We start from the raw sequence: 142331 nt of genomic DNA, 5'->3' as shown, positions 1-142331 counted from the left end.
AACGAAGAATAGCATTAGGAATAGGAATAATTTGAGCAAACAAGTTTGGGATAAGCTACAGTGACATCTCAACTGTAACACTTTTCACTTTCCAAAGATCCCATATATCCACACAAAATTACTGAGAAACAACGCAGCTGATACAGTAATTACACTCTCTTATTGCTTAAAGTGATATCAGTGACAACGTATTCAAAGTTTGACACCACTCTAGTATTGATAGTCAGTTAGTCTTACCCATGAAACAAACTTAGGTGGGTGTCATGCTTACCTGGACAATACTAAGTGTTGCAGATGTAACTGGATCAGAGAAGTCTCCTCCTGGAAGTGAAACAGCACCAACAATAGTAACACTACCAGTACGTTCTGGGCCACCAAGACATTTCACTTTACCAGCACGTTCATAAAAAAAGGCTAAACGGGCTGCCAAGTATGCAGGATAACCACTATCTGCAGGCATTTCGGCCTACATAAAAAAAAACATATATTCACCATATGAAGTACTAAGACTACTAACTGTAGAAAACAAAGGGAAAACAAAATAAAAGCTTTGTAAGAAAGGCACTAGTATAAATTCTCGCGGTAGAGTTATAGACACAATATAAGGAAAATCCAAGCAAAATTAAGAACCAGACCCTTGGGATGATTTGCTCGAAATCCGAAGCAAAATAACTTGGAAGGTGCTGCCTTGTGTACTCCGACCTTATTTTGGACATGTCTTATGACTGTTACCACAAGAGAATAACTGCATAACTGCACTTTTTTCTTGCCTTTTGCTTATCCTCTCTTAATCTTAAGAAACAACTCAACAAGGTAGATAAATTGATGCCCTAGGTTTAATAAAAGGCTTGTGATGTTAGAACTTGAAACATAAGTTGTAAGGGAACTAAATATGCTCATTTTGTGCTCTCCAATACAGACTATGCCAGTATGCACGAGACTAGATCCCAACCCAATTTGGAGCTAACATTTTTATCCAGTGCAATCTGAAGTCTGAACCCTTAAGTAAAAGTTTAACTCCAAGTGATCATCTCAACAACCACTTGCCCCTATAAGACTGACTAATTGTCTACCTAAAGAAAGGGCCATGTGAATAGAGTAATGGTTATTGTTACTAAAAGCGTACATTGACTCGATTGCTGTAATATAGGCTTGTCAGTAAAGTAACACTATAGTAAATCCCATTTTTTTACTAAAAGATGAACTAACACAGGCAATGAAACCTTATTTACACCATTCACAATACTAATAAAGTAATAATTGTTTGACTCTGGATGTGAAAGATTGATAGGTCATTGGCAAATAAAGATACTTCTTATCGACATTCTCTATACCAGCAAAAGATACTGTTACTTTCTCTGAACAAAGATGACGACTTCACACAATCATTTCTTCTTCTTTAATAGTGACTTGTGGTTATACAATGAGTGGTAATGTCCTCTTTTAAATATTTGCAAGAAAAAGAAAAAAAATACTAGAAGCAAATCGATTTTCAGGATGCCATGGTGTCCCACACCTTAATTTGCATAAGTGAAACTCATTTTCTAATATGGTTGTTTTACTTACTTTACCTGAATTTCTAAAATAGTTCACTACTTTCCCATATTTTCCCACCTTCCTATTTTGGTTATTATATATTGTTGTGGAAACTGGAAAGCTACTGAACAGAAAGCACTTTTATCAACTTATTGGGCACCAGGGTCAAATACATATATTTTACAGAAAGAAAACCCCTACCAGATTTATCATTTTACACCTTGTTAGGGACGAAACATTAAAGACATCTTACACCAAAAAAAAGAAACCAAGAGAGGCATACCAGACGCCCTGAAATTTCACGCAACGCTTCTGCCCACCGAGATGTTGAATCAGCCATCATACTGACATTGTAGCCCATATCCCGGAAGTATTCAGCAATTGTGATGCCTGGTAATATTGTATTCACACAAGTTTAAATCAACTAAAGAGCTTAACAAAACCATTTTTTTTCCCTATATTAAACAAAATAATAAAAACCTTCTTACCGTTTTCACACTTCTACGACTCCTTTTTCTTTCGGTTTCTTTTCAGTCCCATTTCTAGATAGAATATCAATTTACCTCTTGAACCAGTTCTCCTTCTTCATTGTTCATTTGTTTTGTTTTGTTTCAACTACAAGTAAAGTTAAATAAAGTAAACTTTTTAAGGTAACCAAACTAACCAACCACTCTTTTCTTTTCTCTTTAAAAAAAAAATGGCTGCAACAACACTCCTTTGTTTCTCACTCCACCCATCACCACAAACCCTAAAATCACCATTCCTATCCCATACTCCACTCCCCCACTACAAATTCCCTGCTCCCTGCATCTCACCAATCAAACTCTCCCACAAATCCTCAAACTCAAAACCCGTCATCACAATGTCATCATACCAACCAGTCCCAGCAACAGAACGTCTAATTTCGGCCTGAGCCTATTTCTTCCCATTTTTCAATGGCCTACAATACGGTCGTTACTTATTTATGAAAATACCCATCACTTGGTTTATTAATAGAACCAATATTCCCATTATTAAAAGCATATAGATCAGTTCCATATGCTAGTTTTGTAGCATTTTTCGCGCTTTATCTAGGGGTAGTAAGGAATCCTAGTTTTAGTAAATATGTGAGGTTTAATTCAATGCAAGCTGTTGTACTAGATGCATTGTTGGCATTGCCTTTGTTGTTTCAAAGGATTTTTAGTCCTGTGAAAGGGTTGGGTTTGCAGTTGTTGGTATTTAGATGATTCAATGTTCTGCAGCAGTGTGCAACTTGTCATTCCATGTTGTATAAAACCATTCTCGAAACTAAAGCTCATAACTCAAAGAGTCAAACCCTGTGTATGGAAGACTTCTCTTTTTTTTGGGTCTTTTCAAAATATAGATCAAAAACATAAAAGAAAAGTAAAAAAGAGTGTTTAGTATGTGTGGCACTAATCTAAAGAAGTCCATCAGATAGATCCTTCTTGTGGTCGTAGTAATGTACACATTATACATCAACAATGTGCATAAACTAAACACACAAAGTTAATCAGATCAAAAGTGAACCTATTCTTTTCTTTCTTTTTTTTCCAATCAATCAAACTAAGCAAATTAATGGCTTTAGTTCAAAAAAAAAATAATAATAATATAAAATTAAATTAAAAATAAATAATTAAATGACGAGTCACATGAGAAGCAGGAGCAAGATATTACCTGTATATATGGAGGCCTCTCGAGCAGTGACAGGCATATTAGAAGTATTAGCTACAAGGGTGGTCCTTTTCATGACAGATTCTTCACGGCCATAAGGCAATGTCATTGTTAGTTGAGGGAAATCCATAAGAACCTAGATAATAAGCTGGTCAGTATTCAACAAGTCTTACTCCTAATTACATACAATTAGTTGTTACATTTATTAATATCACAAATACTGATGCATACCTCCGCCATTTCATTTCCTCTTTCTCCACACCCCACATAAACCAGAGTGTCAGAATTGGAGTACTGCATACACATACATAAAGTACAATGAGAACTCAGCAAATCAAGTAAAATTTCTAAGAGCTCGAATCTCCATATGCAACACAAGTGAATAAACAAACAAACTCACCTTAGAAAGAGCTTGACTAATAACTGTTTTTCCACAACCAAATGCACCAGGTATAGCACAAGTCCCTCCAAGAAATGAGCATCAAGAACACGCTGCACAAATGTACACCAAAATTATCAAAAACAATACATATAATTGATTTAGTGAAATTGTTAATAAAAAATGACGTGATGCAGTCATTTTGCATATAACCTGCCCAGTTAGGAGAGGTGTATCAGCAGCAAGCTTGGATGCAACAGGCCTTGGTGAACGAACTGGCCAAGTCTGCCCAAGAGTAAACCCCAATTAGTGTCAGGAAAATGTGTTACAGAGTATAAGTATGCGGTGGGAGCGAACTGTTTTAGTAATAAGACTGCTAAGAAAACTAGTAACCTGAAGCATGGTAACTTTCTTTTTTACACCTTGAAACTCAAGCTCTAACACTGTGTCCTGAAAAGAAAGAAAATAAAGCATGGTTAATGAAAAAAATAAAATGTCCCGACTCTATCTCAGCATGCCTAATACCTAATGCAAGACTTTCAAAAAATAGAATCTCAAACGGGTTGTCTTCAAAATGTTGCTCTCAAAAGAGCATCCCAACATTGCGCATGTTGAGGGGGAAAATTGGTGCGCCATGGGGAAAAATTACCTTTGAAAAGCTGCCAACACCGAAAGCTTTCTTGAAATGGATCACCAACCCTAGACTTCCAAGAGAGCCCCTTCTTCCTCCTCCTTTATTCGGGATGGGAACCGGCAATGCAAAAACTTAATTTCATAAGTTTGCATTGGCGGAGTTAAAAAGGGGTTAGAAAACTCACAAACCTGTAAAACAAACAAGCATACATATAATGCTATCAACAATAGTGAAAATTATACACATATATCCAAAAAAGGTTCAGCAAGTTGCAACTAAAACCCTTATCCAATATGTCCAAAAAGATTACATAATTACAACTAGAACATTAACCATATTTAATTCTTCTATCAGCCCATATGTCCAAAAAGATTGTTAAATTATAACTAGAACGTTAACCATACTTAATGTTTCTGTCAGCCCATATGTCCAAAAAGATTTGCTAAACAATATGTCCAAAAAGATTAGCACTAATCAACCATTCTTAATTATATTTCAACCGCCCATAAGCCCAAATCAACTGCCCATCAGCAACATAACCATGAAGGGTTTTATTTCCATCTTGGGGACCATCATATAGAGTAATGCATCACCCATAAACACTTCCTCAATATTGATCTTTTTCTCACCTCTAAGCACTCTTCTGCCATGACAAACATCTTTGTGCATAGGATCGGTCACCACAAACCCCTTGGCTACTTCATTACCTTCTCTATCCAATAGGGTAACTCTAGGCTGGTCAGACAATCCTACACGAGCACTTGTCGCATCAAAAGGAGAAGCTAAATTTTGAGGAGACATTGGAGATGGATTATAAGGTGAGTTTGAACCATGAGGTGTATTCATCGCAGACTGTGGGGGGACAATTCCCGGTGCAATGTGAGCCTATGATAATAGAAAACACATGTAAGGGAAAAATACAAGTTATATGTATGCCTAATTGTAGAAGTTACAAACTCACCAACAATAAGTTAGTCAAACTGGCAATGGAAGCTTTAACCTCAGCCAACTCTTTCTGGACGTTGGGACTAGCACTAGCAGATGATGCCAATGCTTTTTCAAGTAAGTACTCACCAACTGCAGCATATTCAACTTGTGTAGGTGAGATCTGAGAGCCAACAGCACGAGTACGCCCTTTTTTGTCCTTCCCAAAGACTTCAACCAGTACATCACCGTCAAGGTCTATGACAGACTTCACTTGTTCCTAAAACAACAAGCACAACCAAATAAGGACACCCATGTATATATACAATTTGAGACAAATAAACATTCACCAACTGATACATGATTAAAATCAAGAATATTTACTATGGTTCTCAACACATTTAAATGTAGAAAGGATAAATACTTACATATGATACACGAGCACTCTCCAAATGGATCCATCACGACGCTCGTGACCGGTTAGCCAATCATCCTCTCGACGTACTTTGACATTAGGGTTCTTTTGTTTCTACACAAAAATATATAAAATGATACTATAGACCACTTCTAATAATAAAGACATTGAGATAGGACGGTACCTTCTTGTAACGAAATGATACTACAGACCACTTCTAATAATAAAAGACATTGAGATAGGACGGTACCTTCTTGTAACGTATTTGGCCATATTTTTGTCGCCCAAGAGTATGACCAATGGTATTCATTTTCCCATTTGCTGCATTCTTTGCATTCCTTTGTACGACTTTAGGTCTGAATTCACGGGTCACAAACTCGGCCCAAATTGTTGGATTCATACCATCTGGACAAGCAGCAATAGCAGCTTCCTTGCTTAAGGCTTTCTTTATGATCTCTTTTCGGTAGTTGCTTTTTGCAGTCCTGAATTTAGTGGAAAACTCCTTCTGATGTTGTTTATAAGCCAAAGCCATGGGCACATCATATCAAAAACTCACCCTATCAAGAATTTTAATAGTTAGAAATTCATTTTTGGTCAAGTTAAAATGATAACATTATTAACAAGAATTGAATGTTACCGCCAAAGCGTCCCACACTGCATCCTTAAAGGATTGTTTCACAAGCCTCCAATCCTTGCAATTTAATGGGATGGTTACTCGAATAAAATGCCCCAAGCAGGTTGCCCATTTTGCCCCATAAGGACCAACAACAGTGCCCTTACTAGACACCAAGACAAGCATCTTAGCCTTAACTAATGAAGGTGCTCCAGATGATTCAGATGTTACTAGGGGTGTTGCTTGACCTGATGGGGGTGGCTGCAAAGAACTAGGACCTGACGATTGACCACTTGATTCCATTAAAATATCCTGCAAATAGTGACAATTATATTGGATGCATATATTGGGTACTGCATATGTTAATCTTTAAGTGAAATCACTACACTTCAAAACGTAAAACAAATCACATTCAACTTTGAGGCACAACCATCAAATAAATTTCAGTGTACAATCATCAAACTTGCAGCACAAAATCATGACTTACCCAATATAAAACTAAACACAAATGGATACATCCATAGCAAAAAGTTATATTAATATATTAGACAATTAATTAACGTCGTCTTTCTAGCAAGGGTTTCAAATTGGGCTAGTCTTCAAGAGTAGATTGGAAGTCAGTTGGTACATCTAGCTCATCCACTCGACAAGTCAACCGCTTTGGAGAATGTATAACCACTGACCAATCAGGATGTTTAACTTTATTCACCCAAGCTTTTCATTTCAGTCATATTTAACTTGACAAATGAAAATGCACAGAATGCATGGTTACTGTGCTGGCGAACAAAGTTGGACTTTTCAATCAAATATAATATATCATAATAACTAGCATTTCAAAAACAAAAGAGGAATGAAACAAACAAACACATAGACATACACGCACACACAGAGAGAGACAAGTTCTGGACTCGACCACAAAGATGGTTCACTTTCATTGTATTAATAAATTTGACATGAACAAACCAAAGGGGTACTATTGCTAATTGTAAAACAAGACAAAATTTTAAAACAAATCAGATATTGCATTTAAGTTTCAAAAATAACACTATGAACCATTAATAGTGTTAGATAAAACATCGATCTAACACTGAGTAAATCAAGTCACAACACATGAGAGTAAACAAATCTAATAAAAACAATAACCTTCTATATAAAAGATGGGTCTTTTATCTCAAAATCGAAAGTTGAACAAAACCCATAAGCAAGAACCTCACTTTTAAAAAAAAATTGATGAGTAAATTAGTTACCTTGAGCAGATCGAGTGACAAAAGCAGTGACAGCTTATTTAATCTCTGAAATAAAAAATTTAATTAGAACCCGAAATCAATCAGGAGAGAAGAGGAACAAGAAGGGGAAGAACATAAAAAAAACAAGAGAGACGAAGAGAGGACGACTTACCCAGTGAGGAATCGAAACCTTGGCCGGCAACACCACTCTACTGTTTTCTCTTTCTTCCTGTTATTTTCTCTTTCTTTCACTTGTTATTGATTTCTTTTTAGGGCATCGTGATTTAGATGAGCGGCAAGAGCAAAAAATAATCCCGCTTAAGTTTTCGTTGTATTTTTAGCAAAGTGATTTTTGTTTTTGACCATTTAATTATCTTCCCTTTTGTTTATCAACTCTTGGACGTATACTGGCGTTAGAAAATATTCATGAAACGTTACATAATATTTACCAATATTTACCAACGGATACTTGTATTGCTAACGGTTATTAAATGTTGGCAATTACCTAACGGATGTATATGTGTTGGTAATGAAAAATCCCAATGGTTGCAAAATAGCCCAAATAGTGTAGCGATGCACAACGGACCAATGACTATACGAATTGATACATACAATTAAAGAATGTCACAACTGAAATGATGGTTTAAAAGAGCTATAAGAACATAAGTGAACCAAATGTTATACCTGAAAATTTTCATTTGGTTTGAAAAGAGCTCTAAAAAAAGAGCAAGATGAAGACTCAAAGTAGTAAACTGTAGAATACCTAATTGAAATGCAAATTAAATTTGAAAGTTAAGGAAGGCATAAGAACTTGAAATAAATAGCCAAGCAAAGAAAAACATGCGAAATTGAAGAATCTTACCAAAATTAAAATCATGCACCAATGTTATGGGTGAATCAAAGTCCTGTTATGGGAAAAGTCTGTTAACAATGTATTTGAAGAATCAATTAGAATACCCTACCAAGCAATCACTATTATTTTAAGGGTCTCAAAGTGATTAACTCCCCACTCCAATCCATACGTTCAATTCCTTCAAATGAATTTCAAGTTTTTGTCTCTTTTCAAACATAATAGTCAACAGTGCTACTAAAACTCAAAAAGCTGAAAGGTAGTTCAAAGCAACAAATGCATGGTAGTTCAAATGCCTCTTTAAGTAGGGTTTGAAGTTTCTCAATGAAACTTCAAGTGTTCAAATCGTCCTATAGTTGTATCGAAATGGAGATATAACTCTTGACTAAGTATGCATTGTGAACAATTTTTTGAACTACCTTGTCTAATGCCTACTCAAACTCTGATGCATCCAAGCTACATTAAAAAGTCATTATAAATATAGAAACTCTGGCCAATTAACACCGATATTCTTGAAAGATTTCTCCATTAGTAACTTGGCCCGGTGTAACAACTCCAACACTAAGAGTCGCTCTAAAAGTTTGAACAAACATAAGTACTCATAAAATATCCTAAATTGAAAAGTAATGGTACAACTCGAAACTCATTGTTTGGTTCAAGTGATATTATGCTAGTACAACTTTAAAGCTCACATTTAATCCTAATCTTTTTGTTATACTTTAGCTTTGTGATGTCAGCTAGAGTCTCTAAATCTTGTCATGTGCCACCATGAAGAACAAATTACACTCACGATGGTACCAAGTATTGACAACACCAAGGTGGAATGACAACATGTTACTACTGTGTTGCATCCCATAAGCTGACATCTGACACACCTTGTATCCCGAAAGTCGTCATTGTGACATCCAAATTAGTTAGGGGATTCTTTGGTTAACTTTAACAAACCTGGTATGCAAATGTATCCCTATCATCTAACTCAGTAGTCTATCCTTACAGCAATTAAAAAAATGCTTGTGTAATTTGTCGCCTATACAATTGTACAGTAAAGTCTATCCTCGATGTTTCTAGTTAGTTTACCCTTTAGTTGTTGATCATCAAATCAAATTTCACTAGCGTTAGTGCGTTACTAATATTTTAGACCCCCAAAACAAATATAAATAAAATAATTTTTTATTTGATCCCACATCAAGTTAAATGAAAACTGACAGTAAAGAACTTACACAAATTAAAAAAAAAAAAAAAAAAATCAAACGATACAAAAACAATGAAAAGGGAATTACTTACTTGCAGGAGGAGTCGAAGACAGAAATCGACTCGAAAAGCATACTTTTGTGCTGTTTCGATTGTACGGATAGATTCAACTGTGGAGAAAATACACCTGGGAATCAAAGAAAAGGAGAAAATTAAATGAGAAAACGAATTTAAATGTAATGCAAGTTTGATGTTGTTAAGACTTTCCTGAGAAACTAGTGGTGATAAACTCTTTGACTGTTACAGGGATGGAAGAATGAAGGGGCTCTTTACAGGCGTGGCACCTCAAGGGTTTTATTGTTCGGTCACTATTAAGGGTTAAATGTTTGACAAAATTTTAAAATTTTAAATGTTCACATGATGACAAAATTTAGGTTTCGGTTTTTTTTTTTGGTCAAAAACTCAAAATGCATGTACCAGTGTATTTCAATAAATTCTATTATAAATAGATTATCGGAAAAAAAAAAAAAAAAAAATTCTATTAAAACTTTTATGTAGGAGATGGAGGGAGTCGAACCCTCAGTGATCAAATTAGAAGTTGCCTTTTTTTTTTTTTTTTTTATGTTTGAGCTACACCTCCGTTCGATTTTCGTAATTAATTGTATATAAACCAATATGTTGACGTCAGATTACCAAATCACACTCCATGGCCCATACGATATGTTTTCCACTTTTCTCCCACATTTCGATGTTTCTTTGAATTCCATGAAAAATTGAGGACCAATGAGCATCGCATGTCATCCACATATTTAAGCTATAGCCCCGAGTAAGTAATGTGTTTAATAATTGAAGTATCCTTTTATAGTTTTTCCTTCAAAAGCCTACGACAAACCGGATGCTATCACAATAGTGAATGATCTCTTGCTTGTCGGGTTTGCATGAATGATATGAATGTTTTGATGCTATGGACATCCTACTCCACGACAACTCCACCAACTCATAACGACTCAAGACATACCATTTTGTTTTAATTCTCTTTTTATTCCTTTTCCAATACATCCTATGCGTGACACACACACTTTTAAAACAAACACTCCGCTTAACGCTTATTCTCGACGGCGACAATTCACTATCTTTTGGTGATCGAAGGCGTTCAAAATTGAAGGTAAATGATTGACATTACCAAAAAAACGACTATCATTGGTATCATAATTCATTAATGGATTGTTTCAAATCACTACCATCATTCCATCTCTAAATTCGGTTCATAACATTACCACCGCATCATTCATCATCCTAAAATTTTTTTCTGTTTTTAAAACACATTTATCATTGGTATAGAATGGTATCTTCCACCAAACAACATAATAACTTTGGAACCATCACAAGCCTTTTTGAAAGAGGAGGAACTTAATTTTCATCCTATATGTTCCATACTTCGTTGGTTTTTTCAGGTCATTTTATATGTCTCATTTTGTCTTTGTTTGATAAAGACATTTTCCATTTTATAAAAACATGACCACCCCCAAAATTTTTATATTAGAGCTAAGTCATAAATTTTAGATTAGAGCTAAGTTGGTGTAATGCCATGTTAATACCCTAAGATAAAATAGACATTTACACTTTGTCGGATCAAGGTATTGGGCCATAAATTCTTATGATGAATCTACAAGATTTATGTTGACTAGTAAATGAATTGAATCAACGAGGAATAGAGAACGTTAAAGACATTACTCACATTTATGGAAGTTCCTTATGGAATTTGTTGCTTCGCCTTCCTTTTTCGGTTTTTTAGTGTGTCTTTGAGACTATAAAAGATGTGTCATTGATGAGAGAAGTCAAGGTATGAGTGTATGATAGTCTACTTTCGGACTTTTACAGTGTTAATATTTTTAGTTATCTATGTTTCCGCAAACTTCGCCTACATGCTTGGGCGGTTGAGGAGGTTTCCATCCGATCATCACTAGGCTGTTGGGCAAATTTTGGGAAAATCCTTTCCAGTTTTCACAAAATAAAGAATGAGAAATAACCCAAGAAGATAAAAATATCACTCAATACACTAGAACAAATTGTCATGGGCAAATATGGTCAACCCGATATTCCATTGAACCCAAATCAAAGACCATTAATCTTGAGTAGTTGAGAATGCTGGGGTTTGCAAGGATCCACGCCATGCTTCCCCTTTTTCTCTCGAGACTCAAGACACATAAGATTTTTTCATAAAAAAAAAAATTCTTGCTTTTTGGCGATTTCAATTGTTTTGTAATACAAAATAAATAAAACCCTATTTCCATGTTTTTTTTTTCAATTCTACAAAACACTCCCAACTCTCCAAAAAAAAATTCATCTCTTCAAACCCTCTCTCTTATTCTTCTCTTCTTCAAGTAGTTAGATTTAAAAGATACTTCAAGCCTTTAGTTATGTTCTTCTCTAAAACCTGAAAAGAAGCGACCAATCTTGGGCGGAGAGAGTATGGCAAAGAAAAAAATGGGGAAGATTCACCAGAAGCCAAAGTGTTTTGTTTTTTGACAAAGCTCGCAGCTTTTAAAGGAATAGAAACATCTCACCGGGTTTAAATCGATGGAGACAGAAAAGAGTCCAATTTCATTCAACTTCGGCATGGAGTTGTTGACGAGAGTTTTCCTATCCGTGATAAAAGTGAGTTACTTTTAGAAAGAAGAAGAAAGGCATGATTTTCTATCTCTCGAAAAAGTGTTTATCATTTTGTAATTTTTCAACAAAAAGCGTAGATTGTGCATAACATACTATAAAAATCTTCATTCGATTTAAAGAAACAACTACCGAAAGCATCTATGTTTTATTGTTTTTTGTAGTTGTTTAGTGGTGGGTTTATTGCATACAAGCAGGACTGAAATGCAAACAACTCCTCGAAATAACAAAGAAATAAGAGGCTTCTTTGGAATCACATGGTCTCTTTTTTCAATGGCCCCATCTTCTCATTCTTCTTCTTTTCCAAACCATCATTATCAACAACAACAACATAATGTGAAGAAGATCGATTCAACTCAAATGGGCTTAAGAAAAATAATAATAAAGTAGTGATCTTTACTTTTTTTTACTTTGCTTTGTTTTCAAGTTTATGGATGATTCCTGATTTATGCTACAATTGCAGGAAATAAATTCAGTTTTTGTTGATGGGAATGATCAAGTTACGGGCCATATTATATCTACTACTATTGGATGAAAAAATGGTGAACCCAAGCAAGTGGGCAATTACTTGATTAACATGTTTTTATAGTCTCTATTTAAGATTTAACAATTGATGCTTCTTCTACAGACTATCAGCTACATGGCGAGGCGTGTTGTAGGGATTTGGATCTTTTGGTATTGTCTTCTAGGTAAGCAAGTATTACTTATGTTCACTATGGCTCCATTGTACATGCCTCATTTTGGTTTAAAGTCGGGTTTTTTACATTGCTAGGCAAAATGTTTGGAAGCCGGAGAGACTGTGGCTATAAAAAGGTTTTACAGGCCAGCGTTATAAGAACCGTGGAGCTGCGCGGTTAATCGTTCAATGGATCACCCAAATGTGGTCTCTCTAAAACACTTGTTTCTTTTTCCACGACAACTAAAAATGAGCTTTTCCTCAATTTAGTAATGGAGTATGTCCCTAAAACTGTATATATCGGGTTACGAGACACTATAGTAATGTAAATCGAGGATGCCCCTCATATCGTGAAGCTTTATATGTATTAGGTATATGCATGACCTTATTTCTATGGAACTATCTCTGACTTTGTCTATTACTAATTAAACCCTATTATGCAGATATTTAGGGGGTTGGCTTATATTCATACTGTTCATGGAGTTTCTCACAAGGATGTGAAGCCTCAGAATCTTCTGGTATGCATTTCTCTTCAAAAATTTATATTCACTAGAGAGACTATGTCATTTATCCTACAACCTATGCTTTACGTCTTAGTGCTCTCTCTTATTTGCAATTAGTTGTTTATTTATAAATTGTTTCTATTCTGCTCAGCTTTATACCTGTTGAAGTAAAGCCATGCCCAACAACCTTGATGTCATCCGTATCAGAAAGCATGCACAATTACTAATGGTACTCAACTGTTTCAATTGATACATGCACTTCTGCATACCTCTAAGGTGTACCAGGTTCGAAACTTATTATAGATATATTTTTTACATATAGATTTATTTCAGTTTTGTTTCGTGTAAGCACCACTAAATTCGTTTTCCAGAGCATAGATTTATTACTTCCAGCTATGGATTTTTAATTTTTATTTGTCAGGTGAAGGAGTGAGGATTAGTATATGGAGAAACATTCAATGTTGTACCCATTTCTAGATTGAACAGTTTGTTTCCCCACCTTAAGTTTTCTGATAGATGTACTATGTTTCTCAAGCAGCATTTTGGGCCACTCGCTAAGTAGCTAAATAGTAGAATATTGTGATGAGACCGCTGAAATTGGAAGAATTTTAGCTGTAGTTATTGAGATTAGAAAGTTTTGTAACGTAAGGACAAGGACTTTAGAAACCGCCCAATTTTTATTTTCACAATGTTACACATTTAAAAGTTTTATGGTTTCAGAAATGAAAATTCGGGTTTTTTCTTTTTACTCATGGGATGTTAGTAAGAGTTCATATTGATAGGTATCTGACTTGCGAAGTTGTCTTGGATTTTCCCAGACAGATCGATTAGACGCCAAACATGTTGGTAGGGGTGATAGGTCTCATGTATAATCCAAAAAAGGCCGCAGAGTTTCTAACCACTTGGCCACCCCAATACCCCCATGCACTTTACACAGGTCACTTGGGTTTTCTAAAGTCTCATTGTTATCAAAGTAGATGGACTTGCTGCAGGAAAAGGAGTTGTAGTTGCAATGACTTTGGAGGAGGCATATGAAGCTGCTGATTCAATGTTGGTTGATCGAGGGTATATTTGGTTATGCGGGTTGCTCTGTGGTTATTGAGGAATTTCTGGAAGGAGAAGAAGCTTTGTTCTTTGCCTTGGTGGATGGTAAGAATGCCATACCTCTTGAATCAGCTCATGACCATAAATGCGTTGGGGATGGTGATACAGGACCCAATACGAGTGGAATGGGTGCATACTCGCCAGCACTAATATTAACAGAAGAGCTGAAGTCTATGGTTATGAGTTGTATAATCCTACCAACAGTGAAATGAATGTCTGCTTTGAAGGGTCGCAAGTTTGTTGGGGTCTTGTATGCGGGGCTCATGATTGAGAAAACGGGGAGCACCTAAACTAATCGAAAGTACAATGTGTGTTTTGGAGATCCGGAGTGCCGGGTTAGTCATAACCCTAAGGTAACTTATCTCATCTAGGTTATTGTCAAGGTTCTTGAAAAATACTAATGTTAGAGTTGATGCCACCATACATGCAAGGTAATGAACCCGCTCTTATATGGGCTTGGTCCGAGGGAATTTCCACGGGTCAAAAGGCAACTCATTCATATTCAAAATCCATCATAAGTATGAATCGGTTATGCGGCATGATAGGATGCTCACAACCCTTTCTTTGTGCAAAGAAGTTATAACAAATTATATGGTCGATTAGTTGCTCTAACTTCTACCGTGATGGCAATTGTTCCCATAAAAGAAAGAGCCTTACATGTGATTGTCGTTATGGTAGACTCCTCGCGATATGCCAAGGTGACACATCATGAAGTCGTCTTTGGGAATTGTACTTCCGGATATTTTCTCATCGCAGCCAAAGTCATCACCAAACTTAAAAGAAAAAAATTATACAGATTACAGTGTCTATTGACCACAATTTCTTGCCAAGCCAAACACAATCACAGCCTCAAATGAAAATGATCATATTTCATATTCTGAGTTTTCATTATATAAATGTATCTGCCGTTCCCTGATTCTTTCTGCATGGACTGTTCAAACAGGTTCTGATGGTCCGGTTGGAATCTGATTTAGCACAAATACTACTTACGTAGTGGGTCTTCCTCATATGGGCAGGGTATGGAGTAGGAGAGTTGTTAAGGACATGACTTACTCTCAAGGCACTAATAATATAAACGGAATTATTACTCTAGCGGAAGTAGCTGGTGTATAGGAGTGAATGACAAATTGTTTCTAGGTCATTCTAAGTAGATAAAACTTTAAATTTGAAAAAAGTTGAGTTGCTAAGTTTCAACTGTTGGAGAATACCGAGTACAATAGGTTGGTCCTTAACACACGCACGCTAGCAAACCCACTATTTTAGTAAATGGAATACTGATTTTAGTAAGTTTTACTTAAAAAAAAAAAAAATTGCGCTTTTTGTCATTACATTTGAACTTATGAGAATTTGATTGTCACATTCAGATAATTTTTTACTATTTCTACTTTTCATGTTTTTAACCAATGTTGTTTCTCATTGAAATTAGTTGCCTGTTGTTGATACTTGATTTTATATTGCAAGGGTTTGCTATGTATCAAAAAAATTCCTTATTGTCCGTTTGTTATGGTTTGTATTAAGGAATTATTTTGATGGTATATACTATTGGATCTTTTAGTATGTTGTCTCTAATGCTATCATGATTTGTGGTATCTATCTGAAAAACTCAATTGCAATTTGCTTTTCTCAATATTTGGATTTGAGTACTAATTTAAATGAGCGTTATTAGAGTCATCTGCTAAGAGTAAATTAACGAGGTTCAAAATTCCAAATTAGTAAGTTCTGTGACTTCCGTCTGTCTACTATTATAAGAGTCATCTGCTAATGTACTTTTACAGCTGGCTGAGATATTTGCGCATTTTGCTAAAGGTAGTTAGTCTGCGTCACCCAAGAAAACTAGGGGAAGCTTTTGGTCTTACTTTTTCCTTTAGATAATAGATTTCAGGTTTTTGTGGATGATTAAAGAGACTTAAATTTAGCTCATATTGCAACCATTTGTATATATATGTATGTGCTTAAGAAACTTAATAAATGAATGGCATAAAATCTACTGTTAAAATTAGGATTTAAAAGAGGTTATGGGTTCTGTTTGCTCAGGGCCTTAGGGTTTTAATGTATTTAGTATCTATTCGAACTCAAGGAAAAATTAGTTAACAAACGTATCTTATATATGTATTATGTAAGGTTGTAAGCTAAAGAGCATCTATTTGGGTTATGTTTGCCCTCCCCTTTGTTCGTCTTTGTTAAATGGTTAACTGAATTTTCTCTCTGTTGAATAGTTAACTGAATGTATAAATGATTTTCTAACACTATGTTCACAAAGTGAGGACATCAATAGGTAGTGGCACCATCAACCCTTTTCAATCATTCAGGTACTTTTGGTTTTGAAAATGGTGGATTTAGTAAGGCTTCAACTTAGGATGATGAGCACGTGATTATACACAAGTAAAAGAAAAGTAAGGTCCCTCTACTCAAAATAGTGAAATTTTGTAGTTAAAGGTGTGATCATGTATTGTGTTTTAAAATGTGATCACATAAATTTCAGTTGGATTTTAAAATGTTCTTATTAATGCTAGATTTGTTGTCTTTTAATTAAGTTTATGAAATTGTTTGATAATCGGTGATAATAGGAGTGGGTATTAACATTAGCATAGTTGTGGAAAACTCTCCGCAAAATTTAGTAAACATGGATGATCTGAAACCACTTTCTCAAGCATATATCGATCGTCTCAAGCATTTCTAAACACATGTATTACTAAAAAAAATTTCGAAAAAAATTAGTTAATGGAAAATTTGTTTTCCTCAAGAGATCATGTGTTATTGTTTTTCCATATATTGCACATTATGTAATATTTTATATATGTTTATTAAATTGTGTTATATTTTGTAATGAGAAACTTTTATTTAATTGATCATTCATAATCTTAGCATGACATTATATGGACTAAAGATATACTCTTTTACTATTCTGTGTAAATAATTACCATTTTGTTATATAATTACGTGATCTTTTTACTTATCGTCTAGCACAAAACCAATAAAACTTGCAGTTCTTTGTTGCCGCCATACTTTTAAGACCAATTGACCAAAAATCATATGTGATAACTGATAACTTAGTCTTTTTAATGTTTAAATTAAATAATCTTTTAAATAAAAACAATCCTCTTCCACTATAAATGTAGTAGCCTGGCTAAAGCCGGGCAAAATGGCTAGTATCATAAATAGCTCGAGATATCTTGCGCATAAGTTCATATGTTGCAGGAATAAGCGGGAAAAGGAAGGAGAAGAGTGGGAATGGACACCCGTCAGGATAGAATTGGGCACCACTATAACTGGAGGACTATATAAAGTGATGATCAGGAGAAAAAAAGACAGATTCGATTCATTAGAGAAATATTTGTAAAAGAGAGAGAGAGAGAGAAGAGAGAGAGAGAGAGAGAGAGAGTAGAGAGAGCCATTGTTAATTGTTAATCAATAAAAGCTTAGCTGAGCTTAGCTTTATATCATTTCAATCTTGAATATTTATTCAAACATTAGTTCAATTTTAGTGATCTTAGAGAGTTTTCCCAAAACACTACATTGGCACCGTCTGTGATTCAAAGACAAAAAAGATTTTTATTTTCTTCTTTCTTTGAAAATCGAATCCAAGGGTAGAAGTTTTGAGATACCGAATAAGTGAGTGTGTTCAAGAAGATTGTGTTAAGATCAGTGAAGTTGTGTAAGGAGATATTCATTTTATTGTCAAGATGCCTCCATAGTGTACTACAGTAAGTAAAACGATGATGATTAATGAAGGGAGTACTTCTTAAGTAGCATCCAAGAATGAGGAAAGAAGAAGAAGGCGATCGGTAAGTATGGTGGAAGAAGTAGATGAGATACATGAAGAATAGGTATCTTTAAAAGTATTGTTGAGAAGGTTGGAAGATTTGGAAAAGCATAATAAAGTTTTAATGGTTGAAAACAAAGCTGTGAGAGAAGATAATTAGAAGCGTGCAGTAGATGCCATCTACGAGAAAGATGTCTAGGAGTCGAGTTCAGGCACTCCAGTAGTGAGAAAGAGTCAAATCAAGGAAGTGAGAAAAACCCACCTCGAAGAGGTGAAATCAGTAGCGAAATCGACACCAAAGGTGGTGAAAGAAGAAGAGGTAAAAACACCAATTACGAAGGAAATGGTACAGGAGATGATGTAGAGGCAATTTGGGGACAAGCTCCTGGAAAAGGTATCAGCCTCGATTCGTAAATTGGCAGATGGTGTAAGTAGAAACCCGTTGAAAAAGGAAGTAGAGAGGGTGTCATTACCTCCAAAATTCAAGAATCCAAAGTTCACCCAGTATGATGGGATCGCTAATCCCATGGACCATCTTTTTAGCTATCGACATCAGTTCTCAATATACCATAGAATGAAGTATTGGGATTCTGTACTATGTCGATCATTATCTTCGAGCCTTAAAGGCAAAGCATTGAAGTGGTTATGTACAATATCTGAGGGGACCATTTTATGTTTTCGAGAAATCGAAGAAAGATTCCTCACCAATTATGGTCATCAGAGGGTGAAAGCGAAACAAGTGTTGGTTTTATTCCGGTTGAAACAAGGGAAAAAGGAGTCTTTGAAGATTTCTTGGCGAGGTTCAAGGCCGAAACTCAATCGGTCGAGAGGCTCGATGAGTCTGAAATGACATCCGTCATGGCTTTCCAAATAGGTGTGATACCTGGATCATATATGCACAAATATCTCTTGCGAAAAGAAGTGAAAAGTCTACAAGAGTTGTAAGATAAAACCCGCGAGAGATATTAGAGTGGAAGAAGGGATAAATGCAGCCATTGCAACAATCGGTTGTAAGTGTGAGGAGGCAGGAAAGAGAGACAAAGATAATGGAGATCGACATGAGAGTCGAGATCCCTCGAGGTCAAATAACAAAAGACCTCAGGAGCATTATACAAATCGGGATAATTAACCACAACAAAGAAGGAAATATGAGAGGACACTGAAAGAAGAGCTAGATCCCAGTAATTTTATCGCCATCAATTCCACACCAAAAGATATATTAAGGAGGATAGCAAAAGAAGTTTTCGTGACCTGGCCAAAATACACTCTCAGGGAGATGAAGGGCAGGCCTTACTGTCAATTCCACTATATTGAGAACCATGAGACAAACAGGTGCTTGCAGTTATTAAAAGAAATTGATAGGCTAATGAAGGATGGGAAGTTGTGAGAGTTTAGGGCTAATGTCAGACCTGCAGAAACAACAACAATACGCGATAAGAAAGATTTCAACAGTAAAAGAAGTGCTTGAGGTCAATGTCGAGCCTGTTCTAGTAAGTCAGAGTCTGGTATCGGCTAGCATCCCAGGAGCAATTATGTTCGTACCAGATGACATGTCTAAGGTTATGTTGCCGCATGACAACGCATTATTAATCACTTTGCGTATCTCTAGATATGATGTGCAAAAGATACTCGTGGATTGTGGTAATTCTGTGAATATTTTATTTTGGAAAGCATTCATAGGCATGGGTCTCAATGAAACTCATCTAAAGCCACCACAGTTCAGTTTGTTCAGGGTTTAATGGAAGCTCTACCAAGCCCGTGGGGAAAATAAAATTGCCAGTTCGAGCGAGACCTCAGACAGTGATGACGAAGTTTGTGGTCATAAAGCATCACTCCGATCACAATGCAATACTTGGCAGAAAGTGGATACACTATATGCGTGATGTTCCAAGTACATTCTACTAGGTACTCAAATTTCCCACAGTGTATGGTTTGCACGAAATTAGGGGGGATCAGTTGGAATCAGAAAAGTGTAATTTCGTCATTGTAAAAGGGATGATGAAAGGAAAAAGTCAAGACACTGGGGGAGTCTTGGAAAGCTCTAACGAGTAGTTATAGCAAGCTTTACCTACCGACTCCGATATGCAGATACATGAGCAGGTAAAGTTCACACAAGAGACGGTGGAAAAAATTAATATTGGTACAGGAGAAAGTGAGCGTCATACGTTCATTGGTACAGAAATGGTTGCCAATATAAGAAATGAGTTGATAGTCTGTTTGAAAGAGAATCATGATATTTTTGCATGGTCAATGTCAGACCTCATCGGTATCGACCCAGCTATATGTTCACACAAGCTGAATATGGAAGAAAATGCAACTTTGGTCCATCAAAAGCATCGAAAGGTTAGACCAATGTACAAAGAAGCGGTGCAAGCCGAGATACAAAAGATGTTAAATAATGGCATAATTAGAGAAGTGGAGCATTCTCAATGGGTTGCAAACATAGTAATAGTGCTCAAGAAGGATGGTATATTTCGAATTTGCAATGACTTTACCGATGTAAATAAGAAGTGTCCTAGATGCCATGGATAGATGAGTTGGTTGATCAAACAGTTGGTTTTGAATTAATCAGTTTTTGCGATGGATATTCGGGATATTTTTAGATTTTAATGGTTATTATAGACCAACTAAAAACGGTGTTCATCGTTAATGGAGGTATATCTTTGTTTCATCCAATTCCATTTGGATTGAAAAATATTAGAGTCACTTATCAATGGTTAGTACAAAAATGTTTAAGAAGTTCATCAAGCGAATTGTCGAGGTCTATATCGACAATATGGTCATAAAGTCCATGAAAGTGAAGATCTTGTGAAGGACCTCGACACTGTATTCCGAATATTGCGAGAGTTAAACATGAAGCTTAACCCAGAAAAATGTACTTTCGGGGTCATCTCTGGCAAATTTTTGGGGTACATTGTTACAAAGCGAGGCATCGATGCTAATCCCGATCGAATCTGAGCACTTTGACAAATGCCATCACCAACAACTAGAAAGGATACAAAGGTTGATTTGGAAGAATAGCTCGCTCCAACGATTCATCTCCAGAACCTCTGATTGATGTAAGCCGCTTTTTAAGTTGTTTAAAAAGAATACTAAATTTTGTTGGAATGAAGAATGTGAAGAAGCATTTTTGGAATTAAAGAAATATCTTCAAGAAATACCGACACTTACCAAGCCAGATGAGGGAGAAAGTTTGCTTCTCTATTTGGCCGTGTTAGAATTTGCTATAAGTTCAGTGTTGGTAAAAGTTGAAAAGGGTGTTGAAAGACAAGTGTATTTTCAAAGCAAAACAATGCTCAAGGCAGAGACACGGTATTCAAACCGAGAAATATGCTTTGGTATTTGTTATTCTCATCTCGGAGGCTGAAGCTGTATTTTCAATCACACTCTATGTCTGTGATGACGAATCTCCCATTAAAGTAGACTCTGGCAAAAACAGCTAAATCAGGAAGGATGTCTAAATGGTCAGTACTAATAAACGAATTTGGCGTCGAGTATCGAAACCGAGTATCGAAGAAAATTAAGTCATGTACTGGCCGATTTCTTGGTTGATTTTCCGTGTGAGGATGCTAGTTGGGGCATGGAAGAGGAGGAGTTCTCAATGCTGCAAGAGCCTGAGGATATTATTGATACAAATGATCCATGGGCTAGAACAAATGATTGGAGATTATTTGTAGATGGATCATCTGGGAGTAAGGGATGTGACATCGGGGTTGTATTGGTTAAACCTAAAAATCAAAGGCTCGAAACAGCAGTAACATTAGGGTTCCATGCATCGAATAACGAGGCTGAGTACGAAACTTTAATCGCCGGACTCGAGATGGCCAAATCTCTTAAGGTGAAAGAATTATCAATATTTAGTGATTCAATGCTCATTGTCATAGGATTAATGAAGGATATTCAACAAAATGTGATAACATAGTGGATTAATTGAGTTTTATAAAAACTAAGTTGAGGGACTTTAGTAAACTAAGGCTTCAACACCTCAATAGAAATGAAAACAGGTATGTAGACACCCTAGCTTATGTGGCAGCGATGCTAGAAAACACGGAGGGCCGCACTTTGCACATCAGTGTCCAAGAGAGGCCAAGCATCGATGTCGAATACCCATAGGTTATGGAAATCGATACACTGGGGGCGTCATGGATAGAAGCATATATATCATACTTATTTGAGGGTAAAGTACATGAATAGAAAAATGAAGCCAGAAGAATCAAGTCTGGGTCGCAAAGATATGTATTGATTGATAATGAGCTGTATCGAAAGAATCATGGAGGTCCGCATCTGAAATGTATATCACATGAGGATGCACAGTTAATCATTGCAGAACTTCATGAAGGAGAATGTGGAAACCATTAAGCTGGAAGATCATTGGCAAATAAAATAACGAGGCAAAGATATTTTTGGCCTCAGATGCGAAGAGATTGTCTTCGTTATGCAAAAAAGTGTATGCAATGCCAAATACATGGAAATGCTATACACATTAATTCCGGTGAGGAGTTGCACTGTATCGAACCCATGATTTTTTCGCTATGGGGCATGGATATTGTTGGTCTTCTAGCACGGAAGAGGTAAAAGGCGATTCATGCTCACGGTCACAGATTATTTCACCAAGTAGGTAGAGGTCATAGCCTTACAGCACATAAAGGAGAAAGATGTGATAAACTTTCCTTTCGAAAGAGTAATATGTCGATATGAATTGTCATATGCCATTATATCAGATAACGGGCCATAGTTCGAAGGAGGAAAAGTTAAAGCTTTCTTGTCATAGAAGGTGAAGCATTTTACATTTGCGCCATATTATACTCAGGGTATCGGGCAAGCAGAAGCAACAAATAAAACCATTATGGATAATATCAAGAAGAAGCTGGAAGACAAGAATGGTCTTTGGGTGGATAAATTAAACAACGTTCTATAGACTTATAGAACGACACCTCGAACTGCCACGGGTGAATCTCCTTTTACATTAGCTTATGGCACGGAAGCAGTAACCCCATCATAAATGGTGGTATCGACATCCAGAACCAAAGTCCTAATGAATGACCAAAATAATGAAGTAATGGCAAAGCATATAGCGTAAGTCCTCAATCTCGAGGAAACAAGGTATCAAACAAGATTAAGGCTCGACACATACTATAGCCTTGACAACTCTAACTTTCTCTTCATATACCAGTAGAGGACACCACATTTCCAAGAAAGACTAGGCTATCCGTGAGAAAACTACACTTCTTGAGGTTTACATACAACATATTCTCACGTAATACATTGAGAACTTCCCACAAATGATACAAGTGGCCCTCTTCGTTATGGCTGTAAATGAGGATATTATCAAAGTACACAACTACAAAAAATAGACCAATAAATTGTTTTAATACCTGATTCATGAGGCGCATGAAAGTACTTGGGGCATTTGAGAGGCCAAATGGCATAACCAACCATTAATACAAGCTGTCTTTGGTTTTAAATGCAGTTTTCCATTCATCCCCAAGCCAAACACGGATTTGATGATACCCACTCTTCAAATCAATCTTTGAGAAGACTTGTGAACCTTCTAACTCATCCAACATATCATCCAATCTTGGAATAGGAAATTGATAGTGAACTATGATTTTGTTGATGGCGCGACTATCTATACACATTCTCCAAGTCCCATCTTTTTTCTGAGTCAATAGAGCTGATATTGCATATGGGCCCATACTTGGACAAATCATACCCTTGGACAACAACTTATCAGCTTGAAGTATTGCATTCTCGTTTGGACTCGTTCTATAATGTGGTAAGTTTGGCAAGCTTGAGCCTGGTACCAAGTCTATGTTGGGTTGGATGTTCCCCATGGGTGGTAAAACACTTGGAAGATCTTCTGGTACTAAGTCCTTAAATTCCTCCACCATAGTCTGAACTTTCGGGTAAACTGGCTCATTGGCTTTATTGTTTCCTTTGATAACAAGGGCATAAATTTCTCCAGTCTCTTTGGAATATTTCAAGAAATTACTAGATATTAAGAAATTATGCACCTTCTCTTTTGAAGCTTTGGACCCAACTGGATTTCCCATTGGAGCAAGGACAACCCGAACGCCATTCTTAGAAAATATAAAAGTGTTATGTTTCCCCCTATGGGTTGAATCAACATCATCTTGCCCACGACCTTCCCTACAACATATGACATGCATTCATGTCCACTACATCACAAAGTACTTCATCCTTATAACGACCGCCGATTGAAAAGGAAATCTGACACCTAGAATCTACCCTTGTTTCGCCAACATCCTTGATCCAGCCAATTGAATATGGTGAAGGGTATTTTTCAGTAGCTAATTGCAGCTTATCAACCATCTCCTTGGAGACAATATTCTCACTACTTCCTCCATCAATGATCAAGTTACAAACCCGCCCATTAATTGTAGACCTGGTTTGGAAAATGTTATGGCGTTGTGGGTGCAGTCCATGATGTGGGGTAAGGAGTAATTTCCGAACTACAAATGAAACTCCATCATCAGCATGTACTACTTCTTCTTTTTCTTCCAATTCAGCATCATCCAATTCATGTTCTTCGTCATGCGTGGTTAAAGTCACTTGGGCTATTTGGGGACAATGGTTTGACCGGTGTCCCGGTCATCCACACCTATAACATTTATCATTGTATGATTGAGAATATGGATTGGTAGAGTGGTTAGGTGGTTTCAAAGTACTAGTCCCGGTGTAAATTTTGGTTGCAAATTTTTAGGGTTGGGTTGGTGGAGTAGAGGATTTGCATGGGTGTTTTTTCCCGGTCATTCTTTGGAAGGTGGAGGTGTTGTTAATGTTAGGTCAATGTGAGGTTGATTTAGTGGTGTGTATGGCATGCTAGGGCCATGATTTTGGTCAAGGTTAGATTGAATGGGAGGTGTATATGGTATGCTAAGGCTAGGATTTCGGTTTACTGGTCTCTCCATTATGGTTTCAGCCCTTAAAGCTAGTCTAACAGCATCACTCAAGGTATGTGCAGTCTGCAAGGTGATCCGATCATGAATAGTGTAATTCAAATCCGCTTAATGAACCTTGCTGTTTGTTGGGCATCTGACTCACTAAGGTCATTGCGTGAAGCCAATCTATAAAACTCAGTAGTATACTCATCCACCGTCCGATAACCTTGTCGACAATTATGATATTGTGAGAAAAAGACTTGATCATAATCAATAGGTAAGTATCTACCACGTAACATCCGTTTCATTTTAATCCAAGTTTTAATAGGAGGTTTGCCAACATGAGTACGAGACAATTGAATTTGATCCCACCATGCTGAAGCGCCAGCCTTCAATTTGTAGGCAACATACTTCACTCTCTTTTTATCAGGAATTTCCATGAACTCAAAGAACTTTTCTACTTCAGACAACCAGTCAATGAAATCTTCCATGTGAAGTTGCCCATTAAATGAAGGCAGATCCATCTTCACTTTGAATTCACTCCCCCTTTCTCTATAGTAATCATATCTTTGAAAATTCCTCCTCCATCGTTGATTCCTCGGAAGTTCTGCCAAATTTTCCAATTCCTCATCACTAGAATCACCGCCATACGTTACAACACTACACGTATATTTTCAGTCCTTACTTCTTCCCCTTAACTCCATTTTCATTCCTTACTTCTTCCCTATGAACTCCAAGATTGACACCCCTTTGCAGTAGTCGCATATCCGGTGTTGTAAGGTTGGTTAAACCCGCCACCAAAGCCTGAATTTGACGCTGGGTTTGCATTTGAGACTCTACTAGCTGCTCAACCATGTCGAGAGTTCTTCGAACCACGTTGGAAGAAACCCTCTCACCACCATTAGAAGTCATCACACCAGGAGAAAACCTAGGCTCTGAATACCAATTGGCATAGCATAAGTGTTGAATTGTAGATCACGTCTTACAATTCGATTGTTAGCCTTGAATCCACAAGAAACACTCTTGAAATATCAAGAACAAATAATTTAAGTTTCTGGAATTTTATTGATAATTGCATAAAAAAAATCCATTACAATGAGAGTGTCTTTATATATAATAGACACTAATTCACATAAATAACTTACCAGGGACACTTGATAGTCTATTATAGACTGTATTCTAAAAAACATATAATTCTAACTACTAATAATAACTGCTAGTAACTGAATTCTATTAGAAATTAGTCTGCAGATAATTGAATTCTGTCTGAATTCAGTCTTAACCTACATCATTGGGTATCCAACACCTTGGGGTAAGATTGTAATCAAACCAACGTAGTTCTGGGGCTGACTTTTATAGGCGCTAGGAGTGTGTAGTTGGTAGAATACGTGTGGTGGCATGGACATGTGTACTACTAGGATAAACGACACGTCCTCACAAGCTGCACGTGTGTGATGGTTTAAAGTATTATGTTGTTTGAGCTGGTATAGGAAGAGTGTGGTTAAAGAGATAATAATGGTAGTGATTTGAGTGTTGCAGCAGATAAATGTCTGATACCAATGATAGCAATGATGAAGGTAGCAGGTGGTAATGTCACGAGATGGAATTGAGTGATAGGTCACTAGTAGTGAATTGTTGTCGGCGAGTGTGCGACTGCTTGCATGTCTAGAGTCGAATAACGCGTTGGAGTGTTTGCTTGTGTGCGTGTCACGTTTATAGGATGTATTGTGAGGTGGTATGTCTGGAGTCGTTATGAGTTGGTGGAGTCTTCGTAGATGTCGGGATCGATTTGGAGTAGGAGGTCCCTTACACTGAGCATCAAAAACATTCACATCATTCATCATGCAAACCCGACAAGCAAGAGATCACTCACTATTCGATAGCATCCGGGTTTGTTGTAGGCTTTTCAAGGGAAAAGCTATTCAATGATACTTCAATTATTAAACACATTACTTGGGGCTATAGCTTAAATATGTGGAACGCAGTGACTACATCTATTAATTCATTCGTCCTCAATTTTTCGTGGGATTCAAAGAAACATCGAAAGGTGGGAAACAGGTTTGGTGAATCTTAAGTCAACACATTAGTTTATATACATTTAATTACGAAAAGTGAACGGAGGTGTAGCTCAAACGAAAAGGAAAAAAAAATAAAAAAAGGTACCTTCTAATTTGATCATCGAGGGTTCGACTCCCTCCATCTCCTACATAAAATCTTTTTAATAGATTTTTTTTTTCCTCCATCTCCTACATAAATTTTTTTTAATAGAATATTTTTTCCCATAATCTATTTATAATAGAATTTATTGAAATACACTGGTACATGCATTTTGACCCAAAAAAAACACGTAAATACGAAAATATTTGTATGACTTGGCCAAAAAAGAAAGTTGTAGTGTACAATGAAGCAAACTCATGATGATCACACAGATTATTTTTCCCTCTCTAGTTCTCTGTTCTCTATATATAACTCTTTCTTAAAAGAAAAGAGCCATTTTCTTTTTATTTACAGTTTTAACAAAACTCTTTCTACTACACAGAAGAAAGACAACGATGGACAGTGAGGGAAACAAAGACGAGTGCGAAGAAGTGTTTCTTGACGAACAAGACATTGATGAAGAAGGTCTGCTCGACCCTTCACTCGTCTTATGTATACTTCATATTTAATTTCTCACTCGCCTTTATTTGTTATGATTAACTTTTGGTGCAGAACTTCCTGAAGTCGACGATGAATCAAATTCAGATGTTGAATCTGACTCAGATTCTGATTTTGGTACGCTCCATTAATATAATTATTTAACCGTGTAGTTGGAAAAATGCATGCAATGTGTTATTTGTTACTCATGGCGAAGTTTTGAGTTCAAATCAATTTAACTGAACTGCTTCTAATTGTGAGATTTATCATTTTGAGTTTGAGTCCATCTCATTTTTTTTATCAATGGTTTTGATGCAAACAATGACTAATGAATGCCAACTGGCCAACTTAACACAAGGCGGTTCTTTTTCATCGACTACCTGCACTAATAGCTATTGCATAATCTTGGTAGTTTGATTTTGCAAGGAAATTAGTTGCTCCTTTGGCTAATCAAAGGCATTAAATTTGTGGCAGAGGGGATATGTGCAGTTGCTTGTAGTCCTACAGATTCAACATTGGTTGCGGCGGGAGGTAGTGGCACAGGAGCATTTCTGTGGAACATTAATCAAGGAGATCAGCGCCAAGTGATTATAGGTATATCAGTGATAATAAAATAACTATTAACAATTTAGTTGATCTAAGGTTCCAAATTTCTCTTTTACCGGCTTTCCCTTGACTAAAACTGAAGTACCAATTTTTTTTTTCTCCCGTGGGTTTTGGTTTTTGTTTTACCACTCTTTTTATATAATATCAAAATCAATTCCTGAATTCTAATCACGAAGGGACAAGGTTTTTCGCTAAAACATACTTTTCAAAATTTTGATGTCTGCAGGGAACGATGATTCTGTTTCTAGTGTAGCCTTTAGTGCTGATGGGAAATTTCTTGCCTGTGGAACGGGTCAAGGGCGGGTTCAAGTGTGGGACATATGTTCAAGTAGTCATAAGTGCACATTCGATGGTCCTGAAGATATTGAGGTGAGGTCCTGAAAGTAGGTTTGTTTGTTACATAATTTAAAGAACATGATAGTTGAATTTGTAATATTGATCTATGTACTTAGTGGGTCAGGTGGCATCCAAGAGGCCACTTTGTGTTGGCTGGCTCCATGGATGATTTCACGGTTTGGTTGTGGGATATTGATGAAGATGCCTATCTATATACGCTTTTGGTCACGAATGTGGTGTCACTTGTGGCGATTTTACCCCAGATGGTACTTTCATTACGTGTTGGGAAATGTTCTGTGTTTTGTTCTACACCTAAGGATGTATAGTTAAATCAGCTTTTGATAATGTTGCAGGTAGCACAGTTTGTACAGGTTCTGATGACGCATCACTGCGAATATGGAATCCAGAAGATGGAAATAACATACATGTTGTTCAAGGTATGCATTTGGGTTATTGTATTGTATCTAAGGTCCCGACTCCGGTAATGTTAAGTATATGTATAGCACAAAAGTACTAGAATTTAGGAGGCCTTGAAGATACTTGTATCTCTTCTACCATACATTTTCTTTTAGGATGGACTTGGTATGAATGCAAGTTTAATAAAAGTATGCTGGACAAAATTCAAGTTAAAAATGTGATCTGGTGAATCTGACAAAATATCTCCCCCATCTGTTGAATTCCGAGGCTATATATGACTATATATACAGTTCAAGGACATGAGTTTACCAATGGCTCTCAGCATCTCAGGTTGCTTAAGTTTCAAGAGTTTAGCATTTGGTGTTTACTTTTGGTTCCTGGTTTAGTTTGATTTTGATTTTGTACGAGTGTCTAAATCCTTACCTCCACTTGGTCAATACTTCAATTTTTCCAATATGTACTAAGAAATGTAAGGCTCTAGTTACTAAAAAGTCACGTTTAAGAGAAGCTAATCTGCAAACAAAAAGCAAGAAGAAACATGAAACATTAAGAATTATATAGTATGGAAGGAAAATCACTATTGTTGGAAAGGCTCCGAGGATAAAGGTTAGGTGGTTGTTTTGCACGAATGGTTTACCTAAGAATAGGGTACTATATGAGGGCATACACTCTATATGTCTTATGCTATAGGCTAGGAACTAAGGTTGGCTTAGTAGCTGAGCTCTTGAAGGGGGACATCCCAACCTACCCTATGTGTTTTCACCTTGAGAAGAGTTGAGTTTCAGTTTCAAGGTCGTACAAGGTTCTCCCAATTTTTAAATTTTATTGTTACATTCGTACAAGGCTCCCTCAATTATTAGAATATATAGATTAATCCTTAATTGGGACAGAATGCAACAGATGGTCTAATTTTATATTTGCTTTTTTATCAATAATATATCAAGATTAAGTTTTTTTTTTTTTTTTTTTTTAAAGTTGTCGAAGCTGTGTACAAAACAAAGACCACTCCTCGCCCCATTGTGGTAAAGATGAACGGATGGAACAGCCACAATTATATCTCATTCCCTCAAACAAGTGAATCCCAATTACACGAAAATACATGGAAATGTACACCCTTAAAAGTAGGACAAGCACATGCCCATTGAAGAGTTCTTCTTTAAGTTCTTTTATCCCCTCCACTGTTTGTCATTTGATCTCATCTTATGTTCTAACTTATCAATACAATTAGCGAGCAAAAGACCTGAATGCTACACATGATTAACACAATTCATCCTGATCATACACAAATATAACTTGTAAACTTAAATGAACCATATACTATACTTTGATGAAAAAGTCAACTACAACAGAGTAAAGTACTATTAGAAACCATCATAAATCGCAGAATTATCATCGTTCAGGAATCTAATATCCATTCAGGCCACTGCCAGGAATGCGTTGGATAGTTGAAAGTGTGCATGCATTCAAAGTACTCAGTAGCTGCAGAGGTTGTAGCATTCTGTTAACATTGACTTATAAGATAAATCTTGCACAAAATGGTGGTGACTACGGAGGTGTTATAGGGTCCAACAGTTAGTTACATAGAATCTGGGCTCACTTGGTCATGCTGCCGATGCTGACGCTGTCTCATCATGGAATGTTAGCAACAGCCTTTTCGTGTGTAGAAGTTTTACTTGTGCTAGTCTCTCAAATTCCTGAACTCTCATATTACTTGTGCTAGTGGTCTATCACCTCTTTTATTTATTTATTTATTTAATTTGTAGTTTGTTTAAGATCAACTCTCAAGTCTCATATGTCTCTATCTCTTTGTGATCCATATGATCTAGATTACTTGTTTAGTACGAATTAATGGTTTAAATAGTCTCTAAAGTGAAATGCGCTAAATGTTCATGTTGTGATCTTTATATAGGTAGTCAATTCTTTGATTTCTCATGAGGACCTTATTCAATGTGTTGGACTTTCACCAAGGTATTGAAAGTACCTTGAAGTACTTTACATAATTTCTTAGAGAATAAAAGCATGAAATGTCTTCCACACGCTGTTCTCTCTAATTCCTCTTTGTTTGCTTTGCATTAGTGTCTTTGCCGCCTTACCAATTATCTCAGAAAAAATCTCTTCTGCTTTTGTCCAAATATAAATATATAACTAAACCCATAATGTTTTTTAGTAAAGTTCTCTTTCAACAATATTTTGGGTGGTAACTTAAATGTTGACATTTTGCTCAAGCACAACATATTTAGATCGGGATAGGTTAATTACAAAATATAAGCAAAAGAAGAATAATGATCCCACATGTTTGTATTCAGTGCAGGTGTGCGTTGTTGAGGATATGATAGTTGTTATATCTATTTAGGCACTTTGTTGATAGGACATTACAAGATAAGTCTTGCAATGCCCTATTCAGCTGAGGCTTCAATCCCAAAATAATTCTAACAGCTATTTTCATCATGGATGATTGGATGTGCTCTCATGTACGAGCATATGCCTATGTATGCCTCAGCCTTGGTTTCATTTTGAACTTGCAGATATATCTGTTTTTTGTGCAGGTTACCTTTGGTTGCAACAGGAGGTGGGAAAGAACTCATAATTTGGGAAATAACTCATAGTTTGTTTCGTGTGTGGTCTTTGAGGTTGGTTACTTAGTATCAATTTGTCAATTGCACTTGTTTTCTTTATATAATTTTTGCAAACTTGGTGGAGTACCACGTCATTTGGCTTTTAGCATTCGGTGTAGCTAGAATGTATGCAACTCATTTAGGAGTTTAAGAATATCCTTTCAGTTAAGTTACTCTCCTATCATACCCCTTCATAGCTAAGGCCTTGACGAGTTGTCATGTTCTCTTTAAAAGGGATATGCTGGTCTAAACATCATAAATTGTATCATATGCTATAAACACTAGAGCAATTATTTAAACCTAATTATGCCAAATGGAACCTAAATGTGAAAGTTACAAACTCTTTTAATGAATACCTGTTTTTTTGTCACAGGCTCATGTAAGTTGCCTGGTATGGTTGGGCGCATCTCAGTACATTGCTACTGTACATTTGCAACCATTTGTAACGTAACTGAAAGGTGGGGACATTTGCTACACTTTCTTATGCGTTGCAAATAGAATTGCAATAATAGCAACGTTTTAAAGCGTTGTAGGAAGTTTTTTATGTTTCAGGTTCTCTTGGGTTTTGGCTACACATTGACCGTAGCAAAAGATAGTATGTGATTTAATACAATATCAGGCTTTAACAATGCTTTAAAGCGTAGGTAAAGACTTAAACTGCTGGATGTTGTTTCATCATTAGGCACGCTTATTAGCATAGCAAAAGCCCTTACAAATTTGTCCTACTTTTAATTTACCTTGTTTTGAAATTGGTAGTAAACAATAAATATAATCCAACAAAACCTTTCCATAAGCTAAATAAACATAAGTCATACACTTCTCCAAATTCAAGTACACAACTTAAACATCACCCAAAATGCATCATACATACTATACACAATATCATATTTATCCAAAAAAACTATCACTAGCTACATCCAAAATGTCACCCAAAAAAGTTATGACTGGATCCAAAATGTTGACGTTAAACTTGTCATAGAAATTTTGTCCAACTTCGAATCACAGCATTCATTCTTCCCAGGAACCCATAGTCCTCCCTCACATCTTTAAGACATTAGACCCCATGACTTGAACTCTGTAATTGGAAAAGAGGTAGTGAGATTAGGGAGCCAGTAGAAAAATAGATGGCAGCAGAAAAAATGGCAACAGAAAAAGAGATGGCAACAGAAAAAGAATAATGATATCAAATGAAGGTGATAGAGCTTACTTCCCAGTTGTTTAAGAAGCTTTTCAATTAGGGATTCCAAAAAGTACAAAATTTGGTAGCCACAATGCTCAACCACGTAAGTTTAAATTGGAAAGACTAAGTTAATAGGGACTTCCCTTTAAGACATCACTTTGCCTGTCCAGTGGTCCAAAATTTTACCCTATTTCAACTAATACCAGAAATGGTATACTCTTAACCTAGATAGGTGTAAGTTTACACATTCATTCCTCGTAAGCACATATATATTAACATCCCCTCTATCAATAACTAATTTTGACAGCTTTCTCATTTTCTATTTTTCGAAAGTCACTCTATACTCCTGCTCACTCAAATATGTGATCTCCTCATTAATTTCACCTTGAAATAGTAAATCCTAAAAGAGAGACACCATTCAAACTTGCTTACCCAAAAAAAAGCATACCTTACTACCTTACTACCTTACCTCATTCAGTCAATCTACACTCTAAAATTCATTAACACAACCATACTATTTTATCTTAAAGTGAATTTATTCTAACTTGTAATTATGCAATATATATTTAGTAATGGAACACACACTACTCACATTAGCACCAAGTATAATAGCATCTTCAGCAAGAAACAAAGTCATATGACTAGTAAGATTAAAAGGAGCAGTAACCCAATTCTCACTTTGAACATTAAGTTGCCCACCACCTTTCTTCCCCAACTTCAATATCTCAAATATCAGCCCAACCTCACCCTCCTTTTTTTCAAAGACATGTGGGCTACTGGGGTACTAGCTAGGAACTACGGTCGAAGTTTGGAAAAGAAGGAACAAGGTGGCACAAAATATGTATGATAAAATATACAGTAGGTTAAATCTTACCACATGAGAACCGGCGAATTGCAACATAAGAAATTCAAGTTTCGATTTAGATGCAGCTTTCCAACTCTGCAACTCCTCAAACCTTAGGTCAGTTTCAACTAAACGAGTTGTGAGCTCCTCAGCACGTTGTTCAGACTCATGTGCATGTCTTTCAGCAGCTTTTGCTCTCCTTCTAAGCTCCTCCACTTCATAATTACGGTAAGCCGAGGAATATGAGATTGGCTCCACGCCATGCCCAGGCCCACGATTGTAACCCGGTTTCTTACTCAATACCATTTCAGCTATCTCATCCTCAGTCCAAGGTTCAGAGCCTTCTTCCAGAGGCTGAAACTTTATCTCCAACATCTTGTTCTGTAAGTTTAAATTCCAAGGAAAAAAATGCAGTGTCAAACACTACTTTCTAGTAACTCGTATGTTTTAAATTACACACAATAAGCGAAATCAAAGACATGTTTATTACATAATTCTCTTCAGCCACGTGACTAGCCCATCCTTTCCCGGCATTAAAGTACATCATACGATAGAATTCAATCCTACTAGGTTCTTGTCGAGTTTCTGGATCACGTTGTAACACGTTCATCAGAAGATAAAAATAGGTGAGGATTAGTATGTCCACTAGCTACCACAAGTATGTTCACAAAGCATAATCATACTTAAAACAGTATCCACTAGAACAAAGAAAGCCTAAGCTTGATCAGCATATGATTCCATACAAATAGTGTCATTTATTCAAGGAGTAACATGTTTGTATAGGAGCATTGAATTTAATTAAAAAACAAAGAATGTCAGCTGTTTCTTATACCTTTTCCTCACGGTAGTTTGAAAATGACTTTGAACCACTGCGATGGTGCACTACTTTTTTCGCACATTTTCCCTTGTTTTGCACACTGAGTTTCTGCCATGATAATTGTCCATTATAATACAACATAATAAGATTAGGATAATGCAATCTAAAGCAACTTTTACTTTAAACTTGTCAGTTTCGAACCACATAGTAATCTTTTCCCAATCTTCCAGTGAGACACCATCATATGGCTTTTCACGTCTCCGACGGTCACTTCCAACCTTTTTGTAGAACTTATGCAATCTATAACGGAATTCCCTGAACCGCTGGCCTAGAAACCTAGTGACAGCCCTTTCCACATGCGGGATATGCAAATCAACGCCAAACTTTGTCTACAAATAAAATTTGGGTGAGAGGGCTAATTAGTAATATATATATATATATATATATATATATATACAACTACTGTATGGAGATTTATTATCAAAATATGCTCATGTATAGCGGTAATAGTAGGCCAATTCTCCTTCTTTACTAAAATCCAACTTTGAAAAGACAAAGTTGCGTGCTTGCGGCAAAGTATGCCAACCTCAGTAGCAAACTGTGAACTCCACCTTCCAACCGGTCTCAACATCCCAGGTGGTATCTCAATTCTAGGCTTCTACCCCCCTTGCCTCACTCTATAGTTGTTTAGAGTATTATTTATTGCCTTGCCTTTTCTTTTTACTCTTGATGAGGTCGAAGCTAATTATAGTCAAAATTAAACCAACATAAAAAACATGATCTAATTTATAGTTTGTAAATACAAAAAACTATTATCTTACCAACACTAGACACATTCCCTGAAATGACTGACTATGCAATCGAAGTTTGAGTTTGCCCCTTGGTAGCTCTCAAAGATCGTCCACCTGGTGCCATGATCAACTTCACCAGAAATTTATGTTTAAATAAACTATCACAGGATATATATATCTTAGCAAAACCATACTAGCAACTTATACTAGCAATAAAAATAATATTCCCATAAATTTTTCAATGTCTTATAAACTCTCAACCAACTTAGCAAACCCACAAACCAGTAATAATGCTTCCAGAAATTACATACTTATAAATGTAAAACAATCACAACTAAACAAAGGGGATATTCTAAACTGTATAAAGTTGAACCGCGTGGAGCCATCCTAAAAAATCCTCTGATCTCTCCACTTTAAAGTACGGAAATCTTTTGATTTCGATACACAAAAAGCCCAAAACCATATACAATTTTCCAAGCACTATCAAATCTCTAAGTAACTATTCACTGTGGTAGGTAAGACTTAATTAAGACTTCAATGTCCCTATTAAAGCAGGCTTCAGTGCATCTCTAGTTAGATTTCTTCTTTGTATAGTTTATCTATAGAGCAGTCTGATCACCCAAACATGGCTGATGCAATGCATGGTTTCTATTGTTTGGATAAACTACCCCATTCGCTACGGTCCAAGTGATGTTTGATGATGCAGAGGAGAAGCAGATTATGAGTGAAGCTACCAGACCTTGGTTGGAAGAACTGAAAGATGTAAACTATAGTGTTGATGGTGTATTGGATGAGTGTCAAACTAGTATCATCAGCTTAAAACGTAAGGGGTTTGATGCTGATGAATCTTTCTCTAGCAAGAAGGTAATTTCCTACTTGCTATGTTATTTCCCTTGTTTCAAAACTGCTGTTGGTCATAGTAAGGAAACAAGGGAAGGACTTTACTCGAATTAGAATCATCTAAAGCTTTAGACTGGTGTTTAAACGAAAATAAGAGGAGATATTTCACTTACCAGTGAAAAGGAATGCTAGAAGTGAGTGTGTGCCGGTTTTATTAGTGAGTGTGTTATTTCTTTCCCCTTTTCTAATTTGATTTTTGTCATTGAAAAAATAGGTGCCAAAGCAAAAAGGAGCGGTGGGAAGTAATGAAAAAAATGGTTAGTGAAAAAATATATCGCTCAAGTGAAAAGAAGAGCGTGGGAAGTAGTGAAGAATGGCGCAAATAGATAGGGTGTCACTTTTTCCACCAATTCCGATTTTTCTTAAATTTGATCCGAGATATTTCCGAATTTGTTAATGATATATGCATTCTGATATTTGAAAAAAATCGGATCAGAATCGAATGTGTTTTCAAAATCCGATCCGATTCGATCCGATTTTATCAAAAAACGATCTGATTCAACCTGATTTTATCAAAAGCGATCCGATCTGAAATTTAATTATGAATTTATTTCCAATTGTTTAACACAGCTTGACCATCCATCTATATACTAATGGTTAATTAGTGTGTTACAAATAACAAGATTTCCGACAGTCAAAGTCTGCGATCACATTGACACCATTGTTAAGATGTCCGCCAAGGCAGTATTGTGGATGCACTGTCTGCAACACATCACTTTACTTTCTAATAAGCCAATGAGGATTGCCACACACACGACAAACTTTTATAAATTCATGAAGTATGACTATACATTAGCTAATTAGCTTGCAGTTCCTGTAATTATTTCGTCATGTTTTATGGTGGTGTTGAACACCTATTTAACTTTGCTTTTAAGTTGTTGTCTCTCTGCATATGATTTTTCATTCGAGGTTTAGTTGTTTTTGGTAATTGCATATATTCGTAATATTAGTTAAAACGAAATTGCGTCACTTTTTTTTATTTGTGTGCGTTAGGGTGTTAGGCTGTCTTGATGGCTAACTCTCATCCAAATCCTTGGCTCCGCCACTGCTTACATTGGGTGTGTATCTATGATATTGCCTAGGTGCGTATTTGATGTAGGAGGATCCGAGTCAGATGATGCTAAGTTGTCAGATTGCACATTGATGGCACTAAAATATCATGAGTTGGCGGATCAACGCAAAAATGGTAATTAATCATGATCTTTTCCTAATTGGGGTAAGTTGGGATGTGTGTTTGGTATTTTGGCCATAACTTTGGCTACGGTTGTTAGAATCACGCGTGTGACCCCAATTTAAAAAGATTTTAGAGGCATGCACACTGTTACCACCGTACAATTATTATTTAAAAAATAAAATAAAATAAGGTACCGTATATTGCAAAATAGGGTACTCGACCATTTGTGTCTAACAGACAGTTGATTTGGCTAGGATTGGTCATCGACTCGAGCTGCTCGCGAGTAACTCGAGCCTTGCTCGACTCAAACTCGTCCGCGCAAAAGTATGAGTCAAGTTTGAGCTTAATTGAAAACTTGTTTTAGATAGTGAGCTACTCGAGTTGCTTACGAGTAGAGTAGCTCGCTCGTGAGCAACTCGAGTCGAGCTCGAGCTTGTTTTATAAGAGCATCTTCAACGCAATTACTTGATTTGGAGTGCAAAGTGATGTCATCCACTTAAAAGATGATGCTAGTTGAAGTATGAAAAATTTTCTGCACCAACGCACCACACTCCAAATTATTGTTTTATAATGAAATCTATCCTATAGACACAATTCACTTACGGTAAAATATTACGACTCCTCTTTCCTTGCCACCACCCCATATCTCGTCCATATACCTTACCACTCTTTATCTTACATCTTTCTATAGATAAAAAAAAGAAGCTTAGTTCCACCCATTTCTAATCCCAATTTTAGCACAATGATTTTTTGTGTTAATTCATCTCTTCATGAAATTGAGATGGATGAGTCAAATCAAGATCAAACACTTACTACTTGCTCATTTCATTCAAACAAATCACACAATAATTGGTAATTTGAGGTTAATGAAAACGATGAAGGAAGGTTCCAACGATTCCTTGGTCGGCATCGCAAAATTCATTGTAGGCAAACTCATATAGTTTTTCAGGCTCCTTTGATAGATCATTTGTGGGAATTGAGTGGGCAAAATTAATTCAGCAATGGTTGATATGTGATGCTCTATGTCACTTTCTTATTTTGGTGCAAGTTTGTTTCACTTAATATTTTGTTATAAGTTATTTTGAACTGAATGTGAAATGGTTTTTTCAACTGAATGTGAAGTATTGCTTTGTTCAGGCTTTCTCTTTAACGGACATGTTTGAAGGCAGCTTATATATAGTGTCTTGAATAACCTGTTCCTGGGCAACTTATATACGACAATGTATAAGATGTGCACGACACTGTATAAGTTGTGCACGACACTATATAACAGAGAAATTTTATATACGACAATGTATAAGCTTATATACGACAATGTATAAACTGTGCACGACACTGTATAAGTCCGTTCACAACTGAAGTACACACTTGCAGAGAGAATCATATGCTTTTAATCATATGCAGAGAGAATCATATGTTTTCAATAGTCACGACCAAAAGAAAATTTAGCCAATAACTCTAGGTACAAATTAAGTGCATTTTCTGTACAATGTGCACTCTCCTTACATACAAAGTGCGCTCTAAGAAACATATCAGAGACCATCTCTCATAATGAATAACACAAGGTAACATGCCAGAGAGCTCTCACATTGCACACAACAAAAAAAAAAAACTAACTATTAGAGTGCTTAGATTAATGAACACCAGGTAACCTATCATAGAAATCGAAACAATTTCAAATGCATTCATTTCAATATGAACAAACATATATAGAACATTTCATAGACACCAAATTCAAATTTCAAAACATATAACTTGTTCCAAAATTACAAAAATATCACCCAAGCAAAATGCATCATATAGTATCATATTTATCCAAAAAGTTATCTCTCAATACAAATTCTTCTGCTTGTTTCCTACACAAATTTTTAGATGCAAGATCAGAAGCATATCACCGAGCCATTGACCAGGGAATTCTAACATAGGGTCGCCACTAAGCTAGCATTTGCACTCAGAGACGAAAGGATCAGCGACCATTTTTTCCCCCTGTACAATGAGATCCAAAAATAGATGGTGAAAGCAAATAATATAAAGGCACCAAATAGCTTCGAAGAAACTAACCTCGTAGAAGTATCAATTTACATTTCCTAATCCTACTAAAGATTCATGGAATTGGTTCCTATATCTGTGACTAATTAAGTGCCTCTTGAAATTTGGCTTAAAAGATATTCTTTTCACAAATATGGATAGACACCAAGTTGAGCTGAATTGAATTTTTGGTGTTCCTCAAAGCTTAGTAATCTAAATCAATATTCACGCATATATAATAAACATGCAGTGGTAGTAATCTTAGTTGGTATTCATACATGATAATATATATATATATATATATATATATATTTATATCTATATATATATATATGTTAAGTTACATACTTACATACTTGAAGCGGACTCAAACTCAAAAGGAAACTCACACTTTTAATTTAGTATTTCTTATTCTTTCATTAAATATAACTAAATTGGGTCCCACAAATATATTCACGTGACTCTCTTTTTTAATTCTCTCTCTATTTTATCTCCCCCACACAACACACTTCTCTCTCCTCACTCTCTCTCCAAAAGTAAACACACGCTCTCTCTCCTCACTCTTTTTCCAAAAGTAATTTCTCTCTCATTTGACTTCAATTAATATATTTTTTTCTCACCTCTCTCCTACCTATCTCTCTCTCTCCACTTTTTGCTGATGTCACGTACTCTTTTCTATTTCCAACCCTCTTCTCTATTTCTGACCCCACACACATAGTCTCTCACCTCAATCTCACTATCACACACTTTTTTTTCTTTTCTTTTTGGACTGTTCCAACGTGGAGCAAAATAATATAGCTGAAGTCGTTTTTCAGCATCCCCGTGCCGGTATGTTCAATTTTTGTTTAGTTTTTTTTGCTCATTTTTTTTTATTAAATGGTTATTACGTATACTCCCTGGGTCTCGTAGTGTTATATTCAATTTATTTACAATTTAATTTTTCAATAATTCTTATTAAATGTTAATTAATTACAATTTTATTTATGTGTAGTATCTATTGAATGAATATGGAGTTTGAACAATTAAACTCAGATGAAGAAGAACAATCTGATATGGTTTATATGCCTAAAGTAAAAGAAGATTGCAAACTGAAAATAGGACAAGAATTTCAGTCTTTGGATGAAGCTTATGAATTTTACAACAATTATGCAAAAGTGACTGGGTTTAGTATACGAAGTAGTTCTACTAAGAAGGATAAAGAAGATAATGAAATAACTAGGAAGGAGTACTGTTGTTTCAAAGAGGGGAAATCTAAACAGAAAAATGAGAAAGAAAGAAAAAAGGCGTCGGGGGATTGTTCGTGAGGGTTGCAAGGCAAAATTATCAATTTTGAAGAGATTGGGTTACATTGTTAGCCAGTTTATCGAGGGTCACAACCATTCTCTTTCAACCCCTCATAAAGTACATCTGAGATCCCACCTTTTCTTCGGCCAATATACCTATAAACCAGCAGATAAGTATTCTTTCAATGGAAGCGGGTGGAATAGAAAATATTGGATGTACAGAAAAAGACCTTAGGAATTTTGTTAGGGATGCAAAGAACTTGGTAGATGGGCATGATGCAGAGATATTGATGGAATACTTTTTGTCGAGCAAGAAAAAAATTCTTCATTTTTAATTGAGACGCATCGGCGAAAATAGGTTGACTTATTGTTTCTGGGCTGATGCGAAGGCAATAAGAGCGTACAAACTTTATGGTGATGTAGTAGTGTTTGATACAACCTACAACACCAATAAATACGATATGATATTTGCACCATTTGCTGGGGTAAATAAACATCGTCAGACTGTAATATTTGGTTGTGCATTCCTGTGTGATGAGATGACAGAATCATTCATTTGGCTACTCCAACAATGGATGGAAGTAATGTCAGTTGGCCCTCCCAAAATGATTATCACCGATCAAGACCCCGCTATGTCAAAAGCTATTGCTCAAGCTCTTCCAAATACATATCACCGATACTGCATTTGGCATATTCTGAACAAGTTTTCTGAAAAATTGGATGCTATCATTTATAGAGATCATTATAATGTTTTTCAAAAATGCATTTGGAATACCGAGTCTGGTGAAGAGTTTGAGGCAATGTGGCAAGATACAATAGGGAAAAGCTAACTAAAAGATAACATTTGGTTAGCTGCATTGTATGGTATGCGTTCTAGGTGGGTTCCGTCATTTGTGAAACACATTTTCGCTGCCGGCATGTCAAGTAGTCAAAGAGCGGAAAGTTCACATGCATTTTTCAAGAGGTATGTCTCTAGAGAAAATTCTTTAAATGAATTTGTTACGCGATTTAATCGTGCACTTGAATACCAACGTCATAAAGAATTGCAAGCTGATCATGTTGATAGCAATGAGCGTCCCGTGATGAAAACCCCAATTTCTATGGAGAAGCAGATGGCAGATATATATACCTTGTCTATTTTTTTTAAATTTCAGAATGAGTTGTGGGAGAGTTTGGAGTACTTGATTGAAAGTTCAATAGATGATGAAAAACTGGTTGTCTACAGGGTGAAAAGGCCAAGTGCAAGAGATTCTAGACCGCGGAAAGTTGTATATGATAAGGCTCTAAATTTTGCTACTTGTAGCTGCAAAAAAATTGAATTTGAAGGAATTCCTTCTAGACACATTTTGGATTACTTGAAAGTTAGTCAAATTGTTTACTTGTCGGATGCTTATATATTGAGTAGATGGAGGAAAGATACAAAATTGGAAGAAATAATAGCAGATGGTGGGAAAGAGGTGAAAGAAAGTAGTAACGACTTTATGTTGTTGAGGCACACAAAATTATCTCATCTTACTTCAAGGGTACTTGATGACGCTGTAGCTTGTGAAGAGGCAAGTGAAATCTATGAGCAACATTTGAAAGTGGTACATGAAATGATTAAGGAAGTGTTGGCTATTAAAGGAGTTGGAATTTCTCAGAAGGAAAAAATGCCTCGACATGTGACTTTGAATGAGCCGAATCTAGCTAAAGCAAAGGGGAGTGGGAAACATAGATTGCAAGGGGGAAAAGAGAAGGCACAGGTTCAAGCACAAGTTCAAGCAAGGCGCTGTAATGGATGTGGACTTACCGGGCAATCACACGACAAAAGAAACTGTCCGAAGTTGATTGGTAATGTTCGATTGTTTATTATTTTTATTTAATACATACTCTTTTATTTTTATTTTGTATTGAGGTTAATATTGGCTTTTGCAGGTTCAACTGGCACTCAGAGTTCAACAGATGGTGGTGGTAACTCGTCAGTCTCTACACAGGTTGAACGTTTGCCTTGAGTGGATCATGATTGTGAGAGAATCAAGTGTGAAAATAATGAACTGGTGGCATTTTTATTCGGTAAATTAAATAGTCTGTAGTTAGAATTAGCGTTGTTTTTTTTTTATGTGAATTGAGGTGTTCAATTGAGGTGTTCCTATGTTATTTTTAAACATATCATTTTAAGTACCTTTAGCTAGTTCACGGTACATGTTTGCTAAATGATTTGATTCAAAGTTTCCAACTCAGCGAAGTTCACGTATTGTTTGTCTTGTTCCACTATACAGTTTTGACATCAGTTTTTGACAGTACAAATTGGTGTGACAAAAAACCAAAAGTATAGTTGTAGTCCCACATGCTTATATTATATATATACATATTCATTTTCATCTAACCAACATGAGAAATCATCCGCACTATAGGCCAAGTATGTGAATGTCTGAGGAATATTTACTATTTTTCTTTTTATTCTTTCAATAGCACTTCCCCGCCTTGTTCTCTGCGGTCATTCTCGCTGTCCTTGCTGGGACAGCCATTAAAGGGTTGTAAAGGGGAGCAAAGCCCGTTTTGTCGACTGAACATCTCAGCCAACGGAAAATACCACCTGATTCCTAGACATGCTTATATTTTCAGTGCTTCTTTGCTTAAAGCACGTCTCAGCCAATGGAAAATACCACCATAACCACCTGATTCCTAGACATAGTACAACATCAGCCATTCTACAGTGCTTCTCTGCTTGATTCATCTCCTTTGGACGTAAGGCATCCTCCCAATCAAGAACCGTGTCTTTCAATTTGGCACCACACTTTTCATTAGAACAACGCCTTGATGCTTCCTTCAATCCGTACATGAATGCTTTGTAGTTTTGACTGATTAGAGCACTACCTTTATCCCCTATCGTTTTCTAATTATGGCTGATGGTATTTACGGAAGCTTAACTGTACCCTCCTCTTTGGTGAGTGGGTTCCAAATTTAAACTATAAAGCTTAACTGGACCCTCCTCTTTCTGAAGTTGTTTGGCATAGAGAGATCACTTGACTCCTCTTTCGAGATTGGATGATGATGATGATGATCAAAACAATTTGAGAAGTCTAAAAAAGCAGCAGGAGAGAGTAACTCAGTAACATTGAAATATATTATCTTACACATTCACTCAAATGATTTGCAGCTATCAGCAATCCGATACATGCCACTCAGTTTAGGTAATAGGTACTACATAGTGATGCATAAGTAAGCGCACTCTTTGCAACTCTGTTAGAGAGTTGAATCAAAGATTGGGTACTTCACAAGTTCACAAAGAACCGTTGGAACATCCTAGCTAGCTTCAAACAAGCATTTTTCGTATCAGCCCCTATTAAATCTATGCAGAAAAAGTGGAAAGATTTGAATGTAAAATTGTTGCCGTAAAGATTTTTTTATGAAGTAGAATACTAATTAGCTGGCCTAATGACTTGAATTCTAAAGATTTGAATGACTTGAATTCTAAAGATTTGATAACAACCAGTGACAGCAGCAAAAAGTGGAGAGAGAGATAGGTAAGAGAGAGGTGAGAAAAAAATATATTAATTGAAGTCAAATAAGAGAGAAATTACTTTTGGAGAAAGAGTGAGGAGAGAGGGCGTGTGTTTACTTTTGGAGAGAGAGAGTGAGGAGAGAGAGGTGTGTGTTGTGTGGGGGAGATAAAATAGAAAGAGAATTAAGAAAGAGAGTCACGTGAATATATTTGTGGGACCCAATTTAGTTATATTTAATGAAAGAATAAGAAATACTAAATTAAAAGTGTGAGTTTTCTTTTGAGTTTGAGTCCGCTCCAAGTATGTAACTTAACAGTCCGCATGAGAGCAAAACTGTATATATATATATATATATTTTTTTTTTTTTTTTTTTATTTTTTTGGCAAGCCTGTTTTAAATGAGATCAGTAACTCTTTGATGCTGGCAAGGTTCGAGCCCCAGACCTCTAGAATCATCACCCAAAGGTTTTACTGACTTTTCTAGTCGGCACCTGCTTATATAAATATTCAATGTGTCCAATATTAACAGGGACCATTTTCATATATTTTTTTTTAATTTATTTTTTAAAATTATTATGTGTCAAAATTTTGAATGATTCAAGTTTTGATCAAAACGATATTTTTTGTTTGAAATATTCAATGTGTCCCATATTTTACCATTTTTGTTTTAATATTTAAAAATTGTCGTAGAAGAAATCGTCATTGATAGCAAATGATTTGAATTCCCAAATTTTAGTTTTGAAATTTCAATCATCTATTATACGAACCACATACTAAGCTCATACATAAACTCTCTACGATCGGGTGCCGTTATATTAAATTGTTATGAAAAATATTCATAACTATGCATATTTTATGAGATATTCAAGTAATTTTTACTTACAGAAAGTGAAGATCATATTGAAAAGATGTATGATAACACACCATTTTAAATATGAAATTATACTTGTCAGACTAATATTTTCTGATGGTTTGAGGGATTTTAAGGTTGTACATACAAGGAGATGAGAGAGAGTACCAATTAACTTTTGAATCAAGTGGAAGTTCATGATCAATGTTGCAAACGGTAAGCTCTATGAGATATATGTAGGGGTTGGGAGGAGAGATTATTGATGTTTTGTTATGTGTAAATAAGGGTATCCCATTCTATGTTTTAGTTAAATAGTCAAGGTTAAAAGGTTTGGTATGGCACTGAGTCATGAATGAACAATACAGACCACATGAGATACTGAAGAGTTTCCTTCATTGGATATATGACAAAGGCTTTATTGAATGCACAATTTCGACTACTAACATATTGAGTGATTTCATAGAAATGGTTCAAAATTTTAGTAGTCAAGAGAGCTTTGTAACATCTTATCTGGGGCTTTTGGGCTACATTGCTTTAGTTTCCCTCACTTTGTTCGGAGGATACTACCATGACTGACTACTACGTACAGTACTACCTTACAATCTTGAAACTGTACCCTTTGGATTTACACATTAGTTCCCTTGGAAAATTGTCATTGAACATATTATTAGAAACACAAAAATGAACTGTCATTGAACATATCAACAGAAACACAAAAATATGTCAAAAATTCGTCATATTCAACTACATATTTCTCTTTCACATATTGAGCAACGCATGTACATAACTAATAAATGATCTCAACAGTAGTCATAAACTCTCTAACACACTTCGACCAAAAACTCATTCAAGTGTACATTATTTTTAAAATATTAAACACCATCTGCGTAGTCTAATCATCCTCTATGGTATACCACACAATTGCTTTCTACATTAATCCTTCATAGTTTGGCACTCGTAGGACCATAAATAGTTGTAATCTGTTGTGCCCCTCAAATGTAGCTATGTGATTTGACGTTATCTTTGTATCCCTAGAGTCTGCTCTGCCAGTTTAAAAATTCATATTCCACGATTACCAAATTTAGTATTCTCAACCATGCTTCATTTGAGCAATTAGCTAAACATAATGGGAAATCTGAGTATCAAAAAAACATAAAGATAGAAAACAAACTTACTAATACTTCCTTACCATTCAAGGCAAAACCCAAAATGGACCCCTACCAAAAACTAACACATGATATGCAATCAAAGGGGAGGCGAAAGTGTGTGAGGACATAGTAGTACATTTTTTTTCAAAAACTTTTGTAGGGGCAAAACCTCGTAGTTTCAGAAAATCTTATACTGATAGTTATATAACATATAAGTATATAAAATAGTAATTTTTCCGAACCCCATGTCTTTATCCTTGTATGCAATGATATTGATAAATATATGTTTAATATGAGTAGATTGTCATAAGTGCATAATGAATAAATTGTTATGTAATTTTGAGCAGAGCATGTAGCCCTTGGTGCATCTTAATGTGGTGAAATATTTAATCCTAGCACCAACGTAGTATGTTTTGTGCTGAGCATGCATGAGTAGTTTTAGTCTTCTAGACTTAAGTAACACATTTTTAGGGGGGGGGGGGGAAGTAATGCCCCACAGCCTAATTATATCACATCACACTATGTCTATCAAATTTCCAGAATATTAGACTTTAGTAAAGGACGTTGGTTGCTATTCTTAAAACAACTGGCATAGAAAGAAGAAAGCAAGTATTGTACACTAAGACAAACCTTTCCATACCAGACATATATGATATGGTAACACAACCACAATCTCCTAAAAGTGGAACTGCAATATATGAGTATGTTTATATTATGGCATGTTTAGGTGGCTTTCATGAGGTTTGGTTTGATAGGATCTTATCAATCTAATTAATATCAGATTGTACTAATCAAATGCTAGAATAAAGATTACTATGGCGATCTTTAATTTCCTTTAGTGGATAATTGTGTTATTATATGGATATACACCACATCATATATCCCCCTGAATTTGTGACACTAATACATTCCTACTGAACAAAATGCCTAAAAGGGGAAACAACAACTATCTACTGAAAATATGCCTAAAAGAAGAATAATCATAGTTTTACACTGTCAACTTAGCATAAAGGATACCAAGTAACCTTATAACAAAGTAGATGTAATTGATCGAAAGGGATTACAAAACCTGTCAAGATTACGCTCATTGTGCCAAGGTTAGCCTGGAGATTTCTCAACTGGTGTGACATGTATCGAGTTGAACAACAACCCTTTAAATATCGATCTACAACCAAACTCACATTTATAAGGCTAGCAACCTTTTATAAATATATGTTCACCCCCATATTCTCACAAATGAAACTTTAAAAAGACTACGAAGAGGAAAACATTAATCAAGCAATTTCAGTCATGAACTAAACAACCCTTAGAACAAAACAAAACAAAAACACTGTTACAGTTTCTCTTACCGAGTTTGAAAAGCGGTTGAGGTTCAGTCCTACATGTTCTAAATAGCAGTAGCAGCATTGTACATCGAGATAAAAAACTATTTTGGTGTCATAATATATAATCTAGCCGAAAAAGGAGTTCTCGAGTAGCATTGCAAATTCTTTCAAATCTAAATATTTTAAAGGAAACATGCATCAGATTATGACAAATTCTACTCTCATTTCATGCATCTAAAAGAAAGATTGTAATTCCAAAACATTTCCTCCCTCTTGGGTATTAACATCACCATATTTCTACTTAGTTAGGTCTCTCGGACATTAATCCTTGATAAAGATTTTATAAAAATTAACTTTCATAATAACATTTAATACCTTAAGCATACACATACTCAACAAAGCTATTGACACATGCCTGTCAACTAAAAAAATCCATTAGTATATTTACCACACCATATAATACACAACTTAGTATAAAAGAAGCAGTAATCTTATCTTGCACATAACATTTGATAGATGAAACAAAAACATAGAAGTCGAGTAGAACCAACAGTGGCCTTCCTAATAATCCTATTAATTCCCCAAGCTTTGTAGCTTAATAGGTATATCATTTTCTTGAACAACTAACACGCATTCCACAAAGTCAAGAAACAACGTGTGGTTCCCCTTGACTGAATGGTGTTGCTAATAACTTAATAAGCTATCATTGTCCATTCGTGGTGGTATATTTCTTATGATTGGTGAGATATACATGAATGTCAACCAAACATATGCTTTCTTTAGAGTCAGCATTTGCATAACAACTTATCAAAAGTTTAAGTGATATTCCTTCAGTACTACCAACTTGTCGCCTTCCACTTTTAGCTCATGTAGGTGAAATCTAAGGCTTCAACTTTTACACTTAAAATCTAATAGTAGCCTAAATATTTATCATATTTGTAACAAAATTCTGTGCACACATTCAATGATGAATTCCATTCATAAACCAATATCATTAGTTCATTACCTTTGTAGATTAAAAACAAACCCAATACTTAACTTTGAGGTGGATAAATGTACCACTCTTCAATATAATTTTGTCTTAACGACATAGATCGAAAAACTATATTTGAAGTAAAATCTCAAGATTACCTCAGCTTGCTTCAGCCTTTTCATCTTGCATCAATGCACGCCACCACAAACGGTCTATAACCTAAACAATTTAGGAATAGATCTCTTTAATTATCACAGGATAAGCAAGGAAAAAAGTTCTATGTGAAAAACCACCAAGTACGGAATATAGTTAGTGACTTAGACACTTAGTGTACATTTTTAATTGCTAGCACCTATATTATTATGTATCAAAAATCTTACTTCCAAACTATATTGAAATTCATACAATAAATTAATTGATCAAAGTTTCCTGTGCCAATAATTTGTTATGGCTATTAAATTAAGTTACAAACATAGAGCGCTGAGTAAAATCCATTAAAAAGTAAAAACTTGCGTTGTTGGTCATCAGTGTGGGGAATACTGGCACGAAGGAGCTCCACTGACATTTTCTTATAACACTTGCTACTTCTAACCTCAATAATTGTAACATTTGGACCCACTAAAGAAAATAATTAATTATACCTCTTTGTTTCTACTTATACTTGTAAACTGTATTGACCTCAAAACTCACTGCTCATGTATTGACCTCAAAACTCACCGTTCAATCACTCTCACCTAAAAATGGACTCTCAACACTCCCCTTTTTCTCTAACTATGTGGCCTCCCCCTTTCCTTTCCCATCTCCTGCTTTTTATACTCGGGTTTTCTCACTTCTCGCCGGCCCGTCCCGGCCTACCACCATCGATTGATCCCCTTCTGCTGCACACACTTGACACGTCCTCAAGGCTCTAGGGTTTCCTGGCTAGGATCGCATACTTCCCAGTTTATATTACTAAGATGCATCCCACTCGGTGTCCCACTGACCTGGTCTTTTCCCTGGCTTGGTTCCTATGCTCATACTCTATCATATTACTTTGACTCCCATATGACGTCCGCTGACTTGGCATCCTCTTCATAATCGGGTCTATACAAATTCCCCTTCTCGATTCCGCGGTCCTAATTATGGACCTGGGGTCGAGAACCCACTTTTTCTTGTTTTCCGTGCATCTTTTCATCTCACTCCTGGGATTGCGTGAGAGAGTGAATGTATTCATCACGAGCGTTTTCCGCCTCCTCTCGTACTTCGTGCTGCCACGTGTCTCATTCATGCTGGCTTACTGTCTTGTCACCTCGGTTTCCTCATTTCCTGTAATTACCCTTCGGTTTTTCTTCCCCTTAGAAATTACGCTTTTACCCCTCCCCTATATAATCCCCTCTCCTTCTTCTTTCTCTCCCATTTCCTCTCAGTTCTTTCTTTTCCCCCTTGCTCTCGTTCTCCACTCCGGCCAACCTCCAGTTCGTGATTACCCTCTCTTTCCTTCCCGGTGAGCCTTTTCTTCCTTGAGCATTCTACCTGGGCAACACACTTCCCCACTAGCTTTCCTTGGTAAGTTTCTCTGTGCTTGAATCTCTTTAATTTTCTCTTTTATTTGAAATACTCAACTTCTCGAGCCTGTTCATTTTTCCTCGATGTTGGTTTCTGAATCTACTAACCCCTCGTCTTCCCAATCCGGTAGGGTAGCGTCGCCACCCCTACCGGTTCCTACTGCGGTCCCTTCAACCTCTGGCCGTCTAGCCTCCTTATTGCCGCCCCCTTCCCGATGTCGTAGACCTAATTTGGACGCAATTAGGGCTGCCTACGGTATTTCGGCCGACACAGTTCTAGAGCACGTGCCTGCTATCACCCATTACCCTCATCTGGTTCCCCGACGTCCGGGGTACCTTGTAGTCACAGTGGGCCAAATTGTAGCCGGCTTGCGGCTACCTCTCACTTTGTTAGACGTTGAGGTATATAATCATTTCCACATTCCTCCCTGCCAAGGCATAGGGAATTTTTGGAGAATTATGTACGCTGCTAATTCCTATAATAAGTCCGGGGACCCCAAAATCACGAGCCGCGACATATTTTCTTAATACTATATCAAAAAAAGTACCAAAGACGTCAGGGTAGGGTACCAGTCTTTCTGTGTGCGTCCTCGCAAGAAGAATTTCCTACTTCATATCACCTCCTCGGATAAAGTATGGCACCACTACCCGTTGTACGTGTCGGGACCATTCCTATCCACGGATCTCCCTGACGATTTAACTCTTAACCATCTCGCCTTCAGATCACGCGGTGCGTATCTCGGTTTTTCCCTTCTCTCTAAATGTATTATCTCATTCTTTCCAAACTTTGATTTCTCTTCCTTGTGCAGGGTGGCGGTCAGATTCAAGTCCCAAATCTACTCAGGTATTTCAAGTCCTATCTTCCAAAGACTCCGCGACCTTGCACCTGACCAAGCCGCACACCTGGGTATTCATCATACCACTGCGACCCCACTACTGCAAGTTTCCGACCTATACCACCTAGGCGGTTTATCAGCTCCTTTTTACCGCCCTCCTCCTGATAAAACACGCATTTATACACGTTTTGGTTTTCAGTTACTTATTTTCTTAAGTCCGAGGTCCACAGTCCAAAGTCCAAAGTCCAAAGACCTAAGTCCAAAGTCCAAAGTCCAAAGACCTAAGTCCAAAGTCCAAAGTCCAACGTCCGTATAGTCGTACGTTTTAGTCAAGTTACCTTACTCACGTGGGTTTGGTAGGATAGGTTGAGTAAGGGATCGTCCAAACCTTAGGGCTCGGATAGGTTCACAACTGGAATTACAACTTTTGGTGAGTAGGATTTTTAGGTTTCTTTTTAGTTGGTTTTAATTAAATTAACGGTAATGCAAATAATGTAAATTACTACGGCGATTATATGTAGGTAAATAAAAATAGAGAAACAGGGAGAGAGTTAGTCATACTCATGCGAGAATCATTTTTCAACAGTTTATATTACCACATCACTACATCTCTAATTGCCTCGTTTTGGAGACGACGGCCGAGTATTGATCCCTAGTGCATGCCCACATCTCTAGGTCGCATTTCACTAGCATAAGGAGTTTCAATAATATCTCATCTCTGGTATATTATTTCAGCTCCTGGCTCGATTTCACATCAACTGGACAAATTGGAGAGTCTGTCTCGACACCGATAGTCGCGAGAGACTGTCTGGAGCATCGCGATCCAACTTTGTATGCGATCTCGATCATTTTGGGACGGATATCAAATCTAAGCCTAATTCCTAAGTAGTGACTCTAGAATATTAAATAGTCAATCCGGGGATTTTTACACGAGCAACATAACCCCTCCCCAGGGGATTAGCTCATGGTCATAGAAGGAATAATAAAACTTCTTTGTATACATTAAGTAAATAAATGCAGGATGTGAATTAAACTAGAAAAGAAATGATGATTATTAAGGGTAAAATAACTTACGATTATTTTAATTTCTTTGGAATGGAAATGACAGAATGTAAGTACTGAAAAAAAATAAACTAACTAGGCGGAAGCTAAATCATGAATATGCTGAAGGCCAAATAATGAAGACCCCCCTCACATATATATAGGCTGGGGACCCTTCACGTGAAGTCCCAACATTTAAAGGTTTTGTTTCTTTCAAATTGTTAAGATCAAAACTTCGTATTTATAAAGTTTTGTCTTATTATAATTTGTTTTGTCCTTTTATGTTTTGGTTTTGTCTTTTAGTCCAATTCAATTCAAACATTGAATTGGTACGTGTCTTTCCCATTGCGAGGTGGCACAAATTTGTGACCATCACTTGCCACCTGCCTATGTTGACTCGTCATGCCTTTGGGCCCGCAGAGTGGGTCCACTTAGTGTGTCCAGTGGCGGCGTTGATTTTTGCGTTTTTACGACTTTCTGTCCTTGCGCAGAGTTCGTCGCCCGGGTCACTATGGCAGCTTCACTAGCCAACGTCGGCATCTAGATTTATCCGATTTGAGCTTCGGAAGTTTGCTGCTTCTTTATATGTGGTCCGATTTCGCAGACCGGTTTTGTTCTTTTGGAAACCCGGCTTTTAGTCAGGCTTTGTTGGGCTTCACGGGGGTTGAGTGGGAAACTTCAAATATTCCAGTATTCCCGTACTTTGATGTATGTTTTATCATTATATTCATTTTAATTGCGGAAACCTGCAAAAGTACGAAAATATAATTATTACATGATTGTTAAACACATAATCGACCAAAATGCTATGTCTCTCGGGGTTTAATATTACAGTTTTGGGTGCTTATCACCTCCTCCAAAAGAACGCAAACCCCGAGCCTCCCCCAGACAAAGTCCTCATCCCCCTGCACCACACCGCAAATGAACTAGGTCCGCTACCCCTCCATCTGTCTCCCGCAAATCTCAAGGCACTCCCACCTCCTCTGCTCCGGAAGGTGTCCCCTTGCTCCGCTCTATCTCTGGCTGGGACGATCAATACCACAACTCTCCTAGAGACGACTTGGATGTTCACAAGCAGAAGCTGTTTGACAGCGATTCTGATGATGAAGCAGTCATTGAGGTTTCTCCCTCCGTCATGCAGACTTCCCCTGAACAGCCGCCTTTTAAGAAGCCGCGGACAGCATGCTCTGCAGAGCCCGACCTCTCCATGCATCAAGCCCCTTCTTCGGGAGACATTGCATCCAACCCTCCCACTCAGTCCCAGGCCGCTTCACCACCACCCATTCATTGTGCCGGCAAGGAACCCGCCTCCGTGTCCGCACCCGCAGATGTCCCAGCATCCACCCTTTCTACTGCAAAAGAATTTCGCCCGGTCTTCAAAGTCCGCAACCGCCGAGTCAATATTGACGACTCTGCTCTGGACAATGCCGCGGTTGCCTCCTCCCTATTTTATAACTCTCATTTACCCCGGGACATTGCGTATGCAGATGGAGGCACATTCGATTTGCATCGTACTTCGTTGTACACTGACTGGGAAAGGGTGCGTTTTTTTTTTTTTTTAACCTTCTTCCTTGGATCTCAGGTCAGCTTGGATATCTCTTTTATGATCCACGGTCTGCTTAGCGCCGGAAACAAGCTGACTGCTTTGGAGAAGGAGTTGGACGGCCCCTTGGGGTTGAGAGCGGCCTATGCAGGCCTTCAATCCGAGTTAGCGGCTGCCAACTTGGCCAAACTCAAGGCTCAAGACAAGCTCCAGACCGCGGAAAGTTCTCATCAAAGGTACATGGACCAAGTCAATGACCATCTAAGCCAACAATGGGATTCCCTCCTCCAGCACCATCAACTCAACTTGGAATCCATGGCCCAACAACATCGGGATTCCCTGGAGGCACTCAAATAGAAGCATCAGGAGGCCTGTGCCGCGGAGTCGCAAAAGAACTTGTCCGACATGAATACTCTCCGCGACCGCTTCAAGCTTCTAGCTGACAAGAGGGTGGCCAGGAAACTCAAAGAAGCAATGGATAAGCTCATCCAAGAGGGTCGCCTTCTCCCGGAAAAGCCTGCCAATCCAGCAATCGACACCTCTGAGGCCATCGGGAAAGTGTCGCCGGCTCAAGAGGTTCTTTCTGCGCAGCTGGAGTCGGAGGAATGTACCACCTTGGAAGCTGCCGCAGCTCTTACCGCAGAAATCTCTGAAGATGTCATTGCCGCCCATGATCAACCTCCCTCCGATGGGTTGCCTATTAATGACTCTGTTGCCAAAATGATTTGATGTCCCTTGTGTTGTAATAAGACATTTTTGCTTTCCTGGCCTTGTGATTGGTCATACTTCCCCTTTACCATGCTATGTTGTATTTTGTATGTTATACTATGGTCTCTTTATCATTGGAGGCTCCTTATCAGTTTGATCTACCATTTTTCTCTTTATCTAGATCTCTGCTTCCTTTTTTATTCTTCTCCAAGCTCTCTTCCTCTCTAGCGTCAGCGAAGGGCTCAACCACTCCGTTGCCTTTCTCCTGCGATGCTCTGAAATAGGTCGGGGACGCTCTCTTTGCCCCTGTGTCTCTGATATCTCTATTCCGCGGAGGGCTCATCCCACTCCGCACCTCATCAGGCTCTTACACCTGTTGGGAGCACTATATCACTGCCTCATACTCCGCTTCATTGCTGGATGTCGTGAAACCCAACTTTGTAGTTAGCTCTAGTCTATGGTTATCGGGTGTAACCAACACCACCCCTATGCCGCTGCTTTCATCAGTGGCCGATCCATCCGCAAACACCCTCCATCCATTTCTCTTATCCTAATGGTCTAGCACGTTGGGCTCCACATCTCTCTCTGGTTCCATAACCATCTCTTCTCCCCAATTGGGATCCTCAGCGGGGAACTCTGCCAGAAATTATGTCACTCCTTACGCCTTTTCCGTTGTCCTTACCTAATATTGTATCTCATACGCGCTAAGCATCACAACCCATTTCAACATTCTCCCAGAACTCTCGATCCTTAATGCCTGTTTGAGGGGTAGGTTTGTGACCACTACGACGGAGTGAGATTCGAAGTAAGGCTTTAGCTTCAGTGCTGAGAAAATTAGTGCCAGGGCACACTTCTCAATCCTGCTATACCGCGTCTCTGCGTCCAGTAGTGTTTTACTTTGAAAATACACCGGTTTCTCCACCCTGTCCACGAGGCGGACCAATATTGAGCTTACCACGTACTCGGAGGCCCCCAAATACAGGTACAACTTGTCCCCCTCTTCTGGCCAGGATAATAAAGGTGCCTTGCCCAACTACCCCTTCAACTCCTGAAATGCCTCTTCACACTCCGCGGTCCATAAGAAATCCGAGGTACTCCTCAACAGTCGGTACAATGGCCTGCATTTGTCGGATGATTTGGAAATGAACCTATTCAACGCGGCCACCCTTCCTGCCAGTCACTGCACCTCACTTTACATTCTGTGGGGATGACATTTCTATCAAGGCTTTTATCTGCTCAGGGTTGGCCTCTATTCCTCGATGAGTCACAATGTAGCCCAAAAACTTGCCCGTGGTCACTCCAAAAGTACACTTCTCCGGATTCAACTTCAAATTATACTTTCGCAATATGTTGAATGTCTCACGTAAGCCCTCCAAATGCTCCTCCTCCGACATGCTTTTCTCCACCATATCATTTATGTATATTTCAATCCCTTTTCGAATCTTGCTCTCAAACATCTTCTCCCCCAATCTCTGGAATGTGGCTCCAACATTCTTCAACCTAAACGGCATCCTCGTATAGCAATACGTGCCGCCTTCCACCACAAATGTTGTTTTCTCCTGATCCGGCCCATACATCGCAACCTGGTTGTACCCCATAGATGCATCCATGAACGAGAATACCTTGTACCCCGCGGTCCTATCCACCAACTCATCTACCCGTGGCATGGGGTAACTGTCTTTCGGGACCTCTCTATTCACATCCGTGAAATTGACGCACATACGTACCTTGCCATTCTTTTTCGGTACCGCGACTATATTGGATAGCCACTCGGTGAACTCCGTCTCCCGTATTATGCTAGCTCCCTTCAACCGCAATATCTCCTTGCGGATGTCCTCTGCATACTTCGGTCTTATCCTCCGCATCCTCTGCCTCACCGGCTTGGCATCTTCTCTCATGTGCAACCTATGGCATACAAATTCTGGGTCTAATCCCGTAACGTCCTCAATTGTCCAAGCAAACACATCCCTATTCTCCGACAAAAACTGTATTAACTTGCTCTTCCAGTCATCCGGCAGACTGGACCTTACTGACGTGAACCTTTCTTCCTCCCCATCCCCTATATTCACCATTTCAATTTCATCTAGCGTCTTTGTACCCTCCGCAGGTTCCAACTTACTCTCTGCGGAGTCACTCTGTAATTGTTATGCCTGCCTTTTCCTTGGGTGGGAACTTTTCTCTTCTGTTCCATGTACCAATCGTTTCACAGTTCCCCTATGATTATTCTTGGTCGTCACTTGATCGCCGCGGACCTCATACCTGCCTATTGGAGTAGGGAACCGTATCACTTGATAGTATGTAGATGGGATGACCTTCATCTCATGAATCCATCTCCTCCCCAATATAGCGTTGTATTGCGAGGCAGAATCTACCACCATGAACCGTGCGAATACTGTCACTGGTCCCGTTGTTACCGGCAACAAGAGCTCCCCTAAAGGCTCCGTCATACTTCCATTGAAGCCGTATAAATTAGTGCGCGTAGGCCTCAGTTGCCTCGAATCCATTCCCATTTCTTCCAAAGCTCCTTTGAACAACAGATCCACCGCACTGCCACAATCCACTAACACTCTCTTCACCATGTAATTGCCCATTGCCACCGTGATAACCAACGCGTCCTCATGAGAAGAGTCCACTGCCCATAAATCTGCCTTGCTGAAGGTGATCGTGTCTTTGTCCTCGGCCCCCCCTTTTGGTCGTTGCATATCAGTCCTATCACTGATCTGTTGGATGCTCGCGGTCCGTCTTACTCTGTCTCTATGTGCATTATGACTTAGTACCTCTCCACTGAAGATCACATGTATAGTCCCCAATAACTGATCTTGTCGCGGCAATCGCTCATCATTCTGTGCCTCCCTCACAAACTCCTTCATCTGGCCCTTCTCCACCAATCTCTAAACCATCCACTTCAAAGCATAACAGTCATCAGTCTCATGGTTCCGCATCTGATGATATGCGTAGAAAGGCTTGTCCGGCAACTCTATAGGTGTACTCCGCGGTCCTTCATACCCCTGCAAGTTTTTAATCAAAGGCAATATTTCTCGCAACGGTCTATTCAATGGCGTCACCTCTGTCTCCCGGTATGGCTTCCTTTCTCTATTCTCCCGTCGAATCCCTTCTCGCACTCTTTCAACCCTCGAGGGGTAACCGCGGTACCCCCGTTTTCCCTTTTCGAGGCCCCTTCCCTGCGCTACTCCCTATCTTTCTCCAAAGATAAAATAGCTTTCCCTGATCTCTTCGGTAAAGTGTCCTCATACCTGATGTATTTCTCTACCCGCGGATATAGTTCATGCCATGTTGCAATCTCATTCTTCGCGACCGACTGGTGCACTCCCGTCCCAGGACGCAACCCTCTCTCAAATGCGATAACTGCGGTCCTTTCATCCAAATTCTCGACCTTCAATGTCTCGGCCTTGAACCGACATAGATACTCTCTTATTGTCTCGGCCGACCTCTGTCTCACGTTGAATAAGGCCGCGATGTCCACCGCCCGCTTCTTCTGGTGTATGAAATGGTCTACAAAGGCCTGTTCCAACTCTTGGAAATTCTTTATGCTCCCCATCGGCAACCGATAGTACCAATCCGACGCCTCGCCTTTCAAACTGGCCGGGAACATCATGCATCGCAATCCATCATACCGCGGCTCCTGCCATGGCGGCATCTGTTGCCTAAAGTGGTGGATATGGTCTGCTGGGTCCCCTTTCCCATCGTACCTCTCGAATCGAGGCTGATTGAAGCGCTTTGGGACCTCCGAATCCCAAATGTCGTCTGCCAAAGGGTTGCGATTTAGCCCCGCCACCACTTGGCTGGCCGCTCCTCTACGACTTTTCCCCTTCTGTTGGTTCGCTTCTCTGTCCTTGTCTATCATCTCTTGCACCTGTTCGATTGTCAAGCCGGCCACTGGATTCTCCACGAGGTTCGGCTCCTCTTCTTCCTCCTCAGAGCTATCGTTTGCCTCCCCGCCCCTATCTTCCTCTTCTCTTTCCCATTCTCTTCTCAACCCATCATTTTCCTCTCTTAGCCGCCCGATCTCTTCCCTCATAAGCCGTGTGTCCTCTGTCTCCAGATCCTCTCTCCTGCCTCCTTCTTCATCAGTTACTGCCTCTAGTGTTGGTTCCTGCACTGCCACCCTCTTTGGTCTGCCTACTTGTTTCTTCGGTGCCATCTCTACCTTGCCTTTGTTCTTCCCTAGAGACGGCGCCAAATGTATTGACCTCAAACCTCACCGTTCAATCACTCTCACCTAAAAATGGACTCTCAACACTCCCCTTTTTCTCTAACTATGTGGCCTCCCCCTTTCCTTTCCCATCTCCTTCTTTTTATACTCGGGTCTTCTCACTTCCTGGCCGTCCAGCTGTCCTACCATCCGACCGATCCCTTTCCTGCCGTACACTTGACACGTCCGCGCTCTAGGGTTTCCCGGCTAGGATCGTATACTTCCCAGTTTATATTACTAAGATGCATCCCACTCGGTGTCCCGTTGACCTGGTCTTTTCCCTGGCTCGGTTCCTATGCTCCTGCTCTATCATATTACTATAACTCCCATATGACGTCCGCTGACCTGGCATCCTCTTCATAATCGGGTCTATACATAAACGACATATTAAAATGAGATTTTCATATATGAGAAGCCACAATTGGTTTTAATGTAAGGGTTCCATCCTTCATCAATCAATTTCCAACCCTTAAATTAATTTTTGATAGATATATCTCACACACAATGAAGCAATACATTAGTGCAAGCATAGCCTTGTCATACGGCATAAAGCCCATTAGGTGCAACCATAAAAGGAAAAAAGATACATAAATCCATAAATCCGTCATAGAAAGAAGATTTGTGTGCATCTAGGTAATCAAGATGCTAATAAAAAAATCAATTACCGGTTTCGTCTGAATGGTTAGAAAAGGCACTCAAGTAGGACATAGAGGCAATATTTTATATTGTCTTTTTTTTATCAGTACAAACTCATGAAAATTGCGCCATCTGTGGGGATTGAACCCATGACCACGTGATTAAAACCACACACTCTACCACTGAGTTAAGAAGGCAAAAAACATACTTTAGAGACAAACATGCTTATGATCCTTCGTAATGGATATGTGATAATGTGAAGTTAATTTGGTATTTTCACTCAGTGTATATTTCTCATTAAACAGTGGGTTATGAATGCTCAAGTTAGATGGTGAAATTCTAATAAAAGAGAAATAATGGTTGTTAATGCTTAAAGATAAACACTCGATCTAACTATTTACTAACTTTCAAGAAACCATTCTTTCAAGCCAATATGTCCCAAAAAATTTATTGAACGAATAAGTATTTGATTTATTTCTAATCAATGTGTACTACATTGGTATTAATCCAACAAATAGTTAAATCCATATAGGTGTATTTCATATCAGTTACATTTTTACTACTGACTTACAAAAAGAATTAACAATGAAAAATAAAAAAGACAGAAAACAAAAAACAAAAAATAGACAATGTAGCAAAAGAATTGAATGTGTTCAATGAACAGATAAGGTACCTCTACTGTTATCAAGATTGGAATAGTAATGTAGTGGTCTGCGCTCAAGAATCTTTGAGAACTTTCTTGAAACTCCAGCATGTATGGATGACTAGTTCTAGTCAACATTGTTCCTCTTAGAAGCACATAACCTAAAACATGAACAACAAATTGTTTGGTAAGACTGCAAAATAGAGAGAGAATAACTTGTAATCCTATCTATTAAAACATCATTTCAAATAGGAAGACCTGCAAAGATATTTAAAGAGAAAAAACGATTATTATTGAAACATATAACATCAAACTCATTGCAGTAATTATCAATTATTCATAATATATCTAAAATGACCCGTGCGTACTAAATCAAAATTCCTCATAGACAATTTCCAAAATAGTACATACTGACTATTAACCTGAGAAGACAAACTTTAATTAATTGTCGGAGGACAATGAGAACGAACCTGAATTTCGAGATCAAAGTGAAATTGATTTTTAGAGAACATTACTATTGTGATCTTGGAGAGTGATTGAGGTTTTAATGGAGACAATGAAGGGTTTTAGAAATATGAGTTTCTTCTTTGCTAAGACATATAGGAAACCATTTGATTTCGTCAACGGTTTTCTCGTAATTCCAATAATGTGCAAAACATAACACACATAAATATTGTGGAAACATGTTTAATGTGATGTGTGATGTAATGCTCAAGGAAGTTAAACTGAAGCTAGAAATAATCATTAGCATAAAGAACCCTATCTATGGTAATGTATGGTATACTATACGAACTTTCTCCATAAGGGATCAGCTATCTGTACTCGAATAATGTTATGTGACCCTACCAAAAAAATTTAAAGACACGCCAAACAGTTGTTCAATTACTGTTTCAAACAATAAATTTATGAAAAATTGAAAAAGAAGAACATAAGAGGCATGAAAATAGAATAAGAATACATGGTTGTGACTTGTAAGTAATTTTGCCAAAGTACAAAAAAGCTTCTCATGGTCATGGTAGCTAGCAAATGGAATGGGTTGTTGTATATAGAAGTGTTGTTACAGTTTATAGACAATAGAGCAAAATATTAAGAACACAATACCTAGCAGCGAAAGTGAACTAATGAAATACACAAACACAGTTATGCACAAAACACACTACACAAAATGTTTTTACATGTTTAATGTGAGCGTGTGCGGTAACGTTCAGAGAAACAGAAAAATTACTTAAGGATAGCTCGAAAAACAAACAACCCCTTTTCTTTTACTGGTGTTTAAGTAAAACACACAGACATTTTAGATATTGATATTAGAAATCATTGTTTTATATATATATATATATATATATATATATATATATATATATATATATATAGCACATTCTATATGGATATTAGAAATCATTGTTTGAAAAGCTATATGGAGGGATAGAGGCACATTCACTGTAGTCACATTGTAAATTAATCCAAGCAAAATCGTAGACTTAAAAGTTGAATTAAAGGCTGAATTTTTATAGATATAATCTCCCCACCATGATGAACATGCTCACAAAAATTCAGCTCATTCAAAGAAATCTAACCTTAGAACATGCTCACAAAAATTTTGGACCGTTAGATGAAAAGCTAAAACCAGACCTTAATTCATTTGTATGTGAAAAATGTGGCTAGAATGATAAAGATAAGAAGATATATATATATATATATATATATATATATATATATATATATATATATATATATATATATATATATATATATATATATATATATATACCGCTCCTAAAAGGACCTTAAATAAATACCAAATCTAAAACAACCACAATTTCACCTAAAAAATGATTTAAAACCTAATCTTTTGTACATAGATCTATTAACCATAAAGAACATCTCTACAAAAATTCAACTCGTTTGACAATTTTTAACTGGGTTAGCAAAGAGGCTACCTATTCATCAAGTGAGATTATACACTGAATGCATGGGCTTTAGTTTAGCAACAACATAAATGTCAGCAATATTTCAAACTTGTGCACTTGGATAATCACAGAAGATCAAGCTTAAGCGAGCATATAATAAAATCAAAATATTGAAAAAAAAAAAAAACTTTTCTTTTACTGGTGTTTAAGTAAAAAACATAGACATTTTAGATATTGATATTAGAAATCATTGTTTGAAAAGCTATCTATTGTTTTATATATATATATATATATATATATATATATATATATATATATATATATATATATATATATATATATTAACTGGGGGGGACTAAAGAAAATTTGAAAAAAATCGTACCTTTAAATTTGATGATTGGAAGCCGAAAATAAAGAAAAGCTATTCTCACATGGCTACTGAAAGCATGCAACGTCACTCTGATTTAAGAGGAATTCCCAACACCTCCCTGCCACATGAGAAGATTTATACAATTATGAGACACAAAATCTACATGAAGGCAGCTACGGATTGAAAAATATCAACGCTCATAGGGATAAAATATTACCTGAGTCGCAAATCTTGACTGTGCTGGGTATGTAGCCCCTAATTGATCTATCATGTAGAAAGCCCAGTTAGTATAATTCCATTGTGACCAATTTCAGGAAAACAAAATCCACATGTAATCACAGAGACACAATCAAATATCCGTAGCAAGTAGCAACATATAATTTTGTTTAATATCAAGTTTCCAAAATCTATGTTCTTTTACAAAAAGTCGAGCGTGTTCTTGCCACAGTTCCATGAAATTTAGGATTGGTCATGTATAAATTAGTCACAATTTAAACAAATGTTGCATGAAAAAAACAAAGAAAGTACTAACCACTTTATTTGTATTTCAAATTTAGCTATTACAACATAAGATTGAATATCACAATATTCTCAATATTGAGTTTAGTTGATTCATGCATGAAAGGTAGTACAAAATTGTTTAGCAGATAGACATACAAATCTCATAGAAAAAAGTGGTCTACTCCCTATTTCTCCTAACCATGCCTAATCAACTGATTCTTCATCAAAATTGCAATGGAAAGTTGAACTTCTTCAGTCACAAAGATACATGATCTGACTTCTCTCCACCTAATTCTACTTGTTCTCTCATAATTATAAATTGGAGATGGTTCGATCAACAATGCAATAACATTCCCGATCCGCTAATATTATTGTTTTTAGAAGGCGAAGCTTCCCCTTTTTTTCTTCTCTTCTCTCCTCCCCTCCCCCTCCTCAATTGTCTTATTATCTACGTTATTCTTTTCTTTTCTTTGTATATATTAGTATTACTATCATTTTTATTTTAATTTGTGAGGGAGGGAATGACCATTTCTATGTAATACTACTCAAACCTAGAGCAATTGTATCCCTAAAGCATAAACTTGTCACCATAGAGAATAATACGACAATAATACTAACGATATATAGTAATAAGATTTAATATTTAAAGTCTCTTTTTGGTTAATTATGAAACATCTCAATTATGTAAGAAGCAATAGAAATTAGAATTAGCAGCATACCTGAGCTCCAAAATACGCAAGCTCAGATGCCTCATCAAATGTCAAATGTGGTACAGGCAATGCATTTTCATATATATTAGGATGTCAAGTTAAAACCCCATCCACATCCTTCCAAACCTGTCAGGAATTGAAAAGTAGTTCATCAAACATAATTTGTGGTCTATTAATCTATTAATAGGAAACTCAAAAGATAATAGACCCTCACATCTAGGACTAACATACTATATTCTACTTCATAAAATTAAATATTATATAATTAAGCATTTTTCACCAAATTCAAATTAAAATGGCAATTCTACTTCATAAAATGACCAATTCAAACACATTAAGCAGCAACTTACATGTATAACTTGGATTCACTTCATCTTTCTTCTCTTGTATCTCTTCTTAACTTAGATTTTATTTCACTTTTTTTTTTTTGTTGAAGTTCCTAAAAAATTTCTTGTATGTGTGAGATTACTGTCCCCTGCGTGTCGGAAATTAAAAAATTAATTATAAAATCGGATACTCCAAATCGCATATCCGACACGTATTATCGGGGCGTATCCGTGTCAGACACGGATACTTCACCCTTAAGGACGTATCAGTGCTTCATAGGGCGCGAAATCCTTATCCACCTCTATATTGTTGTGTAGCACCTACTCACTAACCACAAGTCAGATAAGTGCTAGCTTGTGGCATTGAGAATGAGGTGCCCCAAACTAGCGGCTGCTTGCTTTGTATGGAAGGAGATCAAATTAGAATTCCAAGCAATGGATACCCAGTAATCCAGTCATTCACGTTCGTTCCCCTACCCTAATTGCAATTAAGTGTCTCACCTATCTAATGATCTACATAGAACTCTAGCAGGGTTTACATGCGACTTGGTGGACAATTTGGAGTATGGGGAATGATGTAAATTTTAGTGCCTTAAATGGAACCGTTGAAGAAATGCTTCATAAAAACAATGCTAACTTATGGCTATGGGTAATTCTAGATAAGTTAGTAGTACTTTTTTTGAGTACATTATCATAAAGATTGTTTCCTAATTAGAATCAACTTACTCTTTACTCGTGCCGGTTTACCGTCAGATGTACTGATTGTATTAACTATTAGCCATCCAATGTAGGCTTCACACAAACCATTTAAAAACCAAACTGTTTTATTATATAGACTAGAAATTAACTCGTAGCTACGCCACTCGAGTCATAACGTTATTCATTTTTTTTTATTAATTAATTAAAAGCTGCAAAAGAAACACAAAAATCTAATAACTATTATTTACAAAATTAATATTGAGTGCTTATGGAGAGTGTATGCTACTTAGATTGTTTTGGATTAGGATGGCCTTTGTTATATAAACATATACATCAAATTCATTCATTTATCAGAAAATTTTAGAAGTCATTATCCTATCAAATATTGTATTTTTTTTATCTAAAAATATCCAAAAAGCAAATTCCTCTATCTAGCAAAATGCTACGACATAATAACCAGTCAATATTCCACACTCGTTGTTAGCTGATCTAGATTCAAATCCTCACATACAATGAAGGGTTCCTTATTTTCTAACCATATGTATAAAATGAAATTGAGAAATAAACATCAAAGCTCAAAAGTTATGAAACACACCTTCTCTCAAACTAAATCATGACTTCAGGATATATGATATTAGTTATGTGGTTTGAAGAATCAGGAGGGAGGATGACACTGATTCGTTTTGAAGAAGTGCATCTTGATAGCGCCACATATAATTGACCATGGCTAAACACCTGGTTTCGCAAATCAATACCAACATATTTAACAGACTGCCCTTGTGATTTGTTTATTGTCATTGCAAACGACAATCGAATTGGAAACTGTCGTCTGATCATTTGAAATGGTATTTCATTGGTCAAAGGTGTAACGCCCGTATTTAAAATAACGATTTATTTATTTATTTATTTAATTATTTATATAAAAACTGTTGGATTGGATTTGGGATATGTGGGCCTGGTTTATGGGCCCGAGTTTGTATTGGGCTTGGGTTTCAAACCCAAGTATATAATCACATTGTTCTAGAGAATAGGGTTCTTAGAGAATAAAAAAATAATAAAAATGGAGGCGGCTGGTTTGCTCGAGCGTTGGAGCGCGACGATTCGGACGACGAGGGTTTCGTCGAGTTGAGCTTTTGATACAGGTGAGTAGAGTTCACTCTCACCACTACTAAAACTATGATTTTCGTCTATTTAGAATTCATGAATTTACTGTCCATATAAACTATTATTGTGAGTATTTTAGTTTTTTCTTTTTTTTTTCTTTTTCTCGCCTATCGCATATACCGTTTATACTGAGATAACAGTTTTATGGGAGTATAACAGTTTTGCGAGAGTACAATGTTTCTTGTGATTTTTTTTCATGTTCTTTCTCGTCCATAAGTGTTCTGTTTTTTTTAGTAGTAAAGTCGATTATAATTTGGACTGTTGAAGCTCGACAGAGCATCAATGGCGGCGGCGCGAGCCCAAAAATTGTCCTTCCTGTTTTTGTTTGGACTCTTTGCTATGATTTGAACTTGTAGTGTTGTGGTATGATTGAAGATTGTTGGTCTGATGTTTGGGTGATGGTAAGGTGCTGCCAAAGTTTGGAGGCGTTAATGGCGCCGGTGGTTGGGCTGTTTTTGGTTGATTTTGGTTGGTTGAGTGATAATGGGTTGAAGGGGGGTGTGATTGAGTAGGTGAGGGCGGTTGAATAGGGGCTATTGAAAGCTTGAAGAACTATTAGTGGAGGTCGAAATTTATCTAGATCTAGTTTGGAGGTAGGAGATGGAGTCAATAAATCGAGTTGGGGCGTTAATTAAAGTTAGTCGGTTTTTCGCAGGGATTAAAACCGCTTGGTTGAATTGGGTGGTCGAGTGGAGGTCGACGGTGGTCGATCTGGTGGTGGAGGAAAAGCCTGAGGAAGAAGATGACCAGCTGGGCTTGGGCCTGGGTCGGTTTCTCTTGGGTTTAAATAAATTGGGCCAAAAACCTTATTTTGTTTGGGCCTTTTCTAATTGGTTTTCTTTGGGCCGAACCAAATTAAGTTTTGGACCAATTTGGTTTAGTTCAATGGGCCGGTTTATTTGGTTTAGTTTGGGCCCAGTTTAGGTTAAGTTGTGGGCCAGTTCAGTTCAAGTTTTTGGGCCTAAACACTAGTTAGTTATTAGGCCGGATTAATCTTTTGTTTCGGACCAGTTTAGGTTAAGTTGTTTGGGCTAAAACTAATTGCTTTTCTTTGGACCAGTTTCAAGTTAGTTTTGGGGCCGGCCCATATAACTTAAAATAGATCTAATTGGGTCTTTAAATGTTCAGACTTTTGGGTTCTAAGGTTTGGGGTTTGGGCTCGGCTAGTTGGGTCCGAACCGTTTCCTTAGTCATGAGCCCATGAACCATGCACCTTTGACCTTAGCCATGAAACATGGCTATGACCCTGGAACCTGTTGAACATAGAAACGACAGTTTGACTTTGACAATGGTGTGTTGACTTTGACAATGATGTGTTGACTTTGACTTTGATGTTGACTTTGACCTTTGATCGTTGACGGTGGAATGTTGACTTTTTCCAGTTTTTCACATATTTAAGTATATGGACAAATGTAGTAATAAAATATTGTCAAACATGGTATAATTTTTGTTTGTCTTTATCTAATTAAGATTGGACGTAAGTAATGTGTAAAACATATATATATTGGGCTTTGATTGTGGACTATGGACTGTTTAATTGTGCTACATTTTATGTTGTAAATTGTATGGACAAATTAAATGCTAAAATGCTGTGGAAGCTTGTATAAACTTGGTTGTCATTATCTAAGAAAGATTTGACGTTGATATTGTGTATATTTTGACACGTGATGAGATAGAAACTTTAGGAGATATAATATTCCTAAAATGCTATAAAAATGTATGCGATACGTTTGAAGCCATTGTGACATTATATAATATGTTGGGATATATATATTAAATACAATAGTTTTGGAGAAATAAATGTATAAACAATCCATTATTATATATGTGAGATGCTACTATGAGGTAGTATAGTATTGGTGAATATTTGCCCACGGGATTGTGGCTTAGTGCAATAATATATTAGCACATGAAAGAATGAATATGGTTATGAGATATATTGAGATATTTCTAAATATTATGGCTTAGTGCAATATATATATAATTGGCACGTGAAATAATAAGTTTTGAGATTTGATATAGAGATATTCGGGTAGCGTGCAATGAATAGTATTGGCACGTGATAATGTGGATTGTATTATAACGAGAAATGTTGAGCTTCAGTACCATTAAGTATAATGGCATGGGATAGAATAAGAATTATTCTAAGATATATATGTATGACACCTGAATAAATTATGTAACGAAAATCCTAGAACCTAACTACCACAACTCATGTGATTTGCCCTGTGTGAGCGTATGTGATATGATTGGCCCTTGTGTAGGGTGTATGTGATGCTGATTAACCCTTGTGTAGGGCAATCGTAGCCGAATAGTGGCTTGATTATTCCGTTCGCAAAATAGAACGAGACGCGCGATATTTTATGCCGAATAGTGACAGTACTTACATAATGGCTTTCGTGTGAGGGTTACCTGGTGTCGCGCATCCATTTCGGGGTAGTAGTTACGCACGGAGTGGTTTATTATGTAAGGGGAGGCATGTGGATGTACATGTTCGGCGTTGGGAAGCGATTGTGGTAGCCATGGAAACTAGGTAAGACATAGATACGACGTAATTTTAGGGACACGCAAAAAAAGCCTTAATTATTATAATTATGGTAATATGTTGGTTAATGATATATCTTTAGATGGATGATTGTATATGGTTTTGCAGAAGGGTGGGTCAAACTACTTACTTGTGTGAGAGCGACCCACTCAGAATCGAAAGCATGGAATGAGGTAAGTATATAATATGCTTGACTGGTTATAGTTTAGTTAGAACCTAAGGCGCCTCGTGGAGGAACTAAATGCCTTTTATTATGCATATGGTTTGTTGCATGGTTAGTAGGAAGTTAAGGCGCCTCAGTGGATGAACTACTTGCCTTATTTATTGTAGTTAAGAATGTCGTATTAGTTGTTGGGAGTTAAGGCGCCTCAATGGAGGAACTAACTACCTTATGGATTGTGTATATATTTGTATAAGTATATGTTGTATTTTAGAGCTACTCACACCAGCATTTTTATAATGCTGACCCTATTTGCATGTTTGCTTATCGGGTGTGATCATTAAATGAACATAGTTGATAAGTCTTGACAGGTTTAGTGTTGAAGAAGATTGGTTGCTGCTCGTGGTTTACGTTAGCGTCGCATTTCAAGATAGACTTTGTTTTCCTTTGAGGTGATATAGATTTTCAGTTAAGATAAGGTTATTTGCATTTTCATTTGTTAATTTTTGTAATGAAGAGGACTTTTGTTTAAGTTAAAATATTTATTGGTTTTTAATTATCCACATATTTAAATTGTTTATGGGTTTTTGGAAGTGGAGAGTGCGTCACACCTCGGAGATCGAAGAGTCGGGAACAAATAATGTTTTTCCGAATTCTGTTGAAATTCGGGGTGTGACAGAAGGCGTTAATGATATTCTCGGGATAAAGCATACATTCCCTGCTTTTTCTCCAGTTAAGATTAGAACTTGCACCACGTGTGGCTTTGTGCACACAATCATCAGGCTCGTTCCGTTACAAAGTCCATCTGTTGGCGCTATATTTCTCAGCAACATTACTGGGCATCCCTTCTTGAGAGTAAGCTTGAATGGAGGCAACCCAGAAGGATCGAGTGAGTTCAAGTACTCTGTTGGATAGCTATTTGCGTTACCACTATCAACAACACTGGCAACGCCTAACTTGTCAGCACCTAAGCAAACAATTTCTTCCCCAGGAAACATATCTAGTGCAGTATCATTTATAGTGCTAACATCATCATTGCCTGCTGAAAGGATAGTCCGCTCGATCAAATAATTTGGGTCAACTTCATACTGCTCACTTAGATCGGGATATACATTATTTAGCAAGTCATGAAGATTGCTACAATTTTGAATCTCTGGCGGCAATTGAACACTTTCTTGGTCAGCAAAAAACATTATTTTTTTCAAGAAATTAAGTAATACCTCCATCAAGAAATTGGAGAACAACACCTTCTCTGGCAAGTCACTATCTAATCTCATATTTTGCATCAACGATAAAACATTGACATGTTTCTAGAGCAAAGACCTTCTCAGTGATGCACCTACAATATCCTCACGTTCACATTGTGGTACAACTGGCAGAATTTATCGGAAGTCACCGCCTAGAACAACAGTGATTCCACCAAATGGCCTTTCATTGTTGCAAACATCCCAGAGTGAACGGTCAACTGCTTCAATACAAAACCTATGCTGTATCGAGACTTCATCCCAAATTATCGGTTTTGTTTCTTTAAACAGACCTGTTTGGAGCGAATCCTTTTTGAAGCCGCACATAGAGTTCTCCAACACATCAAAAGGAATAGAAAAAGTTGAATGAGCTGTTCTACCACCATCTAATAAAAGCGACGCAATACTAGATGAGGCAATTGCAATCACAATATGTCCTAGATGACGACATTTAGCTGCAATCGTATTATACACAAATGTCTTTCCTGTACCTGCAGCTCCATTTAAGAAGAAAATTCCCCCTACATTTTGCATGATTGAGTCAACCACGGTATCAAATGCATGGCGTTGCTCATTGTTAAGACGATCAATGTTACGGTTGATTTGTTCATCTTGTAAAACAAACTGGAGTTGGCGTTGCTCCCAAATTAGTCTATTTCCAATCCCTTTGTTCCATTTTTTTTAGTGGTCGGGGCATCGGGGGAAAGTCTTCTAGAGTTTTGATTTTAGATTCCATGAGGAACTGCTCCAATAGATGCAACCCATAATCGGTCACCTGCAGGAAAATTGTGTATTAATAATATAATATAGGCTACATGAAGGAGGCATTAATATAATATCTGTCACCTGCACTTTTGATAGTTTAGGAATGTTGAAGATAGTTTGTAATTTGTGCGCTAGGTCGTCGCATATACTTGTTGAGAATCTATCCCACAACAGATGTGGTTGCACTGGATTGCATTCCAACAGAATAATGCCGAACAATCTCCTTAGCTGATATCACGTATTCATTATCGCCGCTTCTTCTAAACAATGTATCCACTCTCCATCATCTTCAAGAAGTCCACGTGCAACACACGCAGCCTTGAAAGTTGGACGAGGAATACCTTCAAATTTGCAAAGATCCTCAAATGATGTTGGGCCCTTTACGATGGTCAATAGTAGACGCAAGTAAAACCTCTCTCCCTCGTTGGGCTTGGCAAAATACATCCTGCCAATAGCATAACCACTACTTCTTTTAGTCCATACCTTTTATGTTTTGTGCCAAACAAAGTGCTCGGGGAATTCTTGGTAAGTATAGGCCCGAGCATCAATATTTTAAGCACAACAGTCAAAGAATGAAGTGAGACAACCCTCTCAAGAATATTCTCCATCGGTTCCTTAGGGTTGAACACAACATGATGCATACTTGGCAACAAATCATAACTTAACAGTATGGCATTCTAGTATAACTTAATATTATATTGATGAAATTTGTTTAATCAAGTGTTAAATACCTGGAAAGTGAAGAGATAACCTTACAATAGTTGGAAACTCTTCATGTAAGGAAAACCCAAATAGCCACCAAGCTGCTTTTGGTGGTCCAATATATCTGGCATCAATGTAATGTTTAATCTCATTTCCGTCGTCCAACACCATTGTTGTCCTGTCATTGCCCTTATAGATGTACTTGTGGATGTACTTAACACATTGCAATCCCGTACACACTTCGACATTAATGTGACAATTAAACATCCTCACCAACTGTGGATTATATGGGACAACGTTCTTATTGTCAACCTCTTTGTCTTCCACCATATAGACACGTCCCGTGTTGCGACACATATAAAGTGGATAACCATCTTTTTGTATGGTTGTCACATCTGTAAACTCATGTGGAAAATGCTTTGTGCACTTGCCATTTTCCATACACGGTGAGTTCATATTTTAAACACCACATGGTCCATGGATCATACAACTCTTTATTGTATCAAAGAGCAAGGGATCCTTATTTGGGTCGGGAAATTTTGCAGATATAATTCGATCAATTTGAGCTGTGGTACGAATTTTATCTTCATGCTTGAGGAAAAAGAGTGCATCCATGTGGGGAGGCCACGCTTCTGAAATTCAATGGTGTACACATGAGCTACTTCATAGCCAAACACATTTTTCTTCTTGATAAATTTCATTAAAGCTCTTCTCTTCAGTTCGAAAACACGGGTAAGAACATCAGGTCGATTAAACGCATTTTGGTTCTCCAAAAGGGCTTCTTGCACTTCTGGCCAATGAGGATTAGCCGTCATCGTAAGGAATATATCTAGATGCTTATTGTAACATGTTATAGCCATCGAGTCTTGAAAGATCTCATACATGTACCTTGGACTTCCAATGAACGATGATGGCAAAATAAACCGCTGACCAACCTTATCAGGATCCATACCCTCAGCTAAATCTGTCAAACTCATGTACACTTCAGCACGAAGATCCTTTTGGTGGGTATAATGATAGTATATCCAATTTTGCTCAGTAGAAGCCCAAACATCACACTAAAACTCCTGAAATAATTTTCCACCACGGAGTATTGCTGAATATTTAGTATGACATTCAAACAAACAATATGCATAGAACACCATCTGAGTCAATCGCCTCGAATCGTCGTCATTGACTTTTGACCAACTAAGCTCACCCTGAGGGAAAAACAAAGAATAATGCAGGAGTAGATAAGCGGGATCACATTCATCAATCTATAATGAAGAATGATATCTCTTGTGCTTCTGATTTCAGTTCCATCCCCAAGTATAACAACTGCAATTTCATTTGCTGAAGGAAGATTGTATCGCCATCGGTTAGTAGATGTATTATAATGGAGATAAGCTGCCACGTCATTTTCCTCAGCTGCGCGAGCACTCAATATATCATATGCTTGACGAAATTTTTCAGCAAATCTATTACAATCTGACAGTGTACTCTAAATGACATCTAAAACATCACGTCTCAATTATGGATTTCAGCAATGACGCACATCAAGGGCACTGGCTGGGTCATAAACATAGAGCTGAGCATAAGTTGGATCTTTCTCAGGTTCTGGAAGTAACGATCTAATTTGATGGCGTAATTCACCATGAACGGTGAATGGAATAGGACCGCTACCGCTGAATATTCGGTCATCCAGTTGACAACCGAGACTGGTAAATACATTAGCCAAGTTATACTGACGAAGATGTTGTCTAAATGACTTGGCTTTGGTGTCACTACCATCATATAGATCTTGAATCGCAGGAGGCAATGGACTAAGTAGAGGAAGAATGACTTTTCCTTGTTCGCAACACATCCCGAAAAAGGGTCTTTTCATTGATGTATTTGCTAGCCTTTCATTTTTACAGTGCAAAGCTTTACAAAAGGAGCATTCCACATCCATCTTTCCAAGATAATGGCGGACATTGGTGTGCATATTAGCAGGTTCTGCCATATTGACACCAGTTGTAAGAGGCTGAAAATAATCATCCACATCCATTTCGCTTTGGGTGTCACTAACATGTACGAAAAAAAATCCTAATGAGTTAGGAATGGAAATTTTTTTTTACTGAAAACAATGCTATAGAAAACACAATGAAATTCAACTTACATATATGAAGACATTGATACTGGAATATTATGAAGGTCTACTTCTAAGTTCCTTCTAGTTCGCTTGTTCATTCAACTACTTATGCGCTCTTTTTCTCTTCTATTGCGTTGGGCCAACTTGTGTCGAGAAGTCTGAGAAGGTGTATAAGTATTGGTCGGACTAACACTAAGATCATCCACTTCCATTTTGTTTTTGGTGTCACTAACATGTAGAAAAAAAAAATTCATAATGGGCTAGGAATGGAAATATTTTTGACTAAAAACAATGCTATAGAAAACACACAAAGAAATGAACCTTACATATGGAAAGACATGGACACAAGTATATTTTGAAAGCCTGCTTCTAAGTTCCTTCTTGTTATAATGGGTTAGGAATGGAAATATTTTTTTACCACTTTATGAGACTCTATTTTTTGCTTCTAAGTTCTTCTATTCTACCACTTATGGGCCTTTCTCTTTGCGCTAAGAAGGCTGAGAGGGTGTAAAAGCATTGGTCGGACTAACATTAAGAGTGGATTATGGAGGAGTAACTACAACCTCATTTTGCACAGGAGGTGATTGGAGTTGATGGTCTTCATTTCCTTGTTTTTCCAAAACCTACATTTTATATTTGATAAAACATAACCATCAGAAGGCATTAAACAACCACCGCATATAATGAACGTATATATGTTACATACCTTAGCAAGGGTAGCAAGCACATGGTCAATGATCCATTGTTTATGCTCACGTACTTGATTTATATAATCCAATTCTCTTTGCTGCATGATGCAAATACATGAAAAGCCGCATAAAAAATTAAATGAAAACGTTGTCAAATTAACAAAAGAGTTTTTCTCTGTTACAAAATTTAAAAGTTTGAAATCATGTAAGAATCAAACATAGCCAAACTGTGAAAAGGGAACTTCAAATACCTGAACAGATGTTGTAGGTTCATTGGTAAATTTAGGTGGTGCATAGACAACAGAAACATCAAATGCACTTGCAGGTGGTGCCTTATCCATTGCTGATAATCAAACATTGATAAGGAAATTACAGCAAATAAATGAAAGTGGTATACAACTATGATCAGGAACAACTATTAAGGGAGGTTCGGAGTCGTGCAAAATGCAACCATGTCACCAATACCTCCAATTAGAGTTATCGACTTTTGTATAATTAAAATATAAAGAGTTCCGATCCACTGGAACTTCTACCAAAGCTACACGCATGTACTATAATTTAGTGTGCATAGCAAAAGGGTCTAAAAGCATAAAAGAGGCAAAGAAAGAAAGTGCAAGAATTGAATAATGGCAATGTTCGTCTCGCAAAAGAAACAAAAACAACATTTATAGTCTAAAAAGATTGCTTCCCTTTTGGCCATCTACAGCTTAGCATTTTTCAGAACACGGATTGCAAGAGATACACAATGGAACACTTCAACATTGCAATCCAAATGATAAATTATAGAAAAAGTTTGTCTCGCAAAAGAAACAAAAACAGTATAGTCTAAAAACATTGCTTCCTTTCTTCGCGGGAAATCGAGTTTTCTAGTATTAGATCGGTACAATTATCTCCAACATTGGCTTTCTAATCTGACGGGTCATAATTTTTTGGTTCATCATGCAGTTATTATTATGCTGGGACAACAGAGTATGATAAAATGTACAATGCAGTATGAACTAAATTCGTCCCTGACTAATAAGACGCCCATTAGCCTTTAGGCACACAAATTAAGATTTCTGTTGGGACAAATAAACTTCCTCACCGACGTTCAAAGTTTATTACAATATGAGCTATTCGATAAGTTAATACTACTTGCAGCTTATAGGTGTGAAAATGGATAGTGTATCTGAGAGCATGTCAAAATTTTAAGCTAGAGAGAGAGGACATACATAAAAGTAATGAAAAAGTCAGTATATATGTTTCTTTTTAGAAGTTCATAATGGGTTAGGAATGGAAATATTTTTACTTAAAACAATTCTATAGAAAACACGCAAAAGAAATGAAACTTACATATGGGAAGACATGGACACGGGTATATTTTGAAGGCCGCTTCTAAGTTCCTTCTTGTTTTTTCTTCTACCACTTATGACTCTTCATTTTGGGCCAATATTTGAGGGTGTAAAAGCATTGGTCGGACTAACATTAAGAGTGGATTATGGAGGAGTAACTGCAACCTCAACACGAGGAGGTGATTGGAGTTGATGGCCTTCATTTCCTTGTTTTTCCAAAACCTGCATTTTATATTTGATAAAACATAACCATGATAAACAACCACATATAATGAACGTTATATATGTTACATACCTTAGCAAGGGTAGCAAGCACATGGTCAATGATCCATTGTTTATGCTCACATACTCGAGTTATATAATCCAATTCTCTTTGCTGCATGATGCAAGTACATGAAAAGCCGCATAAAAAATTAAATGAGAACATTGTCAAATTAACAAAAGAGTTTTTCTTTGTTACAAAATTTAAAAGTTTGAAATCATGTAAGAATCAAACATAACAAAACTGTAAAAAAGGAACTTCAAATACCTGAACAGATGTAGTAGGTTCATTGGTAGATTTAGGTGGTGCGTTGACAACAGAAACATTAAATGCACTTGCAGATGGTGCCTTATCCATGGCTGATAATCAAACATTGATAAGGAAATTACAGCAAATAAATGGAAATGATATACAACTATGATCAGAAATAACTATTAAGGGAGGTTCGGAGTCGTGCAAAATGCAACCATGTCACCAATACCTCCAATTAGAGTTATCGACTTTTGTATAATTAAAATATAAAGAGTTCCGATCCACTGGAACTTCTACCAAAGCTACACGCATGTACTATACTTTAGTGTGCATAGCAAAAGGGTTTAAAAGCGTAAAAGAGACAAAGAAAAAAAGTGCAAGAATTGAATAATGGCAATGTTCGTCTCGCAAAAGAAACAAAAACAACATATATAGTCTAAAAAGATTGCTTCCCTTTTACCCAACTACAACCTAGCATTTTTCAGAACACGGATCGCAAGAGATACACAATGGAACACTTCAACATTGCAATCCAAATGATAAATTATAAAAAACAAATCGTCTCGCAAAAGAAACAAAAACAGCATAGTCTAAAAACATTGCTTCCTTTGTTCGCGGGAATTCGAGTTTTCTAGTATTAGATCGGTACAATTATCTCCAACATTGGCTTTCTAATCTGACGGGTCATAATTTTTTGGTTCATGCAGTTATTATTATGCTGGGACAACAGAGTATGATAAAATGTACAATGCAATATGAACTAAATTCGTCCCTGACTAATAAGACGCCTATTAGCCTTTAGGCGCACAAATTAAGATTTTACGCTGGGACAAATGAACCTCCTCAGCTGACGTTCAAAGTTTATTACAATATGAGCGATTCGATAAGTTAATACTTCTTGCAGCTTATAGGTGTGAGAATGGATGGTGTATACAGAGCATGTCAAAATTTTAAGCTAGAGAGAGAGGACATACATATGTAATGAAAAAGTCAGGTATGTTTGGGAGCAATAGATAATGAACAAACAATGAGTCCAGCCAACACACAATAGCTAAAGAGATGTCAAACAAATACAAGGTATGGCGTGGAGATGTGTGCTGTGTGCAGCAGCTATTATAAAAGATTTATATAGCATTGGATCAATCAGTATCTTTGAGTAGTAGTTTCCTAATTAGAATTAACTTAGATTAGATTTTTATAGATATCAGATATAATTTTATATATATATATATATATATATATATATATGGGGATTAATATCAATGGAATCAAGATGTACTAAGAGATAAAAGATAAAATTGTTTTTATCCTTTATAACTCTTAAAATAAATTGATTTATGAACGTAGGATCATCCCAAAACTGTTTTCTCCCGGACCGCTCGATATAGCAGCATAAAAAACCAAATTGCTTTATTATATAGATAAATGGATTTTTATTATGATTTGATTTTGATTTGGCTCTATTCATTTTCATCAGTATTAAGTACACACATTTAATTAGCATCCGCAATAAGTTTCAAATGCAACAAATATAAGAAATAATAGGCTAGATAACCATATATAGAGAGAATGTAACTAATATAGTACGTTCAATTTGAATAAATTGGTTTCCTAGTGTATACAACAGAATAGACTTATATAAGAGAACACTATCAACACTTCGCATATGAATTACGAAAGTATATACAAATCAAGGCATCAAGTTTCATAAACAACAATGCAGACCTACTCTAACGGTTTTGCTAGAGTCTTCAAATGTTTATTGGTGCTCGTTGCACTCTGTGAGTGTTCAAGTGTTTATGGAAAAGTACATGTACGCTTAAGAAACGAGATTCGCCCTGGTGTAGGGTTAAACTTCCGTGTTCAATCAAGGGACGATGATCTTGGTTACCATACACTCTCTTACGGTGAAGAATATGAATTTAAATTTATTGCTAACTTTTGGGATACAACACTCTTCTTTTGCTCGGCGAATTGGTGGGACAGTACCGCCAAAGTTAGAATTCAAGGAAGCTTTGACATATACAAGAATAGTAAAGATCGACATATTTGCTGGGAAAACTGCACTCGTCTTGCAAGGCCTGATGGTGTATATGGAAACTATTATGGTGATGTCGCAGATCTATATATGATGTATGAATGGCCAAGGCAGATATACCCGAATCAACAAAATCAAACTATAGCTTGAAAGAAATTGTAGCACTAAAGTGCACCTAAAGGGTAGCATAAACTGATCTTATTTAGTTGAACTCGAGGTGAATAAATAAAATAGAATTCTAAAGTGAAGATGCTAATGTATGTGGATCAAGTCATGTTTCTTAATATTTCTGTCATATCTATATTATTTTCTTTTGAATATTAAACCTTTTTGGCATTCTAGTGCACACAAAACCTACAGTTGAGCCTCAACTCAATCGCAATATTGTTTCAGGGATATTATGCTTCGTTTGGCACTAGCAGATTTACACATATAACTCTATTTTTTCTTAAACTCATTGTTTGCTCCGTAATTCAGAGTACAAACTTAAATCAACAATCAACTGTCACGATTTTCAAGTTATATCAAATCTGGTGAAAATTTCTTTTCATTGTATAGTCCAGTTGTCAATAAACATAGATCACTAGAAATCGTAACCCGTGATCAAAGACTCAAAATTCGGAAGAGAGAAATTGGCTATAACGTTTCTTTGCAGTTCATACTAGTATAATGTATCCCATTTCAATAGCACACCCAGCTGAAAAACTTCAGTTCCTTACTCTTAAATAACCCAGATAGATTGCCAAATTCACCTACGATCAGACGCTAGAACAGAACATGGCATTGTGTGTTTTTACTAAAAACTTCAAGGGGGGTTCTTAAGCCGACAACCTGACCCACAACAGATAACCATGACAATAGATACTGTTGAACTATTTCCTCGTTTTCAGTCACAGACGCCTCATTATCAAAAAGAAGTTTCATCCAGTCGCTGGTACCACAAGGATGCAATGCGTACCATGGTCGGTTCAAGTATGGATGCTCCTACCATGTATCAGAAAATTGAAGAAGCTTTAGCCTTTCATAGTGAAAATTATTACTAAGTACATACGCTAAATATAAGATTATCTACATGACGTCAGGTTTTTGTATATACCATTATGCCTAACAAATGATATGCTGGCTGTTCTACTTTTGCTAGGTCTTTCCTAGTTTCAACTGATGCCAGTAGAAAAGAAAAGGATAAGTTCTTCATTGCAAGGGGAAAAAGTACCTCTTGGGTCATGAAGGTCCATCTAGAATCCTTTAGTATCTTCGACGAGTGATAAGGAAGATCTTTCTTAATGTCATCTAAAGCCAAAGGTTGTCCATCTACAAGTAGAAAGAGTCCATAAGAATCTTTTGGAAAAATGAACTCTTGGCAAGCAAAAATATACTACAAACTAACAAAGGATGAAGAGAAACAACCAATAAAGTAGTGGAACAAGATTTTAATATATAAATCATGGACATATGTGCACATACATGAGACGTACGGCCGAGAATGTTTGGATAATAAAACCAGTAGCCTTGAAACAAGAGAGTTTTGGAGAGAGGGCATCACTTTGTTTGATAAGATATCCTTACTTTGCTACATTTGGAGAAAACTTTAAGCAAAGATGTGTTAGAAAATCCCTATCTTATGTGGGAGGTACACTTCTCATTAGGGGTGACTTCGGATCGGATCGGATCGGATTAACCTCCTTCGGAATTTTTCCAAAAAAAAACCTAATATAGCCAAACCGATCCAATTTTTTTCGATTCAAAATATATTTCAAACGAAAATGAAATTTTGGAATATGGTAAATTTTCAAAGATCACTTTCAATTAATCCCAATGTTCATTGTAGGGAGCATGTTAACACCAATGTACCAACAAAATACGTTTATCTAGAAAACCCATTTTCATTCAAACAAATGATCTAAGAAAAACAAAAAAAAAGAACTCTACACCAATAAGAAGCAAGCATTGTATTCTATTGCAAGTCATAGAGTATTTGTAATGTTCGATCATTTTTTTGAACCTTATAAACAGAAAAACTTGGTTATGCCATAAATAATGGAATGGTCTTGGACAAAAAGGATGCTTTTTACATAATATTCTATCTATTAAAATTGATGGCTTTTGAGTTTTGGTCATTTGAAGTCATTATATACAAATGACATTTTTTTTCATATCATTGTTGTTATGGCATATAAACTATGTAATGACAATAAACAAAATAATCATAAATGGAAAGTAACTGAAAGGTATATATTTTTGTTTTGTTTTCATCAAAACTAGAAAATGAAGGACAAGTAGAGATCTAATCTTTGGATAGAGCTTATATATTTTTGGAATAAATTGGCAATAATATCGGAAATATAAGACGGATCGGATCGGATTTTGAATTATATCCAACCATCCAAAAAATTTTCGAAATCGGAAAATCGCCCATGATTTTGCTGGTTTGAGAAGAAGTAGAATTTTGGAAAAAGAGGAATTCGGCAAAAAAGAGATCCCCTACTTCTCATACAACCCTCAAAACTATATCACGTCAAACGAAATGTATATTAGATCATGAATCCTTGCGCTTAATTACTTACACATGATAAAAAGTACGGATATCTACGTACCACAATTATACCCTCGGAAATAAAGCACAGGTACTCTGTAAGAACTGCTGTGTACTATGTGCAAGTCATAGAGATGTAGTTCTCGATCATTTCTTTGAACCTTATAAACAGAAAAAACTTGGTTATGCCATCAGTTAAGAAGAGGACAAAAAGGATGAATTGGCATACAATTCAACTAAAAATGATCCTGTACTTGTTCTCTAGTTTATACAACATTTGTAGAGCACAGAGTTTCTTTTGCGTCCTTCAATAATGGCATATAAACTATCAGTTTTCTTACAAACAAAATAATCATAAAGGAACTGAAAGGTATACCAATGTTGCATCATCAACAGCTTCTTCCTATAGGACAAGTAGCCTCTTCTTTGCTAGAGCTTCCATTGCCCCTGTAAGACGCAGTTGCAACAGCAGAAAAATTCAGTGGCATTTTGCTGGTTTGAGAAGAAGTAGAATTTTAAAAAGAGGAATTATAACTAACCTCAATAGATTTAGGACAACAGAAAAAAAAGATAAATAACCTTCCACCTGACGTGAAGTAGCCCCGAATGGCCTTGGACAAGGAACCCATGCCCATGGAGGAAACACAGGATAAGTTACTTTCCATTTTCACAGAGTGTTGCACTGATGTTAAAAAAGTCATTTGGCGAAGTGTACCATCCCAACTAGAAGAGAAACCCATGTTTATTTGATATGTAATAACTTGAGATAACTTAAAAGTTAAAAAAAAGAAAAAAATATATCAGTATATAATAGTCATCATCACTTACAGATTATTGCCTGCTCAAAAGCTTATGAAAACTACAAATAAATGTTAAAAATAATTAATTTAGAGACTATTATAATTTAAAAATGTTAAAAAAAATGTTAAAAATTTAAAAAAAAATGTTAACATGTTAAAAAAAATTGTTAAATGTTAAAAAAATGTTAAAAAAAAATCTGTTAAATGTTAAATGTTAAACTATATAAAGCTTTCAATGTACAGTATACTAGCCGATGTGGGACTATCTGAGGTGCGTGTTTTGGACTCTTCTTTTAACCTAGCTTATTTGTGTCCATGATTATTCTACCAAAATTCCGTGCCCTTATATTACAGTGAAATATAAAAATCACTCATCTAACAAGTTCTCGGCCATCTCTTCTGTAGCACCAAACTTGTGCTTGTTGGTTTAGAAGGCGGTGAGGTGATTTAATACATAATAATTCCATGGAAATTTAACAGACTGCAGTATTTTTACCACTCTCTAGTCTTTCTTAACGGTAGTACACTAGTAAGTACATGAAAGGCAATTTGATGACTTTCTCCACGAGTCTCTGGATAGGTTGTGGACTCGTGGCACTGGGCCAGTTGCAAATCGAGCTAATGTTTACAAGAAAGCTCATTATTTTGACTGATAAGATTTGCTATGCAAATATGCAATTGTTTTATATTGTACCAAAGGAAAAATATAGACGGTACAGGAACTTGTAATTAATTGAAAAGAAAGAAGACAGACGAGGGGGTGGAATGGGGAGGCAGAAGTTAAGATCCTAGCAGAGGAGTTCCAAAGGTTACACGGTCTTGCAATGTTTGACGGTCTATGTAAGCTAAATTTTATAGATAGTTATCAACCAAACTGTATCTCTAAAAAGATCAGAATTAGTTTGTTTTTTGTTGTTCTTTTCGCATTCTGTTTTAATGCCACAAGATCATGCTTAGATGAAGCATTCACCTGGTGACGTGTTTTACAACAATAGAGAGTACAAAAGGTATCCAAACGATGTATTGAGTGATACCAATCTGAATTAGCTGCATATAAAGTCATACAATGACTTGGTTCGACTTAAACACACCTCAGTTCTCGAACTGTCCAAAATACCTCCCTGCAATCGTTACTAGAATGTTTAACATGACAACCTCTTCATCAGAATCTGATTTTTCAGACCGTAGTTTTGCACACTTCCGAAGTAGACATCTAAGTGATGCTCCCGTATCAGCATCGAGTGGAGTGTCCACAGCTGCGCATAGTGCATATAACCATGCACAATCTTCCCTTGACAGACAGCTCAAGACTTCTAACGACCTTATTCGACTCCTTAACATCGCAGCTCGAGACACAGCATCCATACCTAGAATATTCGACAGCATAAGATCACTAGAGCTGCAGGAATCTTCTTCATCATTGTTACACCACATTTGCAGGTAGCCGCAATTCTGGAGGCTTGAAATATCAAGTTGTGATGATGCCTGAAAGATAGTAAATTGAAAAAGGGTAAAAGTTTAGTACAGGATGCAGGCCACACTCCGAACACTATGAAACCTTAATAATATAAACTGAATACAGTAATTCCCAAAATCACGCCACTGATGACAACTTCCTTTTAGTGGTATTCCTACAGAGTAAGGTACAGGATCAATATCCAGTGGATGAATCTTAAAAGAAAGTGCAAGGTAGTGCTAGAATGGCTCTTGAAGAAACCAAAAGAGATGTAAAGAGAACTAGGTACATGGGTCACAGGAGTTAATAGGAACACTTGGACCGAGAAGGTCGGAAAAGACAATAAAATGAGAGTTGAGAAATGGCGAGAAAGGTACACAGGGATCTCTAAGGTCCAGTGGCTCCCTTGTAATTTGCTTACAGTTGTATTACGCTTTTTCTTCATTCTTTATTCATTCGTAAAGATGAAAAATAGAAATGGGAATCAAAGAAATGAGTGTGTTACCATTTTTATGTGCAGACATTTGGGAAGGAAAAAGAAAGAAAGAAAGAAAGAAAGATAACAAGAAACAGACGAAAACTAAGAAGAATATTCACTCTGTATCACAAATAACCGAAATCCTTGCTCTATTTAGTAAGAATGGCTTAGTTGTGGTGTGAAATTATCTTGGATCACGGGGGTCCTTGGATCAATATCTATCATTGTTCACACAAGCGAGTAGTTTGGGCCTTAAACTTACCATTCATCTGAAGGTTTTGATGCATTTCTGCAAACTTGCATGATTCCTTTAGATCAGTGGAACCATAAATGGGACAAAATGTGATTCCCATGACTATCCTACTTTTGGTAAGTACTAAAACAAATCATTCATTTTGTCTAGACCCTGGACGCAGACATATACCAACTATACAACTATTCAAAACTGTTATTTGCAAGAATTATATATTACCAGTCTGAGCTCCGAATAATAAGCAAGGAAAGCATCCTCCCATTCTTCAGAAGGCAGTAGGTGTTCAGGGCACTTGGCGATATCTGGAATAATGGGCATATAGACCGTCTGCTCCTTAAGAATAACGTTATTAAGCTTCACCACTTTAACATTAGGTATCTGTGCAGCTTCCCACCTAACAAGAGTGTAGTAATTCAAGTCAATAAGCAAATTAAATAGTCAGATAACCTTTTTACGTCACAGTACCTTAACAAAAGAAAAGCTTTTTAGCCTATTGCAAATCAAAATTATAATAATGCAAATGCAATGCACTAGTTCATTATTTATAATGTATCTTTGTAACATAGACAGTAAGTGACGTGTCTTGTTACATGTAAATGTTATTTCCCAAAAGATTTCCACTTATTGGCATTGTAACATTTCACAATATAATGAATCTTCCACTTATTTGATGCAGTCGAATTTCAGCACTACACAGATAAAAAACTAAAATAAGTTTAATAACAACAAATCAGTGGTGAGAGTGATGCTTAAACTCTGACACTACACCGGTGAGAGTGATGCTTAAACTTTGGCACTACACCGCGCTCCTTAATCAATGCTCTACAAATCCAAGCTTGTGTGAATACTCATGAAGTACTCAATTCTAAGTTCAAATGCAAGAATCCAATTTCTCCTAGAAATTTCATGGACTCCATTATCTTGTCTTCTGAAAACGGTTTCTCTATTAGCTCTAATCGTATTTTATACAAACTCTGAATAATCCATGGTTGGTTTGTAGGCACTAGATCATTCCAAGCAGAAGCCTCAAAATAAAAAAATCAGTGGACGACCCTAAAGGGCACACAGGTCCTAGCAAAACCTTACATTATCCAGCCATTTTCATGATAACCAATGGTATAAAGGCATTTTTATTTAACCAATTCAGTCTGTGAGTGATATAAACTCTGGCTAACTTCATATAAACCCTAATCCATAGGTCAAGATTAGATTTAACTGAATAGTGCCAATTTATGAATGACCTAATCATAGCTCAAGAAAAAGTGGAAGAATGAGGCAAGATTCTATTGCCCCTTCTGGATAAAATTAATACGTGGCAGTGCATATTCTCAGCATCTATTAACATATCCAAAATGCATGTAATCAGCCAAAAAACAAAAGACAACATATTTCATCATGTATCATGAATGCAATAAAAAAAATATATACATAGAAGCAGGAAAGCACCTGACACGCCTGAGGAACTCTAGCCCATCTTGTGGCGGCCCAGAATCAAAGTCAGGATCTCCTTCAACAAAAAATGCAGGTCTTTGGATGCTAGCATACTCATCTTCACTTCCACTTCCGAAATCGTCTAAATTTGGTGAAAAATCTTCACCTAAAATGTTCTCGTTCAACTCATGCTCCGTATTATCACCTGAAACGTGTGACATCAGTAAGAACTTCAGCTATTCTAATTTTCGTTTTGATCTCATTTGTCCTTTATCAAACAAATCATAAACCACATAATCTCACGGTAAAGGATGAAGCATATGCAAATAAAAGATATCAAACGATCAGACCATCTGACTGTAAATGGAGAATATATAAATTCAATAAATCACAAGTATCAGTACGCACAAAGGTTCACCAAAACACAACAACAGTTTACTGTTTTAATGTACAATTGCACTGCATATCTTCAGAGCTAGCTCAGTTAGCTCTCATACAGGGTCTGTATACATGTTGTTATATTCGGACACCTAAACTATATCCTAGACTTCCAAATCAAGTATTCTATTAGAACCTATTGTATATATCAGCATTTACAGTTCGCTTTATTGCCTCACCACACAAAGATTTGCAGGTGGATCCCATTTCCCTTTGTAGCCACCAGACCTGTGCATAGTACAAATAAACCTCATCAAATGACACAATGAGACGCAGCCATCCAAAGGGCTTTTTATACATTTATATCTACAGGAAAACGTGATTTATTTTTCCAAAGAAAAAAGATCAAATTTTGACAACATAAAAAGAAAATGGCCTACAGCAAGAATCAAGATATAGTAGTATAAATAGAGTAAGCTATTGAAGGAAGAGTGAAAATGGGAATGGAAAACATACCGTGAGTAAGGGGCTTCCTCCTTTTAGATTTATTATTCTTGGAAGAGTGTTTTTCAGGCTTATTAGAATGAATGAGGCTGAGGCCACCATATTCATTAGCCACATCAGGATCCAACCCAAGGTAAATCTCATTCCACATTATCTGTTGTTCTTCAATATTCCAATACCTAAGTGCTTCCATCTCACTCCTCGAGTAACGTCTCTGCTCCACCACTCTTTCAACACCTGACGTCTCAATTTCCATAGTCGCCATTTTTGAGGAGAGAAACAAAAACATCAAATTTTTTTATAGTTGCCCATTCACGTGCGTCTGACGTGACTTGGACTTCTGTACATGGACTTTTTCTGTAAGCCCAAAGCCCATATAATTGATCTAGGGTTTCAAATGCTTCAACCTGTACCCAGGACCAAACCCGAGACGATCCTTAAATTTTCAGCCCAAGCTCTAGTCTTAGCCCGACCAATTCGGATTAGACCGGGTAGGTCAAGCTTCTCGAGGTTTTTTTTTGAAATTATGAGGTAAAAAATACCGAAATTGAAATATTCTACTGAAATCAAAGAGATTTGATTGTTTGAAAGGGAAACTAACCTTATTGATTACATTAAAATAGAGATTTTCAACTTTATTTTTACAATAATAGAAATACTAAAAGATATACATATATATATATATATATATATATATATATATATATACGAGCTTGGGTTTATCGGTTTTTTTATATTATAACCCAAGCCCAACCCAAAACCGAGTCGGTTTTTGATTTTACAAAACCAAACCCAAACTACGGATAGCAAGGACCAACTTTTAGTCTATCGGGCTTATGGGTGACAATTTGGCCCTCAGGCCCTCAACCCTCCCGGCCCTCAAAAATGCGTGTCAAAACCCTTAAAAGTTTGGCCCTCACAGATTGAGGGGCAGGCCAGCCCACCCTCATGCTTGTTAGGGGCAGGCAAGGGTTTAGGTTCTGGCATGGGCCCGGCCCTCAATTAGCCCTTCCAAGCCCTCGGCCCTCAGTACTCATAAGATATATTTTATTTTTTTACATTATATATGTAGAGTACTACAATTATTCCTATTTGAACTAAATATTTTCACTACAAATGATGTTTAATAATGGTAGTTTACCACATATCATATGAGGTATTTTGTAATTTGAGTAAAAGAGGTCAAATATAAAAAGAAAAGTGAACTATGATTATTTTGTGTAAACCCAAAATAGGGGTGATAATTTATGTATTATGCTATATATTTATGCATTATACTATATATTTGTGTAAACTCTAAAAGAAAACCACGTTTTCTTGTTATTTTACATTATATATATATTATACTATAATTGTCTAAATTGTATTAAAAAAATTATTAAATTAGTTTTCAATAGGGGATAAATTAGAACATAATATAACATATGCGCTTTTGTAATTGATTTAATGATATGTATATAAGTCATACATAAAAGCAAATCCAACCTAACAACATAGTTAAGTATGAAAAATGTAGATGTTTTAAGAATATCATCTCTTCCACCATCTCTATCTATTTTTTTTCCAAAGACATAAGAATTAGTTTTGTATACTTAGTTAAAATTGATATTCATAATCAAAGTATGATAAAAATAAATAAAAAATTACAAAAAAAAAAAAAAAAAGTTAACTAGTAAAGTATAATTAGACCCTCATTTGGCCCTCAAAAATGAGGGTCGAGTGACGGATTAAGGGCTTGAGTTTTCATGCTTGATCCCACTCGACCCGGCCCTCAATCATGAGGGCTTTTATGGTTTGAGGGGACGGGCTAGCCTTTTATCACACCCTAATCGGGCTTGGGCTAACCCGACACAAGCAAAATAAGATTCCCCGAAGGACTATAAATAACGGGGACTTCAAACTTTTGTATTTGATAATTAGTTGGAAGAGAAAAGTAAAAGATGGGCGATGACTGGGGTAATTACTTTTATTTATTTATTTATTTGTAGTCGTGTTTATGAGTTTTATAATCATTTCGACATCTCTAACAGAGGATGGGCCGATTCCTCCTGTGATGGAAAAGGAATTACCGAAATATGCATACAATGATGAAGATGTTGAGGACAATGAAGAGAAATCAACTCTGGTAGGGGTGATTGAACTGTTGCTTGTCATACTGTGCAATGGTCTTAAAACAAGAGTTGTTTTATAGTGTCTCTGTGTTTCATTTTATTTGATCAGGCACCTGCACCAAAACAGAACACCAGAAAATCTGTAGAGAAGAAAGGAACAAATGAAAATCCTTTGGCAGAGAAGCTTCGCCAACAAAGGTAGTTTGGGACATTATTACTATTTTCTATAAGATGTTAAGCTTTAAAGGGGTACACGGATGTTTGTTTTAAAAACGATAGGAAGAATACAAAATTAAAGAAAAATAAGTTTTTGTTCAAATATTTGATCCTTCTTTGATTTTGTAGGTTAATTGCCAACTCATCAATCTTGAATGTTGTACTTGAGTGGCCTGTTAAATGATCAGGGCATATGTTTTTATTTACTTCTGTTTATTCTTGTTTCCTGGAGTTCTTCTATTTTCCTTGTTACAGGTTTTAATTCTTCAAGAGAACAAACAGGTTCAGAGTTCCAAAACTAGGATGCTCTCTCTTTGTATATTTTAGAGATTTTTTCCATCTAGAATGTGTACTGCTATGAATAGTGACTTTAAATTCTGCATCTTTCAATTGTTTTTTCTCTAATAAAGTAGTGACGCACACTGAAACTACATATATTTGGTAAAATAATATTTTACGAAAAAAACATGCATGATGTTTTGGAATATGCATTCTGAGTTACCAAAAATGGTTCCCATGTCAGATTGTCAGTGTTGGGAGATTTCACTAGAAAGTCACACCTCAATCTAGCTACTTTCTATCCCAAATGATTTCAACTTGGAGATCACACCAAGGAAATCACCCACCCAAGACTTTGGTAGTTATTCAACAAAGCAAAACCACTACAATATTCACCGATTCATAGCAACAATAATAATGGAAATAACAATGCAAAGAGACCACGAGATTTAGGTGGTTCGGTAAATGTTACCTACATCCACACACAAGAGCCGAGTTTCCTTTATAATAAAGATTGGAGAGTTTACAAGAGATCAAGAATCAATAAGAAGAGGCCTCACTCAAACCCTAGCTCAACAGAGCTCCCACAATACCCTAGAAATGAATCTCTCAAAGTTGTACCTCAAAACCCTAATCTATTTTCTTTATATATGTGTACATAGACAAAGGGGAAGTAAAATGGGCTTGGGCCTCAATCGAGACTTTATATGGGTATAGGTGGCCCTCTTCAATAGAGCTTGAGCTGAGTCCATTCTTAAAGGAAGTCGAGGCTTCTTCAAACGGTCATGAAGCGCTGAAGGCTTATAGATATGGCCCTCTTCATCGAGAACCGGGGTGAGTGTGGTATATTCGGCGGTTCCAACAAACCCAACAATCTCCCACTTGGAACCGCCGAGATGCTTCATGCACATCACATCTCAATTGTAACAATTTCAATCCAAATCCAAAAACTAAAGAAACACTTTCTCATTCATCATGGTCTTCAAGCAAGAAGAAAACGGGTTGAACACAACTTCAAAAGGCACGGCCTTGGTCAACATATCCGCCGGATTTCATCGGATCTTAGTGCAAGACCTCAAATCCTCCAACAGAGATCGGATAAAATGATACCGAGACCAATGTGGTTTGGTCCTAGAATGAAAGCGCGGAATTCTTGGCAAGATGTATAGCACTCGACCGCCACCGTGTAACACACTTCTCTTTGCTTCATCCCAAGCTCTTCCATCAATCCCTGTAAACGGATCATCTCTTTGCTTGCCTCTCAGACCCGCATACATACCGCTTACGTGGTAGACAAAGCAACAATCTACGAATCGCGAAAACCTCTTTGTAAAGACATAACCGTAGTGATTTCTTTCGCGATCTACCTCACCGCAAAGTCGGCATCCACATACCGCGCAAGTTCACAACACCCCTTCCATAACATAGGCATTTCTCTGTAGTACCTCCGGATATCTCAATATCCACTTCACGGCTTCCCAATGTTGCTTGCGGGATTAGACATAAATCATCGACTTGCCCGGCAGGGCTATATCGGACGTGTGCAAACCATGGCATACATAAGACTTCCAACGGGAGGGTATGGTACCTTAGCCATGAAGTTTCTTTCCTCAAATCTTGGGAGAGTGTTCCTTGGACAACGGAAGTGGTTCGCCAAAGGTGTGCAAAACCGGTTCAAGACTACCCATCTTTGAACCTCTTCATTACCTACTCAATATACTTCACTGAGACAACTCGAATACCTTTCGCTTATCTCTTTCGATCCTCATCCCTAGAATCTGTTTCCAAAGAGTCCTTCATAGAGAACTCACTTGCTAACTTCTCTTTCAATCTCCCAATTTCGACATATCTCGGAACTCGCTACTAACATATCATCAACATATAGCAGCGGGATGATGTAGCTGGAGTCGAACCTCTTGAAGTAGCAACAATGGATTGCACTTATAGTAGCCATTTCCTTGCATGAAGTTATCAAATAATTTGCCTGGGGGCTTGTTTCAAACCATACAAAGCCCGCATACCATATTCTCTTTACCCTTCTTGATGAAACCCCTCCGGTTCTTTGCATGTAAATTTCCTCAACTAGGTCGCCCATGGAGGAAGGCGGTTTTAACATCCATGCTTCAAGATACAAATCTTCCGCAACAATACTCAACACCGACCGAATAGTATTCGGTTTCACCCATCGGAGAGAATATCTCTGCGTGAAGTCAATGCCCGCTTTTCTGCTGAAAACCCTTGACTACTAGCCTTGCCTTGTACCTCTCGGGAACCATCATGTTCCTCTTTGACTCTAAACACCCATTTGTTACGTAGAGAGCCTTCTTGCCCGTGGGTAGTTTGGCTAACTCCCACGCGTGCCACAGGGAGATGAGGGACTTCATCTCATCTTGCATAGCAAGCTCCCACTTGCTTGCATCACTCACCTCCAATGCTTCATCATAGCATTGGTTGCTCGCGCCGTCATGAAAGTAGCAAGTAATTCACATAGGTGGTGGGCGGATATCTCGAACTTCGGTACATGTGGCTGGATGTCTTCCGGGGGCACGAGGTGGAGATGGGCTCGGTGGTGTAGTATCCTCATTATTTCCACGAAGTGTCATCATCCTCTTGGGGCTCCCACTATACCACGACTTACATCAAAGTCTTCCAACTCAACATACTGCGGTCTTTCTCGTAGACCCGATTCCTTGGTTTTTCAGGCTTCATCTCGTCGCCAATGTACATCACCTTCTCATTAAACACAACATCTACTACTTACGAATGATTTTCCGATTTTGATCATCCCAAAAGCGAAAAAAAATAATTAGATGAAGGTGCACTTTAGTGACTTAGCATCAAGCTTGCTTCTAGCTTGGTCACTAATGTGAACATAAGACACACAACCAAACACCTTCAAATGGGAAAGGTTCACATCCTTCCCGGCTCCACACTTCCTCCGGAATCTTAAAATCCAAAGGTAACCGATGGTCCTTCTATCGGGGTAAAAGGCCGTCTTAACATTGAGAATTTGGCCAACGCTAGTGTAACGATACACCTAGCTCTCTAGTCGTGTTCTATTCATTAAGCTCAAGAACCCCATTCTTTGAGGTGTCCCCCGGCAAAGTCTTTTCCATCTTGATGCCATTGTCGGCGACAAGTCTTTCTTAAAACACGAATCCTCATACTCTCCACCGTTTGTCGGATCTCGCCTTCTTTACTTTCAAGCTTGTCTCATTCTCAACCATGGCCTTCCAAGTCTTGAACACTTCAAATCTTTCGACTTGTGTCTCAAGAAATAGACCACACCTTCCTAGTATGGTCAATTCAATGAAAGTCACAAAATATGACTTTCCGAATTACAGATGTATCAACTCAAGAGCTTTTTGGTCGACCCATTCTCGAAAACTCACCCGCTTGCTTTCCAAATACACGGTTGAAGTCAAAATGTAACTTTGGGAGTTTACGTAAGAGTGAAGGATTTTCATTCCTTTCTCACTCGTGTGACCAAGTCTGCTTGGTGCCAAACATTCGGATCCTCTTTTGCCATGTGCCCCAAAGAATGACTGACAACGTGTGCATCATGTAGAAAGTACCATCTTTCTTACCATTTGCAACAATCAATGAACCCCCGAGACCTTCCAAGTATTAAAATCAGTAACAAATCCTTCACTTGCCAATTGCTTATTGCCCGAAATCAAATTCTTCCTCGAATCCGGCGCGTGTCGACGTCCCTCGATAACCATGACGAGCCATTCATCTTGATATGCACATCACCCTTGCCGACAATGTCACTGAGGTTGGTCATCACCGAGAAAAGACCGTTCAAGGTCACCTTCGTGTAGTTCTCGTTTCGATGTGAGGTAGCATGGAAAGAAAGAATCAAGTACCCAAGACTCTTCTTGTGCTCCATCGAACATATCAAAGCGTCATCTACCATCTCAACAACATTAGCTTCTTTGATTCTTTTCTTGTTCTTATTAAAATTGGGGCTATAGTGGCCGGCCTACCACAATTATAGCACACCACTTCACTTATGTCTCGAGGTTTTGTGTTCAACGCTTTTGCAATTGGGAGGCTTGAGATTTCGATCTCCCCTCCACTTTTTCTTACTACGACTCTGTTTGACTTTTCTTCCCCCTTCGATTGCTTTCAATGCGACACCCGAAGTTGATCCCAGAAGATGACGGACAATCTGTCTCCGGATTTCCTCGCGTTAGTACCATACTAACAACGCGTGCTCAAACTTCAACTTGGTCATTAGAGCCACTTTGCCGCCATTCGCCTTCCAACTTGGAGGCAATTGTCCAAGTTCGCCAAAGCTAGCACCTCATCACTAAATGTAATCTTGACTCCAATTGGTCCTTAGTTTGGTTGAATTCATTTAGGTGATCATGAAGGAGGTCCCCTCCAACATTTTCATACTAAGCGGCTTGGTGATCAAATGACTTTGTTTTTGCCGTAGGGTTGTTCATACATCGTAGTAAGTGCCTCCATGAGAGACTTCGCCGTCTTCGGTTTTAATATTGAAGGGGCAGCGGATTGTGGCCAAGGCCTTTCTATCTTGCAAATCCCATTTATCTTAGGGGCTTTTCACTTATCAATGTTTCCATCAAATCCTTCCGATAGAGAACATCCTCAATTTGCATCTTCCAATAGCGAAGTTTGTTCCGTCAAACTTTCTATCTTGTAGCTTTCTTTCCGGTCAGAGAACCAAAACAACGGTGGAGTTCGAGGAATTTCTTCAAGTCTCGTGCTAAAGGTGGAGTCTTTCCTCAGGATGCTCGATACCACTTTTGGGGAGATTATTTAGAAAGTCACACCTCAATTTTTACTTTCTATCCCAAATGATTTCAACTTGAGATCACAGCGAAATCACCCACCCAAGACTTTGGTAGTTATCCACAACAACCTCAACAAAGCAAAACCTTTAAATATCATCACAATTCATAGCAACAATAATAATGGAAGTAACAATGCAAAGAGACACAGGAGATTTAGGTGGTTTAAATGTTACCTACATCCACACACAAGAGAGTTTCCTTTTATAATAAAGATTGGAGAGTTTACAAGAGATCAAGAATCAATAAGAAGAGGCCTCACTCAAACCCTAGCAAACAGAGCTCCCCACAATACCCTAGAAATGAATCTCTCTCAAAGTTGTACCTCAAAACCCTAATCTATTTTCTTTATATATGTGTACATAGACAAAGGGAAGTAAAATGGGCTTGGGCCTCAATTCGAGCACGAATGCTGGCGTTTTGGAATATGCCCTCTTCAATAGAGTTAGTCCCAAAAATGGTTCAAACGGTCCTTATATAGATGTCCTCTTCATCGTAACCGGGGTGAGTGTGGTATCACGGACAGAGCAAGTTTTCGGCGGTTCCAACAAACCCAACAGTCAGCATGATTGAAATATGGATTCTGAGATCTGCACTTTAAGTGTGGAAAGTCTGAAACTTCTAAAGTAGTGTAGTTGAGGTGTTTTCTTTTCACTTTGCTTCACTTCTCTTTAGAAAAATTCCCAGCCGTAAAATTGTAAGTGATTTAAGTTAAGAAGGAAGAAACTTAGTCCCATGAAACACTTTTTGGCTGTTATTAATGCCTTTTCCTATCACAGGCTCGTAGAAGAAGCTGATTATAAGCTCACAACTGAATTGTTTGGGAACACCGATGATGAAAAGTCCCTTGACAATTTCATTCCCAAATCAGAAAGTGACTTCTCAGAGTATGCACAACTCATCTCTCATAAGGTTCTCCCATTTGAGGTGCGTTGAAGTTAACGTTTTCTGGTTTGGTGTTTGATAATAGTTTTCGTGTTTCAAGACGTAAACCTATGTAAGGAAAGTCCATCTTTTGGAGGAAGACTGATATATCTTCCCCCGCATCCCCACCAAGCTTGTTATTATAATACCCCTGCAAACTGTCAGACTCCCTTGATTAAACTGTTATGATGAACAACTTAATTAAGATTTATCATGTTATTTGATGTCATCCAAGATTATCCTCTAATGAGAACAACTTAATTTAGATAGAACATGAGATTTAATGTTGTCTAAGGTGGCCTCCATGGAAATTTTCTTTGTTTCCATTCTTAAATCCGTATGTTTGAAGTCATTTTTTTCTTCTGAGTGGCAGAAGAGCTCTCATTATGTGGAACTAGTGAAGGATGTCATGAGATTGTTACTGACGCCCATGAAAGCAGAAGATGCAAAAGAAGTTGCCTCTTCAATTACGGAAATTGTGAAAGAAAAACTGAAAGCTAAGGAAGAAGCCAATGCTGGTATAAACAAAACAGGTATGCAGTCGGAGCAGAGGATATCTAGTGTATAAGAATATTATATATCTGCAGAACCATATTAATATGCATTGGTATATGTAACTGCATTCAATAGAGACGTGCCTAGACCCGACTTTTAGTTATGTAATTTATGATTGCATGTTTGTATCAAGATTGTAGCTGGTTTCCGATTTATGCCTGTAAATTATGCACAGGCTTAAAACCTAGAACATAATCTAGCTCAGAACAAGTTATCATAACCATCTGTATTTCAAATCTTAGGTTCATTTATCTGTGGTCCTGTGTGGTTATAGAGCTTATAATTAGGTTCTGAAGTGCACGCTATGGATTGAACTGTGTACCAGAAGTCATATCATATATATTATCTTAGGTTCCCGTTGCATGTGGTTAGTAATTTTACTGTCCTCTTTACCTTGTCTGTTTCAGCTGCAAAGAAGCCAGAGCTTCATAATGTGGTTGGGGATTATGATTCCCAGGATGCTGATGACTTCATTTAAGTTTAAGTCTGTTTTCGAGAGTGTAATTTGAATCCAGTTGCTTCTGTACAGACAAGCAGAAAATTGGTTCGTACGGCTTTTTACTCCAACAACTGGAGATCCACTTGAGTGTATGGCTTTCTTGTTTAGTGAATGAGAAGAGTTGTTCCTTTTCATAATGATCATTTACTGATTTCTGTTGATTGGTTCACAACTACACAAACAATTAAAAAGAAAGAATACTGATATAGGAATAGAGGATCATAATTTGGGTGTAGACTCCAGAGGTGGTTCTGTTAAAGAATCCAAACACAGTACTTGCCATCCACCTCAAAAACCACATCTGTATCTACCGACTACCCCTGTTGTTTATGGTTCTGTTGACTGGAACCATGAAATACTGTATTTTGGTTAACTGGACATTTGATCAATGTCGGAATTGCAAAACAGAATCCTAACTGGTTTTGCTCATCTCATATTGGGAGCACTTATCCTGAACAAGTACATATAAGAGTGCAGGTGCAGACTGACAGATATTTCTTCGCGGTAGAAACAAGGTAGTAAAATATAGTTGTGATCTTAAGGTATGTAAAAATGTAAATTACATTGGGGGAAAGTGGCTGGTAGTTGGTACATGACTATCAGATATCCAGCCACCAACTATTAGAACGAGTTTTGCTATGTTTCAGAGGTCATAGCTATGGGCTTTCTAGGATCTGAGGTAAAGAAGAACCACACTTTTTGTCCCTCTCGTTTTCCTTGGTGGAACCTGCTAACCAAGAGCCCAAGAGGAAGCTGAGGCATATCTCCACTCCTTGGGTGCCAACTTTCGGATCCCTAAGAGCCTAGGAGGAGTTAATTGCAATCTAAACAGTTCCCAATTATTTGACAGATATAAATGGTATGGAGAAATGGTTGACATATACCTATCAAGACTATACCTCCACGAGCCCCGGCATTACTTAAGAATGTGAGTGCATGTGCATGTGCAGCTAGCCAGCTACCTCCTTGTGCTGGTAAGAGGTTGAGATCGTGCTTACGTCCGTGTGTTTACATGGTTCATCCACTCATTGGTCTATGTTCAATTTGAAGTTGTTGCGAATTTGCTATTAGGGAACCCTAGGTAAGCATTTGAAGCCTATACTGTCCACAACCACAACTCCACGTACCAATTTCATAATTTCTGGCTAAAATACGGCACAAGGTTGTAACTGACATGATATGTAGGAAAGTAGGATTTGAATAATTGTAGTTTTGTACTATAATGAGGACTTCTAGTAGGCGTATCCTTGTATCAATGTATCAACTCAACAAAGTTTTTTGGTATATTTCTTCATCGAGTGTCCTCGCTGAAATTCAAGCCAAGGAGCCAAACGTTACCAAAATTGTAGGTCTTCTCAAGATACATTTGCAACATTGTTGACTAGCTTCTTAGCTGGCTAGAAATTTGGTGAGATTTGTCAATAGAGTTAGAGCATCTTTAGCAGTGATATCAACCTAGCATCCGTGTTTTTTCAACTTCAGGAGAACTACATGTTGATGAAAACACCAAATCAAACACCAAATCGACCAATATTTGGTTCCAGGTTTGGTGTTGTATCAAATTACTCACGCGCGATTTTGCCAACACCGCGTGGGCTTGGGCTAGATTGTGGGCTTCAATCACGCGGTTTTGGCAAAACCGCGCGAGAGATTGGGAAAGAAAAAAAATAAGAAAATTGATCGTGCGTTTTTTTAAAAATCGCGTGTGCTTGGCTTTTAATGTGTGCTTCACTGGCGCGGTTTGGCTATATGGCGCGGTTTATCCAAAACCGCGTAGTTTGATATCAAAAATTTGATATTGCTCCTGAAGTTGGATGGTGTTTTTTGTTTGGTGTTTTTTTGTTCAAAATTTTGGTTTTTTTTTTGTTGCTCTGCTAAAGATCCTCTTAGGAGATATTTGGATATCAATATGCACAACCAATAATTTGGTGGCATTTTTCAATTATTTGGACCCTACAAACATAATCGGTTTTCAGAAATTAGAACGATAAACCTATAAAAATGTGGATGCATTCCAGAAAATCCCACAACCATGCAAAATAATGTAGTAAATACGATTTACGATTTGCCGAAGGCAACAGACAACTGAAACCATAAAATCTCTACGCTCTGTCAATGGGCTGGGACTGGCCACGCTATTTTCCCGAAGTCACATTCCAAGGCCGAAAGCTTGATCTGAAATAAAACAAAGTTTCTTGATGGACCAGTCCAATGATAGCCGTAATCTTTGGCCCCATACCAGTGTGATATTTGATCCACTTATGTTAATATTTGCATTTGTACTTTCGTAGAAGTATCCTTTTTTGTTTTTTTTTTTAAAAGTATCCTTTTCACATGAATAGTTATTAGTGTCATACGGTATCATCAGCATTATTGTGCGTTTCCTACTTTCTTCATTGCCAAAATTTAATTGGTTGATTCTTGCATGCAAGTGGCATTACCAATCTTTTTTAGTAAGTTGATTCTTGCACACAAAAGACTATTGCATGCTTTACGATTGTGGCCCGATTGGCCGATTGTCTTCTTGTTCTTTAAGTAAAACTGATACACTAATGTCAAGTTCAGTTTAGACAAAATGGTTTGTGCTGAATACTCAAAATGGAGTCTAAATCATTTGAATTTGAAACTTGGTTAGATTTAAGTATTTAACATATTTTCGGAACTACTTGAGGGTCTTCTTTTGGGTGCTTGCAAGTTGCGACCATTCAAAAGAGACAAAAAGTAGGTCTCTTTCGGTCTTTCTTTAAGCACAATTGGAGGAAACATATTTAGCTCAACATGTAGCATGTATGTTTATGTTGTGTGCTACGGACCTACAACTACAATTGTATTCTTTTTCAATGTAAACTGCAGGCTTAGGACCCGACTGGTTTAGAGTTTAGTTTAGACCGCGAACCAAGAATATAATAACTTTTAAGAGAGGATTCTGTAGTGCTGTACCCTGCGTCCCTACAATCGTTATAAGTTATTAGCACCTCTGCTGGTTCAATAACGATGCCACAAGGGTTATTACTTCTTCTCCTGAATTCGCTTGACCAGGTGCGATGTCGAATTAGTGTGTGTAGTTGTATACTCTTTCAACTTTCAAGTACAATATGAATGCTCTCATCCTAGTGTATCTCACTCTCAAATATTCCTTTTACCTCAGTGCACTACCGCAAGTTATGAGCCCCTTAGAAGAGACACTGACACAGAAAATGCTTGTCATCAAGATTTCATGTCGGACACCTACGATTTGGTGAGCTGTAGACTGTAGTGAACAACCATGAGCATAATCTCCCCCCACCCCACCCCACCCCTACCTGAGCAGGGCTGAGCTGTTATGTTTAACGTCACACCCAATCTTCACCAGAAAACCCCTCTTATAACCCCACACCTCATCTACATAGGAGTATAGGACCATCTATTTTAACCCTACCACCACTGGAATATATCACTCCTTGATATCACCAACCTACGCAATCCAAATTACACCATATCTTTCAAAGCCCATCACTCCTCTCTACTCTTTCAAATTACGCCCTTCTCTCTTTCTCACACGACATAAACCACTATAGCACTACGGCTTCTCATTTACATATAGAAAATTTTAAGAACACACACGGGAGGTAAAAGTGGGAGGAAAAGGGGATTTTCTTAATGAAGGTCAATATCAGATATTCTATAGCAGGTCTGGAGGATGACTTGTTTCTTACATTTTAATATTTGATACCAGTAAAACCATTTGTGGGGTTAACTGGTGTGCCCACTGATCACTAGTCGCCTTGTGGGGTTCCATGGTGGTAGAGCGACCTCTCAACCTAACCTACTTAAACCAACTTAAATTCAAGGACAGAAATATCTACATACGTAGGTTACATACTTTCGTCACCTAAGTATGTAATAAATTTTACAAACGCACTGGAGTGACATAACTGAGAAACTGAAGAATTTGTGAGCAGGGAAAAATCACAGGTATTTAAGCTATAACACCCCCGACGCACTCCGACACGGTAACCCCAATCCCCACCACACAAGGTTCTAATATCAAACTTAACCCAAAATTGGTGTAGATACACATTTTACCTGTCAGTTACATAAAGTGATTAAACGTGTTTGATTTCAGTTACATAAAGTGATTAAACGTGTTTGATTTCATACCAATAGAATGGATATTTAATAAGAAATGAAAACTGCGCCATCATTTTTCAATCTAAACTTTTAGTCAATAGTAAGTGGTGAAAGTTCTCCTATTTCTACATTTTCATCATCCTATGGTGTATTGAATCCCTGATTCAGCTTAAAACGATTCACACATCCCCTGTATATTGGGAAGAAACCAGCAGCATAGCTAACACTGTTACCCACTTACAATAGTGATTGGATCGAAATGAAAAGACTCAAAATATTACATCCGTTGGTCTAGCAAAAAAAATGAATTTCATAGTGCGACTATATATATTAAAAAGATGTTCATAAATCAAATTAATAACAAACAAATCCAATAAAAAGAACCTCAGATACTGTTTGTACATTAAGTTACCTGCCGATGGATCCTCTTATTTAGAACGCTCAAGGCAAATGAAGAGAAGTAAAAACTTTACCAGCATCCATAATGGACAGTTTATAATCTCAATTCGAAAAGAGCAAGAGCCGATACCAGGTAATTACTCATATAAAGATCAAAGAACAAGTAACCGATGATGATAGCTGACAACGATGGAGACGCTCACCCTCCACCCAAACCTACCAAATAAGGAAAACAAAATATACTAACATAAAGTTAGTGAAGTGGGGCAGCATGATTTTAATCGAAACGTCCAACGCCAACCCCCTCAGAGATTCCTTAACCATGGGTGTTAACAGCTTCCCAGAGCAAATTCTTTGGAATTGGATTGGTGAGATCGCGCGCTTGCAATGCTGCATTTCTAAGAGTTGCAATAGTCAACTTATTAGCCTCGAAGAACGAAACACTTACATAAGGCAAGTTGTGTTTCCGGCAGAGTTCCTTGACAAAAGGTGAAATCTTCCTCAAATGGCACCTTGGCAATCGAGGGAACAAATGATGCTCAACCTGAAACTGTAATCCACCGTGAAACCAATCCATCCAAGTGGAACACGAAATATCAATCGACCCTTTAGTCTGCTTCTCAAACCAATCATTCGCCCGAGGTGGACCAATATATGTATGAGCAGAGAAATGGTTCAAACAGAACTGAACATGCTGGATTCCAGAAACAGCAAAACTCACAGCCACAAACAGAGCCCTCTCGCCCCAATTCGGCAAGCAGGAAATAACAAGAGAATACCAGCCCCAAAACACCATCAAACCAGCCAACTCCAAATACCTATGGGGAACTTGCCTCTTGGAAAGCAACAACAAAAACGACTGCGTAAACAGATTAATTCTGGCAACAGCCATGACAGGATAAAAAGACCAATGCTGATAACTAACAAGAAACCTAGCCACTGAATCAAAAGTCATTTTCCTTCCATAAAACACCGATTCAAGCGACTTAAAAATGTCCGAAGACACGGCTAAAAAGGGTATATGTTGAAGATCTGGATCAAAATCAAGACTATTAACAGCAATGTGGTGGGCAGTGTGAGTCCACTTCCACCAGCCAATGCTGATCCCAGTAACACAATTACCAGTAAAAATCTGCATAAATCGATTCAGCTTAGGAGTCATCATAATATTATAATGCCCTGAATCATGTCCAACAAAACCAATCTGCATCCATAACAATCCCATTAAAGTAGCAGAAATAATATGTACCCATATCTTATCAGACCATAAAACACCCAAAACACTCAAACTAAACAAGAAAGCAGATGTAACCAAAGATATACATATCCAATGGCCCTTCTTCTCAAAAAGACCTGCTTTTGAGAATTCAGTAACAAGTTTTCTATAATCTTTAGATACTTCAGACACTTTATAATCTTCTAAATAACCAATGAAAAATTTATCAAGATATTTCCAAGCAGATCCTGGATGGAATGCTACAAATGCATCTGTCACATCTTGACCTGCTAGATTCATTAATGGTGATTCACCACCTGGGTGATCTTTTATCCAGTTTGTTACATCATATACTTTCCCTTGTATTGATATCCATAGATCTCCTTTTTTGTTATGGTTTTTCAATTCTGATGATGTTATTTCTCTCCTGCTTTTTTCTGTCATCTTAAACCAAAATATCAATAATGGGTCTGATTGTTAAAAAAAAGACCCTTTAATTTTTTTTTTGGATGAGAAGAAAGGAGGAGAAGGCTGGATATTGTGTGTGTGTTTTGTTTTAATAAGGGAAAAAAGCGGTTATAAAGGAGAGGAAGGAAAAAAACAATCTAATCTGAATATACACAAGTATGAGTTGGCATGCCAGGTAGATTATTTAAGGATTTGCTTTATTTTTCCTCATATTTACGGACTTAAATAGAGAATATGGATCTTAAAATGGGTATATCCGCCAATTTAACGTGTAATTAGTTTAACTATTAGGGTTTAAGGTTTAAACAAAGAATATATCTTGGTTCTGCATCATATGGCCAGCACTTGATTACTAGGCCGACATAGCATATGAAATTATGAATCAGTTCCGTGTTTTCTTCTTTGTAATTTAGTTCAAAGAGTGGTACGTGAGTCTGACAACTTTGTATAGTAGTGGCAAATTAGTAAATTCAGTTTCCTTCTATTTAAATAAAGGGTAATTTATTTATTATGTAATAATTAAGTTGAGACAAATCACGTAAATTACATCCAAAAACGCAAATGCTATATGAAAATATGTATGAATTTACATAAATAAAACAATAAAACATGCATTAAGAGAAGGATGTCATGGCAATTGGCAATCTAATATATGAACGTGCTTAACAACGTGTAGGAAGTAGTGACAATAGATAAAAGGGGGCTAGAGGAGAAAAAAAGGTGCCTAAAGGAGAGAAGCTCTGAAGTTTTATCCCCGGGACCCATATTAACAATCAACATGAAAAAATGACATAAACAAATGATGTAATACATGCTTAGCCATGTGATTAAGGTTGACATCATAGAGAAAAAGATTTGTCTCTTCAAATAAACAAGAAAATGATTTCTTTACTTCAAAATTTTGTTTCTTTATTAGTTGAATTCTTCCTTGAAAGATCCTTGACCTTTTCCTTAAGGCCCAAGTCTGTCAAACATTATTTTGATCACCTGGACTTATTGGTAGTCAGCTGCCAAAGACGTGTTAGTTGTCCATATTATGCTAAACACGATGAAGACCTGAGTAGCCTGGCCACCCAGTCCAAGCACTTCCTTAAGGGGTGCTCATTTAATATTCAGTACATTTGAAGGATGGTTTTGTTAATGGCTCAAAAGGAATTTTGCATTCACACAATATATCTCCTACTGAGTGGGTCAAACCGTCAAAGTGCACGACACTTCAACTCCAAGGCTGGGTCTCGAGTTCGAACCTTTTAGGGGATGCTCATTTAGCAAGAGCACATGGCGCGTGGGAGTCTAGCCTTAACGTGCACCAACCACACTTTCAAGACTTTGGGGATGCTCGTTTTGCAAAATGGGATGCAAGCCGCCTCTAGAGACTAGAGTCTGAACTCTGGAGTCTGTGTTACCGACTTACCGTGTTATGTTATGTCCCCACTCACGTACTGTGGCAAGCTAAAAACTGTCTACCTTAAGAAAAATAAACAAAATTCACACCTTATTTTCTGTAAAGAATAGAAAATGAGCTTTACATGAGTGGGGAAAATAAGGGAGGTGACCCTAAATGTCATGTATATTATATATGCCAAGGTTTGAATCTGGAAAATTTCATTAGAATAACGAAAATATCTACTCCTAAGCTAGTGTTGTTGTGTACCTCTTATAGTAAACCCCTTCTGTGTTGTTATTTTCTTCTTTATGTATGGTCTATGCCGCTCCTAAGACTTGTTATTTAGTATTATTTTCACGGTTATTCCAAGTTGTCACGTGTCACCTCAGTTGCAATGACTTTTTCGGCAAACAAAGCAGATGGATACAAACCACAAGAAGTTGAATTAGCAGCCAATTTCGCAAAATTAACTATAAAAAGGATTATGGCTGTTCTTAGAATTATGCCCAATATAGTTAGATCTTTTATTGTCGATATGCCAAGTGAGCTAGTCAGTATCTACTTCATGTTGAAATTGATATATGCTTAGACAAGGACCCTTAAATGATACATTTTCAGAAGTGGAGCTCATAGATGACAAAGAATAATCAACTCGATCTTTAGCAAAATAATAATAATAATCAGCTAAACGATATTTATGCATTTTGGTTGGCTGTTTACTTGTTCAAGGTTTTGCAAAAAATCTACTTTTAAAGTTCCACTTATAAGCAGAGATCAGACTAGAAAAGGTGGACCAGAAAAGATTAACAGCACTGCTGACTTACGTTACCTCGGGTACTCAAAGTCTCAAACCATAATCTTGGTGATCCAGTGATCATGTAATTCAGTGACTAAAATTCAGAGATCATGTAATTCAGTGGCAACGATCATATTTTAGGTTCTCTCTTCGGGGGAAGACACTGTGTACAGATCACTTGGTGACTTGGATAGACACTGTTCTCTACATTCAGACATTTAACTTGGCACATTTTATTTAGCACCTGGAGAAATAGTCACCACCCCAATGAACGGTGAGGTGGGTGATTTGGAATTGAAACGATTACCATTTTGGCACCAGGATCCTAAATAATGCTATACATGGTGAGTCCTAGGTTAAATGGATTTGAATTCTGATCATTCTCATTTTAGTTTTATATTTTGGTGGGCAACACAGGCTTGCAACAACACAACCACCAAGGAACAATACCCATCAAGAGACTATTTCACATTCTCACTAGTCCACTATCACATAAAATACATATTTTGACAAACACACCCCCGTACTTTTTAAGATTCGGTATGTGCCATTTCATTGATTAAAACATTCTATTGACGCAAGATGCTAAAAAATATCAGGCTAAAAAAAACTTTCTTACATAGGCTATCTGAAATTCTGAAAGTATAACACGATCAACGGAGATATGCCGATAGCTAAGGTTGCATGATAACAATTACCGGTCAACATATGCAACAAGTTCAATACAGTACATATCACAACTTTACCTATTGTGAACTACAATGTTTAGATTTAACCCTTCGAGACAAAACAAACTCCTACGATTGTCTCACAATGCTTGTAAGAAAAAAACAGAAAGCACAGCCATCAGGTTCATAAGTTGGAAAGAAAGAAGAAGCATGAATAACTCAATGAAGATAGCTGACATTACTGAATGCACTTACGTGGTATATAGTGATACTAGTTATGTTATACCATTTCTCTTTTCAGATAATACAAAACAAAAAGGTAAAAAAAACAAAAACTAAATAAACTAGTACACAGCATAGCAGTGGGGCGTGAGCGGAGAATTTGAAGGGAGTAGAGAGTGCAGAGGGAGAGAGACGAAGAGAAGAGATCAGGACAGGCAAAAACCAATCAATTGACATTTTGGCCACATACACCCCCCCCTCCCCCCCTAATCCACCCATTTGCCCAGAACCGTTTGCTCTGCTCGCTTGAATATACACGCGATTCAAAGTTTAGAAGTGATTCAAAGTGAAATCACCTCAACAAACAAGATATTAAGGGTAGGATTCCAATTTCCATCCAAACAATTAATATCTAATCGATAAATTACAAAATAGCTCTAGCAGTGCATTTAGGGACAACCAAAAAGTAAAAATGCCCTACAACAGTACAACTGTTGGCAGCCTCACCAAAAACAATCATCTTTGTGCTCTAACTGAGTCCTTTGATTTCGGTGTCAAATCAATATACTGGTAACTGTATTTTAGATCCACCGTGTCCTTTGGTGCAACAGTCAAACTATACTGAATGTTGACGATGATGCTATGGACACTGAAAACCTCCATCTTGCCCAACACCATAATCAGCCGGCTGATCTTTGAAGCGGTCGCAAATATGTTGAAAAACAATCGTCCTTGGCTCCACATCAACCATGGAGCATAGAGTAGCCTCCAGATGACCAGATACAAGCCGAAAACATCCAAACACAAACTGGGTATTCAGATTTCCACCGACTTGTTATTCATCATAAAGTACCTGCTCCAAAATATTTTTGAATTTTGATTGGAGATGCAAACAAATGTAAACTACAGAAGCTAAATATGATATTCCTGAAATTTTAATGGTTATGGCATTCTACACTGCCAAATTCCATCAAAATTGAAATTTGTCGTATGATAATGAGCAGCACTTACGAGAATGGAAAAATAGTCAAACCATGATTGGAAAATTCTCAGCTTGTTTCCCGAAGTGGCCTAGCTAATGCAAACCATGATTCAGGGTTCACTGACATCAACAACTCTACGAGAATAACTTTATCTGGCTGCTGAATCTTGAGCCCTGGTTCTATTAAGCCTGCTTCACAGTATCCCATTAGTATATCTGTAACACACCAAGTGTATTAAACAGATTATGGGAAGTATCAGAGACTTACCAAGGGTAAGCTTTCGCGCATTGTAAAGCTCTTTTGCTAAGGGATTACTCGCCCAATGATTAACTGCCAAGCGGCTAGTGGGCTGAAACCCAACTAAACTGCCGTCACTTGACAAAACCACCTAGAGACTGAAGGAAAGGAGTAAGTCAGTAACACAAGAGAAGTTGCAGACGTATGACTTTGCTCTCCAAACTTCTTCTCCGTTAACAACACTACAATTTTACTCATTATCGTTCCCAATGATCTGGATTAACAGTTTCAAATTTATCTCTATTCAATTCACTGAAGTTATCTGCTTATAGAAACTGCAATATCTGCTCTTTCCTTCTCCATTTTTTTAGAATTTATTTACAAATGATGAACACAAAAAACTTCGTGTCTCACAAAATTGGGCATAACAAGATGTGCATTTTATTTGAAAGAGAAAATCAAAATACGAAGTATAAGACATAAACTGCATTTTGCAAGTTCGTACGATATGGAGGGCTTCTTTCTTTCCCTTCCTCCTCTATTCTTCTCCTCTCGAGTTGTAAATCCAGTGAGAGCAAGAGCTCCACCGGCCACCAGTTATTAAGTACAGGATTACTTTCTAACATTTTGATGAACTTAAAAGAAATTTTGAAATTCAAGAAACAAATCTCCATGTTTGCAAATGCTGGTTGAAGAGGTATTAAATCCTTCATAATGTCCTAACACTGCCAAATCCCAAATTAAAGTAGTGAACATCCATCCAGGAGAAGCCTAGCGTTTGTTTAAAGTTTAAACAATTCAGCTGTGAATTTGTGGTCTGGGTCTACGCAAACCAGGTTTGTGAGAGGATCGGTTCATGTAAAGTTGTCTACCCATGCAAATGAAAATTATGAAATGTAATTTAATGGATTATCAGTTGAACCAAAATGTAGTTCGTCAAGCAATACTGCAAGAGGATATCTTGGTTATTCTTTTCCCTAGTAACAAATTGAAATTTCACGGATTAGCAATATATGCGCGTGCAGATTAATATGTTAAAGTTATGAATCCTTTCCAGTTTTTCAATAAGATGGAGAGAATAATGGGACCACTGAACATACCTGATAACTGGCAATGTCCTGAGCTGATGTCTCCATGTCAGTACTTATCTGATCTGAAGATGGCGCTACAGTATTAGACATTTCCACTCGATCTGGTGCATCTCCAGTGTAGATAGTATCAGTATCTGATCCAGTGCTGGAAACCTCTTCATGTAAATTCAAATTATGCAACTTCCTCAAATAATTTGGGAGTTCCCCCGTCCAGGCACCAAGATCTCTTTCCGTCTCTATATCCCCAGGCCAAGCAACTGCATCCTTGAACTTTTTTACTATTGCGATGCACAGGCTTTCCAACTTTTTGTCAAATTTTTTTTCCATTAGGTACAGCTTGTGAAATCGATTACTTATCATAAAGTAGTTGCAAATATCAAAACGGGAAAAAGATTCCCCAACTCTAAACAAAAAACAGCAGCAAGGATACTCTTACACTTTGGGCCATCCGACTCAAAACCAACTGGCAAGCAATGAATGGATAGGCCCAGGAACTTATATATTGTTATGCAAGGCTTTCACTCTCCGATGTGGGACTATATTAAACATCTCAACACACCCCTCATGTGTGACATTACTTGAGCCTAACATGTGGACAACATATGTTTGGGTGACGTGGACGAGCCTTTTGGGACAAACACACTAGCCTGCTCTGATAACATCTTTAACTTTTTGGCATCCAACACAAAACCAATTGGCTATGAGTGGAGACGCTTAGTAACTCATATACTGTTATGCAAGGTTTTCACTGTCCCAGGTGGGACTATATTAAACATCACAGATACCAATACAGTCAGCTTACTATTGTTTCCTAGTAGCATAAACCAATACAGACAAAGTATTGGTACATTAAAAATATAAAACAGGTGGACAGAAATAATAATAGAATTATGTAAACCTGATTAAATTCTTTTTCTTAGAACAGAGAAGGTTTCTATTATGTACCTCAGATTCTTCCAACTTTTGATGCTGGTAGCATTCAGTTTTAGATGATTGTTCGGTAAACAATTCCGACCGAGATCTTCTGGTCTCATAAAGACGAGAACGGTAAAGCTGAGCTAGAATACTTATGGAAACCACAAAAAGACCACCAACAAGCGTGAGAACTAGCTTTTTCCACAACGAAGTGCTCCTCTGCAAAAAGCCAACCAATTATAAGGTCAGAACACCTCAACGGGCAGATAGTCATTTCGATCAGAGGTTTGGTAGCTCACTGGGCTTTGATTTGGGAGGAGTGGAGGGATACTCTTTTTGGGCATTTTTATGTTTCTTTCTTTTCTTATATGAATTGGACATCACGCTTTCTAATGGTCGAATGAATTTAAGTAACAAATCATTAAGCCCACCAGGGTTGGGGTAAACACTGCTGAGTCTCAAATATAAATAACCAGTCTGAACTTGCTTGGGTTTGCAGTAAAACCATTTGGTTCCTCCCAATTACAAATAAATTAAATAATCAATAACTCAAACCGAACTCAAATGTAGGGCATTTCCCATTGAGATAGTAACTCAAAAGTTCTGACTTCCCATCTTCATCTCCATTTCTTTCGTCCGATACAAGGCAAAAATTCTCACCAACTGAACCTTTAAGGTCTCTACTGCCTATAATTTATCCGTAAAAGTTATACTTCATTCCCAATAAAAGTGTTACAATCCAGATGGCTAGCACTTAGCAAGGAACTAAGAATAGCAAACTACAATACCACATGATTCCCAAATACAAAAAAACTACAAAACTAGTGTATCCCAATTACAAATAAAATCAAGAAATCTCAACCCCCTAAACATGGCGATATTCCTCGATTAATCGTACTTAATGTCCACCCAAATCTTGTGCATTTCCCTTCCCTTGTTCTCTAACACTCTCCGATTGCATTCCAACCATATCCCCCACACTATTGCCTTAGGAAAATATTTCGCTAGACACTTGGGCACTTGGGCACTTGGCTCTTGGAGAAAGAGCCATCATGAAGATGGCACTGCCAGGAGTCTCTCTAATCTCACCCTGACACCTCTAAGGTTAATTAAAAGATGAGAAGCAAGTACACCTCCTAAAGTTGCTTAGCCATCAGACAAAGAACTAATAATTGGTCCACATCGTCTTCCACCACCTTACAAAGTGAGAATACCTAATCACCTACAAGGTGCAAAATGGGAACATCCCCTACCTATTCAAATTGTCCCGCTCACCCTAGCAAGGTAACTAGTTAAGTCCGGACAAACAACCAATGGAAGTAGGTGGAATCATCACAGTTGCCAAGAAAGATATAGTAATAAAGATGAGTAGAAGTACCTTATTCTTTGACAATTTTGAGATATCTGCAACAACCCCGCAGGAAAGCTGCTTATTTGGTAAAGTGTACAGGTCTTCATAATACATATCTAGACTGTCTGCCAATTCGACCTGCAAAACTATTGACTTTTGAGTCATTTGGCATAAATGCTTTCTTAATACACACACATATGTGTTATGCTATGTGCGTGTATTATATCTTTATGTTTTCAAAGAACAAAAAATTGATGCACAGTGTCCACTTGTCCTCACAATAGCCTGAATATACAGAAACTGCAGAAAAATACACTTAGCAAACTAAGGTCTCAATGACAACATAATAAATCACATTATTTCTAAATGTAAGTAAGACTTTCAGTTTCCAGACAACTAGAAGTAAAAAGACACCAACAATAATGCTCACACGCTTTTAATAGTAGAAACACCACAGCTTGAACTTAAGCAAAACAACAATAAACAAGATGTCACAATGATATGCTTTTTCACTACCGAAAATTATTTCTTAGCACAATGAACTTTATGTATCCCAATTTAAAAATAATTATCTAAATGAAAGAAATATCCCTCCAACGTTTCCATAATCTTTTTGGAATACTAAAATGCCTTGTAAAATTGTACTACCCAAACACAGTGCTTAAATAAGAAACGCAGACCTAACCAGCAGCTGAAATTCCAAGCCAATTTACATGGAAGCATTTAATCTCATTACGAGAAGCCCAAGTTTTCAACTAAACATTATGCTAAGTAGGTCCAGCTTCAAAGACTAGGATTTGGTTATCACTTCTGTCTAGAACTTTACCCTATTTTAACATGAAGATGAGAAAACCCCCACCTGAGTATGTCTTCTCTACATCATCGAAAAGCCATTTATACGCATTCAGGCATCATCGAGTGTGTATGTTTGTGTGTGTGTGTATGTAACAACGGCCAATCATCAATGCATTAGTTATAATCAATGTTGCATAAAGAAAAGTCAGGAACTTGAGTTCACAAATACCAAGCATAGACAAAGCACAAATTAAGAGGCACGCATACTTATTTTGACATGTAACATTGTAAAGCATATGCATATTATGCACTTAAAATATGCATATTGTGCAGTTAAATAATACCGAGTTCTTTCTATCTACACAATATCATAGGTCGAAATTCCCCAATTGATACTAGGGAAACAAGAGTGGGAAAACAAGGAAAGAATCAAATACCATTTGGGAATGGATCAAAAGGACTTCCCACCTATTCTCTACAGCGTTCTTCCACCCTTCAAACTTCACATTCTTCAGTTTATTCACATCGACTTGAAGCCTGTAAGCAGGTAAATATTCAGTAGCCCAAGTAATGAACTCTGGACCACCAATTTTTCCCAGCTTGGAGTATGTTAATGGCATCCACCGCCTATACTTCCTTTTAATTTCTATTGGTGTAGAAAATTCTTTTATCTCGAAATTTTGAGAAAACATCTTGGCACTTTTGACTAATTCATCTTCAGACATTTTATATATGATAACTGAGAAGTCCTTCGATGCAATCCTTCTAGGCTTCTGAAACCAATCTAGAAAACTATTTGAAGCTGTACCAATGGTCCCTTCTCCAAAATCCATTTCAGTGCTTTCAAGGGCATACATGCAAACAGCTTCTGCAAGGACAGACAGAACTCGTTCATCCGATGAGCTTATGGTGAAAATTGCCGGAACCTGCAAATGCATAAGCCAGTGATGAAATTACACTAGGACCTGAGTCTTAATATGAAAAATAACAAAAATACTGACAGCCATGTAACCTCTCTTGGATTTTCAAGATCCTCCATATTTCTCTCAGCTCCAGCGCTGAGTAGTTGCAGCTCAAAACTCCAAATACGCTGCAAGACTACTTGTCTGAATGTCATCGCAAGTATATTTTTAGATGTCATGCTGGACAGCATATCTTTAGGGAGAGTACTTCTAAGCTTCCTGGCCTTCTCTTTGACTTCTCTTGTAGGGAGAAACTGTTATGAAACCCACAAAACATTTGCAATCAGCTTATTGGAAATCTGAACATGTTCAAGCTTATAAACTGACATTTCTTTAAATTTTCACACAAAAAGCAGTAAATATTCGAATTTAAATCAAAGAGCATGAAAAAAGCATGAAATTTTAACACACACCAATCTACTAGAAACAGTAGTCCGCTCATCCGCCGACCCGGGAAACACAGTTTCGACAACCATAGTATCCATATCAACTTTAATATGTTCATCAGCAGCTTCACCACCATCAGCAGCAGCAGCAGTTAATGCTTGTTCAAAAGAAACATCTCCAACTAAACTCAGCCTACACAAATCACTCTCATAAGTTCTCACAGATGGTAGACTACTGGTTTTCCCATTGTTTTGAGTTATGGAAAGAAGGAGTTCTTGCTCAGAAGAATATGAGAAGGTGAGAAAGTTTTTTGTTGGGGTTTTGAGGAAGAGTGTGGAGGGTTTAGGGAGAGAGAAGGAGTGGAGAAATGATTTTGAGAGGGAGTATGAAAGAGACATTGAAAGATAGTGTAAAGAGGTTTTGAACACGGGGTGCTTTATCCTTTTAAAGTATCGAATGAAACGGAATTTTGTTCATTTCAGTTTTCAAGTGTTAGGAAAATTTTATATTCCGGGGGGTGTGAGCGGAGAATTGGAAGGGCTTGGAGAGTGGAGAGGGAGGAGTGGAGAGGGGAGAGGGAGAGATTGAAAGGGCGTGGAGAGTGGAGAGGGAGAGGGAGACGAAGAGAAGAGATGAGGACAGACAGAAACCAACCAAATGACATTTTGGCCACATACCCCCCCCTCGGCCCAGAACGTTCGCTCCGCTCACTTGATAACAACAGAAAAAAAAAAAGGTAAATTTATTCCCTACTATCATGTTGGTGATATTATGATTATGTTATTGCATAGTTCGTTTTAAAGCAAAGGGGGGAAGAAAGGGAGAGGTCCATCTAATATATCAGTTGTCAGTAAACACAATCCCCTTGATAAGTAGATCTTCAACAGGCGCTATTGCTTCTTCTTTTTTGATAGCTAAATTTTTTTACTAACCCCTTAAATCTCCTTTTCCCCGCGGAAGATTGGAATCAAATCCAAGGCCTAAGGCCCAACCTCCCAAGGACAACTGGGCTACTGGACAGCTTCTAAAGTACAAAGAATCAATTTTAGGTGGCCATGATCATCCCATATGAGCACATGGTGAGGCCCTAGCATCGTCTCAAGCAGGTCTTTATTATCCAAGCTCAATACTTATGTCTTCCTTAAGTATGCACTGAGTCACCCAGTGTACTATGGCTTAAGCCTGTAAAATTGTAAGACGTGACAGTAAAGCCCCAAAGGTTGCTATTGCTGAAGTATAAAGAATAAATTCTAGCTGGTCGTGGTTCACCTGATATGCACATCTAGTGAGGCTTCAAAATCGTTTCAACCTGACTCTTAGCTGTTAAAGCTCAATAGTTGCAACTTCTTGAAGTGCGGCTTGAGCCTCACCACGCATATTAGCATAAGCCAGCCTGAGTGGCTGAGTGCCTAAAAGCCCCACAATACCGAAAAACATTGAGGCACACCTAATATGCTTTATCAGCTGAAAACTGTCTAATAGTTCATGAACTAAGTTGCATTGAGGATATTGTGTTCATTACCAAAGGAAATGAGGTTTTCATCATCCTTCTCACAGTGATCACAAGAAACACATCAATATCTACTGTATTAACAATAATGGCTGGGATATCAAAGTTCCATCTCAAGCGAAACCTGCAGAACTCTATATAATAGTATAATCCCTTCGGCCATACACCTATATTACTTGGTACTTATGTGGTTGCTTCCCAATTATGTGATAAACAGAATAGGGACAACAGCTCAAGTCTGTCTAGTTTTCTAGTACTAAATACTATACTCCTTCAAACAAAGTGAAAGCAAAGACATCGGTGTTTCTATTAAGTGCCTGGAAAAAATAAGAAAGGTCAACTGTTGTCATCAGAAACACTTAAGTTTGAGCTAAGAACCACAAATGGGGGTTCAGACTGATCATTCTTTGTGATTGGGCTAGTAATCCGCAAGAAATTATCTGGTGACTTAGTTGATCTATTTCTCAGACAGCTAGACATTTCAAGTCATTGATAGGGATCTCCAAGCAAAAAATTGTCCCTCTGCTCAACTGTCTTTATAAAGCAAGCCAAATGGCCACCAGGACAACAAAGAGCAAAAGTTCCCCTAACTTTTTTTTTTTTTTAGAAACCATGGCGTCTCTTCTTTTAATAATGTGTAGTTTGGGCAGTCTAATATCCTGAAGTGGTGATTCTAGCAAATCCTTTCACATCCAGCAAAAGTTTCATAGGAAATTCTTGCTCATCTACCACCTCCATTATCCTGTGCTAGCTTCATAGACCGCTGATTTCAGAGCTGAGTCACACCCTTTCACCACCTTGGTAACATGTGAAATAATCACATCTTTACTAAATCTCAAACATATCCTGATCACCAATTCCAGATATACCACATTACCTATGGAACCCACACAAGTTTCCAGCACCAGTCTTAGTACCCAACAACCTCCGGACTTATCAACGACTAGCTCATATGATGGGGAAAAGTTCTTCCTAAAAGCCTCAATGCAAAAAAAATTAATCTGAAGCCAGCCTCAAGACTGTAAGCCAGTTTTCCTATATGGATGTTCCATTTGATGATATCCTCCTATTAAAATCCGCATGGAGACTTCCACATTACCTACTCAAGAGGGAAAGTGGGAAACATTTTAAAAGGTCCTCCTTTAACAAGGGAAACAGGTAAACCTTGTTTTCACAATTGTTCCTCAGTTGCACCAACGACGATCCAATACAAAAACAATCAGTGCTCAAATGAAAGAGTGCCAAGTAATATCAGATCTGACGAAATGTATCAAATTCTTAATGAACTAACGAGCAAACAATGAGGATGTGATTTCATGAAGCTGGTGTAATTGATTAACATATGACATCCTTAAACAATAAAAGACTAAATGAAATAGGTAATACAGTACCTTTGGTGGTTTAAATGGATAATCTGAAGGGAAATGAATAGTAACCAAAAAAACTCCCCCAGCATAAGGACTGTCTGGTGGACCCATAATTGTTACTTGCCAATGGAACATATCTTCCGCAACAGGGCCTGTAAAATATCAAACACGACAGGGAAAATTAATACATTGGTTATCCAACATTACTTGTTTGTGAGCATCCAAATATTAAAATGAAAATAGTCAATTGCAATTGTCAATTAGCCCTCAAATAATGAAACATCATAAAAGAGTTTAGTGTAATTTGTTCTAACTCTAAAAATGTCTTAAGAGTTCCACTATAGCTGTCTGGTACTAAACTAGAATTATGTATTAAGTGCAAAAAATATCAAGTTCCACTATAGCTGAAGCAAAATCAAAACCACAATGGCCTCTTAACAACTTACTACCACAATGGCTTATTGTTGTAAATTACCACATTGTTCAATTATACACATATGAGATGCAGCAAAACGCTGTTATCATATTTACCAATTTATCTAAAAAGTAAACTAAAAAGCACACACAACGAGGATAGTAGGAAATTGTCATGTAGCTCAGTAAGGGGAGAGCAAAATATAGCCTTCAAGGTCGTGTTAGCCAGAAGTTATATGGCATATGACAAAATCATCCACTACTTTTAAATTTGGTCCATTAAAAATTAAATACCACTTCCTTCAGGGAAGGAAAGAAAGAACAAAACTAGAATCAAACACACAAACACGACGAGAGCAATCTGGTTTAAGATAGACCACTGTCTGTGGGGATCTACTAATATGGGTAAAGTTTTACCAATGTCTGAAAAAACACCAAAAACTTTACCGTCGCAACCGTCAGGTCATAGACCCAATCCTACTTACTAGCTTGGTATAAAAGCAAACTTAACAGAAAGTTTGACAGACAATTTTTTTATAGAAATCTGTTCTAAAGATGTTGGTTGTGTCTTGGTATGTGGCCCTAATATGAAATCCAGTATCAAGTTGATGCAAATGCACTCAAGACCTTCCTACCACTACCAATCTAGAAAAGTTTAATAAAAATCAACAACAACACCATGGGCATTGGAGGTGAGATAACTACACCATACTCTGTTCAAGGCCTATGATCAGACATCATCAGTCGACATTGCTCCACAAATCTCTCTTATTTTTCCTTGATAAAAAGACCCAGTCCTCCACTGCCCTAGTGCACTACAAAGCAGTATACTATGTCGACCATAAGAGGCTACATTTTCTTTTTCTGTTTTTTCTGGATAAGTAGTCTTTATTCAGAGGGTGTGCTAAAATTACAACTGGTGACTTCGTGAGTGAGAGTGGACAGCCACTGCTCCCTATCTTCCAGCCGATCCAGGGACTTTGGTGACCTTTTTTCCCTTGGGCTTGTAGGAGTTACTAGAAATGGAATGAACAGCACATACATCGTGGCGTGAAATGAGGTCTAAAAAGTGAGTTTGCATAGATGGATATACACTTGCTAGACCTGGAACTGGAACTGATACATTTCATGATCATATCTTACCTGCTCACTCTTAGGTGGCCTCAAGGCATATTTGTTTCGACAGAAAAATAAAATATAATAGCCAAAATAGAGAAAAGAGAATTTTTTGCAATCGTGAATGCAAGATTGGACCAAGAGTTAATGACAGGGAAGCTAGATTTGCACTCTCAAGCATATTTTTCAGCAACTAGATTTTATGGAAATGATTGAAAGGAATATACTTGCCTTCTCGATCTGGTCTTTGTAGGCATTTTACTCCATGTTCAACGCCTACAACTTGTGCCCCAGCATCTGTAACAGGCTCCAAAGGATTATCTCAGAAAAGATAACAAACAAAAAGACATTCACAAATAACAATAAAGAGAGTCAGCAAGTGTAGACAGTACATTAACCATTATATACTACTTAGAATTTGTTGATGCTAAATTGTTATTGTCTTCACCTAATCTAGTTCCTGGTTATACTACTGAAACTCAACTGAATATATGTACAAATTAATAAATTATCACAAGCACCTGACCACTTATCTTCATATTCTAATATTTACAGTTAATTACTATATCCTCTTCTATTGAAAAGTTCCAACCATAAGGGTACTCTTGCGCCATCTTGTTTCTGCTAAAAAAAAACAGATAGCCGATCTAGGTCGAGTTCCAAGTTCATCACAAAATAGTACGTCCAGAGAGGAATAAGGCATAGTAGAAGAACACGTAGATGGTGGAAGCCCATAGTCTGAGAGGTGTCATCTTGGTTTTAAAAAGTTGTTAATTAGTCACACTAATAAACAGACGAAAACAAAAACAAAAACAACAAGTTTACAGCAGAAAGAATCTGACATACCCGACTTATCCCGACTAGATGGTAACTATAGTGTGCAAAGCAATTTCATAGTAGTAGCAACCTGGAAGTATATACAGGAAACCATCTGCAGGAAATATATGCATTACGAAGTCAAGAAAACTATCACAGTGAATCCTATAAAACTAGTGTAGATTGTTTGATACATACCCATAATAAGCTAGGGTACATCTTCAAGATCCAAAATCAGGTGAAAATGCACTACAATGCTAATCACCAATAGCCTCTACAGGAGCAAGAGCCTTTCTTGAAATGGTGAAAGCGACTCGAGTCCCTAACAATAATCTCGTGATCGACAATCTTAGAAATGAAGGTGAAGGCATTGTGACAATCACCACAAACACGGAGGTTCTTGGTAATTCGAATGGGTGCTCCGGGGACTGAGGTAAGAATTCCATAGGCAAGAGCAAGCTTCTCACTATGCTCATATAGAAGATCACTTTTCTCCTCTTCATCCACATCATGAAGTGCAAAGCTTGTTTGGGGTACATATCCGATAACCTTAATCCGCCGAATCAAGTCCCCAAGGAACTCATATATCTCCTGGGACAATGGGTGAGACCTGTCCCCTGCAAAGAAGGATGCTGTGCCTTTCTTTCCTTGGACCCAACTGCAACCGGGTCTCTTCTTTACCCCAGTCCTCTTCATTAACAATCTAATCCTAGCTACATCTTTCCAACGTCCAGCACTGGCATATATGTTTGATAGCAATGTGTACGATCCATCATAATCAGCATCTAGTTCTATTAATCTCTCTGCAGCATACTCCCCAAGCTCGACATTTGCATGAATCCTGCAAGCACTAAGCAGTGCGACCCACACAATCGGGCTGTGCTCCATAGGGGTTCCTTTTATCAGTTTCACTGCTTCGTCCAAACGACCAGCACGGCCCAAGAGGTCTACCATACAAGCATAATGCTCCTTCCCTGGAGCCACACCATACTTCCCCTGCATAGTGTTGAAGTACTCTATCCCTTTTTCAATCATCCCTGAGTGACTGCAAGCATAAAGCACCACAAGAAAGGTGATTTCATCGGGCACCAGACTTGCTTTCTGCATCGTATTAAATACCTGCAGAGCTTCCTCACCCCGGCCATGCATTCCGTACGCAGTCATTAACGAAGTCCACGAGACATCATTTTTTGTGGACATCCTATGGAATACATTTTGAGCTGCATCAACATCCCCACACTTTGAGTACATGTCTACTAGACAATTGGCAACAAATAACATGGAAGATTCATAACGGTTACGAGTTACATAGGCATGGATCTCTTTGCCAGACCGCAGGGCAGAAAGACGCGCACATGCCATTAACGAACAAGATATAGTAAAAGCATTCGGGCGTGTAGATCCACAGAGCATTTTTGAGAAGAGTTCAAGTGCTTCATTAGCATCCCCATGTTGAGAACAACCACCAATCAGAACGGTCCAAGTGACAACATTCTTCTCTTTTGATGATATTGACTCAAAGATGGTCCGCCCGTAGTTGAAATTCCTACATTTAGCATACATGTCAATGAGAGCATTTTTCACCATGAGATCCTCCCCACAATCACCATATTCTCGATTTATTACACCTCTGATTACATAAGCATGAGTTTCCTTACCCTGAAGCCAAGCTCCCACAGCAGCACAAGCTGACAAAAGGGACACCAGCGTCACTGCATTAGGTGCTGACCCTGAAAGCTGCATTTTCCGAAACACATCCAGCGCTTCAACACCAAGTCCCCTCTGAGCATACCCTGCGATGACAGCACTCCATGTTACCACATTCAATCTAATTTCCTTGTCATTCATCTCCTCAATGAGTTTCATAGCCTCACCAAAGCTACCACTTTGAGAATACACAGTAACCAATGCATTCCACGATACCACATCTTTGTCCTCCATCGTGTCAAATGCTTTCTTTGCTTCTCCGATCATTCCACACTTACCATACATATCCACAACTGCATTACCCACAAACACATCTTCAAACAAACAGCTCCGAACAGCATACCCATGCACTTGCTTTCCTTGCATTAATGCCCCAACAGAAGCACAAGCCGGAAGAATATTAACAAGACTCACCACATCCGCCCTCAACCCCACACCCCTAGAATTCATCCCACCAAACATATTCAACGCTCTACCCACTTCCCCACTCTTCACAAAAGCACCCACAATAGAGTTCCACGACACGACATCACTAATCCCTCTTTGAGACACTTCATCAAACACTTTTACCGACTCATCAAGCTCGCCACACCGAGCATACATTGCCACCAAAGCATTACAAACAAACACATTCGACTCATACCCACTTCTACAAACAACACTATGGACCAAAACCCCACGCCAGACACACTGAATCTCCCCACAAGCTTTAAGTACAAACGGGTAAGTAAAACCATCAGGTTTCCAGTTTAAACTAAGCATTAAACAATATAAATTAAACGCGTTACCCTGATACCCATTACTTACATCAGCTTTAATAATTTGGTTCCACCAATAAACAGCATTCGAAGAGGGCGGAATGGTTTTCAGTAAGTCTACAGAAAATGTATATGCATGAAAGTTTACGTAAGTTTTAATGATTTGGATTACTATATTTTCTGTTAGGTAATCTTGTTTTAATACAACTTGTTGGTGTATGTCTCTTATGTCGAAAAGAGACTTGCATTGGTTTAAATTTTTTATTAATGGAGAGAAGTCAATGGTAGTAATGAGTTTTCTTGATGTTGAAGTCAAGAAATGGCGGGTGGTGGCTGATTTGAGAAGCATAATGTTTCAACTACTTAAAATTGCTTGATTGTGGATTATTTCAAAGAGTCGATAAATAAATGAAGTATAGAACAAAATCTCCTGCAAGAACGAAATCTTGGATATCGGTTTTTACAAGCGAGATCACGATGAATATCTGTTGTTAAGTATAGGAAAAGAAAGATGGTCGCTTTGATCAATTCCTAAATCAAGAAATTGGGTTAGGAAGCCTATTCAAGATTATTATTTTATAGAATTTACTACTATTTATCTTTTTTAGATAGTGAAAACTATTTAGAGCATTTCCAATGGACAATATATACACCTCCACATAAGTGTCACATAAGTGCCACTAGGATTTTATGACCCCTCTTACACATTAATAGTTTTTACACCCAAAATTGTATCCAATGCAACAAAGTTTAAGAGTTTGTAAAATTAAAAAACTGAGAAAAAACGACGGTCAAAGTCCGTCGCAAGTGGTTTAACTAAAAAAGAAAAAATCGCACGTCACTTTGAGTAACGTCCGTGGTTTACTTAAAACTGGCCCAACCAATAAATGATGGTCTTGGCCTGTCGCAAACATTACAATTTTAAAAAATAAATAAAATAAACGTGAGTTTAAGTGACGTCCGAATTTCTTTTTAGTTGGGACGTTACTTCAAGTGACGCCCGGGATGTTTATTAACTAATAGTCGGATGGGGAATTCTCCACCCCCTCTATTAACTATTAGCTTATCACCTGGGATTTACACCCCCCATTGGAAGCATGTTTTTGACATTTATAGTGTAAATTTTACACTTTAAACAATTTACACCCCCCATTGGAGATGCCTTTATAGAATAAAAAAATAGGATTTTTAGGATTTGACTATAACTACCCACATTTTGTGGAAGTGGACAATTTAGTTATTGAGTTTTATAACCGTTTTATTATCTCTTTTATCCTTAAATAACTACCAAATATTTTCACTAAAAATAAAGTAATAGAATTCACTTATAACCACGTGGTTTGCATTTTAATATGATATATCACAAACAAAAACCACAACAATTAAACCACCTACGTTATAAACTTAACACATTTTAAAATGCAAATGCACAACACATTTTAAAATGTATATGCACCCACATTGTAAAGTTGCTTACACATTTAAAAGTGCATATATATGCACAATGCATTTTAAAATGCAGATACAAAATGCATTTTATTATGATATGAGTTCGACTAACTACTATGAAATGCAACGAGTTGGTTTATGGTTTAGTGTTTAGAAGTTTAGAATTTAGGCTTAGGGCCTAGTTTACAAGGGGTTAGGGGTTAATGTCTTAAGGTTTAGGGTTTAGGTTTAGGGCGCCTAGTTTGTAAGGGTTTAGGGTTTATGCTTAGTGTCTAGTTTATAAGAATTTTGGATTTAGTGTCTAGACGTGTAAGGTTTATGATTAGGGTATAGTGTCAAATGCCTCTACAATATGGGAGGCGTAACAATTTTTAAGTTTTTACACCATATGCATTTTAAAATGTAAAACATGTTATTCTAAGTAAATTATCTCGACTATTTATTTAAAAATATTGAGTTCAAATAACTTAATTATCGAGTTGAAATGCATTAAATCAAGTGCATTGTAATATTTATAAAATTTCAATCGATTATGGAGGAGGAAATCTCGTTATTTCCAGTAGTTGCAAATAAATTGTAGATGTTGGTGTTTATTGGACAACGGCCTGATGATTTGGGTGATAGGGAATGACTGCACTCTTCTTGGGATAAGAGTTGCCTACGTATCAAGTTTCTTGGGATAAACTTGAATCAAGTTTTATGTAGTTCATCTCTCTCTATTTATAGATGTCTGAGCTGACCTTCCATATTTGCTCTGGACCGTTATGAAGTGTAGATCCACCTTGTGTGCTATCTTGATGATTCGTCATTACTCTACTGTTACAAAGTTAATGTCTCCATGATTGTGGCGTTGATTGAGCTCCAAGATTGCGCTAGTTGGTTTGCTTTCATAAATGGTTGTAACTGATACTATGGACGACCTGGGTGTTGGGTCGTGGGGTACGATTTGATGGTGTGGGACGAGTTGAAAGAGGACGACCTGGTATGTGGACACTTGTATTATAGTGTGGAACGGAGGGTACTTACACAACCCCCTTTATTTTTTATTCGTTCTTTAGATAACTGTTGCGTGGAAAAAGAACGGTTTAAAAAGTAAAGTTTGAAAGCACGTGTCTGACAGCTGTTTGTTTTGAATTTAGGTTTCGGAAAATGTGCGGGAACTGTTGGGCTGGATTCGTGGGCCCGAAATTACAGCGATTTGTGAGTGAGTAATGATTTAGGTATTTGGGAACAAGAAACATTTTTGTAGTCTCGAGGTTTTGGCAGCTGAAGGGTTTTGACTTGTTAAGGGCTTCTCTTTCTCATTTCTCTATCTAGGAAAATAAGGAAAAAGCGAGCAAAAAAAAAAAAACTTTTCTCATCTTCAGTATCAGGTGCGTCTTTTGATCTTGCAAACTTTGATCTTTTGTTTATTCTAGAACTCGTAACGTCTGCTACCAATGATAGCTTGAGTGGTGAAGTTGAAATTGATGAATGGAGAGAGAGAATAGTAAGTGATGAAGAGGAAGATGTTGAAGTTAGGTCTCGTAGTGGTGATGAGGCTTCGTCGTCTCCACTGTTGGAGACGAGGGATAAGGATACGAGGAAGCCTAGGTAAGAAGATTGTTATGCTTCTCTAAGAGAGGAGTTTGGTTGGGTGAAGGCCGACCTGGCCATGTACGACCTAATGGGGGAGAGGAATTTGTTTAATAGTGACTACGTTTCTTGGGGTAGAGGAGTAGTTGTTTGCTATGGATAGTTGAAGGATGGGATAAGGTTGCCTCTATCCCGTCTCACTGTGGAGGTGTTGAATTATTTGGGAAAAGCCCCTTGTCAGTTCATAGTAGGGGTGGGAATTTGGCCTTAACGACCCTAACCCGGCCTTGACCAACCCGACCCTAAGCCCTATAAAGCCCTCACAGAGTTTAGGGCAGGGCCGACCCGACCCTAAGGCCTTCTAGGGCAGGGCTAGGGCTAAGGTTCTGAAACATAGGCCTGACCCTAATTCAGCCCTAACCAAGCCCTAGTTATAGTTTTACATTTTCACTATAAATACAAGTACCATAATTGTCCAACTCTTTGTTAAATATTTTAAATTAAAATAACATTGTCCTTTGTAATTTATCACTTACACCCAAAGGTACTTCCAATAACTTGTCTTATATAACAAAAACTTATCAACCTATATAGCAGCCATGAAGAACAATGAGCACTAGCCTAATAAAAAAATAAGATTTTATTCCTTTGATCATCAAATCAAAGTCTATAACTTATTATTCTCAATTTATTTTCCCACTTACTTCTTATAAATTATATTTTTATTCACATCCAAGCCAAGTCTAGAACTAAAGGTTTCCGTCCACACCATTAAAGCGAAATACATAATAGACATTTGTAACATAGAAACCGAAAAAACAACCTTTGTTTGAAAAATGGCATTTGTAAAACGAAGAAAATATATAGGCCCGGCCCTAAAACCCGACCCTGAAGCCTTTAAAGAGGGCTTAGGGTAGGGTCAGGGCTTGAGATTTAGACTTGTGACCCGGCCCGACCCGACCCTATGCTGACTTTAGGGCCGGGCCGACCTGGCCTTAATATCTAAAGGGCTTTTAAATGTTTAGGGCCGGGCTAGCCCGACCCGGCCCATTTCCCACCCCTAGTTCGTAGGGAACAGTTGGAGGATCTTTGATAAGAGTCCAAAACTATAGTTTTAACCCTGTAACAGTCATACTTTTAGACCAATTATGTGAGTAATAATTAAGAGTTAATACCGATTCGTGTTTTTATGCATTTCGGGCTTCAAAGTCCATTTAATGCGAAATGTGCCACTTTAGCGAGATAAAGAAGCAAAGGTCGGTTGCTAAGGAGTTCTGTGATTAAAGGCCAAGATTCAAGAAGGCAAAGCCTTTCTAAAGCCCGGTCAAAAGCTGAAAAGTCGACGCGGGCAGAAACAGCACACAAAGTCAACAGAACTTCCGAACGCCGTATCTTTGGACTCAGACCTTGGAATTGGGCCTACCTTATGTCAAAATGACCGGATCGGAAAGAGCTTTCCACTGGTCTAGGCCTTGGCCCAAGCAGAGGAGCAAAAGTGGACGAAAAGTCTGTTGAAGACAATTGCAGCTGAAAAGGCCTTTTTAGACTGAAAGAATTGGGTTTTGGGCCTGATTCTCTAGCCCAAAACATGGCTCCAAGCCCATGCACGATTTTTGGATCTGAAAGTATAAAAACAAGAGCTTGACTCTTTGTTAATGGTAGATAGTTAAGGATAGCTAGTTAGACCTAAAACAATAGATAATTATAGATCTAGTTTTTATTTAATTAAATTAAGTTTAGTTTATATTCAATTCTTGTTTTAGATTAAACTCTTAGAATCATTGTTCTTAATTAGTTTGATAAATAAAATAGCTATTTGTCAATTTCGATTCTTGTCATTTACAATTGTTAGATCTAATTTCATTTATTACTTGTTATTCAATTCTTAGTTATTAATTAGAATTTGATGATTGTTTAATTTAGATTAGTAAAATTCAAATTCTTATATTATGTTTAATTTTAATTTAATCGGAAATGATTGCGTAATGATTCTCGGCTAAACCTCCATTAGATGGGGTTGAGAAGCTTTGATGAAAGCTTGATTCCGATTATCATAGAGTCGTCGTAATTTCTATTCCACTCTAGAAACGATTAATTCACCATGAGAATGGGTTTAATCGTTCACATGCTAGTTATGAATTGGTAGAAATGCCATGTGTAATTAGGGATTAGGAGTAACCAATTGTTCTGCGGAGCAGTTCAATTCGGATTACGACGATTCGTCGTTAGTGGGATTAAGTCGAGTTAAGGTGGAATCAATCCCCCTCTAACTCCTTATCATAGAATCAACGTAGCATTCCCATAGTTATAATCGACTAGATGGTAGTTAGATGCGTAGTAATCTAGTTGCCATTTTGTAAATCTCTCATTAGACTTAGAGTTTAGTTTACTTATACGTAGAGAACACAACATGCACGGAAGGACTAGGAGTAGAACGAATCACTCTACTCCACTATATCTCATAGGATTGAGAGTAGAATCTTTGATAAGCAATCTAGCATCATAAATAGTTTTAGTTTACTTACGTTTTGAGTTCATCGTTCATTTCGTAGGTAAACTATCAATTTTATATTTTATCAAATGGCGCCGCTGCCGGGGTAAAATATTCTTTTTATGTTTATCAAATGGCACCGCTGCCATCTTAGTTTCACTTTCGCATTGTTTTTGTAGTATAAGTACTTTTCTTAAAGTCCCATTTCACCCACCCACCCTTGTTTGATTTATACTGTGGTTTTCCGTTTCATCGTTGAAAAGTTCCGCGAAAAATTACACCGAAAGCGCTTTTGCACTCCATAAGCACGAACGGAACGAGCGACCCGCCCCCATGTGGAGCGTGACCCGCCCTAAATCATTGTAACTTGAAGTTACACGAGGCATGCGACAGCCACTAGCCCTGCTTAGCCGCCCCTAAGCGATTTTTCCGAATTCTACGGTTTTGATTGAACTTTGATTTTTCAAGTTTTTTCGGTGTTCTAACTTGTTATATACACCGAACACGCGTAAACAAGACGCTATTCATAAGCAAAGCAAGGACGCCAATCGGTATTCCTTTCTTCCACACCTCGCATCTCCTCGTTAGAGGTTTATACTAGTATATCATAATTGTTTGGAGTGTTGGCGTGTTTAGCTAAGTTTGGTCTTAGCCTTGTATGAGATTAAGGTCCGGCCGAACAAAACACCGAATGTAATTACACAACAACGTCAACAAACAAGTCTATCTAGTATACCACCCACTACACCTCTAGCTACTATTTCACACACACAACCCGATATAATAACGAAGGCGAAGAGACTCCTCTCTCGACTTCTACAAAGCCTTGAGCGATAGCCCCAAATCTTGCATCGTTCTAGCGGACCGATTGGGGATTTCGAATCCCCAAATATTTTTAATTTGTTACCGTTTTTTCATGGATTAGACCATGAAAAACTTTATCGGCAGACACGCGTAGGATTGAACAAGTCCTAACAACATTCCACCATCCCTACGGTTGGTGCGGAACAAATTAAACTAAGGGTATTCCCTTTCACCTTAGCCGATAAGGCGGCATCTTGGTTAAGCGCCCAAGCGCTAATTACGTGGACTCGTGGGCTAAACTTGTTCAAATTTGTTTATGAAACATTTTACCCCCCCTAAAGATGGAATGAGATGCTTTCCAAGATTCATTTATTTCAACAAAATCCTCATGAATCATTTTGAGGCTTGGAATCGTTTCACCGATCTCCTTATAGAGTGTCCACATCATAACTTAGCGAAAGACACGTTAGTTCGAGCCTTTTCAAAGGACTTCTACACCACCATAAAGAAGTCCTAGACATAATGAATGGGGTAGTTTCTTAAGCAAAGGAGCCTCGGAGGTTTATAAATTTTTAGAGGATCAAACTAAAGCGAAATAACAACGGGGGGTAGTGACGATATCCACGCTCCGCTAGTTCATCAAATACTGATTAAGGCCGGTATGTTTGAAATTAAACACGATCCCGAGCTTAAAACTCTAATCGAATCACTTTCACTAAAAAGGTAGAGGCCATTTATGTTCAACAAAAGTCTATCCCGTCATGAATGTAAATTCAAATCCATGTAGTTTCGTTGGAGTCCTCAAAGATCCCGACTTAATCGCGTCAATAGCCTATGAGCGGGCTTGTTCCATTAATAGTGAACCTAACTCCCCTTGGAGACAAAATCCCAACCGGTTGGAGAAATAACCAACACGCCACACCTCCGTGGTACAATAATCAATATGTTAGGCCAATATACGGTTTTAACCAAGCTCCACCATGACAAGGAGTGGTCGGGGTAATTTTAATAATTATAACAACCAAGTGCAACCTCGACAAGGACAAGCACAAGGTCAAGGTAGTTATAATAATTATAATGCTAATAGAGGTATCGTTCGGTAAATAATAATTATCAAAATCCACCCATAAATAATTCATGTGAAATAGTTCAGTCCACACCACCCATGACTACTACACCCACACAACCGGATCGTCTTGACACCTTCATACAAGTGAGCCAAAACTTTTCCAAACCATGGCTCAATCTAACCAAGCGGCTTCTACAATCCGTTAATAATTTAACCCAACGGTTGGCCCAAGATAAAGCCCAACCCAAAGGTGTGTTTCCAGGTCATGCAATACCTAATCCTAAAACAACAAAACAGCCTTTGAGGTAACCGATAATACTAGTAATGAATATGAAAATGTAGGTGAGCTAAATGCCATCACCACTCTCCGATCGGCAGAGTGGTTGATAACAAAGTAACTATGCCTATAGTTACCCCACCAAGAGTCCCCTACACCGCTATTTTACTAGATACCGAAATAGAAACTAAAGAGCCTACCACTATAGAGGTACCGGTTACAACACAACCTAAAAGAAGTAAAGCCATGGTTAAACATCCGGTGATACCATTGTTAAATATAGACAAAACCACCGTTTTCACAAAAATTAGCCATGTTAACTAGGGATACAAATTATGAGGAGATTAGGGACGTTTTCAAGAATCTAACTATAAACCTTCCCTTCCTCGAAGCTATTAAAAAGCTACCACACCATATATGCTAAGTTTCTTAAGGAGTTGTGTACTACTAGGCGTAAGACAAATATACCAAAAGACGTTTTTTTAACAGAACAATTCCCAACTTTATCTGAACATAATGGAATTGTTAAGTACAAGGACCCCGGTAGATCCATCTGCATCAATGCACCTTAAGAGATTCCTATCTGACGACCGCGTTATTAGACACGGGGGCTAGTGTTAACTTACTCCGTTTTTTATTTGTATAAACAAATAGGGTCTAGAGGAGATGCAACCCACTAAAATGGCGTTGCAATTAGGCGATCGGTCTATTAAGTATCTTAAGGGTGTGTGGTGAAAATGTCTTTGGTAAAAGTTCGGGATTTCTACTATCCGGCTGATTTTGTAATCCTCGATCTGTAAGTCGCTAACGACTCTGTCCGATCATCTTAGGCGCCCTTTCCGGCAACCGCCAACGCGCTCATTAATTGCCGTGATGGTTCAATGTCCATGTCTTTTGGCCATCTTGCCGTTGAAGTAAATGTTTTTAAAACAAAGACACATTTACCCGATTCGTCTATGGATGGAGAGGTTAGCATGATCGAGAGCTTTGCTCGAGATTATTTCAACAACACGTTCCTTGATAATCATATGCCCAAATTTCTTTCCTTTGGAAGTTCAGACTCCAACATTTTCATCCCTACACTAGTCGATACACATATTACAGATGAGGATGACATAGATGACTTTCTCAAAGATATAGAGGACTATCATAGTAACATGGATATGACCAATCTAGATGAGGAATTCGATGAGTTTATTAGAGCAGGTGATGATTCACCCTATCAAGAACTACTTTGCACAACATCCACCTCGACCCCCCCCCCCCCTTCCACCCTTTCAAAGGAATCTCGAGTTTTGCACTCGATCCTTTTGTTTCTTCTGTGATTCATAATTTTTTAAATCCACCATAGTAAACAAATACTTCAGAAGGACAAACCATTTGACACCTTCATTTTCAGACTTGTGATAGTCCCTACCTACACCATGAATGAGTTTTGTGCTAAACCCACATCCTCATTTTTTCCATGCTTTCCTTCTACAACTTATCCATATCCACCATATTCTACACAACCATTCACTTTTCCACACTTATTCACTAGGACACCCTCTCGTTCAAAAATGAAAAAGAAGGTGCATGCTAGGTTACGTTATAGGGTTATCCGACTCCGCTTTTATTTCACTAGGTTGCGTCATAGGAAATCTTGGTGCTTGATTGTGTTTGGATATGTTTTCTGTGATATTTATTTATGGAATGATCCTCACCTATTTCGGTTGTTGATATATAATAAATTGCATGTTCATACATATGTTTAGAAAAAGTCTCGAGTATCTGACTATAAACGACTCAACTTTTGTGTTTGGTGCATTTCCTTTTATTTCTGTATATTGGTCGGTGCACCATTAAGGTAACCGGGCCCTCCCTATGGAGTGTGTGGCTGTAAGTACCGGATCCTAAGTCCACGTTTAACATAATTCACGTTTTCCACTCTTGCATGTTTTCTCGGATTTTTGAGTCATGTGTCTCTATGGGGTGAATTATGTCTTTCTTGTTTATTGTTTTTCATTATAAAAGTAAAAATTTATATATATAAATATTAAATAATAAACATAGTAATCTAGGAAGTCTCGGGAATCTGACTTTAAAAGACCCACTGTTAAAAAAAAAAAAAATCAAATTTTCTAAACTTTGTTGTAAGAAATTTTGTTTGGGGGTGGGGTGTTCGTGTTTCCGTCCTAGAATGTTTTATGTCCCATTAGAGTTGCTTAGGCCGTTTAATTTTATTCGATTCGGGTTGACATAATCTATGAATTTAGAGTTCAATCGTTAAGATAACGTCACGCCATGCACGACTTCGAGGCATTTTCTACTATCTTATATGTCATCCACGGTCGGAATAGAGTCTTTTATGGATCATTGGATTGGAAATTCTCTCCTGATCATTTCCATATCTCATTCGCAGAAATCGGACCAGTAACGAAGCGGCAATTTTAGTTTGAAGTTTCGAAAAATCGAAAAATTCAAAATTTCGAATTAGGCTTGGGGCCCAACCAAGACCGGCAAGACAAGACCCGCACCTTTACCTTTGCCCCAACAGTCGCGTTCATCTTTCCAAATCACCATTAACGACCACCAAAGCTCCAAACCTAAAAAATAAAAAATAAAAAGAAACCAAATTAACCCACGCCAACCATCAAAAATCCAATTCAAATCTCCTTTAAAACCAAACCACCACCAAATCCACCAACTTACATCACCAAAAACCCACGAAAATAAAAAAATTTAAGCTATCGCGCCACCACCGCGCCACCACCACTGTTTGGTTCAGTCAGTCGACTCAAATTCCACCACCACATCCCATCCCCACTACATTCCAAACACTAAAATGGCTTCAACAACGTCGAATTTTGCCGGAGCAAGCTTTTACTGGTGACCACTTTGCGCCGTTTTACGGTGACGAAATGATCAGTAGAGACTGGAATAGCTTGTGGTACTCGACCGAAGCCTTTTACCACGAAGACTTAGTCCGACGGTTTTACAACACAAAGGAGAACGAGGGGACTAGAATTTTTGTTATGGTGGCGAAGAGGAGGAAGGAAGTAACTACTGGGTTGTTGGCTGAGATTCTAGGCATTCCGCCTAGAATCCATCCGATGTCACGCGTTGTAGGAGTCCCAATATAATGGGGTAGAGCCATTGATGAGCGTGGCGATTACCAAAGGAACTACAATGCGAGATCGCATTGTGTTCGCCGAGCATCCCTCGAACCAACCGGTGGTCAGGCTTCGATGGATTGGTCGGAACGATCTGGGGAAGGAGAAGGTCGGCGACATCGGTTTGAACTGCCTCCACATTTTATGGATACTCTAGGAAGCGAGAAGTATGAGTTACGTATCTTGGAGTTTTGGTTAGCATGATTAGGGAGTAGGGAAGTTTGTTGCACCTCTCCCGTGTTGATAACCAAGATCATCATTGAAGTTGAGAGCAACTCCGGCGTCTGATAGGTCTTACATCACCCTACACCGAAATCCTCGCATCTATAAGGAGTGTGTCCAACGAGTTTGGAGGTTGCCTGAGGATAGGGTAGAGGACGAGGAGGATGGTGGAAATGAGAATGCCAAGGAGGATGGGGGAAATGAGAATGCCTCGGAGGATGAGGAGGACTTGAATTGTTTTGATCGCGGATGCCTTGGAGAGGTTTGGTCGGATCGTAACGCATGGCCGTGATTCATCGTGGCATCGCGTTTTTCAACACTATCTGCGAAGACCTCCGGACTCGACAGGCAACTATCCATCATAACCGAGATCCATTACCCGGAGAGAGAGGATGAGAGGTGGGAACAGATGAGGGGCCAAGCTAAAAGCTTCTTCGCCCGATTCGGCCGCCATGCTTGCAAGATTCCCACCTCACGGGATTCTCCTTCCGAGGACACACCATCGAGGCATGGCGTCGTCGCCCGAAAACGAATAATGGTCTTTGGCCCATCGGGGAGCTCAAGAGCCATCTCTTGAGCGTGTGCCCTCCGCTACCGATACCAGAGTGGTTAGGGATAGTATCGTTTGATGTTTCTATTTTTATTTGTAGTTTCATTATTGTTATTTATATTAATGTAAGTTTAATTCCGTAATTTGAATTTTGTAGTGAAATGTACTTCGAATGAAAATTTTAATATAATGAGGTTATTTTCATTGTGCGTGGTTGTTTCATATTGATCCCACCTTCCCAAATTATTTGGGGTGGTGTTATCTATTCCAGCATAATTTTTATATGACCCTCGTCTTAGAATTTATTGCGGAGTCAAAGTGAAAATATGGCCGTTTAGGCATATCTATGAATAATTATCATGGTAGGATGAAATCTCGATTAAATAGGTACATTCTATCATAAATTCAACCTAAAAGATACTAGGTTTGTTTTAGAATCAAGAAAATGAGTTGTTTCCGTTTTCGGGTTTGGAAATTTTAGGATTTTCGGAAACTGCCGTAAAAACTTTTTGGCAACTTCCCGATCCATTTTAGCAACTTTAAACCTATATAAACTTCATTCATTCTACACTCATAACTCACACTACACCTAACCTCCATCACTCACCTTTCACTCCCACGATTCCCATCATTTCGTCTCATTTTCCGATTTTCAAGACCTCGGGCGCTTCGCAGAGGAGCGCACAATTTTTTTTCAGAATTTTTTGTCGAGGCCTTTTTTTTCAAGGTGAGCGCGACCAGCGCCTCAAACACTGGAATTCCAAAAAAATCTTCTAAGAGCCTTTCGACTCGCTACCGACTTCCGTGGACCAGAAAAATTCGTTTTTGCGGGTTGTTTCGGATCATTCGCAGCTATTCAGGCGTAATTTTGAGATGACATCTCCTACATTGATATCGGAACAGTCTTTCAAAGATTTGTTCCAAAGCACTACTTATGGTGCTTGGTTTTACGTGAAGCGATCACATACGTTGTTGGGAGCCGCTTTATGGTAAGACCCAATGCACTTTATTCTCCAACACTAGCATCTTATTTTTACGATAACTGCATTTTCTTTGAGAGACCAGATGGAGAACAAGTGTTCTCCATCAACATTGATGATGAACCAATGAAAATTACCAGGTTCTTACTAGCATTTGTTCTTGGACTTGCTATGCCCGCTGAAATACAAGACCCATGGTGCTATTGGGTAGATAATATGTATGTCTACACTTATGAGTTTTTGCATGCATGAGTCCTATGGGGCAGGCATTTTTCGTATCGAGGACCAAGGGGACTATAACGTCGCCTTTGGTAGCCTGTCCATGAACATAGGAAATGTTATGTTTTGGATCATGCTAAACATTTTAGGGGAATGGCATTTTTCTTCTGTGAATGATGTCACTTGCAGCGTCTTCCTTGCTTTAGCCACGGGACGTATGTGTCATGACCTTCCCCGAACCTTGATGTCTAGTTTAGCTCGATCCCATAGCATGAGGCATAAGGACCTTCTTATGCCTGTTCTAATTTCCCGTATTATGCTATGTTTCTTTCCTGTTTTTTGTACACGTTTCACGGATTGGATTACGGTCGACACTGTGCGACCCACCAATAGTATTATTTGATATTTCCGTGCAATGACTTGTCAAGGGTGGAGGATACAACCTCATCAGGTTGCACCCTACACCCCGTCAGACCAAGTGACGCTTAATAGGTTAGCAATAATAGATGATAAATGGCGGGAAGCCTGGCAAATTATCATGGCATGGCAGGACGCGAAGGAACCTCACTTCTTTTTAGAAGAAGATGATGAGGAGGAGGATGAATAAAGCGGGAGATAAGATAAGTTTTAATTCTAGTTAGTGTCTGCTTATGTCCCAAGCAAATTGATTCTTGTTAACCCCAAAATGGGTGGAACTCTTATAGAGTTGCGTCAGTTTTTATATTAGTATGTTTTAACCTTGTTTTGTAGATGTTCCAGAATTTCATGCGTTTCCATGGTATTTTTCTACCCTCTTTATTTAAATGCTTTGAGGACAAAGCATGCTTCTTGTTTGGGCATAGAAACACGTGTAATTAAGGCATCTGTTAGGATATAGATAGGTATAATATGCATTTGTTTTCTAGTTAAAATTTCAAAAATTCAAAAATATAAATAAATAAGTTCATGCTATACACTTAGGAATATTGGTATTGTTTTCCTTCTCTATGCTCTTAATAATCTAGAAGTCTCAATAGCTTTTACATTAGAATAATTTTTAGAAACTTAGGTTAATATGTAGGTAATAATCTTTGCATCTATCTATAAATATATTACATGAGTATCTATGATTGTTAGCGATAAGTTTCTCAAATCTAGGCTAGAGTACTTATTCTACAAATCTGTGAGAATATAGCCTAAAGCCTTATATGAATAAACATTTGAGAAATGACACAAGGGAGAAGTAAAATCCGGATAGAGAAATCACACGCCCACTTGCTTGATCACTATGCCATATCCTAAGCGAGAATTTAGGCCCTCTTTGGATCGATATAGCCGTAAATTCAAACCTATGAATTATTTTCCGCTAGTTGCCCCTCTGAGCCTTTCTTTAGCCTTTCATAAACCACAAATCCTTTACCCTGTTACAAAAACAAAACAAAATAAAAAAAAATCAACCTACCCAATTTAGATAAATCTGGGAATAGAATGAGGAAGAAAGAAGAAGAGAAAAACCTGTGTAAACAAAAATTAGTTAATTGCTTTAGAAAATAAAGAAAAGAAGTTTCCATCCAAAGAAAATAAAAATAGAAATAGAAATAAAATAAAAACTCCAAAAAAATAGAATAAAAGGGGTCAAAAGCCAAAGAAAAAGAGAAGAAAAAAAAATCTATATGGCTAAGGATGGAAACAAAGTGTAGAAGCAAAAGTAAATAACAAGGTTTTCTCTAGTTACATAATATGAAGACTCTATTATCTCAGACTTGTCCCTTTTGAATATCCATTTCCTTCCTTCTTAAACCATCTCCTAATCTCCGCAACACCTAATAAATACCTCTAGCTCAATTAGGAATAGGTTAGTGTGATAGTAAGTGGCAGATGTGTTTGATCGACTCGGCTTCCTTGTTGTCATTGAGATTGTAAGGTAAAAGTGTGCCCACCGCACACCGGAGTAGCTTAAACTTGAGTGGAAAAATCGAGTGTTGTATCTTGACTATTATTGTGAGAACCTACTTAGGGGACGCTTATTCCGAAGTTTCGAAACTAAACCCGCTAGGCATTTCATAGCATTACTCATTGTGTATATGTTTATTGTAGATGATTGATTATTATGCATATATTAGCTTAGGTTTCGACTTGATTACTCTATATGCGTTGCTAGTGAGAGGTATAGTTAATTTAGAGCATGAATAAAGGAAGCAATAGTTTTATTTCTTAGTAGTTGTAGTATAGATGAAGTTTGTGAGTACCTTCAATTGGAAAACTCTCACACGAGGCTATAACTCGTCCACTAGAAAATTCCTAGTGGTTTAAGGCCTTGTTGCATATGGTCAATGCAATCGCGACTCAAAGAAAAAGCAGAGTAGATAGAACTCCATTTTTGGTCACTTATTCTAATTTCTCATCTTTGCTTGAGGACAAGCAAAATGCTGTTTGGGGGGTGGTTTGATAAGAGCCCAAAACTGTAGTTTTAACCCCATGACTTGATCATACTTTTAGACCAATTATGTGAGTAATAATTAAGAGTTAATACCGACACGTGTTTTATGCATTTAGGGCTTCAAAGTCCATTATGTATAGAAATGTGCCACTTTAGCGAGATAAAGGAGCAAAGGTCGGTTGCTAAGGAGTTACGTGATTAAAGGCCAAGATTCAAGAAGGCAAAACCTTTCTAAAGCCCGTCCAAAATTTGAAAAGTCAACGAGGGCGTAAAACAAAGACACAAAGTCAATGTAACTTCCGAACCGTATCTTTGGACTCAGACCTTGGAATTGGGCCTACCTTATGTCAAAACGACCGGATCGGAAAGAGATTTCCACTGGTCTAGGACTTGACCCAAGCAGAGGAGCAAAAGTGGATGAAAAGTTTGTTGAAGCCAATTGCAGCTGAAGAGGCCTTTTTAGACTGAAACAATTGGGTTTTGGGCCTGATTCTCTAGCCCAAAACATGGCTCCAAGCCCATGCACGATTTTTTTATCTGAAAGTATAAAAACAAGAGCTTGACTCTTTGTTAATGGTAGATAGTTAAGGGTAGCTAGTTAGACCTAAAACAATAGATAATTATAGATCTAGTTTTTATTTAATTAAATTAAGTTTAGTTTATATTCAATTCTTGTTTTAGATTAAACTCTTAGAATCATTGTTCTTAATTAGTTTGATAAATAAAATAGCTATTTGTCAATTTCGATTCTTATCATTTACAATTGTTAGATCTAATTTCATTTATTACTTGTTATTCAATTCTTAGTTATTAATTAGAATTTGATGATTGTTTAATTTAGATTAGTAAAATTCAAATTCTTATATTATGTTTAATTTTAATTTAATCGGAAATGATTGCGTAATGATTCTCGGCTAAACCTCCATTAGAGGGGGTTGAGAAGCCTGGATGAAAGGTTGATTCCGATTATCATAGAGTCATCGTAATTTCTATTCCACTCTAGAAACGATTAATTCGCCATGAGAATGGGTTTAATCGTTCACATGCTAGTTATGAATTGGTAGAAATGCCATGTGTAATTAGGGATTAGGAGTAACCAATTGTTCTGCGGAGCAGTTCAATTTGGATTATGAAGATTCGTCGTTAGTGGGATTAAGTCAAGTTAAGGTGGAATCAATCCCCCTCTAACTCCTTATCATAGAATCAACGTAACATTCCCATAGTTGTTCTAATAGTTGACTAGTTGCATCTCGTGGGTAGTTGCATCGTAGTCTAGTTACCATTTCGTAAATCTCTCATTAGACTTAGAGTTTAGTTTACTTATACGTAGAGAACACAGCATGCGGAAGGACTAGGAGTGGAAGGAATCACTCTACTCCACTATATCTCATAGGATTGAGAGTAGAATCTTTGATAAGCGATCTAGCATCATAAATAGTTTTAGTTTACTTACGTTTTGAGTTCATCGTTCATTTCGTAGGTAAACTATCAATTTTATGTTTTATCAATCTTCCATTTGTTGGATTTATTGAATGATAGGGGTTATAACATCTGTTTAACAGATGTGTTGGAGCACTTTGTTGTGAGGAGGTCGGGTGCTATGAATTTCAATTTTCAAGTCGGTAAGGGGAAATCTCTTGTTATTGTGGGGGTGAGTAAGGAGGAATGGAGTCGTAGGCCATTTTTGGTTGTGGGTAGATATTGTCCTCCTCATTTGGAGTTGACAAATTGTGTTGTACAGTTTGCTGGTAGGTCGTTGATTTTAGGTCGTAATGTGTGTATGGTATATTATGATTTGGACGTTTTGACTTATTTGTTTTATTTTTGCAGAGGTTTCTATTCGTTGTCGTACCAAGACCGGTGCTATAGAAAGGTTTGCTTGTTTGAGCTAGGAAGATAAATGAGCTTTGTTGGGGGATGTTGCTCATTACTTTAAGAGGCGTGGAGGAGAGAAAATTAACCATAAGAAGTTAGAGCAAAAGAAGAGAGTCGCAAGGCTGTCGTTGTTCTCTCTGATTCTAGCTCGGATTCTGCCATGGAGAGGGAGAGCCAAAAGAAAGCACCTGTTTCTAGAGTGAGAAGGGCTAGAGGGGCTGGTGATAGCCATTCTTGGGCAGCTAGGACGGGGGGTGTGGCTACTGAAAGTTGTTCTACATCCAGACGCTCTGAGGTGGGTGATGTGGATCGTTTGACATCCCAACGTTCTGAACTAGGGGATGGAGGATGCTCTGCATCCAACCGCTTCTCTGCTGGTGATGCGGATCGTTCTGCATCTAACCGCTTCTCCCCTGGTGATGCAGATCGTTCTGCATCCATTTGTTCTGAATCAGGTGCTGGAAGTGCTGGTGGTCTTGCTGTTAATAATGCTAGAGGAAGTGCTGGTGGAGATGGTGATGCTCCTACTTCTTTCCGGAGGCCTAATCTGAAGAGGCGCTCCGAAGTGGTTGAGACGAAGGGGGGCTAAGAGGTCCCGAACTGAGTCTGAGGAATGACCTAGTACTGTGGAAGCTCGTACTTCTTCAGGTCGGGTACCTTTGAAGAAGATGAACCTGATTGATTTGGTTGTTGATACTGGGGTAGCTGAGGCCCGTGGTAAGAAGAAGGTTGGTGATGGTGAGCCTGCTGCTCAGCAGTGCAAGGGGTTAGGGAGTGTGGCCCCAAGCGACAAGAGTGGAATGACGTTCTGAGCAGGCTCGTCATGTATGAGGACCCTGTTAGTTATCTGAGGAACTTTGTGAAGAATGGGGACTACAATTTCAAGTCTACATTGGTTGCTGGAGAGCATTATTCTTGATGGAGATAGGCGTAAAGCTAGATGGTAAGAATCTAGAGGTGAACCTAAAGAAGATGGATCGGTCGCTCTGCTTTGTGAGTGTTATTCTGTTCTGAGCTTGTTTTCTTTGGGCTTTGTCAATATTGATCCGATCTAATCTTAATTTGTTATTTGTCAGGTTCTGGCCATGTACAGGAAGTTGAGGGAGATGACATCTACTCCGATCTGTACAAAAAGGAGTTGGATGCCAGCAAGGAGGCTTATGGCAAGCTGGTGGCCGAGCAATAGGTGGAGAGGATTGAGGTCGCAGGGCTAAGGACTCAGGTGCAAGAGCTAGGTGGGAAAGTGGCTCTGTTGCAACCCTCTCTTGACTTTGCAAAGCTGGAGGTTCAATAGTAAGTCACCGAGTGCAAGAAGGCACGGGTCGTTGCTGAACGAGTTGAGACTAAATATAACAACATGTTGATTTGGTGGAGGGTGGTGATACTTACGTTCCGGTAGATGATTTTCTGGAACTAGATTGTAAGTATGAGCTCCTCAAGATGTCAATTGAACGTGAGGCTGCAATAGTGTCTGCTGTAGATACTGGTGCAGATGCTAGTTGACGATCTGACCTGCCATCCTACCTAGGTGCTGCTCCAGCTACCTCTCTTGGTGATGTTGTTGAAGATTTGTTGAATGCTGGTGATGATCCGGCTAGCAGTTCTGGTGTTGTACAGGGCGGCAAGCTGGATCCTTTGAATGTTGAGCAAGTTTCCTATGTTGAGTAATCCTGATCTTGTGGTGTGTTTGAATTTGTGTTGGTGATTCTTTGAACAATGTTAACACTGCTCTGGTTGTGATTCTGATACAATATATTTTTGTTGTGGAGATACTGAGGTTGTTTTCCCAAGATAACCTAGGGGCTTCCAGTACTTAACCAAATTTGTTATTTAAATATTTAAATTACTTGTTGAGATTGTGCCTGAGGTTTGCATGCATGTGATTGCTTTTGTTGTCTTTGTTTATTGTTTGGCGACCTGTGTTGTATAGTGGTAGCATTGATGAACTGCTGAACTTGGGTAGGTCGTCTGATTGTAACAGGTCGTAGAGCTTTTGTGGGACCTGGTAGATTTGCGTAGTTGACACTTAGGCTTTGCCATGTTTAGGTGTGTGTAAGTCGTTCCTTTTGGGGGAACCTGCTATAATTAGCCTTTGAATGGCCATTATTATAGTTGAGTCTAACTTAAACCTTTTTAAGGTCGTAAGTTGACTTGGGGTCTTTTTGGGGGTCCCTTGGATTGTATTTGTTTGATAATTAGCCTTTGAGTGGCAATTACAGTTGAATCATACTTAACTTTGGTGTTAAGTTGATTTAGGGTCCTTTTGGGGGACCTCGGTTTGATTTGATTGATATTTAACCATTGCGTGGTTGTTGTATTTGAGTTGTTCTTGGCTCCTTCTTTGATGTATGACCTGACATTGTATGTCCTAGGCCGGGTTACGTAGTGCAAGGTGCATAGTGCTTATGTGATGCAAAAAATGACATCTATACTCGAAATATTGATGAAATTTTATTCATATCGACCTGTATATCTGGAGAAAAATTTATTGATAAAATCGTTTTAGGAGAGCTGTATTCCAAGGTTGGGGAAGCATGTCACCGAGCTGAGTTTTAATCCAGTACGCTCCGTTTCCAACAACTCTGTCAACTATGTATGGTCCCTCCCAAGTTGGGTCGAGTTTGGCTAGTGCTAAAGTCTTTTTGAGGACTGGGTCACCAACTTGGAAGGATCTTGGGATGTCTTTCTTGTTGTATGATCATTGGATTGCCTGATGGTACCGAGCTAGGGATATTGCGGCTGTTTCTCTTTGCTCTTCTAGGAGATTGACTTCTTTGGCTAAAATGTTGTCATTGTCTCCTGATTCGACGATGTCTGAGCGTGTGGTTATGATTGTGAGCTCTGATGGTATTACTGCTTCTGTTCCGAAGCAAAGTGTGTAAGGAGACTCGTTGGTACTAACTCTGGCTGTTCTTCTATATGCCCATAGAATGTTCTCGAGCTGCTCTGGCTATTGGCTTTTCTTGCTCTCCAATTTCTTTTGGAGATTTTCTTTGATGACTTTGTTTGTAGCCTCTGCTTGGCCATTGCTTTGTGCATCTCTAGGTGTAGGAAATGCTTGAGTGATACGCCATTTTTGTAGAAAAGCCTAAACTTGTGTTCCAGCAAATTAGGTTCCATTGTCCTTGACAAGGGTGTTGGGTAGACCAAATCTTGTGATGATATTGGTCCATATGAAGTTGATGATGTTGACTTCCTTGATTTGGACTAATGGGATTGCTTCAACCTACTTGGTGAAGTAATCTGTGGCTGCTAGGACGTATTTGAGCCCTATTTTCTTTAGTGCGATGAATGGTCCCATGATGTCTAGCCCCCACATGTGGAAAGGCCATGGGCTTGCAATATTGATTAACTCCCTTGCTGGACTGAGGTGGTTGTGGCCAAATGTTTGACATTGGAGACATTTAAGAACGTACCTTTTTGCCTCTATATGCATGTTGCCCAATAATACCCTTGGGCTATTGGTTTATGTGCCAGAGATTTTGCTCCTGCATGGTTGCCGCATTCATCTTTGTGGATTTCATCGAAAATGAGTTGGCATTTGCATGGAGTTATGCACCTTAAGTGGGGCCCTCTTACCGATTTGCGGAATAATCGTTCGAATTACGATATTTCTGGGTTGAGCTTCATCTTGTTTTGACGAAGTCGTTCAAAGGCTTCTTGCAGGTAGGAGATGTGATCGCCCGTCTTTTCGCTTTTGACCACCATGTCGTCTATGTAGACCTCCATAGTGTCCCCTAGCAAGTCTTTGAATATTTTGGTGACCAATCTTTGGTAAGTCGCATCGGCGTTCTTCAAGTCGAATGGTAGGACATTGTAACATAACGTTCCTTGCTCGGTTACGAAGGATGTCTTTTCCTGGTCTTCTTCTGCAAGCGGTATTTGGTTGTATCAACTGTATGCGTCCATAAATGATAATTCGTGGCCGCATGTTTGATCTACTAGTATGTCGATCCTTGGTAGGGGGAAGCTGTCCTTTGGGCAGTGATTGTTAACGTTGGTGAAGTCTATGCAAAGTCATACTTGACCATTCTTCTTTGGAACGGCCATAATGTTGGATAGCCAGGTCGGGTACTCGACTTCTCTGATGAATCTAATATTCTTGAGCTTTTCTATCTCTTCATTGATGGCTTTTTGAGATTTAAGTGCTAGTTTTCTAGGTCGTCTTTTGACAGGCTTGACAGTTGGATCTACATTTAACTTGTGGCAAGCGACCTGAGGGTCGATTCCTGACATATCGATATACGACCAAGCAAAAACATCTTTATTGAGAGATAGAAATTTGACAAGTTGCTCCTTGAGCTTGGGGTCTAAATGAGACCCTACATAAACAAACTTTGGGTCATCATCTGAGCCCAGATTGACTTTTTCTCCTGGTTCTATTTGAGCTTGTCTACTGCAGTTGCTGTAGGGTTGGATGTTTGGGGATCTTGCTTCTTTGGGATGTCTTTGTCTTCGATGACCTGAGGCTTGGTTGAGGTCGTTGTGCTGACATGATTGCACCGGTGAGCTTCTAGTTGGTTGCTTCTGAGCTCCATGATGCCTCGGGGACCGAGAAATTGCAGGACCTTGTGTATGGTTGATGGAATTGCTTGGATCTTGTGAATCCATCGGCGTCCTAGAATGGCAATGTAGGATGACTTGACATTGAACACACTGAATCGTGTTGAGGTTTTGACCATGTCTTCCTTTTCTCTAATGGAGACTGGTAGGATGACATCTCTAATGGCATCTGTGCGATCGCCGTTGAACCCATAAAGCGATGCATTTGATTCTATCATCACAGAGTTTGGCAGGTGCATGTCCTTGTAAGTTTGATAGAAAAGTATGTCGCACGAGCTGCCTAGATCGATGAGGACTCTTTTGACTGTCCACCCGTTGATTTTGACGTGCACTACTAGGGCATCATTGTGGGGTAGGCACACCTTGTCTAGATCCTCTTCGGTGAATGAAATTATTGTTGTTGTTGTTTGAGGGTTGGTGGGCTTAATTACCTCAGCTTTGTGTGAGAGGTGGTAGATTTCTTGAAGCGCTCCTACTTTCTTAAGGCTTCTCCGACCGAGGTTTCGCTGCGTTTGATGTAATGCGTAATCATGTTGATTACTTTCTCCTCATCGTGGTCAGATGAGTGATGTCTCATGTTGTGCCTCGACCGACCTGGAGATTTAGATCATCGAACATTACGCTCCCGCTTTTGTTGTTGGCGGGTTGTTGTTCGTTCTTCGCGGCCCCGCATACGTGGCATTTGACATCCAGCTTGTGCTTTAGGTTGCTTTCTGGTAGGAACTCTTTCAATTTGCCTTCCTCCACTAAGTCTTGGAGGTAGTGTTTGAGGCTCCAACAATTATTAGTGTCATGGTGGTGGAGCTTGTGGAAATGGCAGTATGGACGTTCTGGTATGGCAATCACCTTGTTGATGTTGGGCTTGAAGTATAGTACTGTATATATCTTCTTCAGGATCTGACTCGGCATCTTGGAGAAGTTGGAGAATTCTCTCTTTGTGTACGAAGGCTTGCTGGAGCTGGATTTCTTGTTGTTGTTGTTATTGTTGCCTGAATATTGATTGCTTTCTTTGGATCCTCGCCTGTCGCTTACTGCGAGGACTTCTTTTCCTTTGTGCTGGGCCATCCATTCTTCGTATTTTATGTACTTGTCGACTCTATGATACAGGTTGTCTAGGGTCTCTGGTTTGTTGCGCATGAGGGACCCTACTAGGTCGGAGTCATCTAAGAGGGTGTTTGTGAACGCAGAAGTTGCAAAGCTGTCTTTGAGTCCTGATTCCAGCGAGAGTAGGTTTTTCTTAAAACATCCTAGGAACGCACGGATTGTCTCGCCATGCACTTGTCTTAGCTGGAACAACGAGTCTAGGTCGGCTTGTTTCTTCCTATTGTGGACGACTTCTGCCGCAAATGTTTCGGCCAGCTTGTCGAATTTGCTGATGGAATCAGGAGGGAGTGTGTAGAACCAATCTATGGCTCTGTCCTTCAGGCTGGCTGGAAAGAGTTTGCACTTAAGGTAGTTGTATTCTGGCGCGTTGTATAGTGTGAGAGTCTAGCCTAAACGAACTACGTGTTGTCTGGACACGAGCTATCGTCATCTGGTGAGGAACGTTATTGGATGAACTCGGGCGGGCTTGTGGATCGATTTACATTTGTGAATGGTGACTCCTTGTACATCTGGAGTATTTTCTGGGCGATCTGGAGTGCACTATCCTTGTCATTCACCTTCTCCAATCTTTGCACGAAGTCTTCCAGCCTTTGATTAGTGGTGTTGGCCGGTGAGGGCTGTGACGGCGTTGTTCTCCACTGCGTCTGGAGAGCCGTTGTTGGTGTTGGAGGTGGTGTGCTCGCGCATTGTCTGGTTCTCTTGTTGAAGTACTACGAACGACTCCTGTAGTGTCTTCATCTGATCTGCTAATGTTTGTAATTGTGCTTCCATGGTGGCTTATTTGTGACCAGCTTCGTGGGCTTGAGAAAATGGTATGTGTATTTTATCAAGAGAACGAACCGGTAGACGGCGCCAATGTAGATGTTGGTGTTTACTGGACAATGGCCTGATGATTTGGGTGATAGGGAATGACTGCTATAACACCCTCATTTTATTAAATGTCCAAAATTAATTATTTTGCAAAATAATAATAATAATAGTAATATAATATTGACTAAGCTTTAAGTTAAGTGGAGTGAATATGTATGTTTGACTTTTGGAAAAAAAAAGAGGGAAAATAGTTTGTTTGATTTAAAAATGATTTAATAGGAAAGTTTTTAAGTTTTAAAATAATGTGTAGAGTTTGTATTAATAAGGAAACATGGAGAGAATAATTCCGAAATTTATGGGAGAAAATATGGAAAGTTTCTTAAAGTAAAATATGGCAGAATTCTTTAGAATGGTATGGTTTTTAAAAAATGGAGGTTTTTAAGAAAAACTAATTTT

At 37.9% G+C, this 142331-nt stretch overlaps 12 protein-coding genes, 1 long non-coding RNA gene and 3 pseudogenes across 30 annotated transcripts in view; 7 read left to right on the top strand and 9 right to left on the bottom strand.

Moving 5' to 3' along the window:
• The window catches only part of LOC147495143 (V-type proton ATPase catalytic subunit A-like), a 12691-nt gene extending 2612 nt beyond the window's left edge, over nt 1-10079 (bottom strand). Inside the window, exons 1-19 of one of the 7 annotated variants that reach the window (XM_086563742.1) lie at nt 9533-10079; nt 8261-8303; nt 8083-8161; nt 7904-7990; nt 7571-7793; nt 7420-7464; nt 6197-6484; nt 5810-6116; nt 5573-5673; nt 5182-5424; nt 4850-5105; nt 4236-4408; nt 3980-4036; nt 3800-3871; nt 3608-3699; nt 3439-3501; nt 3211-3343; nt 1820-1926; nt 272-466 (exon numbers count right to left, since the gene is read on the bottom strand). In XM_086563742.1, coding sequence (XP_086419868.1) covers nt 272-466; nt 1820-1926; nt 3211-3343; nt 3439-3447 — 444 coding nt within the window. In that variant the 5' untranslated portion in view covers nt 3448-3501; nt 3608-3699; nt 3800-3871; ... (11 more) ...; nt 8261-8303; nt 9533-10079. Of the gene's footprint in view, nt 1-271; nt 467-1819; nt 1927-2024; nt 2152-3210; nt 3344-3438; nt 3502-3607; nt 3700-3799; nt 3872-3979; nt 4037-4235; nt 4409-4849; nt 5106-5181; nt 5425-5572; nt 5674-5743; nt 6117-6196; nt 6485-7419; nt 7465-7570; nt 7794-7903; nt 7991-8082; nt 8162-8260; nt 8304-9532 lie in introns of those variants that run through there. The other 6 variants (XM_086563743.1, XM_086563744.1, XM_086563745.1 and 3 more) reach the window with 6 other exon arrangements.
• LOC147495144 (protein TIC 20-II, chloroplastic pseudogene) lies at nt 2234-3010 on the top strand (annotated as a pseudogene).
• A 2478-nt stretch (nt 10080-12557) lies between the features above and the next one.
• Nucleotides 12558-13721, top strand: LOC147495142 (shaggy-related protein kinase GSK2-like; annotated as a pseudogene).
• Nucleotides 13722-14128: 407 nt separating this feature from the next.
• Nucleotides 14129-15386, top strand: LOC147495141 (phosphoribosylamine--glycine ligase-like; annotated as a pseudogene).
• Nucleotides 15387-27220: 11834 nt separating this feature from the next.
• On the top strand, nt 27221-29118 carry LOC147495140 (target of rapamycin complex subunit wat1-like). The gene is made up of 6 exons (XM_086568318.1): nt 27221-27679; nt 27767-27829; nt 28166-28285; nt 28524-28666; nt 28750-28899; nt 28987-29118. Exons 1-6 carry the CDS (start codon nt 27610-27612, stop codon nt 29116-29118), a joined length of 678 nt encoding a protein of 225 aa, XP_086424444.1. The 5' UTR covers nt 27221-27609.
• Nucleotides 29119-32434: 3316 nt separating this feature from the next.
• On the bottom strand, nt 32435-35360 carry LOC147495139 (uncharacterized). Of its 2 annotated transcripts, XM_086563738.1 has the most exons (5): nt 35328-35360; nt 34686-34895; nt 34522-34614; nt 33720-34070; nt 32435-32740 (listed from the first exon to the last, which is right to left on the bottom strand). In XM_086563738.1, the coding sequence occupies exons 1-5, from the start codon at nt 35340-35342 to the stop codon at nt 32720-32722; spliced, it is 690 nt and encodes a 229-aa protein (XP_086419864.1). In that variant the 5' UTR covers nt 35343-35360; the 3' UTR covers nt 32435-32719. The 2 variants fall into 2 exon arrangements, with proteins under 2 accessions (XP_086419864.1, XP_086419865.1); XM_086563739.1 differs by lacking the exon at nt 34686-34895.
• A 26-nt stretch (nt 35361-35386) lies between these two features.
• On the top strand, nt 35387-38751 carry LOC147495138 (uncharacterized). The gene is made up of 3 exons (XR_015197312.1): nt 35387-36161; nt 37280-37383; nt 38509-38751. It is a non-coding gene; the product is annotated as an uncharacterized LOC147495138 (long non-coding RNA).
• Nucleotides 38752-41143: 2392 nt separating this feature from the next.
• LOC147495137 (protein FAR1-RELATED SEQUENCE 5-like) lies at nt 41144-42673 on the top strand. Its single transcript, XM_086568317.1, has 3 exons — nt 41144-41487; nt 41560-42512; nt 42597-42673. The coding sequence occupies exons 1-3, from the start codon at nt 41144-41146 to the stop codon at nt 42671-42673; spliced, it is 1374 nt and encodes a 457-aa protein (XP_086424443.1).
• A 22075-nt stretch (nt 42674-64748) lies between these two features.
• LOC147495136 (uncharacterized) lies at nt 64749-69204 on the bottom strand. Its single transcript, XM_086568316.1, has 2 exons — nt 68725-69204; nt 64749-64877 (listed from the first exon to the last, which is right to left on the bottom strand). The coding sequence occupies exons 1-2, from the start codon at nt 69202-69204 to the stop codon at nt 64749-64751; spliced, it is 609 nt and encodes a 202-aa protein (XP_086424442.1).
• A 776-nt stretch (nt 69205-69980) lies between these two features.
• On the bottom strand, nt 69981-71178 carry LOC147495135 (uncharacterized). The gene is made up of 2 exons (XM_086568315.1): nt 70752-71178; nt 69981-70030 (listed from the first exon to the last, which is right to left on the bottom strand). The coding sequence occupies exons 1-2, from the start codon at nt 71176-71178 to the stop codon at nt 69981-69983; spliced, it is 477 nt and encodes a 158-aa protein (XP_086424441.1).
• A 1063-nt stretch (nt 71179-72241) lies between these two features.
• On the bottom strand, nt 72242-72565 carry LOC147495134 (uncharacterized). Its single transcript, XM_086568314.1, has one exon. It carries the CDS (start codon nt 72563-72565, stop codon nt 72242-72244), a length of 324 nt encoding a protein of 107 aa, XP_086424440.1.
• A 5358-nt stretch (nt 72566-77923) lies between these two features.
• Nucleotides 77924-80677, bottom strand: LOC147495133 (ubiquitin-like-conjugating enzyme ATG10). The gene is made up of 5 exons (XM_086568313.1): nt 80477-80677; nt 80314-80340; nt 79999-80098; nt 78618-78715; nt 77924-78388 (listed from the first exon to the last, which is right to left on the bottom strand). The coding sequence occupies exons 1-5, from the start codon at nt 80675-80677 to the stop codon at nt 78170-78172; spliced, it is 645 nt and encodes a 214-aa protein (XP_086424439.1). The 3' UTR covers nt 77924-78169.
• A 901-nt stretch (nt 80678-81578) lies between these two features.
• On the bottom strand, nt 81579-85549 carry LOC147495132 (spliceosome protein-like protein). Of its 2 annotated transcripts, XM_086569664.1 has the most exons (5): nt 85250-85549; nt 84973-85021; nt 84371-84560; nt 83144-83318; nt 81579-82222 (listed from the first exon to the last, which is right to left on the bottom strand). In XM_086569664.1, the coding sequence occupies exons 1-5, from the start codon at nt 85379-85381 to the stop codon at nt 81830-81832; spliced, it is 939 nt and encodes a 312-aa protein (XP_086425790.1). In that variant the 5' UTR covers nt 85382-85549; the 3' UTR covers nt 81579-81829. The 2 variants fall into 2 exon arrangements, with proteins under 2 accessions (XP_086425790.1, XP_086425789.1); XM_086569663.1 differs by lacking the exon at nt 84973-85021 and having other exon boundaries at nt 85250-85548.
• A 1518-nt stretch (nt 85550-87067) lies between these two features.
• Nucleotides 87068-94778, top strand: LOC147495131 (uncharacterized). Of its 2 annotated transcripts, none has more exons than XM_086569660.1 (6): nt 87068-87193; nt 87268-87362; nt 87458-87546; nt 93443-93590; nt 93964-94120; nt 94550-94778. In XM_086569660.1, the coding sequence occupies exons 1-6, from the start codon at nt 87178-87180 to the stop codon at nt 94618-94620; spliced, it is 576 nt and encodes a 191-aa protein (XP_086425786.1). In that variant the 5' UTR covers nt 87068-87177; the 3' UTR covers nt 94621-94778. The 2 variants fall into 2 exon arrangements, with proteins under 2 accessions (XP_086425786.1, XP_086425785.1); XM_086569659.1 differs by having other exon boundaries at nt 87076-87193; nt 93961-94120.
• Nucleotides 94779-99043: 4265 nt separating this feature from the next.
• Nucleotides 99044-101056, bottom strand: LOC147495130 (delta(8)-fatty-acid desaturase-like). The gene has a single exon (XM_086569661.1). The coding sequence runs from the start codon at nt 100808-100810 to the stop codon at nt 99467-99469; it is 1344 nt and encodes a 447-aa protein (XP_086425787.1). The 5' UTR covers nt 100811-101056; the 3' UTR covers nt 99044-99466.
• Nucleotides 101057-104279: 3223 nt separating this feature from the next.
• On the bottom strand, nt 104280-118907 carry LOC147495129 (uncharacterized). 9 transcript variants are annotated; one of them, XR_015200462.1, is made up of 12 exons: nt 116050-117237; nt 115882-115966; nt 115267-115332; nt 113530-113657; nt 110292-110495; nt 109717-110205; nt 108512-108622; nt 107164-107352; nt 106228-106521; nt 105158-105285; nt 104941-105078; nt 104280-104760 (listed from the first exon to the last, which is right to left on the bottom strand). XR_015200462.1 is itself a non-coding variant. In XM_086569658.1 (12 exons), the coding sequence occupies exons 4-11, from the start codon at nt 113638-113640 to the stop codon at nt 104957-104959; spliced, it is 1689 nt and encodes a 562-aa protein (XP_086425784.1). In that variant the 5' UTR covers nt 113641-113657; nt 115267-115332; nt 115882-115966; nt 116050-116109; the 3' UTR covers nt 104280-104760; nt 104919-104956. The 9 variants fall into 9 exon arrangements, 5 of the variants coding, with proteins under 5 accessions (XP_086425784.1, XP_086425780.1, XP_086425781.1 ...); XM_086569658.1 differs by having other exon boundaries at nt 104919-105078; nt 105158-105278; nt 106228-106554; nt 108512-108637; nt 116050-116109; XR_015200461.1 differs by lacking the exons at nt 113530-113657; nt 115267-115332; nt 115882-115966; nt 116050-117237 and adding an exon at nt 110655-111210 and having other exon boundaries at nt 104919-105078.
• Nucleotides 118908-142331: the final 23424 nt, after the last annotated feature.

Source organism: Coptis chinensis, chromosome 6, assembly GCF_015680905.1.
Source record: "Coptis chinensis isolate HL-2020 chromosome 6, ASM1568090v1, whole genome shotgun sequence".
In the NCBI taxonomy this organism is placed as follows: Eukaryota; Viridiplantae; Streptophyta; class Magnoliopsida; order Ranunculales; family Ranunculaceae; genus Coptis; species Coptis chinensis.
This window is presented reverse-complemented; position numbering and strand designations above follow the sequence as displayed.

What these genes read in the sequence shown, in the direction of transcription:
- LOC147495140 (XM_086568318.1), top strand. Translation starts at nt 27,610, where the DNA reads ATGGACAGTGAGGGAAACAAAGACGAGTGCGAAGAAGTGTTTCTTGAC. An exon ending in TGACTCAGATTCTGATTTTG is followed by an intron (nt 27,830 to 28,165) that starts GTACGCTCCATT and finishes AATTTGTGGCAG; the next exon opens with AGGGGATATGTGCAGTTGCT. An exon ending in ATGGTCCTGAAGATATTGAG is followed by an intron (nt 28,667 to 28,749) that starts GTGAGGTCCTGA and finishes CTATGTACTTAG; the next exon opens with TGGGTCAGGTGGCATCCAAG.
- LOC147495139 (XM_086563738.1), bottom strand. An exon ending in TCGAAACTGACAAGTTTAAA is followed by an intron (nt 34,615 to 34,685) that starts GTAAAAGTTGCT and finishes TTATCATGGCAG; the next exon opens with AAACTCAGTGTGCAAAACAA. An exon ending in CAAACTACCGTGAGGAAAAG is followed by an intron (nt 34,071 to 34,521) that starts GTATAAGAAACA and finishes TTAAACTTACAG; the next exon opens with AACAAGATGTTGGAGATAAA.
- LOC147495137 (XM_086568317.1), top strand. Translation starts at nt 41,144, where the DNA reads ATGATATTTGCACCATTTGCTGGGGTAAATAAACATCGTCAGACTGTA. An exon ending in GAAGAGTTTGAGGCAATGTG is followed by an intron (nt 41,488 to 41,559) that starts GCAAGATACAAT and finishes TATGCGTTCTAG; the next exon opens with GTGGGTTCCGTCATTTGTGA. An exon ending in AAACTGTCCGAAGTTGATTG is followed by an intron (nt 42,513 to 42,596) that starts GTAATGTTCGAT and finishes TGGCTTTTGCAG; the next exon opens with GTTCAACTGGCACTCAGAGT.
- LOC147495136 (XM_086568316.1), bottom strand. Translation starts at nt 69,204, where the DNA reads ATGTTTTTTGCTGACCAAGAAAGTGTTCAATTGCCGCCAGAGATTCAA. An exon ending in CTGGAGAAAAAGCAGGGAAT is followed by an intron (nt 64,878 to 68,724) that starts GTATGCTTTATC and finishes TTGCGAAACCAG; the next exon opens with GTGTTTAGCCATGGTCAATT.
- LOC147495135 (XM_086568315.1), bottom strand. Translation starts at nt 71,178, where the DNA reads ATGAACTCACCGTGTATGGAAAATGGCAAGTGCACAAAGCATTTTCCA. An exon ending in GTTATCTCTTCACTTTCCAG is followed by an intron (nt 70,031 to 70,751) that starts GTATTTAACACT and finishes ATTTTCCTGCAG; the next exon opens with GTGACCGATTATGGGTTGCA.
- LOC147495134 (XM_086568314.1), bottom strand. Translation starts at nt 72,565, where the DNA reads ATGTGTTGCGAACAAGGAAAAGTCATTCTTCCTCTACTTAGTCCATTG.
- LOC147495133 (XM_086568313.1), bottom strand. Translation starts at nt 80,677, where the DNA reads ATGGGTTTCTCTTCTAGTTGGGATGGTACACTTCGCCAAATGACTTTT. An exon ending in GTTGTCCTAAATCTATTGAG is followed by an intron (nt 80,341 to 80,476) that starts GTTAGTTATAAT and finishes CTTGTCCTATAG; the next exon opens with GAAGAAGCTGTTGATGATGC. An exon ending in GGACCTTCATGACCCAAGAG is followed by an intron (nt 78,389 to 78,617) that starts GTACTTTTTCCC and finishes GATACATGGTAG; the next exon opens with GAGCATCCATACTTGAACCG.
- LOC147495132 (XM_086569663.1), bottom strand. Translation starts at nt 85,526, where the DNA reads ATGTTTTTGTTTCTCTCCTCAAAAATGGCGACTATGGAAATTGAGACG. An exon ending in GAGGAAGCCCCTTACTCACG is followed by an intron (nt 84,561 to 85,249) that starts GTATGTTTTCCA and finishes CACACGTTTCAG; the next exon opens with GTGATAATACGGAGCATGAG. An exon ending in GAGTTCCTCAGGCGTGTCAG is followed by an intron (nt 83,319 to 84,370) that starts GTGCTTTCCTGC and finishes CACTCTTGTTAG; the next exon opens with GTGGGAAGCTGCACAGATAC.
- LOC147495131 (XM_086569659.1), top strand. An exon ending in ATGAAGAGAAATCAACTCTG is followed by an intron (nt 87,363 to 87,457) that starts GTAGGGGTGATT and finishes TTATTTGATCAG; the next exon opens with GCACCTGCACCAAAACAGAA. An exon ending in TGCTGGTATAAACAAAACAG is followed by an intron (nt 94,121 to 94,549) that starts GTATGCAGTCGG and finishes TGTCTGTTTCAG; the next exon opens with CTGCAAAGAAGCCAGAGCTT.
- LOC147495130 (XM_086569661.1), bottom strand. Translation starts at nt 100,810, where the DNA reads ATGACAGAAAAAAGCAGGAGAGAAATAACATCATCAGAATTGAAAAAC.
- LOC147495129 (XM_086569654.1), bottom strand. Translation starts at nt 111,026, where the DNA reads ATGTCTCTTTCATACTCCCTCTCAAAATCATTTCTCCACTCCTTCTCT. An exon ending in ATCTTGAAAATCCAAGAGAG is followed by an intron (nt 110,206 to 110,291) that starts GTTACATGGCTG and finishes ATGCATTTGCAG; the next exon opens with GTTCCGGCAATTTTCACCAT. An exon ending in AAAAGTTGGAAGAATCTGAG is followed by an intron (nt 106,555 to 107,163) that starts GTACATAATAGA and finishes CGATTTCACAAG; the next exon opens with CTGTACCTAATGGAAAAAAA.